At 33.7% G+C, this 101359-nt stretch overlaps 7 protein-coding genes, 1 long non-coding RNA gene and 1 pseudogene across 11 annotated transcripts in view; 5 read left to right on the plus strand and 4 right to left on the minus strand.

The window, feature by feature from the left end:
- Positions 1–24857: 24857 nt before the first annotated feature.
- On the minus strand, positions 24858–28208 carry LOC117134292 (annotated as a pseudogene).
- An 8936-nt stretch (positions 28209–37144) lies between these two features.
- Positions 37145–48169, minus strand: LOC117134167 (serine/threonine-protein kinase TOR-like). 3 transcript variants are annotated; one of them, XM_033292051.1, is made up of 14 exons: positions 46235–48169; positions 46000–46134; positions 45862–45923; positions 41752–45759; positions 41451–41662; positions 40714–40920; positions 40142–40561; positions 39576–39799; positions 39431–39497; positions 39178–39338; positions 38930–39093; positions 38723–38851; positions 38547–38630; positions 38383–38444 (listed from the first exon to the last, which is right to left on the minus strand). In XM_033292051.1, exon 4 carries the CDS (start codon positions 44035–44037, stop codon positions 42949–42951), a length of 1089 nt encoding a protein of 362 aa, XP_033147942.1. In that variant the 5' UTR covers positions 44038–45759; positions 45862–45923; positions 46000–46134; positions 46235–48169; the 3' UTR covers positions 38383–38444; positions 38547–38630; positions 38723–38851; positions 38930–39093; positions 39178–39338; positions 39431–39497; positions 39576–39799; positions 40142–40561; positions 40714–40920; positions 41451–41662; positions 41752–42948. The 3 variants fall into 3 exon arrangements, with proteins under 3 accessions (XP_033147944.1, XP_033147943.1, XP_033147942.1); XM_033292053.1 differs by lacking the exons at positions 40142–40561; positions 40714–40920; positions 41451–41662; ... (2 more) ...; positions 46000–46134; positions 46235–48169 and adding exons at positions 37145–37381; positions 37511–37764; positions 37816–38139; positions 38224–38296 and having other exon boundaries at positions 39576–39638; XM_033292052.1 differs by lacking the exons at positions 40142–40561; positions 40714–40920; positions 41451–41662; ... (2 more) ...; positions 46000–46134; positions 46235–48169 and adding exons at positions 37145–37381; positions 37511–38139; positions 38224–38296 and having other exon boundaries at positions 39576–39639.
- Positions 48170–54143: 5974 nt separating this feature from the next.
- Positions 54144–55954, minus strand: LOC103849553. The gene is made up of 3 exons (XM_009126316.2): positions 54593–55954; positions 54235–54511; positions 54144–54163 (listed from the first exon to the last, which is right to left on the minus strand). The coding sequence occupies exons 1-3, from the start codon at positions 55952–55954 to the stop codon at positions 54144–54146; spliced, it is 1659 nt and encodes a 552-aa protein (XP_009124564.1).
- An 8106-nt stretch (positions 55955–64060) lies between these two features.
- On the minus strand, positions 64061–65314 carry LOC103854355 (probable ADP,ATP carrier protein At5g56450). Its single transcript, XM_009131295.2, has 2 exons — positions 64861–65314; positions 64061–64146 (listed from the first exon to the last, which is right to left on the minus strand). The coding sequence occupies exons 1-2, from the start codon at positions 65312–65314 to the stop codon at positions 64061–64063; spliced, it is 540 nt and encodes a 179-aa protein (XP_009129543.2).
- A 1922-nt stretch (positions 65315–67236) lies between these two features.
- Positions 67237–71570, plus strand: LOC117134168. Its single transcript, XR_004458341.1, has 2 exons — positions 67237–67468; positions 67572–71570. It is a non-coding gene; the product is annotated as an uncharacterized LOC117134168 (long non-coding RNA).
- A 19297-nt stretch (positions 71571–90867) lies between these two features.
- LOC108870568 (replication protein A 70 kDa DNA-binding subunit B) lies at positions 90868–94360 on the plus strand. 2 transcript variants are annotated; one of them, XM_033292298.1, is made up of 4 exons: positions 90868–90910; positions 93247–93358; positions 93439–93615; positions 93695–94360. In XM_033292298.1, exons 2-4 carry the CDS (start codon positions 93320–93322, stop codon positions 93854–93856), a joined length of 378 nt encoding a protein of 125 aa, XP_033148189.1. In that variant the 5' UTR covers positions 90868–90910; positions 93247–93319; the 3' UTR covers positions 93857–94360. The 2 variants fall into 2 exon arrangements, with proteins under 2 accessions (XP_033148189.1, XP_018511583.2); XM_018656067.2 differs by lacking the exon at positions 90868–90910 and adding an exon at positions 93022–93170.
- A 604-nt stretch (positions 94361–94964) lies between these two features.
- LOC103849370 (fibrous sheath CABYR-binding protein-like) lies at positions 94965–99267 on the plus strand. The gene is made up of 17 exons (XM_033292615.1): positions 94965–95677; positions 95767–96168; positions 96269–96409; positions 96495–96542; positions 96620–96688; positions 96777–96851; positions 96948–97016; positions 97084–97233; positions 97324–97395; positions 97474–97545; positions 97612–97746; positions 97845–97913; positions 98007–98093; positions 98171–98231; positions 98301–98530; positions 98614–99042; positions 99178–99267. Exons 1-17 carry the CDS (start codon positions 95315–95317, stop codon positions 99265–99267), a joined length of 2562 nt encoding a protein of 853 aa, XP_033148506.1. The 5' UTR covers positions 94965–95314.
- Positions 98282–100411, plus strand: LOC117134343. The gene is made up of 4 exons (XM_033292616.1): positions 98282–99429; positions 99517–99598; positions 99722–100106; positions 100203–100411. The coding sequence occupies exons 1-4, from the start codon at positions 99401–99403 to the stop codon at positions 100409–100411; spliced, it is 705 nt and encodes a 234-aa protein (XP_033148507.1). The 5' UTR covers positions 98282–99400.
- A 224-nt stretch (positions 100412–100635) lies between these two features.
- Positions 100636–101359, plus strand: part of LOC117134344 (DUF724 domain-containing protein 6-like) — a 6166-nt gene continuing 5442 nt past the window's right edge. Inside the window, exon 1 of the mRNA XM_033292617.1 lies at positions 100636–100639. Within this exon, the coding sequence (XP_033148508.1) occupies positions 100636–100639 (4 nt within the window). The remainder of the gene's footprint in view (positions 100640–101359) is intronic.

Here is a 101359-nt window from a genome sequence, read left to right on the forward strand (position 1 = left end):
TTTAATATGTTAAAATTTCCAAAATTAATAATACAAAATGGAATTCAACATCAAATAAGGATTCCATAATAAATCATTAAAATTAAATTGTATCGTAGAGATATATATATATATTAAATATTTTGAAATTTTACAAACAAATCAAAAAAATAATATAAATTTAAAGATACGAAAACAAATATATATCTTTTATTTTATTTCTTACTTTTTATTTAAACAATTATTTATTATATATATAGAGAACAATTATATAATAGTCTTTTGCCACTTATGAAGAAAGTATTTTTGAAAATGTCTTTTAGTGGTTAAAGATGAATAATGGTACCATGAAACTAGTAAACATGAAAATTTCCCATAAATATTATATTAGGTTTCTCTATTTTATTAAGGGGAAAATTACATGTTACCACTTTCATGGTACCATTTTTTCATTTTACCACCACTAAAGACATTTTCAAAAATACATTCTTCGTTAAGTGGCAAGACTCTTATGCCCTTGTATTTATATATATAATAAATCATATTTAAAAATAAGTAAATTTTTTTTTTATGTTTTCGAATTATACTTTTTCAAATTCGAAATTTTTTATATTTTTTTTTTGAAATTCTTTTTTCGAATTTTTTTTAGTTTTTTTCAAATTTTTTTTGAAAAAACGAAAATCATGTTTGAAACTATTTTTCTAATTTTTAATATATTTTTAAGTATTTATTTATTATATATTTATTAGAATCCTAAATTTTACATTCCAAAAACCCTACCCCACCACTCCTCAACTCTAAAGCCTAAGTCTAGATTAGTTAACTCTAAGGGTATAATTGTCTTTTACCCTTCATAAAAGTGAGGGTAAAAGTGGTTAGTGTAAACATGAAAAGTGGTACTATGAATGTGCTATTTGTGGCATTTTCTTTTATTAATTCACTAAATAAAATATTACTTAACATTTGTTTTATTCATTAAATTTACTTTAAATTTATATTATCTTACAAAGATTATTTAATATTAATTAAAGTTATCAAAATATTTCTTGTGATAAATTAAATTTTAAAACTAAAAATCTACATATTGTACTATATGTATATGTATGTATATATAACCACACATTAATTATAATGTTTTTCTGAGTACAAAGCAAACTTAGATATTATGCATATAGTTTAATCGCTTATGTTATTCAAATATAAATATATAATTTTTTTTGATAAAAATATTATAATGTTTTAACATTTTACATGCATTGAGTAATCTACATAATATTTTAAAACATAATTTAATATTTTCAAAAATTATCAATATGTTTATAAAGATAATTATTGCATCATAAATACAAATAAACTAAATAGCTAATAACATTGTATAATTATAAATAAACATAACTATTAAAATCAAATATCATATTTCAAATAATAAAATTAGATAAATCAATTAAATTGTTAGCTTAAAAGTTATATAAAACTAAACTAAATTATTAATTTAGATTTGCGCGTAGCGCGGGTATAAAATCAAGATTTTATACTCGCGCGCTGTATTAATAATTAAACTTATTTATAATGACTTTTAAACTAAAACTTTAATTGATTTATATAATTTTCTTATTTGAATTATGATTTTTTGATATTATTAATTTGTTGATTATTAATGTTGATTTTATTATTTATATTACTTTATAACTATAACATCTTATTAGTTATTTAGTTATTTATAATTTATATTGTTATAATTATGTTCATAAACATATTCATAAATTTAAAAAAATAATCTATATTCTAAAATATTATATAGATATCTCGATGCATATAAGCTGTTAAATACATTGTAATATTTTTATCATACTATTTACATATATCTTATTTGAATAACATTAACGTTTAAACTATATGACGTTTGTTATATATGATCTATATGACGTTTGTTTATGGAGACCCTGTATTAGAAAGACGAGATAAAGTTTGAGAACGGCTTACGCGTTTCTCAACAAGAAATGGACCTTGGTCCATGATAAAAGATTTTTATGAAATAACATGTCATAATGAGAAAGTAGAAGGAAGACAACGCCCTGATAGTTTCTTTCTTCCTTTCAAGCAAATACTTAATGATTGTGGTATGATAGAATTTTCTTTCACGGGAGATATGCTCTCTTGGGTGGGGAAGAGAGCAGGAGGATCAACAGTTCGATGTCGTTTAGACAGAGCAGTAGGAAATGCGGACTGGCATGAGAAGTTTCCCCACTCGACTGTAAAGTACATGAGGCTATGGAGATTGGACCATCGTCCGATTCTTGCAGACATACTCATAAAGCCAACGAGAAGATCCAAAAAGTTTAAGTTTGATAAAAGATAGTTGGATAATGAGGAGCTACGACAAGTTATCCTTGAGGGCTGGAAATCTCCTGATCTTCCTCCCAATGCGACTATTATGGAACATATTTCCAGCTGCAGGAGAGCCTTGAGTGAATGGCAAAAGAAAAATCATGTCAATTCGGCAAAATTAGTGGAGGAGCTTAAAGAAAAGGTGGAAGGCTTGTATGCAGATGATAATGCCACAACTGAGGAAATTGCAGCAGCCCTGAAGGAACTCTCAGATGCTCTTAAAGCGGAAGAGATGTTCTGGAAGCAGAAGAATCGGGTGTTTTGGTTGAGAGAAGGAGATAGAAATAAAAAAAAATTTCATGCCTTAACGAAGCAAAGAAGAAGAGCAAGAAATAAGATCACACAGCTTTTAGATGAGAATGGAAATATTGTTGAGGATGAAGAAGGACTAGTAGCCATTGCTACTAGTTACTTTAGGCAGATTTTTGAATCATCGAATCCGGAGGAAATTGAGGAGGCGCTAGCTCAAGTGCCAACGACGATAACTGGTGCTATGAATGACAACCTTACAGCTCCGGTATCTGAATGGGAGGTCAAATTAGCGCTTTTTACCATGCACCCAGAGAAGGCACCAGGGACCATATGGGATGACTGCGCTTTTCTACCAGAAATTTTGGGATATAGTAAAGGAAGATTTAACTCTTATGGTTAATAAATTCCTTTTGAGGGGACGGTGGCAAATGGATTGAATGACACAAATATATGTCTCATCCCGAAGAAAACAAAGCCTAATGCAATGGCTCAGTTTAGACCCATTAGCCTGTGCAATGTCAGCTACAAGATAATCTCTAAAGTCTTGTGCCAGAGGTTAAAAAAGTGCTACCAGGTTTGATATGGAAATCCAGTCAGCCTTTGTTGCTGGGAGACAGATTTCAGATAATGTTATGATCGCTGATATCACTCAAATGACCCTAAAGAGTGTTACTCTCATCAAAAGAGGTTCAGATGTAGTACTTAGGGATCGAGTCCACAGAGACTCTAGGATTACTCAACAGACTTAAATAATTAGAAATGAAGATAGACTAAAAGGTTTTAATAGTTTTAAAAGCAGTAAATGATAAATCGAAAATAATAGTGAAACGATAGATTGAATTGAAGTGGTTTCAAGAATGGGAAAGTAGCTAGATTCAGATAAATCTCAGGTATGAAATGTACGCACTTAGTTTAGACTAAAGGGTTTGATGGTTTTTGAACTAAACAATGATTTGACTGGATAGGTATCTTCGCTAGATCTCGGATCTCAACTGTCGTATTTTAATCTCGAGAGAGTGTCGATCGATGTGATTTTGTGTTCATCGACCGATACACCTTTGTAACGATCGATCGACAGAACGATAGTTGCGTCGATCAATGGTTATTCTAGCGAGCTTTGCGAACGGGTTTAACTTGTCCTCAAACCTTCTCAGACCAACTGTCGTTGCGCCTGAGTTAGTTAGATCACGCAAGGGTTCAGGAATTGAGGAGAAACGGTTAGTTGGACTCAATTAATCCTAAGATTTAAAATGAAGGTGATCAATCTTAATTTAGCATTAAGTTCACAAGCAATGAAAGAACAATCAAAACACCCTTTTAATAGTCATATTAGCAGTACATAATTTCAACCATGGTGAGAAACCTAAATCTAACAATTACTTTACTCAAACATTCATGAGAGACAAAGTCATGATGGTGTGAAATAAACTTAAATGAAACATAGAACACAGATAGATAGAGTAATAGAAATAAAGGAGTTCAAGATCTTCTCTGTTTTGCAGTCTCAGATCTATCTCTCCAATCCTAAGCTCTTCTAATGGTAGCCAAAATGCTCATTCTCCAAACTAGGTCTTTTGCAAGTGTCTACCTAAAATGATACAAAACCCTAGTACATATAGCCTAACAGGCGGCTAGGAACTTAAGTTGCAAATAATAGATCTTCTGGGAAATGAAATCTTTTAATTTGCGATCTCGTTCGTGTGACTGGGCATCGATCGATGCACATGTATGTTTGTTGATCGATGGTAAGTGATTATGATCGACCGATATTGCTCTTCAAGCGTCGATCGATTTTCCTTGCGTAAAAGCATTCCAAAATGTCCCAAAAGTATCATATCCTTCCATCAGGTGAATAAACCTGTAATTGCTTTGAAAAGACTCTAAAACATGATTAATACGTCTTAAAACTTTATATACCATGTATAAAAACGGGTGAAAATCATGGTATATCAACTCCCCAGACTTATCTTTTGACTTGTCCTCAAGTCAAACCAACAGACAGTCTCTCTGGAAGAGGGTTGAAAACATCAGGGACTCAAAGATTTGAAACATTGAAATTATCACCTCTATAATATTGCATTCCACATCTAAAGTTCCTTCTAACAGAAATACATTATGCAATATCCTAGCTTAGAAACTAAAGTCATCTAGCCAACAATCTTAACTAATCTTATTATCAATCTCCTCAACCAACCTCATTTCTCAATGTAAAAAGTGTAACCTTTACCTTGGGAGTATCGATCACAGGATGCAAGGATTTCAGACAAATATCTGGAACTGCAGGTAAAAGTTAGTTCCTAATTTCTCTCTCTAATTTCTCTTTTGGGTCAAAGTCTGCTTCCATTGCAGGATCAGTGACCAAGATTGGACAGGCTTCCATGAATCAAAACTTAATGGTGGTTGCCACCAAGCTCTGTTCACTTCTTTTTGACCTATATCCAAGAGTTCTTTGTGAAAGCGAGCCTTGAAGATTGCCGCCTCCAAGTCCTGTTTCGAACTCTTTATAGGAGTCTTTTATGAATCAAGCCTTAATGGTTTTAGCCACCAAGTCCTGTTCAGACTCATCCTAATTAAACAATAGATCTTATTATTATTTTTTTTTTTGTTAATTACTAACTAATATAGGGTCGGAATTAGAGAGAAGAATGTGATATCTAATTCTACACAAGGCTTTACCTTCCAGACTTGTCTGAAGAATCCGATCCCATGTATACCAAGCCCCAAGACAAGCAGTGAAGTCAGGTTAGTGTTGGAGGTTAGCTTTGGTTTTTCTAACAAGCTAGCAAGTGTGTATAGTTGACTGGTTGATCCACTTTAGCATCTATAGTATTATCTGCAATCAGTAAATCTAGAATGGTGCTAGAAAGTGGTTAGACATTCAAGTAGAAATCATTAGTTCATAATCCCCTTCTTGACTCAATAAAATTATTTTTGAAAAGATTTTTGACAAAAACTCAAGAAAGTGGTGTTAGTAACTACCTCCCCCAGACTTAAATTGCACTGTCCCGGTGCAAAGTGCCCAAGGGTAGGTTAAAAGCAAGTTAGAATGTTTGAGAATGTTAGAGTAAAAATGAAGTACCTATCCGTACTACACATCGATCGATGTAATCCTCTCCATATCGTTCGATGTTACTCGCCGAGAATCGATCGATGTAATCCTCTCCATATCGAACGATGGTGAAGCACAAAATTTTTGCATGTGCTTGGAGTCGAACTTGAAGTTCCTGCCTAATGTTAGCTCTGTTAGACAACCAAGCATAAGAAATAATAAGCATTCTCAGACATAAGATATAAGTTCAAGAACATAAATCCTACAAGTTCAGAAAATAAATAAACAAGTTCATAATAGGAAGATAAGAGATAGAGATATGAGGACTAGTCGGTGTCCTCGTCCGTCGCCTCATCGTCCTCCGGGGAAGGGTCCCTGCGTGCTGCTGCTGCTGCTGCTGCCTGCGCTCCGGTAGCTCTCCTGCTCCGACAAGACACTCTAGCCCAGATGGCCTGAAGAGCGTCCACCACGAACCTCTAAAAGTCTCCCTGGTCGTGCATAGGGATGTCCAGTATGTTCGGGAAGTCGGGGAGAGGCGGTGCCTGTGCGTCCTGAGCTCTGGTACAGCGAATGCTGAGAGGTCGGCGTGACATGTTCCGGGGGTTGCGGAGAAATGTCTCGTCTGGCATGCATCGAAGCTGCTCCACGCTGTTCCCGAAATCAGTGATCCTCCTATCCGGTAGGGGTAGAAGGCGATGCTCATCGCGGATCCTGAAGCGCCAGAGTTTCCCTTCCTCGAGCCATAGCGAGTGCACCAAGTGCTGCTCGTCGAGGAAGGCGTGGTCGCGGTCGGCAGAGTGAGGGTCGAGGTGGATGCCGAGATACTGGAAAATCAGGGTCAGAAGACTCCCAACTGTCTCCTTCTTCTTCTTACCCTTTCTGGTGAAGGGCTTCTTCTTCAACTCCACCAAGTGCGCGGCAAAGACAGCTCCGAGGTTCGGCGGGCTTACTTCGCCGTCCGCGTCCAACTCAACCAAATCCACCACGCCATTCACTGCGCAGAAAAGTAATGTGAGCTCCTTTATGCTGACCTTGTTGGGCTCCATCTTGCAAGCCAGTGTGTTTGCAAGGAGCCGTAGGAAGTAGCGAAGTGCAGGATGGCGGATGTCTGATAGCACGGCCCTGTTTGTGTCCCAAACTCCTGTGCCGACGATGTCCCAGAATCTCTCGAGGTGTGGGAAAGGTGGGACCGTGTAGGAGGCAATGCTCTCATCGAAACCGTAGATGCGGCAGAGCTCGGTGATAGTGATCCTGTAGCGTGTCCCTCTGGCGAAGAAGGTCAAAGTACCATCTCCCGCTACCTCGCTGATGATGAAGTCCTGTAGGTGACCTCGACAGTGGCCATGAACTGGCGGACGAGATCGGGGTAGAGGTCGTAAGCGCGAGAGGGCATGTGTACCGAGTCCGAGCTGTGTGATCATGTCCTGAATATCTCTCTCGATCCCGAGCTTCTTTAGGATGCGTCGGTCGAGGAATTTGGTGGGCTCGATAGAGACTCCCAGCCAAGCATTGTAGAAGAGGCTGTCGTAGTCGTCCCAGTGTGACAGGACAGGGGACGCTGACGGCACTCGTTGCTGTTGATCGCTGCCTTAGGATCATCATAGCCCGAGACATCGACGGGTGTGTTTTCGGTGCGAGGCCATGGAGGGGGCTGTGGGTTGGTGGAGCTGCTAGTCTCGTCGAACCTCTTTTTCGTCCTGATTTCTCGGCTTCGTGCGTTTGTTTCTGAACTGCTCATCTGAAACCAAGAAGAAAAGAAAGTTAGCTTTGTCGATAAAAGGTAGTATCGATCGATGGGTTGTACTGAATATCGATCGATATTGTCGTGTCGGAACAATCGAACAAGAGATCATCGGTCGATGCGAACGAGTTTGCATCGACCGATGTCGAATCGCGAAACCTGCAACATCACTCAACTCCAAATCGTGTTTATACGAATTAAAAGGCATAGAAATCACAAACCGAACTCTAAATAAGCAATATGAACTACAAAAACTTCTCTCAATCACACCAAATCAAGCGTTCTAGTCCAACTCAAAACGAAAATCCTAATGTTTCGAAAAATTGAAAATTTCGAGTGCATACCTTGAATGCTGATTTCGGGAGTGGATTTAACAGTTTCAGAGTGAAAAATCAGTGGATTTAGGCGAAGAACGGACGAAATCCGTCAAGAATCGAGAGAGAAAAGGGTTGTTTTTGTTTTCGGTTTCGGTTGCGAATGAGGAAGAGGAATGGGCCGATATCGAGTGAAATAAGTGTTTTAACCATCGATATGCCCGCATAGATCGATGGCAGTGATGCCTCGTCGATCGATGTCCTCTTTAAAGACAAATCCTAATTTCTAAAGCTCCTAAATAATGCTAATAATAAGAAGAAATACATAAATTACTATTAATTACTATTAAATATAATAATTTTTTTTTAATTACTATTTTTTATTTTTGAAATAAAATGGGTTGCCTCCCATTCAGCGCTTAATTTTTAAGTCTTTAGTTCGACTTCCTGATTAAACTAATTATCAGGTTCATACAGCACCATGGGCGCTTTTGCTGGTGGTTTTGCCCAATAATGCTTAACTCGTTGGCCGTTCACTGTAAATTCTTGGCCTTTATCATTTTGTAAGATGATAGCTCCGGAGGGTTGAACGTTCGTTACGGTGAAGGGTCCAGACTAACGGGATTTTAGCTTTCCAGGAAATAAAGTTAATCTAGAGTTATAAAGGAGGACTTGATCATCCGGTTCGAAAGTGCCGGGATATGATCTTTTTATCGTGATAAGCTTTAGTCCTTTCTTTATAAATTTTCGAAATTTCGAAAGCTAAATGTCTGATTTCATCAAGCTCGTTAAGCTGGATGAGTCTCCTTTCTGCAGCTGGTTTGATATCAAAGTTCAAAAGTTTGGTAGCCCAAGCTGCTTTGTGTTCCAGTTCGACTGGTAAATGACATGATTTGCCATAAAGGAGGTGGAATGGTGTTGTTCCTAACGGCGTTTTGTAGGCGGTCCTGTAGGCCCAAAGTGCATTATCTAGTTTCCTAGACCAATCTTTTCTGGAGGTTCCTACGGTTTTCTCTAAGATTTCCTTAATTTGCCGGTTAGAGACTTCTACTTGTCCACTAGTTTGTGGGTGGTAAGGTGTAGCTACTCTATGATGAACACCCTTCATTTTAAGCAATCTATCAAAGATTTTGTTAATGAAATGAGTACCACCATCACTAATGACTACTCTTGGAACTCCAAATCTCGGAAAGATTATACTCTTGAAGAGTTTAATAACCACAGATGCATCATTGGTAGGAGAAGCTACTGCTTCGACCCATTTGGATACGTAGTCTACAGCGACTAGTATATATTTGTTTCCATATGAAGACGGGAAGGGTCCCAAAAAATCGATACCCCAGCAATCAAAGACTTCAACTTCAAGAATGAACTTCTGTTTCATTTCGTGTCTTTTGCTGATTTTCCACGTTTGGCATCTGTCACATTGGGTTATAAATGCGTGGACATCGCGAAAAGTGGTCGGCCACCAAAATCCTGCTTGGAGAATTTTCGAAACCGTTTTAAAGGTAGCGAAATGTCCTGCATAATCAGCTCCGTGACATTGGTAAATAATGTCCGGAATTTCAGCTTCGGATACGCATCGTCTGTATATGCCATCAGAACAATGCTTATAGAGGTAAGGTTCATCCCAATGATAGCGTCTTACTTCTCTGAAAAATTTCTTCCTCATATATCCCTTGAGTTCGTCTGGCTCAACCTCAGCTGCCAAATAGTTAACTATGTCGGCATACCAGGGTCGGTTATCCGAGTTTCTACTATTCACGTCTACCTCCCGTTGTGACAATTCATCAGGTGTAAGATTAATCTCATCACCGGAAACATTAGCTTGCAAATTGAAGTTGATTTTAATAGACGGGGGTTCGTGATCTTGGTCATTGGAGAGTTGAGAAGTTACATCAGTCTCGTCATCGATCGATGTATTAATACGTAAATCGACTGATATGCCTTCTCTCTCATCGATCGATAGATCTTCCGATGTGAGAGATATTTGACCGACAAAAGATGTATCTAAGTGTGCAACATTCTATGTGGGAAAGAAGTCGTCTATAGGGACATCATCCTCTATCCTTATCCGGAAAATATAGTCAGTGACTCCATTATCTACTCCTCTCTTATCCTTAATTTCGATGTCAAATTCTTGGAGTAGTAGAATCCAGCGTATGAGTCGAGGTTTAGCATCTTTCTTTTGCATTAAATATTTGATGGCAGCGTGATCAGTGTGAACTATCACTCGTGAGCCAATTAAGTATTGACGGAATTTTTCAAAAGCGTAAACTACAGCCAATAGTTCCTTTTCTGTTGTTGCGTAATTCCGTTGCGCTTCATCAAGCGTGCGGCTGACGTAGTAAATGGCTTGTAGCTTTTTGTCTTTCTTTTGGCCTAAAACTGCTCCAATTGCGAAATCGCTCGCATCGCACATGATTTCGAAAGGAAGATTCCAGTCGGGGGCTTGTACTACGTGGGCAGTGATAAGGGATTTCTTTAAATCTTCAAAAGCTTTCATGCATTCAGGGGTAAAATCGAATTTAATATCCTTGCATAATAGGTTATTTAAAGGTCTAGCGATTTTGCTGAAGTCCAATATAAATCTCCTGTAAAATCCGGCGTGTCCAAGAAAACTCCGCACGTCTTTAACAGTTTTGGGTGGAGGTAAACTGGTCATTACTTCAATCTTAGCTCTATCTACTTCTATACCAGCGGCGGAAACCTTATGTCCTAACACTATTCCATCGTTAACCATGAAATGACATTTTTCCCAGTTTAGGACAAGGTTCTTTTCTTCGCATCTTTCCAATACTTTGCATAAATTGTCGAGGCAACTCTTAAAATCTGATCCGTAGACTGAAAATTCATCCATGAATACTTCCATGAAGTCCTCGATCATATCTGTAAAGATTGACATCATGCAACGTTGGAAAGTGGTGGGGGCGTTACATAGACCAAATGGCATTCTGCGATATGCGAAAGTTCTATAGGGGCATGTAAACGTTGTCTTTCCTTGATCATCCGGGTGTATAGGAATTTGGAAAAATCCAAAATATCCATCAAGAAAATAGTAATACTGGTGATTAGCTAATCTCTCCAGCATCTGATCAATAAAGGGAAGGGGAAAATGGTCTTTCCTAGTAGCGGCATTTAATTTCCTATAATCAATACACATCCGATGACCAGTAACGGTACGAGTCGGAATAAGTTCGTCCTTTTCATTCTTCACTACAGTGATACCTCCCTTTTTGGGTACAACATGTACGGAGCTTACCCATTTGCTATCCGAAATAGGGTAAATAACTCCAGCATCAAAGAGTTTTATAATTTCCTTTTTAACTACTTCCTTTAGATTCGGATTCAATCTCCTTTGCTGCTCTATTGACGTTTTAGCATCATTTTCCAAGCTGATCCGATGCATGCAAAGATCGGGAGAGATTCCAGGAATGTCATCGAGAGAATACCCGATCGCTTTCCTGTACTTGCGTAATTTATTCAGCAGTAAAGCAAGTTCTCCGCTAGTGAGATTGGCATTGACGATAACAGGGTAGGACTGGTCATAAAGGTAAGCGTACTTAAGACCGCTGGGTAGAGGTTTTAATTCTACCTTTGGTGCTTTATCTTTAGACCAATTTGATTGCGAGGGAGGTTGTCGATCGACGGTATCTTGTAGGTATCGATCGATGACAACTTGTGAGTCGTCATTTTCTTCTATGTTTGCAACTTCGATGCTAGCGTCCATTAGTCGCATGTAATCGTCTGTCCTATCTGATATGCTGAAAATTTCATTTCCCACGTGGTTAAGGGTGTCTTCTAAGGGGTGTTCTGAACACATATTTAGGAAAGAGTCTTTTTCATCCTCAGAAACTTTTTCCACGTAGAAGGCCTGGTCATCTATTAGGGGTCGCTTAATCAGTTTTTCCATATCAAAAGTCATCGAGATATCCCCTATGTTCAAATTAATTCGTCATTCTTTGACGTCAATGATTGATCCAGCTGTAGCTAGGAATGGCCGACCCAGAATGAGGGGGTCTTTGGGTTCTTGTCTTTATTTCAACACAACAAAATCCGTAGGCACGATGCAATCGTTAATCTTTATGGGAACATCTTCGAGAATTCCTTCGGGTACCCTAATAGATCTATCAGCTAAAACCAGGGAGATCGGAGTTGGCATAAACTCTTTATATCCTAACGTTACTGCAACAGAGTAAGGCATAAGATTCACGCTAGAGCCGAGGTTACATAATGATCTAGGAAAGCACGTGTTTTCTATTTTACAATCTAGGACGAAACTACCAGGATCTGGTCTCTTTGTTGGAGTTTCTCCTTTAATCATAGCACTTACTTCTTCTGAAATCATCATAACGCTATGTTCTGCAATGGGTAGTTTGGAGATGTCATCTCCTTTATATACTTCATAATCGAAGGTGCTATTTTTATAGCATCACTAAGGGACATCTCAACAGAAATTTTGTCTAAGGCTTTCTTGCAGATCGCGTTTTCTAATGATTTCTTAGTTTGCGTTTTAGGAGGAAAAGGGGGTAAAGTCCTATAGACTCTTTCAATTATGGGTTCGGGTTGAGTAGACCGTCGATCGACGGGTTTTTCAGGTTGTCGATCGATGGTAGGTTTTCAGGTTGATCGACGTCAGTTCTGTATTGTCGATCGATTTCGTCCTGAATCTCCGTATCTTCTTCTAGTTTTAAGTCTATTGCCTTTTCCTTAGCCTTTTCAGTGGTGGTTTTCCGGTTCTCTTGAGATGGATTTGGGTCAAGATCGTTAAGAAGAATAGGATGAGAGTTGCTTTTTCAGGTCTTGTCGGTGTCGTCAGGTTTTCCAACATCTGTGTTATTCCTCGTATCTGCTGCGAGGTTTTTCCTGCTGCGCAACATTACGGCACTGACTTGACGTCTCGGGTTTAAATCAGTTCTCCCGGGAAGACATCCAGCATCTCTCTTTATGGCAGTTGCAATCTCAGCTACTTGACCTTCTAATTTCCGGATTAGTTCTCCCAAAGAATCTGCTTTCTCCATTAATTCTCCGTAAACCATATTTATTTTTCCGTAAAACTCTGATTTTGTCTTACGGTTGCCAGTAAGAGCTTGTCTGATATTGAACCTCTCTCTTCCGGTACGTGATTTTACAGCAGTGTCATAAGCTTGGGTAAAGCTATCGACATTAAGCACAGAGTAGAGATCGGAACAGTTCGTTCCTTCATCCAAATAATCATTGGTGTCAGACAAAGCGTTGTCGTCGATCTGGGCTATATCAGATCAGTGTGTTGTTTTGAAGAAAGGAATGAAGAGATTTAAGGGAATTCTTAATTTCTATCAAATCAGAGTTGTCTTTTGGGCTTGTGGCTTTTTCTATCTCTTCATCCATCTTTTTCATAGGATCTTCCCGTTGTCATATTCTTGATAAGACGTCTAGCTCCTTCGGGATTCCTAGTGATGAAATTTCCATCACTCGCTGTATCGAGTGTGGTTTTATAGCTCAAGTTAACACCTCCATAAAAGATGTTAAGAAGTTGTGGTTCTGAATAACCGTGATGGGGACATTCAAGTTCATAGCCTCTGAATCTTCCCCAGGCGTTTTTAAAAGATTCGCGTGGACCTTGGCAAAATGTAGAAATTTTCTTTCTTACTTCCCAGTAGCGTTCATCAGTGAAAAATTCTCTAAGGAAGACACTTCTAATCTCTTCCCAACAAGTGAGTGATCCTGTTGCTAAACAGTTTAACCACCTGAGGGCTTCTCCTTCTAGGGAGAATGAGAATAGTTTGCAACGATCATATTCGTCTGGTATAAATTCTTCCAAATTTTCAATGTGATCTTGTGGGTGTTCTGGGAGGGATCCACGAAATGGATTTTGACGAACCATACGGTAGTAATCTGCGTTAAACTTAGATTTCTTGGTATCGTCTCCTGGTATTTTGATAGCGGACCTATTGGAATATGTCCTACCAGGATCAAGGTAGTCTTGTATGGACAATTTTATATCTTCATCTTTAGTTAAGGTGGAATTTTCCTTAACAAGGATTTCAGTCCCCTGTTCAGTTTGGCTAGCTTCATTGCTCGTTTGACCATTTAGTTCAGTTTGGACTACTTTCTCATTAGCGGGCTTGGTAAGAGAAAACTTACCTGCTTCCAGCTGGGCGGTATCGATCGATGTTGTTAGCTCTGTATCGGTCGATTCTTCTGACTCAACGTCGCTCGATGGAAACGTGTCTCCGTCGATCGATGGTTGGTCGCGGTCTGTGTTCTCCATTCTTTGTGTCTGCGTAACAGATTAAGAAAGAAAACTATAGCAAGTTTTTCGTAACAAGTCTATACTAAATTCTAAATTAAATCTAATGGTAATAAGAAAGAGTCTCCGGCAACGGCGCCAAATTTGATATCACTCAAATTACCCTAAAGAGTGTTGCCCTCATCAAAAGAGGTTCAGATGTAGTACTTAGGGATCGAATCCACAGAGACTCTAAGATTACTCAACAGACTTAATAATTAGAAATGAAGATAGACTAAAAGGTTTTAATAGTTTTAAAAGCAGTAAATGATAAATCAAAAATAATAGTGAAACGATAGATTGAATTGAAGTGGTTTCAAGAATGGGAAAGTAGCTAGATTCAGGTAAATCTCAGGTATGAAATGTACGCACTTAGTTTAGACTAAAGGGTTTGATGGTTTTTGAACTAAACAATGATTTGACAGGATAGGTTATCTTCGCTAGATCTCGGATCTCAACTGTCGTATTTTAATCTCGAGAGAGTGTCGATCGATGTGACTTTATGTTCATCGACCGATACACCTTTGTAACGATCGATCGACAGAACGATAGTTGCATCGATCGATGGTTATTCTAGCGAGCTTTGCGAACAAGTTTAACTTGTCCTCTAACCTTCTCAGACCAACTGTCGTTGCGCCTGAGTTATTTAGATCACGCAAGTGGGTTCAGGAATTGAGGGGAAACGGTTAGTTGGACTCAATTAATCCTAAGATCTAAAATGAAGGTGATCAATCTTAATTTTAGCATTAAGTTCACAAGCAATGAAAGAACAATCAAAACACCTTTTTAATAGTCATATTAGCAGTACATAATTTCAACCATGGTGAGAAACCTAAATCTTACAATTGGTTTACTCAAACATATTCATGAGAGACAAAGTCATGATGGTGTGAAATAAACTTAAATGAAACATAGAACACAGATAGATAGAGTAATAGAAATAAAGGAGTTCAAGATCTTCTCTGTTTTGCAGTCTCAGATCTATCTCTCCAATCCTAAGCTCTTATAATGGTAGCCAAAATGCTCCTTCTCCAAAATAGGTCCTTTTGCTAGTGTCTACTTAAAAATGATACAAAACCCTAGTACATATAGCCTAACAGGCGGCTAGGGACTTAAGTTGCAAATAATAGATCTTCTGAGAAATGAAATCTTTTAATTTGCGATCTCGTTCGTGTGACTGGGCATCGATCGATGCACATGTATGTTTGTCGATCGGTGGTAAGTGATTATGATCGACCGATGTTGCGCTTCAAGCGTCGATCGATTTTCCTTGCGTAAAAGCATTCCAAAATGTCCCAAAAGTATCATTTCCTTCCATCAGGTGAATAAGCCTGTAATTGCTTTGAAATGACTCTAAAACATGATTAATACGTCTTAAAACCTTTATATACCATGTATAAAAACGGGTGAAAATCATGGTATATCAATCGCTCATGAAATGTTCCACGCTTTGCGAACGAAACCAAGTGGACGAAACAAAAGGATGGCCATCAAGACAAACATGAGCAAAGCATATGATAGGATGGACTGGTCTTTTATTGAAGCTGTCCTGCGCAAGATGGGTTTCTCAGAAACTTGGATCAGCTGGGTCATGCGATGCATTACATCGGTGAAATATAAGGTTCTCTTGAATGGAGAGCCAAGAGGGAATATTATTCCAGGTAGAGGACTACGTCAAGGAGATCCTTTGTCTCCTTTCATTTTTATTCTATGCACGGAAGCACTCGCTAGCCTTCTTAATTATGCAGAGATCCAAGGGAAGATAACAGGGATGCGTGTTACACGCACGTGTCCGTCGGTATCCCACCTTCTTTTTGCTGATGATAGCCTTTTCTTCTGTAAGGCGGAGCCCCGTGAATGTGAAGAAGTAATGAAAGTAGTCAGGAAATATGGTAAAACATCTGGTCAATGTATCAACTTTGACAAATCATCCTTACTCTTTGGTAAGCGGATTAATGCAAATACTAGACAAGAGATTAAAGATGCACTTGGGATACAGAATGAAGGAGGAATAGGAACATACTTAGGCATCCCCGAAGACATAAGTGGATCTAAATGCAAATTTTTTGCATTCCTGAAAGATAAGCTGATACATAGAGTGAATGGATGGACAGGTAGATGGCTTGATATGAAAAAAGTAAAATGTTCTTTTCAAAAGTAAGTTTGCTTGATATGAAAAAAGTAAAATGTTCTTTTCACTTTATCATTAGTCTTAAGTTGTTTTGTATCCAAGCGACATTTCATTAGACATATAACGCAGTAGATCTCAAATATATTCAATACGAAAAACATGAAATATAATTTTATTTTTCAAAAACACTAACAAATTTTTAAAAACTATTAAATAAAATTAGATAGAAATATTTTTATCTATGTTATATGAATTATATTATTGCCAAAAAAATAAAATGAAGGTAACTGTAATGTAAAATATATATTATTAAAACAGAAACATTGTGTTGGACCTAACATTTATTTTATAAGTTTTGAAATTAAATACATCTTCCTACTTTATAGTTAATGCTACATTAAATCACTAATATTCTTTTCCTTATACTACTATCAATGTTTCCAAACAATATAGTCATTTTTTTATACTACTATCCATTTTTCCAAACAATACTATAATTAATCTTATGTCCAAACAATATAAAATAATGGAACTTATCTTTTTAATAACCAAATATTTAAATAAATTAAATAATTAAAAAATATTCAAATTTTTTTATAAAAAGCGAAAATAAATAAAACTTACTTTTACAGGTTTAAATACTACAAAAACATTTCAATCAATGATAAATCAATGATAAATCAATTAAATTAACATATTATTTTATTTATATTTACTACATAATGGTTCTATCATTTATTTAAGTAAGATAACAATTCAATAATAGCCATTACATAAAAAATAAATATATAAACATTATACAGTGTACAATAACTATAATAACAAAAATAATTGTGAAAAAATGTTCAAAATATATGTTATCTAAAGAAAAATGCTTAATACTAATTGTTAACAAAAAATTTAAAGCGATTATAATATAAATGATTAACAAGAGAAATTACAAAAAACAATTATGATAAAATTAATTAAGTTATATAAAACGGAGTAATATGATCAAGACATTTATAGTTGTTAATAATATCTATTATTTTCTCTATCAAGATTTTGTAGAAATGTCATAATTTAATAAAATTGTAAAACAATAAACTTTATAATTTGGATTAAAAGGTGACAAATTATGAAACTATAGCAATTTAAATCAAATTGGATATGTTAACATATCGGGCATCCATCGGTTCAATTGGTTAGTCTCGGATATAGTGATTTTTATAAATATGGATATTTTTAAAACCTAAATTGAATTATCGAATCACCGGATTAACCGATTTGACCGCGGATTCGGATCAAATTTAAAAGCATTGATTTAAATGCAAAGAAAATTCAAATAAACAAAATTCTTACAAATTAACAAAATATTTATTAATTATTAGTAAAAAATTTCATCATAAAATAATCCGCGCTTGCAAAACGCGGATCATGATCTAGTAAAAATTTAAATAGAATGGCCACACAAACAAATCAACAATACTATTATTTACACAATATAACAAACATAATTTACCTTTTCATAAGAAAAAAGATCTATAATTATAAATGAAAGGCTACCCTACATTTTCTTTCGATTATACCTTGCATATATTCAAGAATAGGTCAAGAATAGGTATCTTACATGATTTTATTAATTTTACATTATGTTTGTATCAAATGATTATGAGACATATTAGTCCCTTAAACATATTAAAATATAAATAATTAGTTTCAACAACCACCAATATATAGTAACTTATTTACCAAAAAATATAGCTACTTAATCCTTATTTAGAATAAAAATATTTAATGTTTCAAAATGATATGTGTTTATTTTGATCACAGCTGTAGAATATACATATTACCTTTAAAAGATATATGTACGTAATTAATATATTTATATATATATATATATATTCTGACTTGGTATATAATCTTGAAGTATACAAATTTCTAAACATATTTAAAATATAAAAATATTCAATAAAAAAAAAAAAAAAAAAAAAACAAAACTGAAATGTAGCTACCTAAATCATAATCGACTCGAAAATTACATATCCCTATTCAGACCAAGACACTCAAATTCAACTTGAAATTTTATCAGGTTCTTAACACTGTTATTTGAACCAAACCAAAAACTAAAATAACCAACCCAAACCAAAGCCAAATTCATAAATAACAGAACGGTTATTTTTAAAAATGAAATCCAAACATTGCAACTAAACTGGAATCAAACCGAAAACCAAAAATGCAATTTGGCAGTAAAGTTTGTAAGATGTCATTAAATCATAAAATTGTAATCTAAAAACATAAATTATAAATAATCCCTCGCAACCGCGCGGGTCAGAATCTAGTTATGCTTAAACAGAGAGAGACTTAGCCATATATAGGTATTTTCAGTGTTACTATTTCAATATTTAGAGTTTAAGTTCAGGGTTATTTTATTTAAAAAACATAAAAATATGAGTTTAATATTGTGAATATTATTAGGTATTCTAAGGATAATAACAAAAAATGATCATGTTTTAGAGATAGAGATTAAACAAGGATAAGAAACTAATGAGACATTAGTTGTGGACATATTATCTGAAACCGGAAAAATAAACTGAAGCTAAACAAAAACTTGACAAAAATTTACAAAAACTCGAACGATTCTTATTTTTCTAAATTCAAAACATTAAAATCGAACCAAAAATCGAACGGCCACCAGAATATTTAAAATATTAATTTATATATAATATAAGTTATAAATAAAATATTCAAAACCCCGAATTATATTAATGACCTGTTTTTTTGGATTAAACTTTGGATTTTCGGCTTTTTAGATTTTTTGGCTTTGAACTCGAATTAACCTAAACTATTTCTAATTTCTTTCACTTCGAATTTTATGAAAAAATAAAAATCTGACTCGAACCCAACATTATCCAAACCGATCTGATCCAAAAAAAATGTATAGTTCCTAAACACCATCATGCGTCATCAGCTCGAAACTAGTCCTCAGCTAAACAGCCTAACTTTACTCAGCGCTACGAGCTCGCCACATGATCTCGGCTCATTAGCCCAAATTCTCAGCCCATTTGCTTGGTCCGTTAAGCTTAGCCTAGCTAAGGCAAACCGACTTAGGACAAAGGGGATATGAGGTTCACTTATAAAAAGAGAAAAAAGGGCTACCAAGGAAAGGCTCCAAATTTGAATTCAACAGAGACTGACGGCTAAAAATTATGGTTTTACACTTTACTCTTCTAGCCGACTTGTATTTTTCCAGCCAACTCTAACGACCGCTGGCTAGTTTTTCCTCTTATTCATACATTCTGTAATCTCACTCTTTTCTGATTAATAAAACAGCTTCGAAATAACACACAATCAAGTTTTGTTTTCTCTTATTTGAATCCGACAAAACTCAACTCAGATTCAACAAGCTATAGGAAGATGGAGAAAAATTGTTGGAGGTGTTGCAGAAGTAAAGCCATCAAAATTAATTTATATTACTTTTTCTAATATAAACACACTAGTAGCGAAACTTAAAAAGGAAAATATCATTTAAATCATCAACTTTTAAATTTGATTGAAATAAAACACAAACTTTTTCAAAAAAAAAAAACACTTAAATTTATCGACAAACCATTTTAATCATAAACTTTCGTTGATCACATCATTTTAGTGCTATCGTTAGTCAACCGTTATAGTTGACTAACACTATAACTAAAATGGCTTTTAAAGTTGATGATTTTTTTGGCAAAAAATAAATCAACATTTAAAAAACAAAATTGGATGTTAACTTGTAGAATAAATTATTTAGTAACTATAACATTATGTAAAGATAAATATTGACTAAATAAAAATATAACGTTTTCATTATTTTCTTCAAAATAAAAGTTAAATAATTTTCATTTAATCTAAAATAGTTAGTTAACATATCATTAGTTTAATAATGATTTATTTAAAAATTAAATAAATTTTATAATATTGTTTTGATAATTATGTCACTTTTCGTAACTATTAGTATAGTCCTAATTGGTTTTCATAAATTTACTGTCCAAAATTTAATTTTGTTTGTATAAAATTAATTAATTTATTTTATTCTCAGAAGAACAGAACTAATGGTATATAGATTTTTCATTATTCTAATGATGTAGCAACATTTTGGATCTTAACAGTTTTTTGGTGAAACTTATCCCCTATATATTAATTGAGGAACATTTGAAAAGATGCAACCTCAATTTTGTATTAATTAAAAAAGACCCCTTGCTTATGTGTCAATCAATTAGGTAGTTAGTTAATCATATGTGTCAGCCTCACACTAAAATTGAAAAACATGTTTGTTCAATTCGATTTTTATTTCTCACTAGAAATATTTAATACCAACTATATAATATCATATGGTATTAACTAAAACAAGGTGGCTATTTATTATATATTATTTCCTAAAATAAAACCTACATAATTACCTAATGTGATTATGATATATATAGTAATTAATGATTTTAAATAATGAAGATTTGCTAATAATCTGTATGATTTCTATCATTTTTGTTTAATTATTTACTATTAAAATAAATTACACAATTACATTAATCATATATTAAAAATTAAGATTTTTTTGTATATGTTGTATTTTGAATTTTTCAAAATGAATATAAATTACTAAAACTGTTAAAAGTCTCACATAAACTTTTGTGATCAATGTTTAAATTTTTTTCAATAATAAGATACAATGATAATAAAATCATAAAATAATTTTATTTTAATAGGTGTTTATGTTAATATATATATACTTCATATCATTTAAATTTAATTATTTATCATATACGATAGATAAGATTGACTAATTTGAATTATTTATTCTAAAATGGTTGCGAATTAACAAGAGCAGTCATTTGATTTATATGTGCAAGCCAATTTATTACATAATAGTAACTGATTTCTTAGTTATTTAATATATAATTATTATTTTATTATTTCGTATTATGCAGAAAAATATAAAATAAGTATTTATTCTGCACAAGACGCAGATCTTAACCTAAGTATGTATCTCTTTAATAATTTTGAATCTTAAACATTTTCTAAATCCCAGGCCAAAATAAAAGAAAGAAATGAAAATAAACTCAAAAATCAATATTTATATCGAGCAATAACTAAAATGACACAAAAAGGAGAAAAATATCGAAGATAAATAGGATTGGCACGTGAACGTAAACTTCTCATAACCATAAGTAACTTTTAAATTGCTAAATCATGATATAAAACCGAGTTGACATAGTTTCATTGTAACCAAATAGTAGGCATGAGATTCTTCGACCTAAATGTTAGGTTTTTATGCGATAAATAATTTTTTGACCTAAAATATTTTTAAAAATGAGATCAGTTCATTAGTAAACAAATTATGTAATTAACAAAAAAGTTTTTTAAATTTTTTTAAGGGCCAAATATATTAATTTGATCAATAATATAATTTCTTTTTCATACGATATTTCTTAAATAATTTTCATATATATTTACTCTGCGCAAGGCGCATGTCTTATCCTAGTTTTTCATTAAAATTCAGAAGGAATTTTGTACACATTTATAGAAAAGGCAATTGTCAATAATAGCACCTTTTGAGTTTTTGTTTCAAAAATGGCACTATAAGGAAAAAGTCACAAAAATGACATTCATTAAAGAGTAAAATATCCCTAATATCCTTGGTTTAAAATTAAATAAACAAACAAAAATAAATAAAAAAACTAATAAAAGAAACTTTTTTTATAGTTTCAGATTCGAAATTTTTTGTAATTTTTTTTTTTGAAATTTTTTTTCGAATTTTTTTTTATTTTTTTTTCAAAGTTTCTTTTTATATCTCAAAAATACTTTTTGAAACTGTTTTTTAAATTTTTATTTTTAATTTTTTTGTATTTATTTTTTATTTTATAAAATCTTAAACCCTAATTCTAAAACTCCACCCCTTAACTCTAAACCTATTTTTGTGACTTTGATCATTGAGTGCTAGTTTGGGAACAAAAACTTAGTTTGGTGCTATCTTTAGTCTTTTTCTCTTTTAAAAATTATATAATTTGTTTTGAAGATATTTATTATAAAAATAAAGAATCATGAAGAATCCATCAATCCATAACTCTTTTCGTTTGAGAATAAATCCATAACTCTATTCGTTTGAGAATAAGTTGCTGAATTCACATTTCATTAACAATTTTTTTGACAGTAAAATTATAAAACATAATCCATATAAGATTATATAAATAGTTAATTGCTGAAAACATGTTCTTTCTAGCACAACGGTAAGTTTATAATCGCTTATACTGCTAACCTGGGTTCGAATACCATGCAATTAAACAAGTGAAAAAAGTACCCCAGCAGATTTCGAACTGAGGACACGCAAAAGGCGCATCAGACGTGACCACAAGACGTTTGAGCATTTTTTTTCTTATTAAATATATTAGCGTAGTAATCGTCCTATTGCTAATCGTTTAGGGTCAGAGTCTGACTCTCAGTGTTTTGTTTATTTGAAATTCAAAGGTTTCGAGTTTCTAATTTCAATTGCCTATTAAATATTTCTTCATTGTTTTAGGGTTCTTTTATGCTCAGTAGGTTCTGCTTAGTGCTGATGATAAGTTTGAGCTGGTGAACTTATCGATTACTTGTAAGCCTCGTAACAATGTCGATTACAGATTATCTAAGCCTCAAGAGATAACGATGATCCTCACACATGAGTACATCGTTACTCTCATACGAATCTCCTAATTAAGAGCGGTCATTTGATTTATTTATTCTAAAATGGTTGCGAATAAACAAGAACGGTCATTTGATTTATATGTGCAAACCAATTTATTACATAATAGTAACTGATTTCTTAGTTATTTAATATATAATTATTATTTTATTATTTCGTATTATGCAGAAAAATATAAAATAAGTATTTATTCTGCACAAGACGCAGATCTTAACCTAATTATGTATCTCTTTAATAATTTTGAATCTTAAACATTTTCTAAATATCATGCCATAATAAAAGAAAGAAATGAAAATAAACTCAAAAATCAATATTTATATCGAGCAATAACTAGAATGACACAAAAAGGTGAAAAATATCGAAGATAAATAGGATTGGCACGTGAACGTAAATTTCTCATAACCATAAGTAACTTTTAAATTGCTCAATCATGATATAAAACCGAGTTGACATAGTTTCATTGTAACCAAATAGTAGGCATGAGATTCTTCGACCTAAATGTTAGGTTTTTATGCGATAAATAATTTTTTGACCTAAAATATTTTTAAAAATGAGATCAGTTCATTAGTAAACAAATAATGTAATTAACAAAAAAGTTTTTTAATTTTTTTAAGGCCAAATATATTAATTTGATCAATAATATAATTTTTTTTCATACGATATTTCTTAAATAATTTATATATATTTACTCTGTGCAAGGCGCATGTCTTATCCTAGTTTTTCATTAAAATTCAGAAGGAATTTTGTACACATTTATAGAAAGGGCAATTGTCAATAATAGCACCTTTAGAGTTTTTGTCTCAAAAATGGAAATAGAAGGAGAAAGTCACAAAAATGACATTCATTAAAGAGTAAAATATCCCTAATACATTTGGTTTAAAATTAAATAAACAAACAAAAATAAATAAAATAAATTTTTTTTATAGTTTCAGATTCAAAATTTTTTATAATTTTTTTTTGAAATTTTTTTTTTCGAATTTTTTTTAAATTTTTTTTCAAATTTTCTTTTTATAATTCAAAAATACTTTTTGAAACTGTTTTTTAAATTTTTATTTTTATTTTTAATTTTTTAGTATTTATTTTTTATTTTATAAAATTTTAAACCCTAATTCCAAAACCTCACCCCTTAACTCTAAACCTATTTTTGTGATTTTGAGCGTTGAGTGCTAGTTTGGGAACAAAAACTTGGTTTTGGTGCTATCTTTAGTCTTTTTCTCTTTTAGAAATTATATAATTTGTTTTGAACATATTTATTATAAACATAAAGAATCATGAAGAATCCATCAATCCATAACTCTTTTCGTTTGAGAATAAGTTGCTGAATTCAGATTTCGTTAACAATTTTTTGACAGTAAAATTATAAAACATAATCCATATAAGATTATATAAATAGTTAATTGATCGTAAATAATTAGAAAAACATGGTAAGTTTATTTAAAATTGATGAAGTATAACATGTTTTTCCATTGCTGAAAACATGTTCTTTCTAGCACAACGGTAAGTTTATAATCGCTTACACTGCTAACCTGGGTTCGAATACCATGCAATTAAACAAGTGATAAAAATACCCCAGCAGATTTCGAACTGAGGACACGCAAAAGGCACATCTGACGTGACCACAAGACGTTTGAGCATTTTTTTTTTCTTATTAAATATATTAGCGTAGTAATCATCCTATTGCTAATCGTTTAGGGTCAGAGTCTCAGACTCTCAGTGTTTTGTTTTGAAATCCAAAGGTTTCGAGTTTCTAATTTCAATTGCCTATTAAATATTTCTTCATTGTTTTAGGGTTCTTTTATGCTCAGTAGGTTCTGCTTAGTGCTGATGATAAGTTTGAGCTGGTGAACTTATCGATTACTTGTAAACCTCGTAACAATGTCGATTACAGATTATCTAAGCCTCAAGAGATAACGATGATCCTCACACATGAATACATCGTTACTCGCATACGAATCTCCTAAGAGATCGCCTCAAGACTCTCGTCTCACTCACTTCTGATCTTCGATAGTCTTCTCCAACCACAATACAGAGTATTTATTCAACTATCATAACTGCCAAAGACTCTTTCTCCATTCGACTCTTTGCTCCTTCCTTCCCTTCATATCTTGCCTTTAAAGGACTAGCCACGTCAGCAGTATCTGATTCTTCCTTTGGCCCAAGCGTATCAGCTGATTTCTCCGGGGCCTTTGAAATCTTGGGGGGCTCTTGTTCTGTTTCTTGTGTGTGTCATAACAGTTGGGCTCTAGTGGCGGCTGAGCCAAGCTCTGACCAAGTTAGGGAGAGGTGTAGACATGATTCTTGTTTTGCTAATTCAAATATTATAGATAAAAGTTTTATATATCACTAGTGTCCTTGCAATACAACAAAAATACCATGATACTAAAATGCAATAATTTTATTGAACAGAACAGCAATGAGATGGATGAAGCTAACGAGTGCTTCAGTGCCTTCTTCTGCCAAGATTCCTCAGGATGTATCCGATGGTTACTCCAATTATAATTCCAGGTGCAAAGCCGAACCCTGCTGCTACCCAACTCAACCTTTCCACTTCTTCGTCTTCGTCTTCTTCTTCGGGCACTGGTGGTTCAGTTTCTGGCGATGTTGGATCTCCACAAACAGGCTTAAGGGAAGGACCATAAAGTCCAGGGTTTCCCTCATAGGAAGAGCAGTTTTGTCGCTGGAACTGTGTACCTTGTGGTATTGAACCTACGAGCTGGTTATGTGAAACGTTGATCCACTCAAGAGACGAGAGGTCCCCTAGCTGTGGAGGGATCTCACCAGAAAGCTTGTTTTGGGATAGGTCCAGTGATTCCAGTGCAGTAAGGTTTGCCAAAGAAGATGGGATGTGTCCTGTGAAAGCATTTCTTGACAGATTGAGAACATAGAGTCCCTGCAAGAGTCCAATGGATTCAGGAACTTGTCCATGGATTCTGTTTCCAGAAAAATCAATGATTGTGTAGATTGTGAGGACACGTTCCATTGCCATTGATACTCCTTTACTCATCAACATAACAGAAACGTAGTTGAAGAGAACCTCGATGTATTCCGGTTGCGTAGAATTATCTTCATTCGTGGATATTGCAGTCCAGTTGAGGAAGTAATCAGATGGTATGGTACCGTGGAAATCGTTATGTGATACATCAATGATTTTCAAGGCAGGAAACCCGAACCAAGCCCCCCCATTGGAGTGATGCAACATGCCATGAAACTTGTTGGATCGGAGGACAAGAACTTCTAGGCTCTGCAAGGAATTCAAGTGGAACGGGAATGTGTCGTTGATAGCATTACTCTCCAAGTTAAGAACTTCCAGACGAGAACAACTGGTTAGAGATGGAAGAAGCTTTCCCTCCAATAGGTTGTGGCTGACGTCAATGACCCTTAAATGCTTGGCATGCATGCACATGTGAGGAAGACTTCCGATGAGACCATTGTTATGAAGATCCAGATATCGCAGCTCTTGTAATCTCCATAACCAGTCTGGTACTTGACCTTTGATGTTGTTGTTGGAAAGGTATATAGACATTAGATTTCTCTGGTCTCTTATGAAATCAGGAAACTCAGTGATGTTGCAGCTTGACAAGAACAAAAACTCGAAATTTGATGAAAAATCAGAATCTGAAGTGATGTTTGATGTTGAAAGAGGGATGCCCGAAAGATCTAGCCGTACTAGCTTCTTGAGAGAAGAGAAGACATTTAAGTCAACTGGACTATTGTCTCTGAAATTGTTAGACCCAAGGTAGAGATATTCTAAATTGGATAACAGAGAAAAATTCTCGAATCCAACCAGATCACTGAGTTGGTTATTCTCCAAATCAATTTCTTCCAATGAAGAGATTTGGAACAAGGATGAAGGAACTGCTCCAGTAAAAAGATTATCATGGGCAACAACGGCTACCAGTTCGGAGAGTTGCCCAATGTTAGGTGAGAGGGAACCTATGAAGTGGTTTGAATCGAGAGAGAGCCTGAGTAGTTTGGTTAAGTTGAAGATTGCAGATGGAATGTTTCCGGTGAGGTGATTATTGGCAACCTCAAACGTGATCAACTGTTTTAGATTGCCAATGGAAGATGGGATTTCACCAGTTAAAGAGAGAGCCTGAGTAGTTTGGACGAATCAAGTGTCAAAGAAACTAAATGTTTAAGGTTGCCGATGGAATCAGGTATGACACTTGAGAAAGATGTCATAAAAAACTCCATGACTTTCATAGAGTTGTTTCTACGAAAAACAGGAAGTTTGCCTCTCAGATTTGGGTTGTGACTCAGGATAATGGACTGTAAGTTTGGTATCAGAAAAATACTGCTTGGAAATTCTCCATCCAGGTAGCAGTTCTGAAGATGTAGCCATCTCAGAGATTGCATCTTTGAAAACTCGTGGGGGATTTTTGAAGATATGTTTACAAAGCTCATATCCAAGGCTCTAAGGTTCTTAAGGTTACTAGCAAGTAGATGGAGAAAATATGGTGGGTTTTCAATGAACAGCCAACTTGGAGGAGGTAAAAGATAAGAAATATAGGAAAAAGAAGAAAGATCGAGAGACACCAAATTGGTGAGTTGGAGAATTTCTGTTGGTATTGGACCTTTCAATGAAGATCCAGAGAGATTTAGTGTTTCTAGCAACATGAGATTGTTGAACTTATGAGGGATTGGAGAAAAAGTGAAATTATTGCAAGCAAGGTTCAAAGTTTTGAGATGTATCAGTCTAAACAAACTGGAATTCGGTTCGAGACGGCCATAAAGATAGCTGCAACTTAGATCGAGACCAATTACCTTTCCTGACTTTGTATGGCATGTGACACCTTTCCAACTACAACACTCCGTGCTATTCCCCCATGATTTGGTCTTTGGGTAAGACTTAACGTTCACCACCGTGTCATCATAAATTGTCACAGAGTCACCAAAGTAGTCGTTAAACTCACCAGACTTCCAAATTTTGAACTCAGCCTTCAGCTTGAGAAGCAAAACTCTTTCATCTGGATCGCACAGGTCCGGTGTTAGAGATGCAGAAGTGCTTAATAACTTTGCATAGGAGAAGAGAAGAAGAGCGATAGGAAGATAGAAACTGAAATTATAGTATGAGCCTATCATTTTTTTTGTACCAATAGCTTAATGGATGTATAATGTACTTATAGGGAACATTTAGTGTGGTTGGTTTACGAGTGTTCGTTCATTAATAATCGACTAGGTAATAATCTACGGATTGCGCGAGATGTGATTATTAGTTTTGTTATTTTTAATAAAAATACATTAAATCTGTTTAATTTGGATATCGGTTCGGTTTTAAATTGTCTTTTGGTTTTTAATCTCTTAAAATATAACTATTATTTTAAATTAATATTTATTTTTGTTTATTCGATTAGAATGTTTGATTTTTTAGTTTTTTTTGGTAAAAACTAAAAAATTACTATTATTTGTTTATTTTCATGTTATGAATTTTAGATAATCGTCATGTCGAACCAATGGTTTCATATCATAGTTTCTAAACGGATAATAGTTCAAGAAAAAGAAAAGAAAATTATTAAGACAAATCATTCACTACAATTTGGTCGGTAGTGAAAGAACCATTAAGAAAAAAATATTTCAACTTCCAAAAAAATAGATACTTCAGTTGTGGTAAATACTTAGTTACAAGGTGCTCACATCAAGGTGCGCATGTATGTGTATGTAAAAGTATATAAAAATTGTTGACAAATATATAAGATATTGTTAATTAATATTAAATGACTTTTTTATTCAAAATAATACATGAAAGATAAAATTAAAATTAATTAAAAAATAAAAAAGGCCTTGACGTTAGTGAATTTTTTTCATATACAGAAAAATAAATTGTATCCGTAAATAGAGGTGGGCACATATCGAATATCCGGTTATTTGGAGGCATTCATGTCGATTCAATCCTTAGCCACCTGGATAGTCGGTGACTCTGATATCCGAAATGATTTAGAATTTTAAAGAATATCCGATTTGATCCGTAGATAAAATAAAAATTTAAACATAATTGAAAATTTTAATAATAACATTTTATTACAAAAATAAAATATTATTTAACTTTTAAAATTTTAATATCTAATACAATAAATTTAATTCATAAAAATATTGTAAAACTTATATAAACTATAATATATATATATACACAATGCTGTACATATATGTGTATATATGCATATAACAGATTGAATTAGATATTCGTTCCTAAAAATATTGGTATTTGTGATCTGTTTTTTTTTGTATTGTATTTTAGTATTTGATTTGCTTTGTAGAGTTACAGATATCCATATTTTTTTATTCAAATCAAAACGGATAACGAATCAAATCAAAATTTATAAATATTTTGCCCAACTTTATCCGAAAACAATAAAAATAATATATATGTATATATATATAGTTAGCTTTTGATTCGTTATTTATTTTGATTCGAACAGAAAAATCTAAAGTTTTATTGAAACCATGCATGTGAGTTTTATATTTAAAAAATACAAAATATATAGTGTGAACATATTTATGAATCTCCTAGACTATATATGCGAAGTGATTTATACACATGTCGTGACTACAATAATTTTCGCTGAAAAATGATGACATGACACTTAAAATAGATGACATGGTTTTAGAAAATAGTGTCATGGCATCATATTAATTGTGAGATGTAAAATTTTCTAATAAATATTAAAAAAAATTTGCATTGATTTTAAATATGGCAATAAAAATAACACATATATCATCATTAATGTCAATTTTCCATATAAATATTTATTTATGGTAAACTATTAAATATATTAATAATTTATATATAACAATTAAAAAATATATATATATATGTATATATGTATCTCACATTAATAAAATAAATTAAATAAAGTAACACTAAAATAAAAAAAATTGATAGTTAAATATTTAAACATTATTTAAATTTATCTGTTCAAAAATATTTTTCAGTTTAACTAAAACAAAAAAGTCTCAAATTTATTAGAATATATATTTATATGTAAATAAATATATATATATATATATATATATATTTAAAATTAGATGGAAATATATATATATATATATATATATATATATATATATATATATATATACAATAAATAATATAAAAAACAATAATATAATTAAAATAATTTTTATAAAATCTAATTTTGTCTTTATAAAATTTTTGAATAAAATCAAATTTAAATAGTTATACCAAATCAAAAGAAATAAGATTGCAAAAGTACGTTTATGATTTTTTATAACTATTGAAGTTAAAATATAAATTAATAATGTTGAAATATAAATCAAAATTTTCTTTTGAAATAAAAAATGTTATGTTAAAAATTACTATTTCTGCGCATGGCGCATGAAAACTCCTAGTATAATATGAACATGTTAGCATACTTATTATCAAATTATTGTGAGGCTCTCACGTGTCTATTGTAGGGTAAATGTATTTATTACAATGATTCTCATTTAATATAAAGGGACTGTCAAAATTAATAATAGTATTGAAGTCTATTATTTAAGGGGAATTGCAACGCATATACATAAGGAAAATAAAAATAAAGTTTATATCCACAACATTACCTTGGCTACGATATTTTGTGTATATTATATTTTAATTGCATTTTTACCCTTGATAATACACGCGCGCACCACATATTTTCTTCTTCACCACCATCACCTTTTCCACCATTGTTGCCACCATCTCTATTGTTTTCTTTCCTACCACCGCCGCCGCTACTTGTGATCTCTTTACCTTTTCCCACAGTGTCTTTTGAATTAATATTTATCGTGGACATATCATCAGTGTCTAAGCAATCCGATCTTTTGTGTGTTATCTGAAATCAAAATGACCATTTAGTTTATAGATCTGATTAGAATGAGTTAACAGCAAAACGACGAAAAACGTACTTTCTGAAAAAAGTTAAAGAGTAAAAGTTTGATCTCATATACTATATGAAAGTACTAAACAGTATAGTCACACGGAAGACACACTTACACATAGGACGTACGCAGTTGAAGACTCCACATTTAACCCAAACTAACGCCCGTAGTAACCTAGTTGCTGATTTCCCCTCTGTTTAATTTTGTTCGGCTTGTTTGGATAAAAACCCAAATCTGATATTACATACTATATTGAATATAGTATAGTCGTATGCCAGCCTTTTTCCATACATGGACATGCGTGCATATATGTTCTCTTCTTTGGTGAATATGCCATCAAAATAGTATAGTTTCCTCTTATGTTGCTTTCACTCTTACACTCCCTCCTACTCTTTCTCTCCTCCCCTCCCTTCCCCGGTCTCTCTCTGTCTCTCTCTCTCTATTCCTACTTCCTTTCCTCCATACTTCTATCTTTCCTCCTTCCTCCTCCTCCCCTCCATTCCTACTTCCATTCCTCCTTTTCCCATTCCTCCTTTTCCCATTCATCAATATAGTAACTATCATTAATTGCCATACTATTCTAAATGAAATATAGTATATTTTAGACCTTCAAGGTTAGGGTTTATGTAGCTCCGTTATGGATGATGGTTTGGTTTTACAATTGGAGTTTAGGGTTTGGGTTAAGGGTTTACGGTTTGGATTTAGGGTTTAGAGTTTGGGTTTAGGGAGGTTTTTGTTTAGGGTTTGGGTTTAGGGTTTAGACCTTCAAGGTTAGGGTTTAGGTAGCTTTGTTATGGGCGATGGTTTGGTTTTACAATTTGGGTTTAGGTTTGGGTTAAGGATTTACGGTTTGGATTTAGAGGTGTTTAGGGTTTAGGTAGCTCTGTTTGGGTCTATGGTTTGGGTTAAGAATTTGTGTTTAGGGTTTGGGTTTATGGTTTAAGGTTTAGGTAGATCCGGTATGGTTTACGGTTGGGTTAAGAATTTGGATTAGGGTTTGGGTTTAGGGTATACGGTTTGGGTTTAGGGTTTAAGGGTCTACCGTTTGGGTTTAGAGTTTATAGTTTGGGTTTAGAGTTTAGTGTTTAGAGTTTGGGTTTAGGTAGTGGGTTTAAGGTTTATTTGGTTTTGTTTTATTATGTTGGTAACCAACATCAATTGCCATACTATTCTAAATGAAATATAGTATAATTAGAGTGAAATGATTCGTGTGCCTATACTAAATAGTGTGTAGTATACTATGATAATTTTATCTTATGCATTTCAACATCAAGCGCACGCGCCTGAAAGAAGATTTTGGTCATGTTTTGCACAAATTGTCCCATCCATCTTGAATTATTGTATAATGGTTTTATTTTTCTTTTTTTTTGCCTCTTATGAATACTAGATTTTTTAACCGCGCTATGCGCGGATAAGATATTATATGTATTTCTCAATTCTAAAAAAATAATGTATAATATTATATTAAATTATTTAAAGAATATAAAATAAGACTACATAACATAAATATATTTTTAAAATTTCTTTGGTGGAAATCATTATGTTGTTTGATTGTTGTACTTAATTCACATATTTGCATAGTTATTTGTGATAGATGAATAACTATATTTTTATTATTAGTAAATAATATATATTTATTATATAATATAAGAAAAATAAAATTATTTACTTTTAAAACAAACTTGTCTCATGTTGGAGACTCGGTTATAAACATATCATATTCGAATGAGACACTTTTACAGTTATAAATCTTCTTAATAATCAAGAAACAAATCTGAGTATCAAAACAATATCTCATACGATCTCTTTGTGGAATAACTGCTCTGAAGAAATTGAATTTAGGCGTAAAAAAAGACTGAAAATGGATGTGCAGATGTGTTATCTAAGTCAGCTTTACAAAATACTATTCATAGTTCATATATCATTTATGTACATCATATTTTTTTGTCCATACTTTCTTAAACATCTTGAAATAACTGATGCTAATTAATAATAAATTTTTGGCTGGCAAAAAAAAATCAAATTTATCTAATTATCGCTTAATTTGTCTAACTGATATATATGTATTTCTCAATTCTAAAAAAATAATGTATAATATTGTATTACATTATTTAAAGAATATAAAATAAGACTACCTAACATAAATATATTTTTTAAACTTTCTTTGTGGAAATCATTATGTTGTTTGATTGTTGTACTTGATTCACATATTTGCATAGATGTTTGTGATAGATGAATAACTATATTTTTTATTATCACTAAATAATATATATATATATATATATATTTATTATATAATATAAGAAAAATGAAATTATTTACTTTTTAAACAAAGTTGTCTCATGTTGGGGATTCGGTTATAGACATATAATATTCGAAGGAGACATTTTTACAGTTATCAATCTTCTTAACAGTCAAGAAACAAATCTGAATATCAAAACAATATCTCATACGATCTCTTTGTGGAATAACTACTCTGAAGAAATTGAATTTAGGCATCAAAAAGGACTGGAAATTATGTGCAGATGTGTTATCTAAGTCAGCTTTACAAAGTACTATTATTCATAGTTCATATATCATTTAAGTCCATCCTTTCTTAAACATCTATAAATAAATGATGCTATTTATAGTCAATTATCTAATATAATATATAAATATAATAGTATTAACAGAAATTCGGTTTTAATTATTTATATTTTAGATAATTCTTATAATTATTAATTTTAATCACTTATTTAATCAGATATATTTTAAATTTATTTTTATTTTTGACTATTTATATAATTTATTCATTAAGGGTATAAACGATTTATTATTAATTTTAATCACTTTTTTAATCACATAGATTTGAAATTCGTTTTTATATTTTGACTAATTTATATAATTATTCATTAAGGGTATAAACTATATTAACCGCTCTAACTTTTAACGGGAGAGCTCTGTTGCAAAAATTACTATTTATATAATTTATTCATTAAGGGTATAAACGATTTATTATTAATTATAATCACTTTTTTAATCAGATAGATTTGAAATTCGTTTTTATATTTTGACTAATTTATATAATTATTCATTAAGGGTATAAACGATATTAACCGCTCTAACTTTTAACGTGAGAGCTCTGTTGCAAAAATTTACTTCGCAAATAATAATAGTATATATTTATATAATTATTCATTAAGGGTATAAACGATATTAACCGCTCTAACTTTTAACGTGATAGCTCCGTTGCAAAAATTACTATTTATATAATTTATTCATTAAGGGTAAAAATTATTTATTATTAATTTTAATCACTTTTTTATTCAGATAGATTTGAAATTCGTTTTTATATTTTGACTAATTTATATAATTATTCATTAAGGGTATAAACGATATTAACCGCTTTAACTTTTAACGTGAGAGCTCAGTTACAAAAATTTACTTCGCAAATAATAGTATAGATTTATGGGGTATAGTTATCTTTTAGTTTTTAGATTTATCGTTATCTATTTACCTTTTACTTTTTGTTTGTTCATTTGTTAAAATTTAAAATATATAAATAAGTATGTTTGAAATAATAAATTGTGATTTTATTCTCTATATTTTGACATACCTTTTTATATATTTCAACATTTTGAACATGAAAAATCATAGACATCGTTACGTGAACATAATTTTTTAGATACGGTTTGGTGAACTAAATTTTGTAGAAAACTTTTGGTGGACGGAATTCTCTGAACTATAATATGTGGACCAATATTTTTCATTATTTTGTATTATTAGTGTTCTTTTCACTTTTGTGTGTTCATGCTAATTTTTTAAATAACTAATTTGTTTGATATAACTAATTATATTTCTTTTTTTACTTTTTATATTTAACATCTATTTATATATATATAATGTACATACAAGAAAATCGTGGATACAAATTTGGTGGACAATAGTCTCATTGATATTTTAATAATGTGGAGAAATCATTTCAAAATCATTGTTGTATAATCATATGTAAAAATAATTATATCGTGGATATAATAATTCATCTATAACTTATTAAACTGACATTTTTTATTTTATTTTGAAAGATGTTCATTTCACATAGTTTCATGTTAATTGAACACACAATATAGTTTGTCTTTACATTTTTCTCAATACATATATTTTCCAAGTTGTTTCTGATTTTATCCTAAAAAGAAGTTTCATAGATAATGTTGTCAATCATACTATCAAATATGAGGTTTGGTGGACAAAGTTTTCAATCCTACAAAGTTTCATGGACAAAGTTTCTTTTGATGAGGTTTCACAGATCAAGTTCTCAATCCTATAAAGTTTCGTAGATGAAGTTTCGTGGACGCTATGTTGTGGTGCATTTTGTACACGAGTTTTTTTGGATGATGTGTTTACTCTGACGCATAGTGTGCACCTCCTTTTTCTCCGCCATTCGCCATCATTGGTTTGGAGTTGAGTGAAATGATTCGTGTGCCTATACTAAATAGTGTGTAGTATACTATGATAATTTTATCTTATGCATTTCAACATCAAGCGCACACGCCTGAAAGAAGATTTTGGTCATGTTTTGCACAAATTGTCCCATCCATCTTGAATTATTGTATAATGGTTTTATTTTTCATTTTTTTTGCCTCTTATGAATATTCAGCAAATTCACCCATTATTAACCTTTTGCTCGTTTAAGGAATGTTTTGTAACTCACTCTCAACGAATAGTCAGATATTTGGTGCAAATAATTATAAAGTTCCATTGATACATTTAATACCATTGTTTCAATGATAATCTTTGACGAGAGTTGCAGATTTGACGAGAATTATATTTGCACAAAAATCACAAACTCAGAAAATTTAATGTTTTTCACTTATATAAATTTAATACGGTATACACGAAAACTCTCTTAATCATTTACTCCTAGGCAGTTTCCCAACCATTTGGGTTTTCTTTTCTTGGGATTTCGTTTTCAAAATTTCTCTCTTTTTGACACTCTCAACCACCTGATTTTATCATAAAGTAGTAGCCAATGTTTTTAAACCCGATCCGAACACTGAACCGGATGATTTATGGAGTTAGTGGATCAATCGCAGATGAACCGTGAGTTAATAAATAAATTAATTCTATTATATATAATCAGTGTTTTGAAACCCGACCCGGATCTGCTGTTGAACCGGTAAACCGGTGTCCCAAAAAAAATCAGGTTTTTTAAAAAAAAAACCCAATATTTAAAAACCCAAAAACCTGTGAAGACCTACTAAAACCAGAAACCCGATACCGGTTGAACCACCAGTTGAACTAATGGATATTTTTTACCTTTTTAAGTTTTTAATTATGTTTTTAGATTGTTTTTTATATTCTAAATTTCCAATTAAGAAGTTAGATTTTCATTTTTCAGTTTTATATTTGTGATTCATAGGTTTTGATGAAGATTTCAGTATGCCACCTAAAGAAAATAAGGTGAATGATGGTAGAGAAAACCAAAATTAATTGATATGATTTGGTGTTAATTTATTTTTGATATCGATTATTTAGTATAATATATGTTTTGCTCTTGTTTTATTTTGGATTTGAAGTTTAATTTATTATTCACATTAGACATTTAAATATTTATAAATTTTATGTCTTGAATTATTTTAGATGTCATAACTCTTAACTTGTTACAAAAATTATAAATATTCTAAATTATTTTTTGATATTTTTATGTCAAATAAAAATAAAAACTAAAGTGAAATGTTTTCTATATTATATTAAACATAAAAATATACATATCTAAACTATTATTTTATGTTTTATAAATTTAAGTATTTTCTATATTTCTTCAGATTCGTGCCTCCGGGTAAAAGCTATAGCCACGGAAATAACATGGGAAAGTCGTGGTTAGATTAATATCCACTGTTATTTCGTGATTAAACTGTGCGTAATGTACCCATGTGTTATTTTCTAACTAGATCGTGTCTATTTTAAATCGTGATTTTAACTTAGTTAAATCGTGCATTTTTTGTTTAGCCGTGAGTTTTCTGAGGTAACTAGCCCTGCGACTTTGCCCCGAACCGAACCGAACCGATATTTTTGGTTTTCGGTTCGGTTAAAAAAGATTGATTGTTTGTAAAAAAAGATTTTAATAGTGGTTGATTGTTTGTAAAAAAGATTTTCCATTATGCACAGCAATTAACATTACAGGACCTATGCGCTTCCATAGGACAGAAAGAGAAACATCAATCTACACAAAGAGAAACTGTTTACATATATAAGGAAACTGCTTACTTTTACGTCCTTTAGATCAATGAGAGCTTTGAAATAATTTAACTTACTTTATGCTTGATTCTGTTCACACCAAAATTTTGAAAAATATATGGCGTGTTGATTGTTGTCGAAACAACTTTTCCACTTTGACTGAACATATGTACATATGACTAGGAATTCTAACACACTATTATTATTTTTATTTTTTTCATTTCAGAATATTTTGACTGAAACACATGACAAAGATACAAAAGCCGACGGTACTATAGGATATCACCGGGAACTAAGCCGGCAGCAACAAGTTTCCAAAGCCCTATTATAAACGATAACGAAACTCCAAATCGACCTAACACATTATTTACATAAAAAAAGACCATAGTTTATCATCGAATTAAATCCAAAAAATGCAACTTAGTCGAAATTTTACAAAGCCTATTTACAATAAACAGAACAGATGATCCTTCTCACCAGAAAGGGCACCACCTGCAAACAAAAACAAGAAAATTTGTTCACATTTTTGCATCGAACCATTGGAAATGACTTAAAACATATCTCACGAACCAAACTTGTGCAAATGAAAACAGATAAGCACAAGAGTGGAGAAGAACATACCCGACATAATTTTGACAGATATTTTCATGGGAAGTAGCTTGATCGATTAGCTTTTGAACCTGAACTTTCACAGACAAACCATGTTCGACTTCATGAGAATCTCCTCCGAGCAAGTTATTGTGATCAGCAGTGGGATTGCTTGGAACCGCAGACGTAGAGAAATCACGGCCCGTAAGCTTATGACTCATACGAGCCATTACAACTACTGCACGTTCGTTCAATACCTCGTTTGCATCTCCAAGCATATTCACAGCCTGAAATACAATCCAAGAATCAAATCATCAACAAAAGAATTAAAAAGAAACCTGAAGAATTTCCTTCTCTCGAGTACTCCTTTAAGGCTGAGGAAGGTCTACATCAGCGGGATCTTCATCTACTTCCTCAGGTTCAACATTAGCAGAACCATTGGGATTGTTGTTACCGAGTAGGGCTAGTTGAGGGACTTCATTGAAATTAAAAAGACGCCAATTGATTAAAGGATCATGCACAAACGCCTCCATCATCGCCATTACACTGTCTTTGTTGGTTCTGAGAACTTGTATAACATTTTGGCATGTCGACCGGAAATTTCCTTTGATGCCACTTACTTCCATTGCTTTGACAAGCATTCTTGTCAGACGGAATGGAACCTAACATAGTGTTGTTTAAGACAATAAAGCTCTCTCCTCATATCGTCAAACAAGTCTTATGAGGAAAACATTATAAGATAGTACCTTTTCAGGAAACTTCTCTCTATTCATAGACGCCTCAAAACAATCTCCGAAATCAATATGCAAGATTTTCCCACTGCAAAATTGAAACCATTGATAAAGAAACAGAAGTATAGTTGGATGTTTTAAGCAATATAAACCCTTTTCTTTATTTTTATGTACCTGTATCTATCTAGCATAAGGTTACTTGGTTGTCGATCACCTAACCCAAAAATATAACCAACCTGATACGAGAGAAGTTCATTTAAAGTGCAAGTCAAACATGAGTAAAAAATCTACATTGACGCTACACAAGTGGTGAACAAATGATGAAAGCAACCACATACCATACTCATAACGGCTAAACTTCTAGTATCGTTGGTTCTTCTCTCCAGCCATACCTCTGACGAGCGACTTTTTAACCACATAACCTACCAAGAAGGAGAAACAAAGCAATTTCGTATTCCAGATTAGTTACTTTAGCCAAGAGAACACTACTAGAAGTTAAAGCTAGATTAAGTACCCTGGACAGATCATTTCCCTCTGTGTTTTCTAGAGCGTACTCAAATACTTCAATCTTTGCTATGAGCGGTAGATTGCCGTAGTTTGGAGCAAAACTCAACATATGTTTGTGTTCTTGATTAAGGATGATCTGGAAATAAGAAAAGGCATGTGTAAGAATCAACAGAAACTTTCAAGAGTGAAAACCTTCATGAATAAAAAGACAAACCTTTCGTGCATCTCTGTATTCTCGAATAAGATGGTGAAGGGTATCGCAGTTGGGAACCCATCCAATGAGTCCACTAATGGTATTACAGAATACCGTTGGATGGACAAATCTTTTTCTGCTGTTTTTCTGGAATTCTCGAGCAAAGTGTTCACCAAACCAAAAAGCTGAAACACAATAGAGCAAAGTGTTATCTTGTAGTTAACACAATAACTGAACAACTTTTTTTTTTTTTTTTTTTTGAAAATCACCTGCATAACACGCTCATCTTGCCTTAGATCTTCATGTCCCTTTAATAAAAAGGCATAGTCCTCACCGTCATTTCCGTGAATAGTCAATTTCCGTGGTCGTTGTTTAGATGTTATGACAAGAAGTTGACGAGGAAACGATGCTATCGTCACAACGGGGGCATCTATTTAAATAAAACCAAAGCAGTGATCTAAGCACCGAATCCTAGGTTAAAACCGTAAATCAGCTCAGACAAACTGTAGTTCAAAATGTTACCCGCACGGTATGTTCCAGGAACAGCTAGCTCCAAGTCACGACACAGCAGCAATTCAGGAGACACAAACTATCCACCATGTAATGTGACAGTTTGATTATAAAGTAAAAAAGAGACGAGAGAACCAAAGAAATAGAGAATCTTTACCTCCAAATCCAATGTCGTGAGGCTGGCAAGCAGTTTGTCAATCCGTTTGAAAACAATTGAAAATGACAAACATGTCGTTATGCCCCGTTCCTGAGATAAAGGCCAAGAACACATCTGAAATTTTGTTTCAAATTTTTCGTCACCTGTGTAAGTTCAGCATCTTTTCCAGTTCTCTTGTAATTGATACAACATTCATATGCCTCTAGTAGTTCGTGACGGTATGCCTGCATCAACAACACACCAACTTCAGTTGCTGATACGAACAAACACCATCCAGTTTCGCATATAGCCTTTACAAAAATATATGAAAACAAATACTCCACACCCTAAACCTCAAATTTTATCATGGTCACCTGGTTGACTTAAATTCTTAAAACCCCAGAAAAAATGACCACGGGTTACATGGAAAAAACAAAACTAGATGCTGGAGTGCTGTACAGTTCTGTGCTAGAGAAAGAAAGATTAAATCACGGATACCGTGGCGACACAGCTAATGGCATGTAACCTGTAAGAAAAACACTATGTTATACCCAAGGTTGGAAAACCAGGACTGAAAATGGCACTACCTCTATAAATGCTCTCTCTTGTATGGTCACGTTGTCCTTTCTTGCACCTTCTTCAAGCATCTCATGTAATGGCTCAAGTACTTTCAGCATTCCTTCAATGTTATGTTCTCCAAAATACAAGCGACTAGCTTCTTCTAGTGCTTCATGCCAAAGTATAGCAACCCTGATAAGTTCATGTGATACAAGTTGTGCCTGTTTTTTTTTGGTTGTTGTAGGGGTAAAGGAAAGGGGTCACCAATTAGCTCAGTTAAAAGAAACACTTTCATATATAGAGACAAAGATAAGCACAAGAAGCCGACTACTAGCCTGATCCACAAGGGCGCCACTGTGCTGGCGAAATTGATCAACCACCTCTTGAGCTGCAGCTCTACGCAGATTGCTTATTGATTTACATGCAACGAGAAGGGGATACATAAGAGCCTGAAAACATTAGAAAAGTAGTCGACAGAAATTATGAACTCTGAGTTGGCATGACATTTAATTAATTTTCAGATCAGAACTTATTAATAGTCATCATAAATTCGTAATACAGATGAAGATTTAAAAGTTTAGATTAATGGAAAACTACAAACCTGCGGGTGGTTTTCTCCTATGCGGATGAGAAGAGACTGTATCAGTTCCCTGACAGCACGATTATTTGAATGTATCCTAGCAATTATTGGAGGCAACACAACAAGCCATGTGTCAATGCTGACATGACTGAATCCTCTCTTCAATGCTGTTTGGACATCAGCCGTAGCTCCATGGTTGAAACATAACGTGAGAAGACGCAGTATATCCTAAGAAAATGAGACAGAAGGGAAAACAAATATTTCAACAAAAGCAACTTAGATCTTAAGGCAAACAAATGAAATAAATAAAAATGTCTCCTGATGCAGACATTTTTTAAGATATAAGCCAACAGTATATCCCGACTTTACATTCTTAAAAGAGACCATATACTCTAGTCAATAATTCACTGTTGGCTAACAACGTTTACCCTTAAAATGTTTGTTTAAGTAGATTCAACACCAGAGTAAACGTCAATCTAAGCAAACAAAGCTTCGATCAAACTCCCAAAGAGCATATTAGAGATCTCAAAGGTTAGGCTCATACATAAACCATTAATGTTTTATCAGAAAAAAAGACATTTTGTTTTTATATGCAAACGAAAAACAGAAAATAAGAAAAGACTAGTGTTGCAAAAAAACTCCTACTTCAACAAATATCAGAGATGAAACTTAATCTATGTGGCATAACAAGGCGAAGAAAAGAAAGACACGGGTTTGGTATGTGAAACATGGAATCCATGAAAGTATGCACACTTAACCTGTAAACTATCATCAACTCCTTTGGCATTCGCTGCACATGCTATAGAATGGAAGTATCATCCAGTGACTGCAGCAGCAACAAACTGAGAAGCAATTTGACCTTTTGATATGTAATGAGACATCACTGCCGTATTGAATAACCCCCATGTGTGCCATGCCTTAGCCCATTTAGGAGCATAGATGGTAGATTTGCTAAAGGCATCAAGAATTTCTGAAAAAAGAGTATTAGATTGTCACCAGAATGTTATGGTCAGAACTAGTTTGACTACACTTACACAGTTAAAAGTAACTAATATTCACCTTGAATAGACCCATCATTCAATCCGGGAGAAAGTGCCCACTGCCATGTTCCCAATTTGAGATTTACACGTGCAAGAAGTGGAACATTTTCTCCCTTGCTAGATACCATACTAGCCATCATGTCAGACTGAGAATGTGGCACACTTGAGAGTTCCCTCGTCAGAATCTAAAAACATTCAATTCACATTGAGAAGAAACATGGCCATTTAAATAAGAAAATGGGAAAATGTGAGAAAGAGAATCAATCCAGACAATGCAAGTAGCTAATGTAGAAGCTGGTAAACCGGACTGATGTAAACGATATAATAAAAGCGAAGTTAAGGAAATAGACGAATATAGAAAACAAATACGAGAACGATAAGAAATCGTATTCGCAACGAGACATGGAGGCGAGATATGATCTCTTTCCTTAACTCAAAATATTCGTTCCGTTAGTGAGACAGGACTGTACGAATATAGAGTCCCAGAATACAACTATGGCAGACGAATCACGCCTCACTCGTGATCGCCCTATCGAACTATAAACTCTACGAAACACTCTCGTTTTTATGACTTACGCTAAGGGAATTTTGATGCTGGTTTCGATGTGAAAAAGTTGAAGAAAATGAGAAGAGGAGAGTCCGTATTTAAAGAGAAGACTAGGAGCGGTTTTTCGAAACTGTTGCGAACGTTTTTTCCGAAAATCTCGCAAAGATCTCGGAGTGGAACGTTGAGCAGCTTTCTCCGCAAGTTTCTCTCTTGTTGACTCGTTCTGATCCATTTCGAATAGATAAACTTTGTGTTATTTTTAAACGAACTACATGTCGTTTATACACAAATGTCATGCTGTTTTTTAGAAAGAAAATGGCAAAGCGTTAAGCTTAACTTGGTCCAAAAAGAATAATTCTTATCGGGCCAAAGGCCCTCCACTCAAGCCCAAGCCCAAGCCCGAGCCCACGCCCACGCCCACGCCGAGCCGAGCCGAGCCGGCCGGATGGCGACGGCGGCGCGCGCGTGGAGAGCTCTCTCTTCCTCTGAGCCGTTTAATCCAAGGAGAGTGTGATACCATATATATACATCACAATTTCTCAAGTTTTAATCGATGTGAGACTCTCTTATTTCCTTTCATTAATGCCAACATGGCTTTTTACAAAGAGCTCGTAAGCCCATTTCCTTTTCACATTTGCCTTTCATTATTTGAGCTAATAAGCTTAATAATTAGGCCCAACAATCCCCCACATTCGCATTGATCTCAATACCTTTGTTCTTGAAGTTTTTTCCAAAAGCCTTCAAGGCTGCAGCAGTTTTGGAAGGCTTGGCAGGAGAATAGGCGTGGGCCTTTCCTTTGCCTTTGTGCTCAGCCATGTTGACACTGTGCTCCTTTGTACCGACCTTTGCAGCAGTTCGGTTTCTGGATTCCATCTGAAGCCTCGTGATGAGCTCCTCGAGTCCCATCTTCTTCTTCTTGTGCTTCAAGTAGTTCTTGAAATCCGCATAGCTTGGAGGAAGCTTTTCAATGAAGCTGAGAGTTGTGAATGTCTCGCAGATGGACATTCCTTCAACAGCGATTTCATGGCAAATGAGCTGAAGCGCTTCCACCTGATCCATGATGGGTTTTGAATCCACCATTTTGAAGTCGTGGAATTTTGAGACCACATACTTCTGGCAGCCAGCGTCCTCACCTCTGTACTTCTTGTCTAGTGATCTCCATAGCTCTTTCGCCGTGGGGATCTCACAGTAGACACGGTACAATGGGTCAATGAGGCGACCCAAAATGTAGCCTTTGCAGATGAAGTCGGAATGCACCCATATGTCAACAGTTGCGAGGCTGTGAACATCATCAATCCCGTAAGGCATAAGGGGCTTGTCCTCCTGGAAGAACTTCTCCAGCTTCATCGTTGCCAGGAAGAACAATATCTTCTTCTGCCACATTTTGAAGCCTTTGCCATCAAATTTGTGTGGCATCAGTCCTTGAGTGAACACACTAGGGACAGTCGGAGGAGTTTGAACTGCCACCGGACCACTTGCAGTTGCTGAAATTGAACCCGTCTGATAAAGACCAGCACCGAATAGGGTACGGCGAGTGGTTTCATCAGCAGCATTCCCCGCAGGGAGGAAAGTGCTCATTGTTGCTGCAGTGGTTGACGCTGTGATGTTTCCAGCGGTTGTCACGCCAGTTGATGCAGCGTTGAGTGAAGTTTGAATGACATCCGAGGTGTCCATGGGAGTGGGGGTGTCGTTCTCGTTTGTCATTTTCCTGTAGACAAAACATGAAAATGGATTAGTACTCCATTCAACAATTAACATATTATTTTAAAGAAAATAATAGTCTAAAATCGATGTTCATTTTTGGTGTTTGAACCAAATCATATCAATATAAGTCTTGAAAAAACGTTTTGCAAACTCGCTTAGAAGCGTTCGCAGAAACCATTTTTATAGACTTAGAATGTTTCACAGACTCGCTTAAGAAAGCGGTCACTGAAACGATTCATATATATAACGTTTGAAGAAATGTATCAAAAAACGTTTTGCGAAAATGCTAGAAAGCAATCCGCAAAGCGTAATAAAGTAAAACTGAAACATTTCGCGGAAGTGCTTTAAGGCAAATCGCAAACACATTTAGCCAGAAACGTTTCGCGGATAAGCGTATAGCAAATCGCAAACATCGTTTTGATATAAGAACAAACGTTTCGCGGAAGTGCTAGAAAGCAAATAGCAAACACGGTTCCGAAACCCGTTTCTATTAATCGTTTATCAACCAGTTTAAAGCTTTAAACATAAAGCGATTTTGAGTTAAGATTGTAGAAGCCAGTAAACCGGACTGATGTAAACGATATAATAAAAGCGAAGTTAAGGAAATAGACGAATATAGAAAACGAATACGAGAACGATAAGAAATCGTATTCGCAACGAGACATGGAGGCGAGATATGATCTCTTTCCTTAACTCAAAATATTCGCTCCGTTAGTGAGACGGGACTGTACGAATATAGAGTCCCAGGATACAACCATGGTAGACGAATCACGCCTCACTCGTGATCGTCCTATCGAACTATAAACTCTACGAAACACTCTCGTTTTTATGACTTACGCTAAGGGAATTTTGATGCTGGTTTCGATGTGAAAAAGTTGAAGAAAATGAGAAGAGGAGAGTCCGTATTTAAAGAGAAGACTAGGAGCGGTTTTTCGAAACTGTTGCGAACGTTTTTTCCGAAAATCTCGCAAAGATCTCGGAGTGGAACGTTGAGCAGCTTTCTCCGCAAGTTTCTCTCTTGTTGACTCGTTCTGATCCATTTCGAACAGATAAACTTCGTGTAATTTTTAAACGAACTACATGTCGTTTATACACAAATGTCATGCTGTTTTTTAGAAATAAAATGGCAAAGCGTTGAGCTTAACTTGGTCCAAAAAGAATAATTCTTATCGGGCCAAAGGCCCTCCGCCCAAGCCCAAGCCCACGCCGAGCCGAGCCGGACGGCGGCGCGCGCGTGGGGAGCTCTCTCTTCCTCTGAGCCGTTTAATCCAAAGAGAGTGTGATACCATATATATACATCACAACTTCTCAAGTTTTAATCGATGTGAGACTCTCTTATTTCCTTTCATTAATGCCAACATGGCTTTTTACAAAGAGCTCGTAAGCCCATTTCCTTTTCACATTTGCCTTTCATTATTTGAGCTAATAAGCTTAATAATTAGGCCCAACAGCTAATACATATATCCAGATAATGAATAAAAAGCCATATGGATAGATGTCTGGAGCTTATGCACATAAAACAGATGCATGGACCTTTTTGTTGCGATACTAGCTGCGTCAGAGCCTGACAATACATATAGACCCCCAAAAATATAAAAAAAAACCTTAGATTCCACTTCCACGAGAAATTATATGGAAACTAAAAACACGGGATCTTCCCAATATAAGACTTGGTTACCTAATGTGGCTTCTAATACAAGATGGAGATTAGATGTTTGAGATGCTTTCAAAGTGTACGCCTTGAGTGCATCGTCCCATCGCTGCAGCTTCTCATACCTAGAAACAAACACTGTTACTAGTAACAAACAAATTCTGTCTGCGCGCCTATCACACACAACCGGAAATAAGTGCCAGTAAGAATGAGAAAAGTCATGTTACCATGATTCTTTTAATTGCACATCAAGATGTTGTTGAGCATAGGTCAATATGCCGACAGCAGCCTATGCCAACAAATCCCAAACAATCAAGAATGACACATAGCCAAGATGGGGAAGTCGTAGAAGTAAGATAATGTACCTCATGCTGGTGTAGCTGATTATTTATGTGTATAAGAGCCTCAACAACAGCAACTGGGTTGGCATCCATCCTTCTGGACCGTGGAACCTCAAATTCCATCTCTTTATAGTGCAAAGCTTTGGCAAAAACACGGCACTGCAAAGTTGAAAATCGCAACATTACCAAGAAAAACAGGATGAATGTTTGATTCAAAAAGGATAGAAATGCCATATCTTATGAAATACATGACGCAAACCTTTTCAGCAAGAGCCCCCAGGAGACGAATATCAATGGGAAGAGGCTTTTCATCATGTTGGATAAATTCTGCCTAAAACGAGTATTGAGGAAATAAAGCTCATGTGACAGGACCAAGAACCAAGATCACACAGAGGTAGGTTTATTTTGACTCTAAATGTATGATCCTTTACTCCAGTCTTAAGCAGAAACTCGGATACCAGGGTCAATATTAACGTTTGCAGATTGTTTAGTTGATGGTGTTTTTTTCAGTAGAAAGAATAACAGGTGCAATCACTAAGGAAATGGTGACCTAAGCAGAATTTTGTTTCTATTCAAGCAAGACGTAGCTAACTCATTGCTAACACTATATATTTGCCTATGCTTAAAACACTAGCATTCAATGAGCATAACCATAGTTAAAGGAAAGCATACTTAATTTTTGTAGCTTAACAAAGAACATACCAAATTAAGTAGTGTCGCCAAAATCTCAGGAGGGATATTTGGAGATGAAAAAGCCATCTCCAAGCTCCTAACTAACTGCGTTTGGCTAGCTTCATTCATCTGTGCCCAGCAACTGACAAAACCAACGGCAAACAATTCTCTCCCGACAAAAGGCTGTAATATACAGTCGTTAAAATGCATACCCTTATGAGAGAGAGAGAGAAAAAGAAAGAGCATAGATGAAACACCTGCAAATGAGCAAGTTTTGCACAAGTTCTCAATGCTGGAGAGGGAGACTCTTTAAGTAATTCAATACTAAAATGTCTCATCCATTCTTCCCAGTCTTCCTTGGTACTCCGTTTTTTTTTTTTTTTTTGATAAGTATGTGAATTTTCATTAATGAATAATGTGATACATGAGATACATTTGATTTTGAAGAATCAAAAACTATTGCATCTAAAATAAGCTAATAAATAAAGCAAGGGTCAGTGAATGCCCCAAAAAAGATTAAAAAAAAAAAAAAAGACATTCAGTGACATGAAGATTTAATCATCACCCGAGGGTTTGATTAAAGCTAGACAAAACTAGCATCATTACAATTCTAGTTGATCGATGCTTTATCTTGAAGCCGGTACCTGCACCAAGAGCATAAATCAGAGAGCAATTCAGCCGGAGAATAGGCTTAGGGGTCGAAGCCTATCCCAAGCTAAACAATAGGCGAAGCGGGGTTGACTAGGTCCAGGTCCGGCCATCGTCTAGTGGGAAACCACTCCAGACGCCGAAAGCAGCTCCAGAGATCAACGTGACGAGTTTCAGAACACCTTAAACCAACGAGGAGAACCAAGCAAATGGACGCCGGAGATAACCTGGCGGAAGCAATTGATTTACACATATTTACATCTCATCTATATTATTAAAAGGAAAATTGCATTCAGCAGCTACCAAACAAATCATAATTAAAAATATAACCAAAAAATAAAAGGCCTCTAACATTCCTACAATATATACTATATTATCCTTCTTAATTATCTATTTCTCTTTTGTTTTATTTTTCTTCCGGTAAACTACAACTTTCTTACCTCTGGAAATCCTAACAAATCCAACGTTATTTCCCCAGTTCTCAAGGATCATTCATACTATTCAAAGCTATCTCTCGGAGATTGAGATGTGGAGTTTAGATCATTGTCGGCCAAGTAGAAATGAAGCTGCTGACGCACTCGCAGTATGTGTGACTCGAGACCATCGACATCAATCTTATATTGCTTACAATGCTCCTGTGTGGCTTCACCATCTCCTGGTACTAGAAGCGCAAGCCAAGTAATGCTTTTTTTGGGTGGAATCACCTAGGACATGCCTTATATCATTTGGTGCCTACTGGTATTTGTTTTTTTCTCCTCTCTTGTTTTTCTTGTTTCTTAAGCTTTCCGGTTTAATGGGCTCGTTCGAACCTATGTCTCTATTGTATGGAGAACAATGATATTTCAGTGTTATAAAAAAAAAAAAACTACAATCTTCTTCTTCCCTAATTATTATCACCTACTCTATTACTATCATTCTTCGCCATCATAATCTTCATCATGGCAACACCACCTCCGTTATGGAAAACCATTTCCTCTTCTATATCCACGAACACCGATTCTTTTATAGCCAGAACAACTGTTTTCTCATCACCGCCACGAAATCCGTAATACTATTTTATTTAGTTATTCCACACCATTCAGTTTGTTCCATACCATTCAGTTTTTCCCATTCTATTGATATTTGGGTTAGAGATTATATTTTCTTTTTGGTTTAATGATTAGTGTTTTAGGTTTAGTTTATAAGAGGTTTGGGTTGACGTTGGGTAAGCATTATATTTTTCCATGTACTATGCTATTTTGTTTGTTACTATTCTATTTTGATTTTGCTTCACATTATGTACTATGTGCATATTTTGATTTTTAGGTTAGGGTTTATATTTTCTTTTTTAGGGTTTAGTGATTAGTATTTTGGGTTTAGTTTATGGAAGATTTGGGTAAACGTTGGGGTAAACATTACTTATTTCCTTACAATCATATACATTTCAAAATTTGAACAATATGTACTAGACTATTTGATATGTTCCATTCTATTTATAATGTCTCTTTCTTCAACCACATTAATTATATCGGTGATCACCACAAACACCACCATAACCATTGTAATCTCTATCATGAAAGATCACCTTTTTTCATGTATCCAAATCCGCTTCATTCTCCATAATAACTACCACCATAGTTTTCACACCGTCGTTGTAAGCATCACCACATCTTCCGTCCATTGCTGTTGTGTAACCACCGCCATCCATCCTCCATTGTTGAGCACCATTGATTTTCTTACCAACTACAGTCTTGATCTTTTAGGTCCATATATTTTTCACCATCAACGTCATCACTTCTTTCTTCTTTCACCCGCAACTTGTTATGAAAAAGAATAAAACCGAATGAAACTTGGAAAAAATTGTTAGTGACTTAATAATGTCAAAATCATGGCTAGATTCTTTATTTTGCCTCCAAAATTGGCTATTTGGCAAATTAACCCTTAAAACTTAAGTAGACATTGAGATTATTTGGAAACTTTAATTAATGAAATTTGTTTGGAAACATGGATAGCAGTTTAAAAAAAAAATTTGTTTGTAAACATGAATAGTAATATTAAAAAATATAATATTGTTTGGAAATATGAATAGCAGTATATTAAGAAAAAAGTAATAGATTTATGTTAATAATAAAAATTGGAAGTCCATTATATTATGATAAACTATCTATTTGAGCCAACTTTAAAATATACGTAAATTGATTAATCTAATTACCTAAAAGCATTTTTTTTTGTCTAAAATAATCATAAAATAAAATTTCAACTTATTTCAAATCAAAATAATAATTTAAAGTTGATTTATATTAAAAACTGATTTAAAAGATACATATATTCAAAATTTTATTTTTACTAAAATATTTTCCAATAACCATTATTAAAATAATAGTTTCAATATATATAAAAATACAATAAAAAGCTCAATTTCATATACCAACTTAAATTATGGTTTTTATATTTCACATTAAATTTTAAAAATATTATATATGATTATTTATATGATGATACATATAAAAAACTATTAATTATATGATTACTTATATGATGGTACATATAAAATACGATTAATTATACGATGATATATATATGATATATAATAGTGACTAGGGGTGGGCTTTCGGGTATCCATTCGGATTTGGTTTGGATTTGTTTCCGGGGTCAAAGATTTCAGACACATTCAGATATTTCTAAATTTTGGTTCGAATTCTTTTCAGATATTTGCGGGTTCGGATTCAGATAACCTATTTAAATTATTTAAAAAAAATTTAAATTCATTATATACTTTAAATTTCTCAAAATCAATAAACAAAATAAAATATCACATATGAATTTGAATAACATATGTTAGAATACCTAAATTTAACATATAAATTGGTTTGTTTTAAATATTTGGATTGAGAATAAATAATTTTTTTAAATATTTTTGGAGTTTTGAGTATACTTTAACTATTTTAGATATTTATTTTTGACTATTTGTAGATATTTTCATGTATTTAAACCAACTTAAAAGTATCATATGTATTTTGGACATTTTTATATACATTAAATCTAACAATAATTTATATGTATAAGTATTTAAACATTTTTCGGATACATTTGAGTATCTGAAATACTTCGGTTCAGATCAGATTCAGTTTCGAATCTCTAAACATCAAAATTTTGAATAATTTGGATATTTAAGCAATTTCTGTTCGGTTTTGGTACTACTCTTTCGGATTGGGATCGGTTCGGTTCTTCAGATTTGGATTTTTTTTTATCTAGCCCTAATATTGACATGAAAAACAAATAGCAACATATTTTGAAAAATACATCTCCGCGAGTGCGCGGGGGTCAAAATCTAGTTTTTATCAAACAGTTTGTCATTTATGTGTTGTACTTACAAGAGAAAAAAATATACATTAGTATAGATCGGAGAAACAATAAAAATATAATATACTAGGATCGGTCCGCGCAACGCGCGGAATATGCTTTACGTGTATGATACGCTCTACGTGTAATTGTGTAATGTATTGACGTATATTTTGTAAATTATAGTTGTATGTGTATTATATAACAAAGTGATATATAATCACATTAGAGGGTCTGTGTTTTTTAGATATTTGTCTTTTCTTTGGTTATTTAAAATTAGATTGTTTTTGGCATGATTTTATGTTTTTTACAAGGATGGAATCACAAAATTTATTAGGTATTATGATTTTATTATAAAGCAATTGCTTATATATATATAACGCTAAAAGTTACTATACTATAAATTTCGACTAAATAACATTATTCATCATATTATTTCTTTTCAATTGAAAACAAAAAATCTTATATATTTATATTAGTATAATAAAATTTATTGATTTATAACAAATTATGTTATTATGTATTTTAATAGGAAACATTAAATGAATTTTTGTAATCTTTTCAATTGATTCAATGTATGTAAATTACAAAATATGATAAATACATTTAAGATTCATTTCAAGTCAATTTATTTAAAATTTAATTAAAAATATAGCATATATAAATTTAAAAGTTTTAAAAAATAAAATAAAATATGTAACATACATGTTGATGATAATACTGATTATCTTATTTTTTTGTTTTAAATAAAATTCAAGTTTTAAAAATATTGAAATAAATATATTTATATAACCTAATTAATTAATTTTATTATTTGTTAAAGACCATGTTGAAACAATTTTTCTACCTTTAAAAAGTATACAATTTATTTAAAAAGAAAGTCTATAATTGTTTATTAAAAATATTTATAGACTAAATATGGTGTAAATATATTTTTCAAATAATAAGAGTAAGAGATACGAAAAAAAATCATAAACTTTAAAGGATTGTGATAACATGTCGATTTATGTTGTTTCAATTGATGTTGTGGCTTTAGAAACAGAGATATTGTTTTTTTCCAAAAAAAATATGTAATTTTTTTTTTGTAGACTTTATTATGACACTTTCAAGTTGTCTGTAAAATATAAATATCAAATTTGGAATTATAAAAATATTTTAAGAAATTTCCAAAATTTTTAATGTCCAAGCATAATACATTATTTAAAACAATCGCAAAACAACCGTCTTTCGTCGTGCACATGGATGTAGAATTACATTCTTGGTTTACAGAGTCTATATGAGTCTGTAAATGTTTGTTGTAAAAAAAAAAAAAGTTCCATTGGTGACATAAGTGGGCCATTAGTTGATTTGTTTAAGTTTTTAATCAGAGGATTTTCTAAAATTGTAGAGAAAATAAAAATAAAGCTAACATGTCATCCACTCGAATGCATCTTTCGCCTCTCAATCTTTTATGCCATGGCAAATTTCTCCGACACAGAACACCATGTAATCACTTTCAGTCTCCGGGTCCGAGTATATCTACTCGGAGGGACTAACCTCATAATCAGAACCCTCCACAGCCGCACATGAAAGAATATGCCACTCAATATTCTTATTCAGTTTATAGTTCATATATGCTCTTAGTTCAGATATGCTCTCTTGTAATCTAGGAAGATATTAGCTGATTGTATCTAGTCTGTGTATATAAACACTTGTAATCACACGTTAAGTAAGATAAGAAAATATTCAAACTTTCATTGTATCAGAGCAAATCTCAATCTGGTACTTCTCTTCTTTGTTTTATTTTCAAAATTTTATGTGATTCTTCTGCTCTTCTTCGATATGTTATCCACTTCATCTCAGACGCCGGCGTCAAACAAACCCTAATTTCCCGTCTTCTTGTAGCGATCCACTGGTTACCGCCTCTCTTTCCCTGAAGTTCCTAGCCGCTTACAATCTCTGCTACCGCGGCCGTCACATCTGCCTATCTCCTCTCTCGTCCCTGCATGAAGAAAACGAAGAAATCATCAGCGTTGTCTAAGTGACGTGGTGGTTGTTTTGCATTTGATATGGTTCTTCAAATTTGGATATTTTATCAGTTCTGGTTTAATGTCTTACTAGATTTTGACCCGCGCTTCGAAAGCGCGGGTTTTTTTATTATAAAGAAAATTTGATATGAATTAGTATTTTGTGATTGTGCGTTATTAGTTTATTTAAGAATTGGTATGTATATATTTTTTTGTAACTCTTTTTTAGGTCTGAAAATTTTATCCGGATCCAAAAAATCAACTGAAACCGAGTAAAAGATATAGGTCTTGTTCGGTTCCAGGTACAGGGCAAATTACCTATTGGGTATGTTTTTGGACATGCGATCTCAGTTTGGGTCTAGATCTTACTGGAGAACTCATCGGGTACACAAAGTATGCGAAATATTTTGTTTAGATTATGTATTTTTGGGTATTTCGGATATGTTGCTGGTGTTACAGATATTCTTTTAACCTTCAAGTTTGGGTTTTCGGTTATAGTTTTGGATAAATTTTCAAAATTTAAAATATATTTCAGGTATTTGGAAAAAATTTTGGTTCATCAAATCTGATTTCAGGTAAAATTAGTTTTTTGAACCTATGTCTCTATTGTATGGAGAACAATGTGTTGATGTAAGATAATCAAGCTACACTAACTGGAACACACAGTAACACAGGGATATTTCTTTTCAATAAAATCGACTAGATTAATCCTTTTAAAAGCAACTACAAGTTCTTCTTAAAAGCAATCCTTCAAGCAAGCTCAAGACAAACCTTGACTTGTTGACTAGTCTCACTCGTTCACAGACTTCACGTAGTCTATGAACCACTAAAACCCTTAACCCCTAGTGGCTTTGCTTCTCCTTATTCGGACTTGCAAACCTCCTATTGCTAAAAACTCTCTCTGTGTGTTCACCGGCAACACAGTGCCACGCCTCCTCTTTATATTCTTTAGAGGAGAAACCCTAGACACAAAATCTATTTAATGGAAACTTTCCATATCTTCTTCTTCAGTGAATAAGCCAATCTTCCTTTCTTCTGAGTTAGATTGCTTCTTCTCCAATTCTTCCTTTAAACTGACTCCTTCAGTAATTCTTCCTTGAATGCTCATTAACTCATTCGACCAGCTTCTTGTATCCTCATCTGATGTCGTAGTTCATGTCGTGCTTCATGAACTACTACAGCTTCGTCTTGACTATATATCTTCAATCTCCCCCTTTTTAATCCTTGCGTCTCACAAGTACCTAAGATGAAGTCACACACACAACACAGGGATCCGCAACAAACAAGAACAAACTCATATAGGCATGGAGCAACCAAAAAACATACTTATATTATCCTAATAGTTGGGTTCAAGTATTTAATACATCTTAACCAAGACAACACACATAAATACTCCCCCATAAGCCATGATCAGTCTGAATAATAGGGTAAACACAATTGCAGCAAATGGTGCAATCGGAAAGTACATAAAATATATAAACTGAAAAGGTTGCTCCCCCATAACCTTAGCCCTTCTTCATCTTAATCCTTATCTTCTCCCCCTGTTTGTGAGCACAAGGGTTAAAAAACAAATGTAAGCACACGAATCACAAAAGAATAAGACGTTACTAACCTGCAACAGAGTGACTCAGATCCTGAATAATGTCAATCAGTGCCTGAAGAGCTCGAGTTGTTTTCTGTAAGACCTTGTGAAGATCATCCTGAGTCAACACTCCTTGAGGGATGGAAACAGAGCCAAGGTCATGCACACTGAAACGTCGCGGTCCTGTGGTGGTACTTGGAGTCGGAGCACTTGAGGATGATGGCGGAGGGTGTGACACACGAGCTGATCTTGAGGAAAGTTTTCCATCCCCTCCCTTCTTTGCCTTACCCTTGGCTTTTGCTAGCCGCTGTTCATAGATCTCACCAACCCTCTTGTCCTTCGTATAGACCACTGGACCCTAAGCTTTCTCACCCGGGAGAAGAGAGACACGGTGTTGCTTCTGGAGGACACTCATGATTAGGCGAGGAAATATCAGCCAGCGAGAGTCATTTTTCTGCACCACACCAAGATTCATGACTTGCCTGAAGATCAATCTTCCCATATCAACTCGGATTCCTCGAGCCATCTTGTAGATCAACCGTGCTCGATCAACAGAGACATGTGTTTTGTGTGTAGACGGGATCCAGTTGTAGGCAGCAATGATCATGAGTGCACCGTAGCAAGGAGACAAGTCAGTAGTGGTCAGATTGTCCCATTCCTTTCGAGTTCCTTCAGTGAGAAACTCAGCCAACTCAGACTTTGAGATGCTATCAAGAGTGGTCTCTTCTTCTACCTCATCTTCATCCAGAGGTTCAACATGCAGAGCCTCGTTGATCATCGTTGGTGAGAACTCATACGTGTGACCACGCACCTGCACTGCTATCTCCTCTGCATCTGCTTCAACCTTTGTGTCAGGAAGACTGGCGTAGAACTCAGCAACAACTTTTTCCACATAGTTTCCCAGTGCTGAGACGGTAGTTCCCATAGAACCTTTTGCGATGACCTCAACATAGCCCCACTGATCCTTCTCAGTCATATCCACTGATCTTTCGGCTATGAGGTTCCTACGCATAAACTGCTGAACCCTCTCGGTGATTGGTGATACTTCAACCGCAGCACTTCTCTCCGATGCTTTCCTGGATCGAACACGGCTTGAAACCGAGGTATTCTGAGCCAGGACTGTAGGACTCAACTCATCAGTCGATGGTGCCTTAGATGTGGACTTAGAGGCGCCTGATTTACTCGTCTTGCGTCGCTTTGAAGATCCTAATCTCAACTTCTTCATCACCCGCTTCTTCCTGCTTCGTTTCTCAGAGATTTCTTCAGCCGATGACCCGAGATAAACTACATCCTCTGTCTCTGCTTCAGATTGATCCTGACTTTGTTCTCCTGCCTTGTCACCAGACTCAATCTTTTCATCAGGGCAAAGAAGCAACAGAGGGTCAGATACCTGATTTGGATTTTCAGATCTGGGTGGTTCAGACGGTGTAGCGTCGAGTGGGGCAGATGGAGACTTAGGCGGTGTTGGGTCAGTCGATGTCGTAGCATCTTGGGTAATCGGACCTTTTTCTTGGACAGAGGAGACTTGCTGTTCTCCGCTTTCGTCAGACAGAGCCTTCTCCCGTGCAGTATTGAACTCGTCTAGTTCCTCCGTGACCTCTGGGAGCAGGTTCGTTGTTGGTAACTCGTTTCTCGGAGGAGTTGCTTCAGATCCTTCATCAGCGAGATGGGGTCTGGGTGATTCATCCTCTGCATGTGACGAAGAAGCAATCGCGACATCACGTTTAGCCATCTGCTTCGTTCTCACCATAGATGTCGAGAAATCGCCTTTTTGATTGAGAGCAAAAGAGACGGTAAAAAGATGTTCTTGATTTTGAACAGTAACCGTTTAGGGTTTCTGATTCACAACTTCCCTTAAGAGGGAAACTCAATCAACCTTTCCAAAATTTTAACTCCGTTCCTTCCTTGTTAGCCTTTTTCCTTATTTGCCCTATGCTTTCAAAATCTCTCATCCAAACCCAAAGTCATTCAAGTATCATTGTGAATTAATCATGTATCACAAGACTTTCAGGACAGTACTCAAACACGAGTTAACAAACTCTCAATTGGCCAATCCTGATCTCAAACAAAATTTTTTTGTACCTTTTAGGATGAGTATCGCAAGACTTGGCTCAGCACTTGATTCAGGTTGCACGTATCACTCTTTGAAGATTTTATGATCTGGTGCACCTGATTATCCTCTTATGTCTAGCTTTCACATTGTCCTGCCTTTATTAATTATGTGGGTTTTCAACCTTTATCCGCGTGCTGTGAAATCCATATTGTCACCCTTGTTTCCTTTTTTTTTTCTTTTCCTTTTTTTTTTCTTTTTGAGCATCTTTCTGAAACATAACTGGCTCTTTTTAAGATTAGGGAAGGGTCACAGATTGATGTGAAACATGTACCTCACATATTGACGGCACAGCAAGCAGCTCTTTTCCACAGCGTTTCTCAGGTCCAAACATAATCTGAATTATACGTACATCCTGAGCAAGTACCTGCACTAACATCTGCACAACTTGACTCAATGGTCAAGCTTACACACTCTAATTGCATTTCTCAGAGTAATAAAACGAGTGTATTCAAGAGATTTAGTAAATATATCAGCCAATTGAGAATCAGTAACTACATGATCGATGACTACCTGATTGTCTTCAACTAATTCTCTGATGAAATGATGCATGATGTCAATGTGCTTTGTTCGCGAATGCTGAACTGGATTCTTTGAAATATCGATTGCACTTTTATTGTCACAGTAGACAAGAAGAGGACCAGAGTGCATTCCGTAATCAGCTGACATTTGTTTCATCCAGATCAGTTGTGAACAACAACTTCCCATAGCGATATACTCTGCTTCTGCTGTAGAAAGTGATATAGAGTTCTGCTTCTTACTCAGCCATGAAATGAGATTGTTTCCAAGAAAGAAACATCCTCCACTTGTGCTTTTCCTGTCATCAGCACATCCTGCCCAGTCTGCATCACAATAGCCCACCAAGTTCTCATTCGAGTTTCTTGAGTAGTACACTCCAAGGTTCTTTGTTCCTTTGACATACTTGATGATTCTCTTCACAGCATTTAGGTGAGACACCTTTGGTTTAGCTTGATATCTCGCACAGACCCCAACACTGAACGATAGATCCGGTCTACTAGCAGTGAGATATAGTAAGCTCCCAATCATTCCTCGATAAAGCTCTGTGTCAACATCCTCTCCTGCTTCATCGCGTGCAAGTTTCAAGGTGGCACTCATAGGTGTTTTGGAGATCTTGCTGTCCATAAGTCCGAATCATTTCACCAGACTTTGTGCATATGCGGTTTGAGATATAAATACTCCTTTTTTTTCTGATTGATCAATCTGTAGCCCTAAGAAGTACTTCAGCTCAGCACACATACTCATCTCAAATTCTTGTGTCATGTTCTTCACAAACTCGTCTACCATTGATTGAGATGTGCCTCCAAAGATTATGTCATCCACATAGATTTGAACAACAATTATGTCCATCTGTTTTTCCATGAAGAACAAGGTCTTGTCCACACTTCCTCTGACGTAACCACTGTTCACAAGAAATCCAGTAAGTCTCTCATACCAAGCCCGAGGTGCCTGCTTCAATCCATACAAAGCTTTCTTCAGTCGGTACACATGATTGTTATGGATTGGATCCTCAAATCCTTTTGGTTGTTCTACATACACTTCTTCTTGCAGTATTCCATTTAAGAAGGCACTCTTCACATCCATTTGATAAACTTTGAAGTTTAGAATACATGCCATCCCCAGAAATAACCGTATGGATTCCAATCTTGCAACTGGAGCAAAGGTCTCTTCAAAATCAACTCCTTCGATTTGTGAGTAACCTTGTGCTACAAGTCGTGCCTTGTTGCGAACCACTTCTCCATGTTCATCTGTTTTGTTTTTGAAGATCCACTTGGTTCCAACAATGTTGACTCCATCAGGTCAAGCCACCAATTCCCATACATCATTGCGTGTGAATTGTTCCAACTCTTCCTCCATGGAAACAATCCAATACTCATTTCGAAGTGCTTCAGTATGTGTCTTAGGTTCGACAACAGAGACAAAACATGCAAACTGGACCATGTCTCTGAAGTTGATCACTTTTCCACGAGTTTTGCGACCTTCCTCAACTCCTCTAATGACATCTGACACTGAATGATTCCGATGAACTTGCTGAATGACTTGTTGATGAACTGAAACTTCTGGCTCAATCACAGCCCCTTCTGTCTCGCTCTCTTCAGGTGCTTTGTCACTGACCCGGTTTTTCTCTTTTTCAGTATCTTCGTCTGACTCCCACTGCTCCCAAGTTACAGATGTCATGTCATCAAACACCACATTCACGGATTCCACGATGACTGCAGATCTCTTGTTGTAGACTCGGTAAGCTGTGCTAGTTCCTGAATAACCCAGAAAGATTCCCTCATCACTTCTGGAGTCGAATTTTCCAAGGTAGTCCTTGTCATTGAGGATGTAACACCTGCAACCAAAAACATGAAAATAACCAATGTTAGGTGTTTTTCCATTCCACATTTCATAAGGAGTTTTTGTGGTCCCTTTTCGAACATAAACTCGGTTAATGATGTAGCATGCAGTACTCAATGCCTCTGCCCAGAATCTCTGAGGTATCTTGTTTCCATGAATCATTGCACGAGCCATCTCCTGTAGAGTCATGTTCTTCCGTTCAACTACTCCATTATGTTGCGGAGTTCTTGGTGCTGCAAATTGATGACTAATGCCCTTTTGTTCACAGAATTCCATCATAACTCCATTCTCGAATTCTCCACCATGATCACTGCGTATCTTCTTGATTCCTCCTCTTTCATTTATGAGTTGAAGGGCCAGAATCTTGAAGCTTTCCACAGTTTCCGAATTCTCTCTGATGAATCGAACCCAAGTGAATCGAGTGTAGTCATCTACTAGCACAAACACATACTTCTTGCCTCCAATGCTCTCTTTCTGCATTGGCCCCATGAGATCCATATGGATTAGATCAAGTGGTGCTGAAGCTTGTACATCTGGAACCTTCTTGTGTTGGACTTTTACTTGCTTTCCCTGATTGCAGGCTCCACACACCATCTTGTCATCAAATCGGAGCTTCGGTACTCCCCTAACTAGATCATTATGCACCAGATTTGTCATATTCCTTACGTTCCGGTAAACTACAACTTTCTTACCTATGGAAATCCTAACAAATGCAACGTTATTTCCCCAGTTCTCAAGGATCATTCATACTATTCAAAGCTATCTCTCGGAGATTGAGATGTGGAGTTTAGATCATCGTCGGCCAAGTAGAAATGAAGCTGCTGAAGCAATCGCAGTAAGTGTGACTCCAGACCATCGACATCAATCTTATATTGCATACAATGCTCCTGTGTGGCTTCACCATCTCCTGGCACTAGAAGCGCAAGCCAAGTAATGTTTTTTTGGGTGGAATCACCTAGGACATGCCTTATATCATTTGGTGCCTACTGGTATTTGTTTTTTTCTCCTCTCTTGTTTTTCTTGTTTCTTAAGCTTTCCGGTTTAATGGGTTCGTTCGAACCTATGTCTCTATTGTATGGAGAACAATGATATTTCAGTGTTATAAAAAAAAAAAACTACAACCTTCTTCTTCGCTAATTATTATCACCTACTCTATTACTATCATTCTTCGCCATCATAATCTTCATCATGGCAACACCACCTCTGTTATGGAAAACCATTGCCTCTTCTATTTCCACGAACACCGATTCTTTTATAGCCAGAACAACTGTTTTCTCATCACCGCCACGAAATCCGTAATACTATTTTATTTAGTTATTCCACACCATTCAGTTTGTTCCATACCATTCAGTTTTTTCCATACTATTGATATTTGGATTAGGGATTATATTTTATTTTTGGTTTAATGATTAGTGTTTTAGGTTTAGTTTATAGGAGGTTTGGGTTGACGTTGGGTAAGCATTACATTTTTCCATGTACTATGCTATTTTGTTTGTTACTATTCTATTTTGATTTTGCTTCACATTATGTACTATGTGCATATTTTGATTTTTAGGTTAGGGTTTATATTTTCTTTTTTAGGGTTTAGTGATTAGTATTTTGGATTTAGTTTATAGAAGATTTGGGTTAACGTTGGGGGTAAGCATTACTTATTTCCTTACAATCATATACATTTCAAAATTTGAACAATATGTACTAGACTATTTGATATGTTCCATTCTATTTATAATGTCTCTTTCTTCAACCACATTAATTATATCGGTGATCACCACAAACACCACCACAACCATAGTAATCTCTATTATGAAAGATCACCTTTTTCATGTATCCAAGTCCGCTTCATTCTCCATAATCACTACCACCATAGTTTTCACACCGTCGTTGTAACCATCACCACATGTTCCGTCCATTGCTGCTGCGTAACCACCACCATCCATCCTCCATTGTTGAGCACCATTGATTTTCTTACCAACTACAGTCTTGATCTTTTAGGTCCACATATTTTTCACCATCAACGTCATCACTTCTTTCTTCTTTCACCTGCAACTTGTTATGAAAAAGGATAAAACCGAATGAAACTTGGAAAAAATTGTTAGTGGCTTAATAATGTCAAAATCATGGCTATATTCTTCATTTTGCCTCCAAAATTGGCTATTTGGCAAATTAACCCTTAAAACTTAAGTAGACATTGAGATTATTTGGAAACTTGAATTAATGAAATTTGTTTGGAAACATGGATAGCAGTTTAAAAAAAATTGTTTGTAAACATGAATAGTAATATAAAAAATATAATATTGTTTGGAAATATGAATAGCAGTATATTAAGAAAAAAGTAATAGATTTATGTTAATAATAAAAATTGGAAGTCCATTATATTATGATAAACTATCTATTTGAGCCAACTTTAAAATATCCGTAAATTGATTAATCTAATTACCTAAAAGCATTTTTTTGTCTAAAATAATCATAAAATAAAATTTCAACTTATTTCAAATCAAAATAATAATTTAAAGTTGATTTATATTAAAAACTGATTTAAATAATACATATATTCAAAATTTTATTTTTACTAAAATATTTTCCAATAACCATTATTAAAATAATAGTTTCAATATATATATAAAAATACAATTAAAAGCTCAATTTCATATACCAACTTAAATTATGGTTTTTATATTTCACACTAAATTTTAAAAATATTATATATTATTATTTATATGATGATACATATAAAATACTATTAATTATATGATTACTTATATGATGGTACATATAAAATACGATTAATTATACGATGATATATATATGATATATAATAGTGACTAGGGGTGGGCTTTCGGGTATCCATTCGGATTTGGTTTGGATTTGTTTCCGGGGTCAAAGATTTCAGACACATTCAAATATTTCTAAATTTTGGTTCGAATTCTTTTCATCTTTGCGGGTTCGGATTCAGATAACCTATTTAAATTATTTTTAAAAAAATTAACTTCATTATATACTTTAAATTTCTCAAATTCTATAAACAAAATAAAATATCACATATGAATTTGATTAACTTATGTTAGAATACCTAAACTTAACATATAAATTGGTTTGTTTTAAAGATTTGGATTGAGAATAAATAATTATTTTAAATATTTTTGGAGTTTTGAGTATACTTTAACTATTTTAGATATTTATTTTTGACTAATTGTAGATATTTTCAAGTATTTAAACCAACTTAAAAGTATCATATGTATTCTGGATGTTTTTATATACATTAAATCTAAAAATAGTTTACATGTATAAGTATTTAAACCTTTTTCGGATACATTTGAGTATCTGAAATACTTCGGTTCAGATCAGATTCAGTTTCGAATCTCTAAACATCGAAATTTTGAATAATTTGGATATTTAAGAAATTTCTGTTCGGTTTTGGTACTACTCTTTCGGATTGGGATCGGTTCGGTTCTTCAGACTTGGATTTTTTTTATCTAGCCCTAATATTGACATAAAAACAAATAGCAACATATTTTTGAAAAATACATATGCGCGAGCGCGCGGGTCAAAATCTAGTTTTTATCAAACAGTTTGTCATTTATGTGTTGTACTTACAAGAGAAAAAAATATACATTAGTATAGAACGAAGAAACAATAAAAATATAATATACTAGGATCGGTCCGTGCAACGCGCGAAATATGCTTTACGTGTAGGATATGCTCTACGTGTAATTGTGTAATGTATTGACGTATATTTTGTAAATTATAGTTGTATGTGTATTATATAACAAAGTGATATATAATTACATTAGAGGGTCTGTGTTTTTTAGATATTTGTCTTTTCTTTGGTTATTTTAAATTAGATTGTTTTGGGCGTGATTTTATGTTTTTTATAAGGATGGAATCACAAAATTTATTAGGTATTATGATTTTATTATAAAGCAATTCCTATTTTATATATATATATATATAACGTTAAAAGTTACTATACTATAAATTTCGACTAAATAACATTATTCATCATATTATTTCTTTTCAATTGAAAACAAAAAATCATATATATTTATATTAGTATAATAACATTTATTGATTTATAACAAATTATGTTATTATGTATTTTAATAGGAAACATTAAATGAATTTTCGTAATCTTTTCAATTGATTCAATGTATGTAAATTACAAAATATGATAAATACATTTAAGATTCATTTCAAGTCAATTTATTTACATTTTAATTAAAAATATAGCATATATAAATTTAAAATTTTTTAAAAATAAAATAAAATATGTAACATACATGTTGATGATAATACTGATTATCTTATTTTTGTTTTGTTTAAAATAAAATTCAAGTTTTAAAAATATATAAATAAATATATTTATATAACCTAATTAATTAATTTTAGTATTTGTTAAAGACCATGTTGAAACAACTTTTCTACCTTTAAAAATTACACAATTTATTTAAGAAGAAAGTCTATAATTGTTTATTAAAAATATTTATAGACTAAATATGGTGTAAATATATTTTTCAAATAATAAGAGGATGAGATATGAAAAAAAATCATAAACTTTAAAGGATTGTGATAACATGTTGATTTATGTTGTTTCAGTTGATGTTGTGGCTTTAGAAACAGAGATATTGTTTTTTTCCCAAAAAAATGTAATTTTTTTATTTGTAGACTTTATTATGACACTTTCAAGTTGTCTGTAAAATATAAGTATCAAATTTGGAATTATAAAAATACTTAAAAAAATTTCCAAAATTTTTAATGTCCAAGCATAATACAGTGTTTAAAACAATCGCAAAATTTACACAATATCAGTTCCATTGGTTACATAAGTGGGCCATTAGTTGATTTGTTTAAGTTTTTAATCAGAGCATTTTCTAAAATTGTAGAGAAAATAAAAATAAAGCTAACATGTCATCCACCCGAATGCATCTTTCGCCTCTCAATCTTTCACGCCATGGCAAATTTCTCCGACACAGAACACCATGTAATCATTTTCAGTCTCCGGGTCCGAGTATATCTACTCGGAGGGACTAACCTCATAATCAGAACCCTCCACAGCCGCACATGAGAGAATATGCCACTCAATATTCTTATTCAGTTTATAGTTCATATAGGCTCTTAGTTCAGATATGCTCTCTTGTAATCTAGGAAGATATTAGCTGATTGTATCTAGTCTGTGTATATAAACACTTGTAATCACACGTTAAGTAAGATAAGAAAATATTCAAACTTTCATTGTATAAGAGCAAATCTCAATCTGGTACTTCTCTTCTTTGTTTTATTTTCAAAATTTTATGTGATTCTTCTGCTCTTATTCGATATGTTATCCACTTCATCTCAGACGCCGGCGTCGAACAAACCCTAATTTCCCGTCTTCTTGTAGTGATCCACTGGTTACCGTCTCTCTTTCCCTGCAGTTCCTAGCCGCTTACAATCTCTGCAACCGCGGCAGTCACATCTGCCTATCTCCTCTCTCGTCCCTGCATGAAGAAAACGAAGAAATCATCAGCGTTGTCTAAGTGACGTGGTGGTTGTTTTGCATTTGATATGGCTCTTCAAATTTGGATATTTTATCAGTTCTGGTTTAATGTCTTATTTTATTGAGGTTATTTTTTTTATTTATTCCTTTAATGTTTGAAATTATTATTTTATCGTCAAACACTATGTTCAAAAAATAGGGCATAAAGCTGACTAATTGACCGATTAAGCGTGAAATGGTAGGTGACCATGGCAAATTAGATTAATTCTGTTGTATTCTGTATAATTGAAAAATGGTCTGATTAATGACGCATAATGTTTCTTATTCCTCAGTGATATCTAATTTGGCTCAAATACAAACCAATTATGATATCCAATTTTGTTCAACCCCAAACCAGTCGTTAATTTTAAGCCCAAACCAAACCATTTGATGTATAATCAATACTATTAAAACAGAAGATATATTTTTGTTTGACAAATTTTTAAAAACCAGTCGTCCAATTTTGTACTAAACGACATTTTGAAAACCAGTCGTGAAAGACATATTGAGGTTGAGGTTAAAAGTCAGGAGGAAATTCCAGTTTGTTCCTGCTCTTTTATTTACAAAATGCATTCGTTCCTTTTGTTTCCTCCTCATACACACAAGAAAGAAAAGAATCAAAACAAATAAAATCATTCTTTCTCCTGACTTCTAACTTGGATTCATAAGAGCTTACCTCTTAGATCCCCTCTCCAATTCAAGAACTTCTTCACTTCATCATACAAAACCAAGATTGCAGCCGAACCAATACTCCTAAACATATTCGAAAGCGCTCCACGGTAAAAAGAAGCCAACCCTTCACTCCTATACATGGGATTCTCAATCCCAGACTGCATCATGATCCTCCTCCTAACCGTATCCAACGGGTGAGAAGCCAAACCAGCAAAAGTAGTCACACCCTGAGCCAAAACCCATCTCACCCACAACGCCAGCTCTTTATCCTCCTCAGACAAAACCTCCTTAACCGTATCAAACCCACCAAAGTACAACCCCTCAGAGAAGAGATGATGATTCTTCTCTCGAGAGGTGCTGCTGTTTCGGAGAAGGCCTCTGTAGAGATCCTCAGATAAAAATCGAAACTTTAGTGAAATGCCGACGTGGGTTGGTCTCGATTTGGTTCGATCTGGCATTATCTCAGGAACCCAACACGTCGGAGATATTCTGAAGAACTCCGTCCATGAAGAGAAAAGGTGAGGGAAGGGACTCGAAAACCCAAGCGACGGTTTATAGAATCAAAAAGGAAAAAAGAATAGATAAACTTCCTATCAACTATGTTCAACCAACCTTCCAACATTATATTACCTGATTAATGCGTAGGATTGACGCAAGAACTTGAGAAATGATCACCTAGATCGATTGTAAAGTCGGTGGTTATCCTTATCATGTTACTACACATCTCTACACAGTCTTCCAGAAGTATATAAAATAAAATTACAGTAATTCTTTAGTTTTAGAAGTCTTATATATTGTCTCCAGTCAGATATTTTATGATTAGAAATACATATATCTGTTTTTCATGTTTGTGTGCTGCAAAGTCTTTTACAAAGAAGGTGCATGTTAATTTAGCTTAACATTAATCTCCAATTAGAAAGAAAAAGAGGAAGCACAGAAATATGGTGCAATGCTTGCCATAATTTACTAAATTTATGTATGGGTATATATGGTTCAAGTTGATACTTGGAGTTGGTGGACTGCATTTTCATCTAGGAAGATTCTTAGATTTGGTTCATTATTTTCAGTATTAATAACATCAACCATTGTCCATTAATGATGATGCACGTACGTATAGTAATCCGAAATGATTAAAACATTGTCATATAATCCTCTCCCTTCTCATATTCTAATCCTCTTTATATATGAGAACGTATAATCGTAAGATGCAAGTTAAGTTATTGTGTCGTACTAACGTACTTGAGAAGAAAAGTTTGGTTTGTCTAAAATTAAGAAATTTAAATGCTGATATAATTTAAATATTTTAAAGTAATTTATATATACCTAAGTTTTTTAGATGTACAATCTGTAGTATTTTGTATTTTCATATATATAAGTTGTGGTACTTCGACACAAACCTTAAACGTACAAATATTCCAATAACGTACAAGTATTCCAATAGTATCAACGTGAGTTGAATTAATGACTTAGTGCTTAAATTAGATAATAGATATATTGTGTCTATAATTCGGTTTCTGTTGAGAAAGAGGCTTGATGCCATATCTTGCATTAGCAACTTCAGGTACTCCTAACCTAAGGAATATTTGGATTGAAGGCCCTACACCTTCTGGTTAATATGAAAACCCATATGTTCCAATAGTTAGATACTAGACTGGTTAATAAAAAAAAACATGTTCCAATAGTTAGATACTAGCTATATCTACCCATAAGATATAGGATACTCTTTTTCGTTTTCTTGACCCGCGTATGACAAGGAACAAAATTAAAAATAAGAAAACATATTATATATATATATATATCTGACTGTATTATCGTCTATAAAATTAACAAGGTATAAATTGTAGAATCTTATTTATATACAAAGTTTATCAGCATGCAATATATAAATGTTTACGTATGTAGAGTTACTTTTTATTATTATTGTATTCTACCGAATTATAAACTAGATTGGGATGATGTCACTGAAAGACTAATTAATAAGTAACATTCACAACTTTGGCTGCAGAAGTTTAAAGCGCGGGATTTGTATTAGTTTATACTAGATATTGACCCGCGCTTTTAAAGCGCGGGATTTGTTTGATGTTAAACTTAAATATCAAACAATGTATACTTCGGTTGTATATAGTAAAACACATATTAGGATGCATAATACTATTTCAGAGTTACATATTTGAGATTTTAGTTTATGTTTTGAGTAAGTGACATCAGTTCTCATTAGTTTAATAGTATATACACTCGCTTTTTTCTTCTAAGGTGTCATGGTCGCTGCTGATTCTCAGGCCAGGAGAGGAGGTGAATCAATCGAGATGAAGGAAAGCCAACGACTAGGAATATACTTCTTTGCCCGAATTGAGTTTTTTTTTTGGGAAACCCTACCACTTGATTTTGCTAAGATCTCATTTTATGGTTTTGTTCTTGATTCGAGTGACTTGGTTTCTTTTGTTGATAAACGTATTGTTAGTTGAAATGCAATTTACTCGCACCTGTTCCATATTTCACTATTTCAGTGCTTCAGTGTCAATGATCTTTATCAACAAAGCTGTGATTATGCAATGTCCACACTCGATGACTTTTCTAACACTTCGGGTACTGAAGATTTTTAACAACAAAAGGTATCTCTCCTTTCGTCAGTCTACATTTATTATTACTCACTTTTCCCAATATTCTTTTTATGATTTGGTCCTTTTGTTTTCTTCTCTGTGTTGTGTTGGCAAGTGGCTAATTCATCGCTTATACATTGTGGGAGACAAAATGGGACACAGCAGAGCCAACGTAATCGTTTTGGCCACTTAAAAAAAGCTTTTGTGCGTTTCCATCATCTATAATGCTAATGTTGTATTTGTTCTTGCAAGGTTGAGATGATTCAATATTTTTTTATATATCACCATCTAAAAGACTTACTCCTCATATTGTTATATTGTTTTGATAGCCGGTTATAGCTAATATCAAAATTTGATAGCCGGATAAATTTTTTTTTACATAGATACATCTACATACTCGCAAATTCTCAGGGCCAATCCTGAATATCTATATAATAACATTTTAACCAATAACACTTCTATGATATTGTATTGATATCCAAGAACACTTCTCAATAACTCCACAACATATATGATAGAGGATATATAGAAAATTTGTCGTATAAATATCCAGTATTCTTCTTGGTATCTATTTAAGTATTTGGTAGAATATAGGCGAAATCTTTTCAATTTAAAACTAAAGAGAAATCTGGTTTAACTATTTAACAAATATTCTTGCAGTAATAACACCATATAATCAATTTTATAAAAACTATTTAAAACAGAATACTAAATCTCAGATCAAACATATTGCCGAATCAACATTATTTAGAATCTCTTTAGTGTGGCGATACTTTTAGCATTAATACTATTTACACAATATCTTAACAAACAATAAGTAAAAAATATATATATACACAATATCTTAACAAACAATAAGTAAACAAAATATATTTCAAAACATTTGCAATCAGCCAGCTTTAATTTAATGACCGTATAGTATTAACTGAATTACAATACAAAACGGTTACATATTTTTAGACAAACAAAAGATTTCGTTAAATTAAAAAAAAAATCAAAAATTTAAGTCTTCATATTTTTGGGTTGGCGGAAAAAACACTAATTTTAAAATTTATAATATATAAGTTATTTCAAATTCAACAATTAATCTCACTTTCAGAAAATACATGGTATTATTATAACAAATATGATAATAAATAAGTCAATATTTATATACCTTTGTAATACGGACACTGAAAAAATTAAATATATAAAGTATGTACACATTTTAATTTTAATTAATTTTTTTGTCAAACAAAAATTAATTCCATAATGGGAAATGGGTGTCAAAATCAATATTATTAAGATAGAATAAAAAAATTGGATCCAACTTGTGTTTAAAATTGACTACAACCTTATACTATTTAAAATAACTAGGTAAATTTTGTTCTGAAATTTCGAAAAGTCATTTTAAACTATTTTAATTTTTTTACTTTGAATTTTAAATATATATATATATTCATTAAAATCTTAAACTCCATCTCACTCTAAAACTTCATCGCTCAAGTCTAACAGTAAGTGTAGATTAATTAACCCTAAGAATATAAGTATTTGTTTATACCTAATCCTCGATTATACCATATTCATTAGAAGCAACAAACAAACATATTAACTTTTGGGATATGATCAATACATAGAATTAATATATAAATCATATATCTTTTTGTTAAAATTTAATAAATGATATTATAAGAAAATAAAAAAATAAAATATGTTCAAATCAACTTTTTTTAAACCCGACATATACATCAAACACCATTTTTGGTCATTGGGTTATTGTGCTGATCGCGGGTGAGCCATTGGTCAATAATTTATTTCATTTTATATAAATACACATATCAATATTAAACTACAAAAATCATGTTTAAAAAATAAATAAAAAAATTAAATCAATTTTATTTATATTGCTAAAATATAAATAGAACATTTAAACAATTTTTTAACAAGTTGGAGTTACGACATAATAAAAATACAATAAGATTAAAATTAATAAGTATTTAAATATCTATGCAAATATTGAAATTAATTTTTAAAATTTTAAAATAACAGTTTAAATCAAATACCATAAGAAAATTCAAATTGGATTACACATCAGTCACCTATTGGTTCAACTGGTTGGCTTCGGGTGCCAGCATTTTTTTTAGTTTTATAGGGTTATAAAATAATGAATGTTTATTAAAACCAAAATTGGTTAGATATGGATTTACTGGTTCACATTTGGGTCTAGATCCGGTTTAAAAGGGTTGATTTTAAATAGAATTTTTTTACAAATCTAAAAAACATTTATAATGTTGTTAATGAAATTTTTCATCGTTATATATCCCGCGCTTCCAAAGCGCGGGTCAAAATCTAGTTTATAAAATTATGATAAAATGGTTTGGTTTGGGCTTAAAATTAACGAGTGTGGAATTCATACTCGTTCCTTGAAAACCAGTCGTCCAATTTTTCCTTTTAAATTCTATTTATGATTTTATGTCCATAAAAATCATTTACTTTAAACAAACCATTGATTTTCTTATTTCTCTTATCCCTTTCAACTATCGAACAATAACTAATTAATTATTTCTCTTATATATTAAAAGAAAAAGAAGATTACTTTTCTCTGCTAAAGTAGGTCATCATGTGGGTCTTATGTATTGGAATAGTGTATTGAGTTAGAGAGTCGAAATCTATATTCTCATGGGATTTATGTATTCAAACTCACACCATCTTTGTCTAATATCATATCGGATTCAACATTAGAATGTTTTCAAATTTGACATGTAATATATACATACATAATGCATGATTTACGAAAATATTTTGGTATTCATGAATTCCTAACATATATGATCATAACATAACAAGCCCTAATTCACAAGTCCTAAATCCGAAATATATTTATTTTAATTTAGTTTCCCCTCATATTACATGAAATCCAACCATACAACTAATTTTACGGATAAGTAACGAATTAAAGCCGGCGTGATTTTAAAATTAAAATAAAGGACATGAAATTAAAAGTATTATTTTACCGATTTCTTTTACAGCTATTCAGAATACAGTTTCAGCTATTGTATTTTTTTTTCAAATCATTAACAAACAAATAATAAACGGTAAAATAAAATATCGTGAACATTGATATACTAAACACAAAACTAGGAGCCTATCGTTATATACCAAATCTTCCACAAATCAATTTTTGCATTAAATTTAAACAAAAGATCTCAGAGTTTCTAACTAACTGTCGAATATGCTGATTCACAAGATCTATATTTCCATAACTTGATACTCGAGATATGTATTTATCACAAAATATATTCTCTAACTGTTTAAAATGGGAATATGCTATTATATCTGCCTTCGCGAATCTTATATATACTATATCTAAAGCTCAAAGCAATCAAGTTTTTTTTCTGCGAATAATACTAACATGTCTTCTAAAAATAAGTGTTCGTACCTTGATGAGCTTAGGCCATGGAAATGGACATGGTTGATCCAAGTGAAAGTGCTATATACCTGGAAACCATCAATTTCCGGGTTTATTGTCGGGTTTGGTAAGAGTTTGGAATCATATTGTAGATAAAAAGGTATATATAGTATTCATCATCCTTAAAGAGTATTTTGTTGTTATTGTATCGCAATTAGAAATCAAAGAAACTAAAACGTGATTTTGAATATATCGTTTTATTTTTCTCGATTTGGTAAATGTTTTTTATAATGAGATATTGAATTAAAGTCTACGTTATTTTCTATATTATCTTGCAGGGCTTGATCCAAGCTACCTGTTAGAAGAAATTACATGAAGTCTTTGGGGGGAAGAATGCAGTGTAAGGTGAGTGGAAAACTGTTAAGACTTCCAAGTGAGTCATGCTGAAAAACATTACCGACCAACAAAAAACATGCACAAGATTACTTTCATCAATCAGACAGTCATCAAGTCATCTGACTTCCAAAACGATGACATGTTACTTTCACCCATAGAAGCGGTATGGACCAAAAACGTTATTTTCACCCATAGATTCTATTTATATCATATATTGAGGTTCTTTTAAACGGAAACACAACAATGCATAAGTTAAATCTTTTAGACATTATACTACTCATGTAAAATGTTGTAAAATTAATAATTTTTTTGCTACTGAATTTGTTTGTTTCTGATCAGTCGTTCTTTGTTTTATATAGACCATATAAATAACCTGTAAATTTAAATTAGACAAAAGTATAATTATGTTTCAGTTACCTCAGTCATATATGCAAAAGCATGGCATCCCAAATAGATACACTTATCTTTCAAATGTTGAACACATTCATAAATTGGAAAGGTTAGTATACTTAAATCAACACATCTTTAGACCTGTCCCAACAAATACAGTTACAATTATATGTTAGAATGATCTCGCAATTTACACTGTATAATGAAATAGACAAATTAGTGTTTCAAATATGAATTATACAATTATTATAATATGGAATACTGACCTTTGCGTTTGAGTAAATAAGTATTTGTTTATCACGTTTGATTTGTTGACAAGTAAAGTCACGATTAGCTTCAGGTCAATGAAACAAAATACCTAAATAACATAAAGGCAATTGCTTGAATATAGATCTTATTAATTATTCAAAAAATACCTATAAAGAGTCAAACTATCCAGAAGAAAACAAGTTTTATCATTCTGATGTCAATAACATATCATTCTATCATATTTAATAAAATAGCTAAAACTTATATTCATATTTTGATGTGGCCATCTTGGTCCTGACCAGTGTTCATACCGCTGAACGTAGAGGAAGAGGGAAATTTGATTACTAATTGATCGAATTTGACTACTTTTACGGGTTTGTTCTCTCTCAAGAGGGAAATTTGATTTGTAATCTGCATCTCATTGTACACTAAGATGATGGCCGCTCTACAGATAGAAAGAGATATGTCAATATTTAGCTGAATGTTTAACAAAAAAAAAAAACTTTATGAATTACTTTATTTGATTGCATGTCAATGATCGGTGAAGGCGATGGCTGAACTACTCTCCCAGACAAAAGATCTATCAATAAGAGAGAGAAATCGAACTATTTTGATCAGAAAACCTAATCTATTGAAATATATAGTTGTAACAAACAATAACGATTAAGAGACTAACCTTGAGTGGATAGATCAACTAACAAATTGAACAACTTTTTTTTCTTTCAAATTGAACAACTTTGATGAACATAATCAATGTTTTACACTGGATTTATTTTAGGGTTTTAAGTTAGATGATTATTGACATCGATGAGAAGAACCCATCAGAGAGAGAGAGAGAGAGAGCTTACAGAGAATTTTCCGGAGTTAACTTTTTGGATAACGTAACTTGGTTTTTCATTCCTGGAAAATTTATTGTGTAATTGGGCTTTGTTTACAATGTTTATTTTGGGCCATTTTTTGTGTGTTTATGGGTTAATAATTTTAAAATTAAATAGTTTAGTTCAGCCTATTTTAAAAAATATCATATTAACTTTTTATGTAAAACAAACATAAACATAATGTTATATTTTGCACAGATTTGTATTTATATTTTTTTGGTAAAAGTAACACAGACTGAAATTTAATATATGTCTTAAATTTTCTTCTTCAACATGTATTATTAACTATTTTAATAGAGTCACATATAACATTTCACGAATTCAATTTTTTTTTAAGAAAATAGCCAAAAAATGATACATGAGAGAAAATATTCTTCAAAATCTATAATATTAAATCAGCCAAAAATCTTCCAAGTAAAACATAAGCTTTATTAACTCAATATATAATGAGAGAAGTATGTTTAAGAATTCAGATCTTCGGGGGCACAAATCGGTTTCTTTCGAGTCTGATTTCTTTGGGTTCTAAACATTTGTACCCAACTAGATATTTGAAAAATTAGTTTGGGTTCAAGTTAGTTCCTTTTGGATCCGGTCAGTGAAAGTCCAAAATTCAAGTACCAGTAAAATATATGTAATTTGGGTACATATAAGTCGGATCAATTCGGGTATCAAGGACAAAAAAAATACTCAAACTAAGCCGAAAAAGCCAAAATACGAAAAAATACCAAAAATCAAATAAATACCCGAAAATATTCAAATACTAAAAAAACTCAAAATTTTACTCGAATCTTACTCGATGAACCAAAAATATCCAAAGTTTTTTCTGAGTACCTGAAATATATTTTTAAAATTTTGAATTTTTGTACCTGAAACTCAAAACTATAGACATAAACTTGAACCTGAAACTTAAAATATGTATTACTGAAAACATATCTAAAATACCCAAGTATACATAATATCCACTAAACATTTAGGATACTTTGGATATCCAGACTCGAACAGAGACCCACGGGTCCAAAAATCCAAAAGGTACGTTGTCCCGATCCCATACCAAAACCTGTATTTTGTGTTGGTTTCTCAGCGTTCTTTTGTAGCCGGGTAAAGTGCTTATACCTAAGAGAATATTACATAAGCGTGTACATATAAAATCTCAAATAAACTAATTCATAAATTATATAATTTTATATAATTTTTCTTATTCGATATAATACTTTATAACACAATAATATACAATAAACTCAAATACTAATTTATATTCAATTTTGTTTATAACCCAAAATACCCGCGCTTTCGAAGCGCGGGTCAAAATCTAGTCTATACTATTAAAACAGAAGACTTTTTTTTGAGGTGCCCTTCTTTTTTGAAAGTAATTACACACCACTGCTACTGATTTATTTAAAACATATGCTTTTAATTAAATTCTGTATTTTTGATTTTTTTTTTTAATTAAACAGCAGAAAATCCTTTAATTTAGAAAATCCTTCATAAAACGTTTAAACAAACTTCAGTTGCTATAATTTAGTTATTGAAACGGATACATGATATATGCAGAAATCACGATACCCAAATTGTATGTTTAATCAACAATATCTCTCAACTTCCATATTAAAAGGAATGTTGTTATTTTGCAAAATTAATAGCTTAACTAGATTTTGATCCGCGCTTGGAAAGCACGGATTTGTTTTTGTAATTAAATATATTGTAAACGAATTTCTATATAAGATAGTGTATAAGTTTGAGCACATTTATCCAAAACCACGGACCAAACCGTACCAAGCTGAAAAACCAAAATTGAATTGAATTGCATAAATAATATAGCAAATCATAAATATATGACCGAAAAATTGAAACCGAACCGAGAACCAAATGAGTACCTGAATTTTTAAATAAAAATTATATATTTAAAAATATTAATTACATGAATTTTTTAAATAACCAGAAGTCATGACTTCTTTTCATGTGTGCTTTTTTTTTTTTTAGTTTGGACAATTCCTAGAAAATATCATATTTTACATAACTACATTATTATATATTTTAATATCCTTATCTTTTTATTTGAAATACAAATGAATATATTTAAAATGTTCTAACAAAATCTTTTTAAAATATTCTTAGAATCTTTTTAAATTTACTTTCAAAAATTAGTTAGTTTTAATTTAAACTATCATAAAATATAATTAGAAATTAAAATTGAATATAGTTTTGGTTTCTAAACGAAAATTTAAATAAAATGAAATTAATTAATTTCAAAAATACATTTACTAATAATTTTTAAAGATTTTGTTAGAAATAAATATTTATTTCTATTTTAATTTTTTCAAAAAAAATTTCTAATAAAATAAAAATCATAATTTTTTGATGAGTGATATTTTTATTTGGACCATCATTTAAATTTTCTATTAAATGTATATCACTAATGCTAATATATATAATATTTTTAACTACTTTAATCATAATATCTTTTATATCTTTTAATTTTTAAATTTTTTTTAAAAAATTCTAACAAGTCTCTTGAAAAAGATTACAATAAGATCTCAATTGTCATAAATTGAATATAAATATTTTTAAATAATTTTGTAATTAGTAATTGAAGACTTTTTTTTGAGGTGCCCTTCTTTTTTGAAAGTAATTACACACCACTGCCACTGATTTATTTAAAACATATGCTTTTAATTAAATTCTGTATTTTTGATTTTTTTTTAATTAAACAGCAGAAAATCCTTTAATTTAAAAAATCCTTCATAAAACGTTTAAACAAACTTCAGTTGCTATAATTTAGTTATTGAAACGGATACATGATATATGCAGAAATCACGATACCCAAATTGTATGTTTAATCAACAATATCTCTCAACTTCCATATTAAAAGGAATGTTGTTATTTTGCAAAATTAATAGCTTAACTAGATTTTGATCCGCGCTTGGAAAGCGCGGGTTTGTTTTTGTAATTAAATATATTGTAAACGAATTTCTATATAAGATAGTGTATAAGTTTGAGCACATTTATCCAAAACCACGGACCAAACCGTACCAAGCTGAAAAACCAAAATTGAATTGAATTGCATAAATAATATAGCAAATCATAAATATATGACCGAAAAATTGAAACCGAACCGAGAACCAAATGAGTACCTGAATTTTTAAATAAAAATTATATATTTAAAAATATTAATTACATGAATTTTTTAAATAACCAGAAGTCATGACTTCTTTTCATGTGTGCTTTTTTTTTTTAGTTTGGACAATTCCTAGAAAATATCATATTTTACATAACTACATTATTATATATTTTAATATCTTATCTTTTTATTTGAAATACAAATGAATATATTTAAAATGTTCTAGCAAAATCTTTTTAAAATCTTCTTAGAATCTTTTTAAATTTACTTTCAAAAATTAGTTAGTTTTAATTTAAACTATCATAAAATATAATTAGAAATTAAAATTGAATATAGTTTTGGTTTCTAAACGAAAATTTAAATAAAATGAAATTAATTAATTTCAAAAATACATTTACTAATAATTTTTAAAGATTTTGTTAGAAATAAAATGAAATTAATTAATTTCAAACATTTAAATATGTAAGTAACATTTAAAATATATAATAATTATGTAAAATAAATATCTATATATATAAAAGTGAAAATATATACCCGCACGGTTGTGCGGGTGGAAATCTAGTTACTTTTTAATTATTTGGATGTGATAAAAACATAATGAAAACATTTATAGATCTTAAATTTACTTCTAGATAAAAATTTAAAACGGTTAGAAGATATATTATGTTATACTACTAACTCATTTTAAAAAATTAATATTATTCTCTTAGGAAAAAAAATATTATTACTATTTGTGTGTGTTAGCTACATACTTTTTTTTGGGTCACTGAAACGATTTTGTTCACTAATCCCTCGATATACAAAACACGATGTGTCATTTTCAAGGGTGAAAGATAACACGTAGTTCGCTTTCATGGAATACTCGATTTAATATTTTCTTTTTTTGATCAAATAATATTTTCATTTTTTTTATCAAATAATATTTTCTTATAATAGTTTATTAGTTCTATAAAAATAATTGTCATAAAGTGGTTTTATTTTATGAGATTTATTCAAGTTGCCAAAAAAGAAAAAGATAGATTTATTCATCAAATCGATATTTTCTTAACCTCTTCAGATCTTTTTTATTCTTCGATGTTTACTTAATTTCTTTTATACATTCTTTTTCCTTTTCCTTCATTGATCATACATCATCTGTCTTATTAAAGTAGAAGTACTTTAAGTTTTTGTTTGGCAACATCGATAACAGTTAAAAAATAGTGCTGTTTGGAAACATTGATAGCAGTAAGTTAAGAAAAAAAAGGTAATGAGCTTATGCTATTAAAAAAATTAGAAGTTCATTACATTATATTAAAAACTAATGGTTTTATGTTACTTGATATACATATTCAAATCAAAATAATAATTTAAAATTTTTTTATATCAAAAATTCATTCAAAATATAAATATATTCAAAATTTGATTTTTACTAACATATTTTCCAATAATCATCCATCTTATTAAAGTAGAAATACTTTAAGCTTTTGTTTGGCAACATAGATAGTAGTTAAAAAAATAATGTTGTTTGGAAACATGGATAGCAGTAAGTTAGGAAAAAAAAAGTAATGAGCTTATGCTATTAAAAAAAATTGGAAGTCAATGACATTATATTAAAAATGAATGGGTTTATATTACTTGATATACATATTCAAATCAAAATAATAATTTAAAATTGATTTATATCAAAAATTCATTCAAAAATATACATATATTAAAATTTTGATTTTTACTTACATATTTTCAATATATATAAGAAAAATACAATACAAAGCCCAATTTCAAACACCAACTTAAATTATGGTTTTTATATTTCACATTGAAATTTAAAAATATAATATATGTGATTATTTATATGATTGTACATATAAAATATTATTAATTATGAAAAAACTTATTTATGGTACATAAAAAATACGATTAATTATATGATAACACATATTTTGTAACCTATGATGACTAATATATGATATATAATAGTGATTAGGGGTGGGCGTTCGAGTTCGCCTTCGGGTCTGTCTGGGATTTCGTGTTTAGTTTAGATCTTTGAGGATTCGGTTTGGATTTGGATAACCAATTTAAATTGTTTGGTTTAAATATTAGGATAGAGAATTAATAATTATTTAAATATTTTTAGAGTTTTGAGTATATTTTAACTATTTTAGATATTTACGTTTGATTATTTGTATATATTTTCAAGTATTTAAACGAACTTGAAAGTATCATATATATTCTAGATGTTTTTATATATATTAAATAAAAAATAATTAATATATATATAAGTATATAAATCTATTTTGGATACCTAAAATACTTCGGTTCAGATCGAATTAGGTTTTAGTTCTTCAAATACCAAAATTTTGAATAATTCGAATATTTTATCAATTTCGGTTAGGATTTGGTTCTACTTATTCGGATTGAGATCGGTTCAATTCTTCGAATTCGAGTTTTTTTCCAACCCTAAATAGTGACATAAAAAACAAATAGCATCGTATTTGTTGAAAAATACATCCGCGTGGACGCGCTGATCAAAATCTAGTTGCCTTTTAAATCCAATAGTTGGGAAAAAAGGCTTTTTCATACATGAACAACTCGTACAAGTTCTATTTCTACCCAGACTTTTGAGGTAGTTCAACCCATACATATGTTAATCTTTTACCAACCGCTTGTGTTACACAACGATCACAGTGTGTTACACACGAGTTCGAGAGAAAGAATAAGATAGACGTTTCAGGCTTATAAACTTTTCTGAAAATACTTTTGTATTATTGAGATTCGGTTATTATGTTTACAACAGATGATTGATCTTTATATAGAGATCGAATCATTACAAGTATAAGAGACACAACTCTTTATACTAAAGGACACAACTTGAAGAGTTACAACTCTTTGTGTAATAACATAATTAACTAACTTATGTAAATGTATCAAGGAGAGATTAGATTATAGTTTAACACTCCTCCTTAATCATATCTCGACTTGACTCCAAGCTGCTTCCTTAGATCTTCAAATCTTGAACCGCCCAATGCCTTTGTGAGAATGTCTGCGAGTTGATCATCCCCTTTGCAATACTTCAGTTCAATGATTCCCTTTTGCTCAGCTTCCCTCACGAAATGGTACTTGATCTCTATGTGCTTCGTCCTTCTGTGTTGCACCGGATTCTTCCCAATTGCTATTGCTGATTTGTTGTCACATAAGATCGGAATGCCTCCTTCAAACTTCTGACCAAAGTCTTCAAATAGTCTTTGTAACCACACTGCTTGATTTGCTGCTGCACACACGGCTATGTACTCTGCCTCAGCCGTTGATTGCGCCACTGTTTGTTGCTTGCTTGACTGCCAACAAAACATGGCTGATCCAAGAGTAAACACATAACCTGAAGTGCTTTTCTTGTCTTCCTTAGAACCACCCCAATCGCTGTCTGTGTAGCCTAGAAGTCTTGGTTCTTTCACGCTTGTGAAGTACACTCCAAAGTTTGATGTTCCTTTGACATATCTTAACACCCTCTTGGCTTCTTGGTAGTGCTTCATGCGAGGTGATGACATGTATCTTGAGAGATAGGCGCTTGCATACATCACATCAGGTCTTGATGCACACAAGTACAAAAGCCCTCCAATGATGCTTCTATACTTAGTCGGATCTCCATACTCCTTGTCATCCTCAACTCCTTTTCCTTGTGGTGTAAGTGGGTTGCTTACACTCTTGCTGTCTCGCATCCCAAACTTGTCTACAAGTTTGTTTGCATACTTTTCTTGTGAAAGAAATATGCCTCCATTGTCTTGAATTACTTCCATTCCAAGAAAGTAGTTCAACAATCCAAGATCCACCATCTCGAATTCTTTCTTCATGTTCTCCTTGAATGTGTTGATGCTCTGAATGTTGCTTCCTGTGATGATTATATCATCCACATATAGACTCACGATCAACACATCTCCTCCTTGCTTCTTGATGTATAAAGCCGCATCATTCATACTCCTCTCAAAACCGTTTTGAAGAAAGTATGAATCTATCCTTCCATACCATGCCCTTGGGGCTTGCTTTAAACCATATAAAGCTTTGTGTAGCCTTAACACTTTGTGTTCCTTCCCGTGTGTCACATACCCAGGCGGTTGTGTGACATACACTTCTTCCTTGAGGTCGCCATTGAGAAAGGCTGACTTCACATCCATCTGATACAATTGCCACTTCATCTGAGCCGCATAGGCAAGTATGGCTCGTATTGTATCATGTCTTGAGACAGGGGCAAACGTCTCAAGGTAGTCAACACCATACTCTTGAGAGAACCCTCTTGCAACTAGCCGCGCCTTGTGCTTGATGTGATTGCCGTTTGCATCGGTCTTGATCTTGTAGATCCACTTCACACTTATCACATTCTTCTTCTTTGGCTTGTCCACTAGTTCCCACGTCTTGTTCTTCTCAATCATGGCTATCTCCTCATTCATTGCTTCTCTCCATTCCTTGGTACCACACGCTTCATCATAAGTGTATGGTTCTTCATTTGCATGAAGACAAGCTTCTATAGCTTGAGCCGCTTCATCAAGCTCTACTCTCGGTGCCCTTTCCATGATATCAACCATGGACTTGAACTTCCTTGGTGCCTCAGAAGTTTCTTCATCTCCACTACTAGTATCATGATCATCATTTTGAAAAGAAATAGGGCTGAAAGTACCTCCAAATTGTTCCTCAGGACTGGATGCACCTTCGGTTTGTTCCTCAGGACTGGATGCACCTTCGGTTTGATCCTCAGGCGAGTGAGAGTCTTCCATAGACAACTCCAATGTCTTCCTCACTTCTTCTTGCCTTTTCCAATCCCACTTCTTTCCTTCTTCAAACTCGACATCTCTTGATACTTCAATCTTCTCATTCTCCAAAATGAGAACTCTATAGCCTTTGGATTGGTTGCTATATCCAACAAAGACTCCACGCTTTGCCTTGACGTCTAGCTTCCTCCTCTTTTGATTTGGGATATGTATGTAGCATATGCTACCAAACATTCTCATGTGTGACACATCTGGCTTGTGTCCACACCACTTCTCTATAGGAGTGACATCTTCTTCTATTGCCTTTGATGGCAGACGGTTTTGAAGATATGAGGCAGTGTATACCGCTTCTGCCCATAACTTGAGCGGTAAGTCTTGTTCTGCCAACATAGATCTAGCCATCTCCACCAAGGTCCTATTCATGCGCTCCGCTGCACCATTTTGTTGCGGTGAATAAGGCAAGGTGACTTGCTTATTGATTCCTTCTTCTTCACAGAACCGGTTGAATTCTCGTGAAGTGAACTCACCACCTCCATCTGATCTCAGTGTCTTGATGGTACAATCCGACTGCTTCTCCACCATTGCTTTGAACTTCTTGAACAGTGAGAATGTCTCTGACTTTTGCTTCATGAAGTATACCCAACACATGTGAGTATGATCATCCAAGAATAGCAAAAAGTATCGGCTTCCATCAACAGACTGGTGCTGCATCGGCCCACATACATCCGTATGTACAATCTCAAGCTTCTCTCTTGTCTTAGTTTGAGATTCCTTTGGGAAGCTTTTGCGTGATTGCTTTCCAAGTCTACACGCCTCACATGCTTCCTTCTTGACTTTAAACTTTGGTAATCCCTTTACCAAGTCTTTGTCTTGCATTTGTTGCAACCTTTTGTCGCCTACATGACCAAGTCTCTTGTGCCATGTCTCCATCTTTCCTTGCTCACTAGCGCTCAAGGCCTCTTCTACCTGAGCCGAACTCATCCTGATTCGATAGCTTTTGTGAGTCATTGGGATATCCATTATCCTCCTTCCTTTTGCATCATCTATGATGCATCTCTTCTCTTGGAAACTCACCCGGTATCCGCTTGAAACAATTTGTGGAACACTCAACAAATTTTTTGCCAAACCCGGAACCAAGAATACATTTCTGATGGTCTTCTTGCCACCTTTAGTCATGACGGTAATGTCTCCTTTACCGGCTGTCATGACTGTGCTTCCATTTCCAATCTTTATTGGAACCTTGATACTCCTATCAAGCTTTGAGAAGTAACTCTCCTCCTTTGTCATATGATTAGTTGCTCCACTGTCTACTAACCAGACATCTTCCATCACTGTTGTTGCTGCTTCGCTCGCACTGAACAACATGTGATCTTCATTTGAATCTTCTTCGAGACTCACATGTGCCTTCTCTTTCTTCTTTGAGTAGCACTGATTTGCAAAGTGGCCTAACTTGCCACAATTGTAACACTCCTTGTTACTTCTGTGATCCTTCTTTGGATCTTCCTTCTTCTGTTTCCTCCAACACTCGCTCTCATTGTGGTTGTTTCTCTTGCAGAAACCGCACCACTTCTTGCCTCCTTGGCGCTTTGAGTTGTCTTGTGTAACACCAGAATTTTTGTGTTTAACACGAGCATCGAATGCTCCTTCACTGGTGCTTTCTTCTCTTGCAGCCAGCCTTGCTTCATGAGCCTTCAAGATCCCGATCAACTCTGTCATCTTTGTTGAAGTCAAATCGCTTGTTTGCTCCAACACACTGACTATGCTATCGAACTTGGCTGGGAGAGAGATGAGTATCTTTTGTATGAGTTGAACATCTGACTTCTGTTCACCATGATAAGTTAATTGATTTGCCAATTCAACTATCTTATCTGTGAAGACCTTAATGTCTTCATTCTCATACATCTTCAGATTCTCATACTCCCTTCGCAATGTTTGAAGTTTAATCAAACGAACTTGAGGAGAGCCTTCATACTCCTCCTTCAATGCATCCCACGCCTCTTTGGATGTTGATGCTGCTGCAATCCGTGAGAATATATGATCCGATACAGCAGTTTGCAAGATTTGCAAAGCCAATGTATCGTTCATCATCGCTTCTTCTCTAAGCGATCTTGCCCTTGCTGTTTCAGGGGTTTCATCCACTTGTGCTGGTGGGGCTGCTACGCCTTCTTCAACCACAGACCATAACTTCCTGGTCTTGAGAATGGTTGTCATCTTGATGCTCCAGAAGTCGTACTTCTCTCCATCAAATATGGGGATTACTTGATTCTTCATCGTTTCGAATGATTCCGAAATCGTATGACAAAATCCTCTAGCCTCCTTTTCTCCACGCCAAGTGTTTCTCTTACTAGTGCTTTTTTCTTTGTCCTCTCAAACGTAAAGCTCTGATACCATGTTAATCTTTTACCAACCGCTTGTGTTACACAACGATCACAGTGTGTTACACACGAGTTCGAGAGAAAGAATAAGATAGACGTTTCAGGCTTATAAACTTTTCTGAAAATACTTTTGTATTATTGAGATTCGGTTATTATGTTTACAACAGATGATTGATCTTTATATAGAGATCGAATCATTACAAGTATAAGAGACACAACTCTTTATACTAAAGGACACAACTTGAAGAGTTACAACTCTTTGTGTAATAACATAATTAACTAACTTATGTAAATGTATCAAGGAGAGATTAGATTATAGTTTAACAACATAAACTATAAAATTTCGTTTTAACATACCTGAATTTCGTTTTTCTTTTTAAAATCAATCTTGACCCCAATTCCATGAGTCAACTGTTAACTGTAGACGTTTTAGATACGGGGCGTTTTGATTTTTTTTTCTAAAAAGATCGACAGTCACAAAACAACGTAGCTTTGAAATTTCATTTAAATCTTCTTCTTCCTTTTTACTTCGTGAAACAGAGAGCAATTGGGGAAATTAGGGTTTCAAATTTACTGGAATTTAGAAGTTTTCTGTCTTGCTGCGGCTTCATATGCTATGCTACAAGAAAACAGCGTAATTCTGATGGACATTCTGACGGAAAATGAGATCCTCGGAATATTCCGACGAATTTCCGAGGAAATCTTATTTCCTCGGAAATTCCTCGGCATAGTCCGAGACTTTTCCGACGATTCAGGGCTTTGCTTTTAGGGTTTCTGTTTCCTCGGAAAAGCCTCGGAATATTCCGAGGAAATTCCGAGGAAGACTTTTCCGAGGAAGTAGGGTTTTTAAAGCGAAAACAACTTTTTGCGGTTTGAATAACACTTATATAACCCCTATTAAGTGTCTTAGACTGATTATGAAGTCAAAAATTTGTTTAAGTGAAACACTTATATAACACTTTTCTGATTGTATGAACGAAATCTCCACAACATAAGAGTAACACTTATACACTTTAATGAACGGTAAAGGGAATACTTACAATTCGTTTTGAAATTTTGTTATTTCATGGTTTATGATCATCTATACAAAGATTCCTCAATGGTATGCATTGCATTTGTATAAGAAATGATATAGGGCAAAAAAATTTGATGTTTTGAAACCCCAAACATGTGTTCCTCAGAATTTCCTCGGAATATTCCGAGGAAATTCTGAGGAACAATATAAATTAATAGAAATACATGCACAGGATATTCTTTTTCCTCGAATTAATGAAAATATTCCGAGGAAATTCCGACAGATATTTAAGTGGCCGTTGGAATTTCTTCGGAATATTTTCATTTAACCGGGCAAACAAGCCGCCAAATATTTCGCGAAAATTGAAATTGAAAATACTGAGGGAATTCCGACGGAAAATATCCGTCGGACCCTAGGTTTTATAAACTCGAAACGCATCTTCTTCCCATTTCTCTCTTCTTCCTCTCCGGCGATCTCTCTCTCCTTCCGGCGTTCTCCACCTTCTCTCGCGACGATCTCTCCGGCGAATCCTCTCCATTCCCTTACAAATCATGTAAGGACCCTATCCCACTCTCTTAGGTCCTATTTGTTAGGTTTTTAAGTAGATTTGATGATTTTAGAAGTTTTTTGATAGATTTTTGTTAGGGTGATTGGGTAGGATTGTGATTTGTTGTGTAATAGGTTTAGAATTGTGATTTGGTTGTGTTGAATTGATTTAGAACTTTTTTATAAATTGTTTATTATTTTTGTATTACGTTTCTTTGATTTATAAACACTATTTTTTTATTTTTGTATTTATAAAAACTATTTTTAAATATACAAAACGTTTTTTGTATATAAATTCGATTTTTGGATTTATAAAAGATGATTTCATATTTTAAAATTAATTTTGTATTTATAAAACATTTTTTGATTTATAAACACTATTTTATTATTTTTTGTATTTATAAAAACTATTTTGTATTTATAAAAAGATGATTTCATATCTATAAAAATATTTATATTTATAAAACTAATTTTGTATTTATAAAACATTTTTTTTATTTATAAACACTATTTTATTATTTTTTGTATTTATAAAAACTATTTTGTATTTATAAAAAGATGATTTCATATCTATAAAAGTATTTATATTTATAAAAACTAATTTTGTATTTATAAAACATTTTTTTGATTTATAAACGCTATTTTATTATTTTTATTACATATAAAAATTATTTTGTATTTATAAAAAGACGATTTCATATCTATAAAAATATTTATATTTATTAAAACTAATTTTGTATTTATAAAACATTTTTTTGATTTATAAACACTATTTTATTATTTTTTGTATTTATAAAAACTATTTTGTATTTATAAAAAGATGATTTCATATTTATAAAAATGTTTATATTTATTAAAACTAATTTTGTATTTATAAAACATTTTTTTATTTATAAAAAGTATTTTATTATTTTTGTATTTTAAATATGTTTTCTATTTCAATTTTAATTTTATATTTTCGAATTTCAATTTAAAAAAATAAATTTATAATTTCTTTTTTAATTTTGGAAATATTCCGAGGAAGTGTATCCCTCGAGATATTCCGACGACATCTTCCTCGGAATATTCCGAGGACTTTCCGACGAACTTGTGGTCCTCGGAAATTCATTTTCTCGGAATTCCGTCGGAAATTTCCGAGGGATTTCCGAGGAAAAATGAATTTCCGAGGAGTTATTTCCGAGGATTTTTTTCGTCGGTATGTCGTCGGAATAGCGTTATTCCGACGACATACCGACGATTTTTTCCCTCAGTATGCCGCTGTTTTCTTGTAGTATACCACCGATTCTTGCAGTGCAATGGCTCTCTTTTTTCAAGGCCTGCAAGCTTCGGACTAGCAGCAAAGTAGTCTGCTATTCTCTTCCAGAAGGCTACAGACTTTTGCTCGTTCCCAACAACAGCATCTTTGCTGGTGTTTAACCAAGAGCTGATCAGGACCTCATCATCTGTTTTCGTCCAAGACATCCGTTCCTTACGCTGCACTGGACTGTCTTGCTCGAAGTTTGAATCTTCTGTGGCTTGCGTGCCAGATAAAGGAATGGGAGAAGAAGATAAACCTATGCAACTATCTTGTTGACTTTGAAGAAGATCAACAAAATTGCAATTCAAAAATGGATTAGAATCCATTTTTGAATACGTCTTACGTTATAGAAAAGAGAGATGGAAGTCAAGAGAGATGGAAGATAAGAGAGATGGAAGTCAAGAGAGATGGAAGATAAGATAGATGGAAGATAAGATAGATGGAAGGCGAGTTTGATACATGGAAGAGATAAAGAAAAAGGATTCGGTTTAATAGAACTCGGAAAGATAAACACATTCATCACTCACACAACCAATATTCTAGCTAACCATCACTTCTATTTATCACACAACCATATTAATTACAGAGTTAATGCAAGACAAGAATCTCGGTTTCTAGCTAACCATCACTTATATTTATCACACAACCATAATCTAGTTCCCTAAGAAAAACATTAACTATCTAACTCAACCGTAAAGCTTTCAGTCAATTCATTAGGAGAAGACATTTACCTGTATTGCGAAGACCAAATGTACTCCTCCGCTATGAGCTTCCTTCGTCTTGTACCCTTGACCCACGCTTGTTAAGACACAAACACAGAGAAACTAATCAAAATATATAGCGAAAACAATGAGAAATAAACATTGCTTTATATCTGAATTAGGCCGGAGAAACACACTGAAACTATTCAAATTTGATCCTTCCATCTTAATTGAAACAAATCCAGGTTGAAACAACCTTACAAACAAATCTATTTTCATCCATCCATATTGATTGAAACAAACTTGCAAGCAAATCATATTTGATGAATCCATCTCAGTACAGAACAAACCGAATCAAACAAATCAAATTTTACAAAATTTTATCGACTTGAAACAGAAGCTTTACCTTCGCCGAAGGCCAGCTCCGTCGCCGTCGAGGAGAGCTCTGTCGCCATCGAGGAGAGCTCCGTCGCCGTTGAGGAGAGCTCCGTCGCCACCGATACACTGAATCATTGAGAAAGAACGAAGGCTTCGTCTCCACCGAGAGAGAACTCCTTCACCACCAATACACCTAACCAACAAATAACAAACAAAAATCAGCCGATCAGAACAATAAGATTCATAATCTAAACACAAGGAAAATTGAAGAACACACGAAACGCTTACCTTTCGATTTTAGGAGAGCCAGCGTCGCGAGAGGTCTGTCGCCGTCGAGGAGAACTACCATCGAGATCGCAGACGCGGAGCCACCGAGGGAGACGTCACCGACGATAGCAGAGCCACCGAGACGAATACGAATCGCCTTTAGAGAGAGAGAGAGAGAGAGAGAGAGAGAGAGAGAGAGAGAGAGAGAGAGAGAGAGAGAGAGAGAGAGAGAGAGAGAGAGAAGAGAGAGAGAGAGAGAGAGAGAGAGAGAGAGAGAGAAGAGAGAGAGAGAGAGAGAGAGAGAGAGAGAGAGAGAGAGAGAGAGAGAGAGAGAGAGAGAGATAGAGAGAGAGAGAGAGAGAGTGAGAGAGAGAGAGAGAGAGAGAGAGAGAGGGAGAGAGAGAGAGAGAGAGAGAGAGAGAGAGAGAGAGAGAGAGAGAGAGAGAGAGAGAGAGAGAGAGAGAACCAAGTTTGATTTGTTTTCACGCGTAATCGAAGCTCCCCACTCTCATGTCTCGACACGTGCCTACTAAGCGGCGTTGTTTCACGGGCTTAATTAAGTGCCGTGGTTTATCCTTTCTTATTTTTTTTTATAAATTAAAATTAACCCTAAGCAATACGCTAACCACCTGCGTTAATGGTGGTCTTAAGAACTTTGAACGGGTAGAAATCTCAGTTGTTACTAAGAAAATGAGGTAAGTGATTCCACTGTTCCTCTAAATGGCGTGCCACATATGAGAACTCTATCTTTCCTGTTACTGGCATGCGATTTTGGAGAAAAACCGATGAAACTCGGATACAACCACCAACGAGGCCAGAATCTAAAGGTCGCACGAAGAAGCAAAAGAGGATTAAAGGAAAAAAATGAGTCTCCAAAAAAGAAACGAAAGGTTCAATGCGGTGAAGAATCTCCTAAGAAACTTAAAGCTAGCAGAGAAGGAAGGACAATGACGTGTGGAAGTTGTGGGATAACAGGTCATAATGCTTTTAAATGTCCAAATAGTGGTGCATCAGTTTATAGAAAGCCGAAAAAAAAACACATTGTCACAAGGAGAAGGGCCAAACCATGAATCACAGGTACGTACCCCTTTGACTCGTTTTATATCAATGCCTAGTGATTGTTGTTTATAGTTTTCTCTACTGTCAGGTATAAGCTTTGATGGAGTTAAAAGCTTTGGTGGTGGATCTGTTTTTTTTTTTTTGCTTTAAGTTTTTAGGATCTATTGGTGCAGGTTTTGTTTGTTCGGTTCTTAGGATGTGTTGTGATACTTTTGTTGTTTCTTTTGGATTCGTACTTGATGATGGTTAAAATAATTTTTTTCTAAACTATGTTTCATCTTGTGAAGACATGATCAATTTACTCCCAATTGATCTCAGTTTAGCGAAGTGTAAAAGAAAGAAGCAGAGTAAATAACATTTCACCAAAAACCACGTCGTATTGAGAAACGTAAACACTTAACAGTTGACTCACAGAATTAGGGTCAAAGTTGATTTAAAAAAAAAAGAGAAAGTTCAGGTAATTAGATGCAATAGGATTTGATTTCATTTCTTTTAATTAAAAAAAAAAAGAGAAAGCTCACAGAATTAGAGTCTTTTTTAGCTTTTTTTGGGGCTCTCTGAGACACCACTGCTTTGATTAGCTAATTAGATGCAATAGGATTTGATTTAATCAAAACACATTGTATCTCCTTGTGTCATTACATGGTTAATGAAAATTCACATTCTTATCAAAAAAAGTTCAGGTATGTTAAATCGAAATTTGATAGTTTATGTATGGGTTAAACTACTTCACAAGTCTGGGTAGAAATAGAACTTATACGAGTTGTTCATGTATGAAAAAGCCGTTTTGCATTAACTTTCTGGGGTCTTTGCCTTCTTTTCTTCCCAACGCATTCATTTTCCTTTTTTTTTGTAACTGCGCATTCATTTTCTTGTCTTCGCCATTTTCTATCTTTGACTTATTTTTTCCTTTTCATCTGCATGTTTCAGATCTGACTTCTTGGAGAGAACATGGAGAACCATTTACACATCACCACTGACGCTGTTTACATTCACCATATTTGCAACTGAGCACTGTCACTTCTTCCGCCACCACTGTTGGCATTTCTTCCACCACCGCCATTATTATCATAGCTTCTTCTACCGACATAAGTATATTTAGATTTATTGTAGTTTATGTTTATTTTCTTCTGTAATAATTTAATGATTTAAAATCGTTTACTTATATTATTATTTGTTTACCCAATTTAACAAAGTACCTAATCCTCCTATATATTAAACGAGAAGTCACTTCTGATGACATGGCAATCATACATGCACTCTCAAGAAAATCCTTATAATTTTATTGGTCAATTATTTTTATTTTTTTATTTTTTATTTTTAATAACATCACCGAACTTTTCTTATTCGATCTCTTTTCTCTGCGACACCTAAAGCCGCCGGAGATTTGCAAGACCAAACTCTCTCGATTCGTACAGCTTCGATATCTTTGATTCAGCAATCATCGAGCAGCCTCAACGCCAGGTCCTTCCCTCGCCCTTCTGTAGACACTCGCGCTGTTTTGATTTGCAATGACGATGTGGAGGTAGACAAAAAGTCGCTGTGAGTTCGCGTTATCCATGTTGAAGTCAAACCCTTATCGTTTAATAGGGGTATGTTTGTGAGATCGCATGGTTTTGACTTCAGATCGTTTAATTGGATTTGGGGATTAGGGTTTTTGGGTTTAATTGGATTTGGGGATTAGAATCATTTCCGTTTTAACTCATTTCTGTTTATATGACTGATTTCATTTCACCACTCGGGAGTGTAGATATGAATCTCTTCTCGGTTTCTTAGCTCTCTGTCTTTGTTGCTTCTAAGTCAAAGATTTTGAAATAATGATTTGTCTTGCAGCTCATCATGGATGGAGCAGTTATCTGAGCCAGGACAAGTACAATATGATCAAGATGGGGTTGGATGTGAAGGGTTGGAGAGTGGTGGATGTTCTTTCTCCTCAGAGTATGTTTCTCGGGAGCAAGACTATAGCTTTAGCATGGGGCTGTGAGAGGAATCGATTGATAACGATTGTAGATCATCATTCTCCTCTTTCTTACCTGCGGATAACAACAATGTACCGCCAACTTCTGGTTTTGGTGGGTTTTATTTTGATGGGGAACAACCTGAATCAACACTCCCATCTATGCTAAGCTTTACCTTCTTTAGTCCAAGCCCCGCGACGACACAGAACAACAACACTCATGAAACAGATGAGAAACTTCAAGGTACTTCCTCCTCTTTCTTTCTTCCTGGATTGCTATTTATAGTTTATATACCTTCTATAAATGGCAAAGCCATGAGCTCAAACCTGGGAACTAAACTTTAGTAGAAGTTGAAATCTGTTCTGCTGATATTTGTGGATAACTTTGGTGGGATCATTTCCGTTTAACTCGTTTTCCGGTTGTTTCTTCACTAAATTTTTATTTCTAAACCGACCAGGTGCCTTGTATGCCTTTGGTCGGATCATTTCTGTTTAACTCATTTCTGTTTATATGACTGATTTCATTTCAACACTTGTGTTTATCTCCTCATGTTTACTGAAGAAATGTTTTATATCCATGCTAATCATAAAGGTGTTCTCTTGATGCCAAGGAGTAAGCAAAAGTCCAGTGAAAATAACAGCGCGAGTTGAGGAAATCCAGTGCTGCTCACTTATCCTGAAGTCATTGACGCTGCAGTCATCCCGTAAGTCTTTTGTACCAGAAACAATCTTAAGTGATTAGGATTACTTGTGCAAGTTGATTAACCATCTATAAACATCTATAGCCTACTTCTATATGCAAATATGTGTATAGCCTATTTAGACAAGCCCAAAACTATTATCGATTTAGGTAAGCCCACATATAATTGAATATTAATTTTCGGTTTTGACAAAAATAGGTAGGGGGATAATACTTACCTTATTATAAATTACTTGCGGAAGATTATTACTTAATTCATGTATTAATAACTTTCCTTATTATTCAAAAAGTAAACTTGCGCAACTTGATATCATATTTATTACATTGTTTAAATGCAATTTCTAATTAGCTTGTTTGTTTTAAAATCATATCGTCTGCAAATCACTTTATGACAATACAAATTTAATATCTTTCTTTAAGCGATTTCATTTTTTATTATGAAAAATATTTCATTGCTCGATTGTTATCAAAATTAAATCCTTATATATATAGGCGACCCCCAAGGTCTTAAAATACAAACATTCTTCTCTTTTGCTAACAATTTTTGAAAAGAATGGCATTGGTTCAAGCCCCAAAAAATACTGTTTCTTATATTAGAGAACTAAAACCGCGTAAAGATACGTCGTGAATTGAAGTTAGGATTATTCTCTTGTGGAGAAACTATAACAAGGAATCAGAAAACACCATTGAAATGGTTTTTGTTGATAAAGAAGTAAGTGAAGATATTACTGCATTTTCTTACATCTCAGATTCGTCTTTTATTTTATTTTTACTATATACAATAAACTCAAGTTTTTCTTGGGAAAAATACTGTTTCAGATCTACTTATTCTGCTTTCACCGAACTCTTATCATTTATTTTTTCTAACTCATAACATTTATATGGACAATCAGGGGACAAGAATTCATGTTTCAGTTGGTGAACAGCTCATCAAAAAGTATGAAACAAGCTACATGAGGGAGATGCGATTGTCGTCCAGTTGTTCAAAGTGTACGATGCTTTTGGTGACTACCTTACAACCACACATCCATACAAAATTGGCTTCTTTCCAACAAAAGCTGATGAGTTTCCAAGTGAAGTTCCCGAAATGTATTTTGCGGACTACAATGATCTTCTTGGTGGAAAGCTTGATAACAACTGTGTGGTTTGTGAGTCAGTTTCTATGCCATTTATCATGTAGCTTTGATTTGTATTAATACTCTAAGCATTAATACTCTATTTATATATTTTTTGTGGTTAAAATGGTTTTAAGTTAAATATTCTTTCGGTTTTGTTTAGCATTGATCCTGATTCTTATATTTTTTGGTTATGTAGACGTTATTGGCCAAATAGTTAACTTTAGGTCTCTTGAAAAAAAAATGATAAAAGGAAAAGATAACATGAAGCTCTTGATTGAGTTACGTGACCAGAGGTAAGCTTAAGTTCTTTATCTTTTTCTTTTATTTGCTAGCTAAACATCTATATTCTGTTTTCTCACTTAACTTTATATTTTACAGTAATGTGAAGATGATGTGTACTCTTTGGGGTCGTTATGCTAAACAAGTATACGATTACAGTATGAGTAACATGTCCACAATGATTATTTGTGTTATCAGGATCTGTTCTGTAAAGGAGTGGAAATGTATATAAAACAGACTTACTTTCTAAAATGTTTAATTGCACAACATGTTAATAAAATCTTAATATTGTAGGTGCTTACTCCATATCTAGCGGGTATAATTCAATCCATATTTTGCTCAACCCAACACGGGATTTGATTAACCAGTTCAAAGCAAGGTACTCCTCCAGTTTGGCAGTTTTTGTTACCTAATCCTATATTTTTTCTTTGTACACAACCTACTACAACGTTTTGATTGGATGTATTACTTGATTGTGCAGTCTCCCTAATGATTCCCTTGCTCTTACAAACAAAGATAGCACCCAATGGTCTGTTGGTACTGCTACATCAGTTCGTGCCAAGTTTTTTGTTCTTAATGAGAGGCTAACCATAAGAGAGATCATCGATAGTACTCTGGTATATAAACATGTTGTGCCGTCCATTTTCTTTCTCTCATGTTTTGTGATTTAATTCCCTTTGTTATCATATTTAGGTTTATTTAGTTTTATTTTTCATTTATGAATAGGTTGGGACTTTTGTTACCATGGGCACTAAGTTGTAAATACTGCAACAAAAAGGTATTTCCTACAACCAATGTTGATGACGATATGCGTCCTTTGTTCTACTGCAATACCTGCGATAAAGAACACATCAACGTCATATCCAGGTATTATAGTCTTCATTAGTACCCAATGAATATATTAATGTATATAAGATTGACAGTATAGTCTTCTTGGTTTCAGGTTTAAATTAATTGCCAATGTTAAAGACGATTCCGGTGAGGCAAACTTTCTTTTGTTTGATACCAACGCTCAGATGATTGTGCGTCGTGCAGCTGCGGAACTCTACGATGAGGTAGTTTAAGAAATTAACAGCTGCCATTAATTTGCCTAATAACACTCTTTTGTTTAACTGTACTTTTTTATTTATGGTAGGATGAAGATCCCGACTTCTTACCAGAAGCAGTTAGCGACCTCTTTGGCAAGAGAATGCTTTTTGAAATTTCAGTTGATTCTGATAACATCAGAGGAAAGAGCTCTCAGTATCTTGTTTGTTGTGCTAATGATGATCGTGAAATGATTGAGGAATTTGCAGCTTTGCCTCACAAACCGGTAATACACTGGATATGATTGGTTAAGTTTGACAGATACACCTAAGCCAATATTTTCTGCAATTCTCTTTATTTTTCAGGTTTTGAAGTTGCACGGCTCCGACGAGATTTCCGATGGTTCTGGTGGTTCTTCAGCAACTCATGTGTCTAAAAGAAAAAGCAAAGGAGAGGAAGACAATGATTTTGAGGATCAACTCTCTGTCAAGAAGAAACAGGGTCCAAAGAAAATCAAGGGCGAGTGAAAATCGCCCAGTGCGCTTTGGAACGTTGTCAACTCTGTTTTTATTTCCAGACAATATGGCTTTGTCGTATTTCAGCATTGTTATCTCTTGGATTTGCCTTTTAATATTTTAGCTTGGGATTTTTTTTTAATTTTTTAAAAATTACTTATGTTGAAACTGTTTTATTGGCTTTCGGTGTTATTCATTATTTTATTTAGAATAAAAACATATTGTCTTGTCTTTTCTCTTTCGGTGTTCCACAGAATTACACATGATAATTGGCAAGTTTCGAAACAGTTTTATCAAAATAATTGCCCACGGTTTAGTAATAATTTGCTAGAAGAGATTAAATTAGGGCAATTGTCAATAATAGCACCTTTTGAAGTTTTCCTCCCCAAACTAGCACTCAGGATCAGAAATCACAAAAATAGGTTTCATTAAAGATGTAATTTACCTTTGTACCCTTTGTTATAAGAATAAAAAAAAAACATTTCATTTCATTCGATCGCGAATCGTGTCGTCTCCTCTCGGGAATCTTCAAACCCTCACCGGCACTGTCGTCTCCGACTCGGGAATCGTCGTCTCCGGCTCGGGAATCATCTTCTCCGACTCGGGAATCGTCGTCTCCGGCTCGGGAATCATCTTCTCCGACTCGGGAATCGAAGTCTCCGGCTCGGGAATCATCTTCTCCGGCTCGCTAATCATCTTCTCCGGCTCGCTAATCGTCTTCTCCGGCTCGCTAATCATCTTCTCCGGCTCGATAATCATCAGCGTCACACACTCTACTCTCAAAATCGGTAACTTTTTAAAATTAGGGTTTTTGAATTAAAATTTGGGAAACTTGCGTTTTGATTTTGATTTGTTTGTTACTCGTTCTTATTAACAAGCGAAGCAAATGAAGACTTTTGTGTTGTTTTGTATTTGTATTGTTTCAGGAAACCCTTCCTGAAAATTGGATTTTTTTTTTCTTGTCTACGCAGGATAGAAACAAGATGGGAGATTCAGTACCTCTAAAACTAGCACTGCCAGAGCTGAAGTATCCTATTGGTTCACAGCCAAGGAAAAGTCAGCAATCAACCAATACTCCGGCTCAGAGTATATCTCTATTGTCAAAAGCATCCTAAAACCAGATGAGATGATAAGAGTCCGAGGATCATTTCTGGGACCTATAATAAAGCTCAGTGAGAGAGGATTGAAGTTATCAGCAAAGATAGTCTACGCCATTCTCACTAGAAGCATCGTTTCTGTCAAGGAGAATGAAGCCTGGTTCCATTTCGGTGCGCAGCCAATGAGGTTCTCTATAAGAGAATTTCATATGATGACAGGCTTGAAATGTAGTGGTGCATTAGAAGGACCACGAAGGGAACCGAGAGATTTAATTGGGAATTGCTAAAGGGGCGTAGTCATAAGTTAAGTGACGTGGTGGACCAGCTCAGAAACACAAGAGAAGATGCTTCTGAGGAGAGAGTATGCCTCGCAATGCTCATCCTGGTAGAGAGCATATTATTGCGGAAGAGCAAAGGAGGGAGTTTTCCTTTGGAATATGCGAAAAATGCACAGGATATGACATATCCATGGGGAAAAGAGGCTTACATTGTGCTCCTGAAGTCAATTCAAAACGCTGTCGCGAATCATTTGGAGAATAAATCCAAATTTGAGTTGCAAGGTTATCCTCTAGTATTCCTTCTTTGGATACTAGAGTCGATTCCTTTGCTAAGGAATAAGTTCAGTAAGTGTGTACCAACAGTTGAGGTTCCTGGGCCGACTTACTTGTGTGAAAAATACACTGAGATAGAGAATCCATCACTTGATAGGGTTTTACAGGTTGAAGCTGATACAAAGGTAAGCTTTTCCAAGTATATGTTTCTCAGTTTATTTGGCTTCTTCTTTTTAATATGTTTCTCATTGGTCTCTTTTTGAAATATTCTCAGCTGAAGGTCCATTGCATACTACCTTCTATTCCTCATGATCCAGAAGATGATATCTCCATTGAAGACAAATATAGTGACGAGTTGGAAACAGTGAAAGATGTAACAAAGAAAGGGTACAAGATTACAGCCGATGACTGGGAAAATAGGTGTGTAGACACATTTGACACATTGGATGCTCTTATTCAAATGATGGCAAATAAGGAGACTGGCCAAGCTTCTACTCCGATTGATGAGGATTCAGTAAATGAAAAAGTGAACAGGATCATCACGGTAATGGAGGAGAATCTGAAGAGCATGAAGGATCGAATGTCATTACTGGAAGAAGAAAACATACATCTTAGAGCTCGTGTGTCAGAGTTGGAAGGAAACAGCAATGTTTTTCCCACTAACGTGACACAAAAGGTAAATTCTCAAAACATCTTCTTTTACATTTGCATTTTCAAGTATTTTTTGGAAGATCTTGTACATATTCTTGAATGCCTTCCTAATATTTGACAAACAGCGATCCAGTGGGACACCTTTATCTCCAATGTCTCACACGCAACCATCCAGTGGGACACCTTTATCTCCAATGTCTCACACGCAACCATCGAGTGAGACACCTTTATCTCCAATGTCTCAACAGCCTAATTTGACACATGAGGTATGTAACCAATAAATATTGTTGAGTTTTGAAGTAATATTTGGAAAGCTTTTGTACTTCTTGAATGCATTCCTGATTTTTGCAGGAGACAATGATTGAATCAGCTGCATCTCCAAAGTCTCAACAAAATGAGGTATATGCTCAAAAATTTTTAAGAAAATATTTGGAAATTCTTGTACAAAATCCTGAATGCCTTCCTGATTTTTGCAGGATTACACGCAATCATCGAGTGAGACGCCTTTATCTCCAATGTCTCAACAGCCTAATTTGACAAATGAGGTATGTAACCAATAAAATATTGTTGAGTTTTGAAGTAATATTTGGAAGCTTTTGTACATATTCTAGAATGCATTCTTGATTTTTGCAGGACACAATGAATGAATCAGATGATGAAACTCCTGCCCTTGATACACAAGTATTCTCTCCTAATCTGACAAAAGAGGTAAATGCTCAATGATATTGTTTTCACAGTTGGAGTTTACAAATTAGTTTTGGGTGATTTTTTTTTACATATAAAGGCTTTTCTGATTTTTGACAGAAAGAAACAGAAACGTCTACCGATGAGAGGCCATCCAATCCTAATCAAGATGGAAAACCAGATGATGAGGTAATATTTATTCTAGAAATTATAGTTGAATGTATTCATGATGGCCATTCCTGATATTTTTTTGCAGATTGTGAGAGAGAAATTAACAAGTGAGTCACCTGCTAGTCAGAGTCAAGTTTTGCAGAAAGAAACAGTAGAAATGAATGAGACACCTTCTTCTCCAATAGCTCCAAAGAGTATTGAAACTCCCGTTTATACTCCAAGTCAGACTCAGCAGGTACATGGTCAAAAAAAATCTTGGATTTTTAAGTTAATGTTTGGAAGCTTTAGAACGTACTCTGGATTGACTTCGTGATAATTTTTACAGATTGAGAGAGAGCCATCGGATGACACGCCTGCCCTTGATACTCAAGTTTTTACTCCTAATCTGACAAAAGAGGTATATGCTCAATGACAGTTGGAGTTTACAATTAGTTTTGGGTGATTTACATATATAGACCTTTCTAATTTTTGGCAGAGGGAAACACAAACCTCTACTGATGAAACGCCACCCAAAACTAATCAAGGAGAAGGAAAACCAGATGATGAGGTAATATTTACTCTAGAAATTATAATTGAATGTATTCATGATGGCCTTTCCTGATATTTTTTGCAGATTGTGATTGAGTCACCTGCTGCTCAGACTCAAGTTTTGCAAAAAGAAACACTGGAAATGAATGAGACACCTTCTTCTCCAATATCTCCAAAGAGTATTGAGGCTCAAGTTTTTACTCCAATTCAGAAACAGCAGGTAAATGTTCAAAAAATCTTGGAGATTTCAAGTAATGTTTGAAAGCTTTTGTACGTGTTTTTGATCCCCTACCTGACTTTTTTTTGTTTTTTTTGCAGACGGTAACAGAGGAAACGTATGAGGCTACACAGCCATTGACTGAGATCATTTCAGCAAACAATAAAAAGGTAAGCATAGAAATGTCTTTCATAAGTACAACTTGAATTTTAAATTGTAGAAACTTCTTCATAACTACCTCTTTTATTTTACTGTTATTACAGGAGGATACACATGCTGTGCATTACAGACCTTCCTCTCCATTGTCTTCACTAATTGCACTAGTTATTGAAGAAAATAAGAATGCTTTGGTAAGAAGAAATATTTAAAATGTTTATGTAATATTTTTCTATTCAACTAACTCTTACCATTTACTTTTGTCTTATAGAGTGAGACAGAAACTGCGACCCAATATTTTTCTACAAGTGAAGGAGAGCATTCACAATCAAGCAGAAGAATCAAGAAGAAGAATATCTCAAGGATACTACAGAAGCCTACTACTGAGCTAGTTTCCACAGATGTTTCGAAGACACAGCCTCTTACTCCGCAAACACAGCACCTTCAGACAAGTGAGGGAGATCAATCCGATGAGACACCATCAGAGCAGAATCAAGCAGAAGAAAATCTCAAGGATACTACAGAACCTACTACTGAGCTAGTTTCCACAGATGTTTCGAAGATGCCGCCTATTACTCTGCAAACAGAGCATCTTCAGACAAGTGCTATAGATTTTTCAGAAACAAACGAGGTATGCATCGAGTATATTTGATCTTTAATTATTATTCTAACAATTTAAAACCGCTGATGTTACTGAATCTTCATTTTTAATAGGTTGAAGTAAGCAGGCTTCTAGCTCACTTTCAAATAGGCGCAGAGGTTGAGATTTTGTCTACTGATGACGAAATATGGTATCCAGGAAAGGTTGTTGATCTTAAACTGTGTGAAGGACTAGAGGAGCTGACAGTTGAGTACACGACACTCTTCACAGACCAACATAGACTTCAGAAACTTCAGGATACTATCACGGCTGACAAAATACGTCCTGCAACACCAACTAGTGACCAAAAATCCTTTGAGATGATGGATAAGGTAGAAGCCTTCTACAACAATGGCTGGAGCAGCGGACAAATTAGCATGGTACTTGGTGATAACACATACTCGGTGTGTCTCTATACTTCTATGGAAACTATTCTATTCAAACATTCAGATTTGCGAATTCATAGAGAATGGAAAGATGGAGTCTGGAAGATGGCAGATAAGGTAAATCATAACTAGAATTATACTTCACGTGAATTGTTTGATATACATACATTTTAGTTTCAGGAATGGTTTCCAGAAATTCCGATTGCAACAAATTTGATAATATTTTGCTTGGTGTCTATTGTTTGATTAAAGGTGAAGCCTGATAAGAAAAGGAAAGCTGCTGCCTCATCACAAAATTCAGGATGGATATGTTTTCCTAAGAAGGAGCGAGAGGGTGCCTAAACGATCTAGAGACACAAAAACTCCATTCAAGTCTGACAGAAATCCGGCTTTAACTGTAATACCTGAGATTATACCTGCAGTTGATCCGTTTTCAACTCCTGCGGAAAATAAGCTTTCAAGGCTTCAAAATTGGATGACATTAAAGCCCGGCATGCATGAAACGTAAGCATGTTTCTGTCCTTGTCTATATATTCTTATATTTATGTATAAGAGGTTTGGTAATTCCTTTGTATCTTTAATCGACTGCAGGTCCCTATCAATCAATGATAATAAGATAAGGAAATCTTTCTTTCAAAGCATGGAAAATGCAAAAAAGGACCTTAAGAAAGAGGTAATTTGTTTACATATGTTCTTGCCTTGAGCTTTTTTTTTTAAAAAAAATTCAGGAAGGATTTGTTTAGTTTCAGGAATTATATAGTAACAAATTAGATAATGTTTGCCTTTTTTTTTGCAGCACATTGATGGAGCCTTTGCAATGCTAAATTGCAGAAGAAATGAGAATGCTGCTTGGTTCCACAACTACAAGATTCCAAAGGCGTGCTTCCTACCTATGGAGTTCTTGCATTGCTTGCTCTCTGATGATTTGGCTTACAAGAAAGAAAAGGTCAAAGGTAAAAAGATTTTCAACGATTTATTTAAAGATACTGTGAGAGGGAAGGTATATCCAGAGAAGACATGGGGAGAAGATGTTGATGTTGTGTATGGGATTACTCTTGGAAAAAAAAGCAATGTCTGGATTGGGATGGAAATTCATTTGAAGAAGAAAAGAATCACAGTATATGATTGTTTTCAAAAGGAAAGCAACAGCATTGATATTCCTCAAGTGAAAAAGTTGGCAGGTATGTATAAACAATCTGTATTTGATGTATTCATCTGTTTCTGGGTGTGAAATATTCAACTGATTCTATCTTGATATTGATTTTTAAATATGACAGTGTTGATTTCTAATCTGCTGGTGGAATCTTCTGGTGATGAGGTAGATAAGGTGAAGATGATTCCATTTGAGATTGAGCAGGCACAAGGTTTACCCAAGACAAAACATCCTTTCAACTGTGGGATATTTCTTGTCAAGATTCTGGAGTGCCAGTCATTGAAGATAGGAGACATGACAAAGATTAATGATGAAACATTGCATTGGAGCTAAGGAGAACCTTGTCTTGTGAGATCTTCAACCAATTGTGTGGATGAGAGCTTTGGGAAATGAGAATGATGCATGAAACATTTTTTGTTTTAGTTAAGACTCGGTTTTAGTTATGACTGTTTATTTTGTTATGTTGTTGGCGTCTGGTTACATAAGAAAGATTGGAAAGGATATCAAGTATTTATTTGGGTATCATATATCTTGGAAGGTTAAAATAATGTTTCTGGATGGGTTTCCAGAAAAAAAGTTAAGTGTTTCAAATGTAAAAAAGAATGAAATGAGATTATATACTAAGGATTGGACATGTATATGGTAAGCTTAAAATTGTGATGTTTACAGACAACAAATTTAGAACCACAAAGGATCGAACCCAGAGGGAGAGAGTCTGCGTATTTGGATAGTGTGGGAGTTTAGCCAATAGGCCAAGAAGAATCATCTGTTAATGGATTACATTTAATTTTATTTAACTCCAAACTGTAACACAAAAAAAAATAAAATAGATTTTGAATCCACCACATATCGAACCCGGGGATAGAGAGACTTTTGAGTTATAAAATGCCTTGGTTTAACCGCTGGTCTGAGGAGAATCATCTGTTAAAGAATATACCATAAGCATACTTAAACCAATTAATATAGGATAGGTTTCCAAAACAATACATTTCGATTGAAAAAAAACAAAACTCTTGCCGTCTCAACACTCTCGCCGTTTCAAAGTTCTCGAATCTCACTCGTCTTCGCTCTCGAATCTCTCTTCATCTCCCTATCTCTCGATCTCCGACGAAAACCCATCTCCAGAACTCTCTCTCTCTCGATCTTTTACGCGAGCTCTCTCTATTCTCCGGAGAAAAAACCATTTCTAGAGCTATATCTCTTGAAGGTATGTTGCAGATTAACCTTATGTGTGTTTTCTTTCTGAGAGATTGTCTCCTGGTTTTTGCTTGTGTATAGACT

Source organism: Brassica rapa, chromosome A05, assembly GCF_000309985.2.
Source record: "Brassica rapa cultivar Chiifu-401-42 chromosome A05, CAAS_Brap_v3.01, whole genome shotgun sequence".
Taxonomy (NCBI): domain Eukaryota; kingdom Viridiplantae; phylum Streptophyta; class Magnoliopsida; order Brassicales; family Brassicaceae; genus Brassica; species Brassica rapa.

Bases quoted from the DNA above. Each gene is read 5' to 3' on its own strand.
- LOC108870568 (XM_018656067.2), top strand. From the start codon at position 93,022: ATGAATAGGTTGGGACTTTTGTTACCATGGGCACTAAGTTGTAAATAC. The intron at 93,359-93,438 runs GTAGTTTAAGAA...TATTTATGGTAG, and splicing joins CTGCGGAACTCTACGATGAG to GATGAAGATCCCGACTTCTT. The intron at 93,616-93,694 runs GTAATACACTGG...TTTATTTTTCAG, and splicing joins CAGCTTTGCCTCACAAACCG to GTTTTGAAGTTGCACGGCTC.
- LOC103849370 (XM_033292615.1), top strand. From the start codon at position 95,315: ATGCTCATCCTGGTAGAGAGCATATTATTGCGGAAGAGCAAAGGAGGG. The intron at 96,543-96,619 runs GTATATGCTCAA...TGATTTTTGCAG, and splicing joins CAAAGTCTCAACAAAATGAG to GATTACACGCAATCATCGAG. The intron at 98,094-98,170 runs GTAAGAAGAAAT...TTTGTCTTATAG, and splicing joins AAGAAAATAAGAATGCTTTG to AGTGAGACAGAAACTGCGAC.
- LOC117134343 (XM_033292616.1), top strand. From the start codon at position 99,401: ATGACATTAAAGCCCGGCATGCATGAAAC. The intron at 99,430-99,516 runs GTAAGCATGTTT...AATCGACTGCAG, and splicing joins AAGCCCGGCATGCATGAAAC to GTCCCTATCAATCAATGATA. The intron at 99,599-99,721 runs GTAATTTGTTTA...TTTTTTTTGCAG, and splicing joins AAAAGGACCTTAAGAAAGAG to CACATTGATGGAGCCTTTGC.
- LOC117134167 (XM_033292051.1), bottom strand. From the start codon at position 44,037: ATGTTAATTGTTGAATGGAGTACTAATCCATTTTCATGTTTTGTCTAC.
- LOC103854355 (XM_009131295.2), bottom strand. From the start codon at position 65,314: ATGCCAGATCGAACCAAATCGAGACCAACCCACGTCGGCATTTCACTA. The intron at 64,147-64,860 runs GTAAGCTCTTAT...TTCTTCATGCAG, and splicing joins TTGGAGAGGGGATCTAAGAG to GGACGAGAGAGGAGATAGGC.
- LOC103849553 (XM_009126316.2), bottom strand. From the start codon at position 55,954: ATGGTGAGAACGAAGCAGATGGCTAAACGTGATGTCGCGATTGCTTCT. The intron at 54,512-54,592 runs GTCTCTCTTCTC...ATCTATGAACAG, and splicing joins TCCTCCAGAAGCAACACCGT to CGGCTAGCAAAAGCCAAGGG. The intron at 54,164-54,234 runs GTTAGTAACGTC...GCTCACAAACAG, and splicing joins TCTGAGTCACTCTGTTGCAG to GGGGAGAAGATAAGGATTAA.